The 144179-nt window shown below is 35.1% G+C and overlaps 4 protein-coding genes across 4 annotated transcripts in view; all 4 read right to left on the reverse strand.

Annotated features, from left to right (window-relative positions):
* Nucleotides 1–1042: 1042 nt before the first annotated feature.
* LOC121422301 (polymerase delta-interacting protein 3-like) lies at nucleotides 1043–14883 on the reverse strand. The gene is made up of 7 exons (XM_041617245.1): nucleotides 14713–14883; nucleotides 10794–11184; nucleotides 9956–10162; nucleotides 7811–7936; nucleotides 6725–6832; nucleotides 5294–5514; nucleotides 1043–4331 (listed from the first exon to the last, which is right to left on the reverse strand). The coding sequence occupies exons 1-7, from the start codon at nucleotides 14787–14789 to the stop codon at nucleotides 4172–4174; spliced, it is 1290 nt and encodes a 429-aa protein (XP_041473179.1). The 5' UTR covers nucleotides 14790–14883; the 3' UTR covers nucleotides 1043–4171.
* A 4231-nt stretch (nucleotides 14884–19114) lies between these two features.
* Nucleotides 19115–33303, reverse strand: LOC121422952. Its single transcript, XM_041618194.1, has 9 exons — nucleotides 32565–33303; nucleotides 25315–25461; nucleotides 24717–24905; nucleotides 23992–24025; nucleotides 23379–23523; nucleotides 22529–22702; nucleotides 21759–21902; nucleotides 20685–20795; nucleotides 19115–19619 (listed from the first exon to the last, which is right to left on the reverse strand). Exons 1-9 carry the CDS (start codon nucleotides 32767–32769, stop codon nucleotides 19443–19445), a joined length of 1326 nt encoding a protein of 441 aa, XP_041474128.1. The 5' UTR covers nucleotides 32770–33303; the 3' UTR covers nucleotides 19115–19442.
* Nucleotides 33304–40720: 7417 nt separating this feature from the next.
* LOC121423056 (neurogenic locus notch homolog protein 1-like) lies at nucleotides 40721–88544 on the reverse strand. Its single transcript, XM_041618330.1, has 49 exons — nucleotides 88075–88544; nucleotides 80454–80579; nucleotides 79451–79584; nucleotides 77985–78216; nucleotides 77101–77178; nucleotides 76450–76563; nucleotides 75854–75967; nucleotides 75064–75177; nucleotides 74413–74526; nucleotides 73826–73939; nucleotides 73262–73375; nucleotides 72343–72453; nucleotides 71637–71762; nucleotides 71095–71208; nucleotides 70432–70545; nucleotides 69009–69122; nucleotides 68114–68227; nucleotides 67363–67476; nucleotides 66474–66590; nucleotides 65794–65907; nucleotides 65166–65279; nucleotides 64532–64645; nucleotides 63936–64049; nucleotides 63308–63421; nucleotides 59534–59761; nucleotides 58973–59086; nucleotides 58547–58660; nucleotides 57726–57839; nucleotides 56794–56907; nucleotides 56178–56291; nucleotides 55660–55773; nucleotides 55179–55289; nucleotides 54444–54557; nucleotides 53231–53344; nucleotides 52704–52817; nucleotides 52043–52153; nucleotides 51458–51571; nucleotides 50513–50872; nucleotides 49954–50076; nucleotides 48937–49053; nucleotides 48325–48447; nucleotides 47564–47677; nucleotides 46423–46551; nucleotides 45785–45895; nucleotides 45337–45453; nucleotides 44406–44531; nucleotides 43746–43865; nucleotides 42575–42688; nucleotides 40721–41777 (listed from the first exon to the last, which is right to left on the reverse strand). The coding sequence occupies exons 1-49, from the start codon at nucleotides 88148–88150 to the stop codon at nucleotides 41623–41625; spliced, it is 6123 nt and encodes a 2040-aa protein (XP_041474264.1). The 5' UTR covers nucleotides 88151–88544; the 3' UTR covers nucleotides 40721–41622.
* A 4081-nt stretch (nucleotides 88545–92625) lies between these two features.
* LOC121422629 (neurogenic locus notch homolog protein 1-like) overlaps nucleotides 92626–144179 on the reverse strand; it is a 55461-nt gene continuing 3907 nt past the window's right edge. The window contains 49 exon segments of the mRNA XM_041617791.1: nucleotides 92626–94709; nucleotides 96551–96664; nucleotides 97037–97141; nucleotides 98795–98920; nucleotides 99687–99794; nucleotides 101372–101482; nucleotides 102083–102214; nucleotides 102868–102984; nucleotides 104045–104167; nucleotides 104692–104808; nucleotides 105199–105330; nucleotides 105514–105894; nucleotides 106462–106575; nucleotides 107169–107282; nucleotides 108932–109060; nucleotides 109873–109989; nucleotides 110658–110771; nucleotides 111266–111385; nucleotides 112391–112504; nucleotides 113140–113253; nucleotides 113644–113769; nucleotides 114586–114699; nucleotides 115962–116075; nucleotides 116426–116539; nucleotides 117401–117514; nucleotides 118241–118354; nucleotides 118955–119068; nucleotides 120154–120264; nucleotides 121081–121194; nucleotides 121890–122009; nucleotides 122705–122818; nucleotides 123424–123537; nucleotides 124231–124344; nucleotides 125083–125196; nucleotides 126159–126272; nucleotides 126820–126933; nucleotides 128306–128419; nucleotides 129174–129284; nucleotides 129728–129838; nucleotides 130449–130559; nucleotides 130905–131018; nucleotides 131571–131684; nucleotides 132081–132194; nucleotides 132446–132565; nucleotides 133824–133937; nucleotides 135360–135443; nucleotides 136747–136868; nucleotides 140285–140561; nucleotides 141227–141346. Of these exon segments, the coding sequence (XP_041473725.1) occupies nucleotides 94558–94709; nucleotides 96551–96664; nucleotides 97037–97141; nucleotides 98795–98920; nucleotides 99687–99794; nucleotides 101372–101482; nucleotides 102083–102214; nucleotides 102868–102984; nucleotides 104045–104167; nucleotides 104692–104808; nucleotides 105199–105330; nucleotides 105514–105894; nucleotides 106462–106575; nucleotides 107169–107282; nucleotides 108932–109060; nucleotides 109873–109989; nucleotides 110658–110771; nucleotides 111266–111385; nucleotides 112391–112504; nucleotides 113140–113253; nucleotides 113644–113769; nucleotides 114586–114699; nucleotides 115962–116075; nucleotides 116426–116539; nucleotides 117401–117514; nucleotides 118241–118354; nucleotides 118955–119068; nucleotides 120154–120264; nucleotides 121081–121194; nucleotides 121890–122009; nucleotides 122705–122818; nucleotides 123424–123537; nucleotides 124231–124344; nucleotides 125083–125196; nucleotides 126159–126272; nucleotides 126820–126933; nucleotides 128306–128419; nucleotides 129174–129284; nucleotides 129728–129838; nucleotides 130449–130559; nucleotides 130905–131018; nucleotides 131571–131684; nucleotides 132081–132194; nucleotides 132446–132565; nucleotides 133824–133937; nucleotides 135360–135443; nucleotides 136747–136868; nucleotides 140285–140561; nucleotides 141227–141346 (6119 nt within the window). The 3' untranslated portion in view covers nucleotides 92626–94557.

The raw sequence follows: 144179 nt of genomic DNA on the forward strand, positions 1-144179 counted from the left end.
TATGTCCCCCCCCCTGGATCCACCACTAAAATTCATCTACCTGACTCTTTCATTTAAATTAATGAAAATGCTTTATGACCAAGTATTTACTGTTATCATAAAATGTAGACAGCTGGCAGCCGTCTGTTTTGAGGATCGAGGTTTTTAACTTTTTTGTTCAATGAGTGGAGCCAACGGAGTTCAGCGGAACAACCAACATAAAGCTTTTGGTCTACATCAAAGGGTGCAATTTCTTGATGAAAATTCTATATTGCCAAACCACATTTGAAAAATAACTGGTGCACTCCTGGCCATTTTTTCTTTGATCACTCATTTTTTTTCCTTCTCTAACTCCCACCCCAACCCATCATGTTCTATAGTCGTTCGTTCCATTAAGGACATACAATATGGTAAGTTTGCCATTACAGCAACTCCCATGGTAGTAGGACTCGGCAGCCACTCAAGCAAAATCAAGTGTCCATGGTAGTTATCATCAATATTGTTAGTCTTTATGAAATAAACTCCAGAACAGGAAGGGGGTTTATTTCATGAAATGAAAACATTTGCATATTGAACATGCACTCTCATTAATACGCAGTAGCATAACTATTTGACCCATACCAGGATGCGACTTTATGAAATTTTTAGCATAGTAACCTTTCCTGTATTTGACGGAGTATGTTATTCTATCGGTTAAGAATAGATCTGATAAACAATGAAACTAAAAAGCTAAAATAAACCAGCCAACCGTCACAGAATTTTGCATAGAAATGTGCATATGCAAGATATACTTGGGTCAAATTACCATGTTCTTTGCTGCGAACCATTGGACAGAACCAAAAATCGTAAAAACCAACAAGATGGAGTGTGGTAACTTTCCATATGTGCGAGATTTGATGGTGTTGGCATTTTAATTGCTCTCAGGGAAGGTCCTATACTTTCACTTTCCACCCTTAGTGATGCAATAAGACACTCTGTCAAATACAGGAAGCATAATGTCGAAAACCCACAAAAGAGAGTTCAATGTAACAAATAAACAAAAAACAACTTAACAGCCTTATCATTTTGTTTCCAATTCACAAGGAGACATTCAATTTATTTTAATAAAAAAAGATCTGTACATACTTCCCATATTTGACCACCAACGGTAAATGCAAGCCTAAATATTTTCAGAGAAGCTACTATTAGTCATATTTGTGCCAGGAGATAACATTTTGCACAAAGTTCCACAAATTTGCTTCAGAATAACCATTCTTTGCTTTGAGATAAAAAAAATACCAACAAACTCTATTAAAGTATCATACAATAATTGGTGGATTTAAGATGGAGTGCCATATTATCTTCATTAAACTATTCAGAAACTCTCTTAACATAAAATGCATGTGTTGATTTAAAGTTTGGTGCTAGCATGGGTGTTAGTGTTGTGTTAGAACTTAGGACCATGTATCTGACTGCCTAACATATATCTCTCCAGAGTCAAAATTCATTATGTACACCAAAGAAGTAACAAGTTGTGTCTGTCCCAAGCACCTGCTTTACTTCAAGTTTGGTGCTTTGGCTAGTGTAAAATCATCCCAAAACCACCACCAGCTTTCAACACTGAAGTTGATATCAACCATTCCTATGGATGAAAAAAAGGTAAAATATGAAATTCAATTGAGATTGTGCTTTTTTTCTTCTTCTTTTCTTGACAAAGCTCAACTAAGTTTTTATTATGAAAAAGAACTTCAGCTGATATGGTTATTTTCAACATTCAATGTACACAGAAAAAACATACATAGATAAATATTTTCAACATATAACATCCTGAAGAAAAGCTCAAGAATACATGTACGTAAAAATAAACATCCAAGACGTTTAGACACATGTACTTCAATTTCTATTTGCTAGAGAATACCATGAATATGTCTCATTGTATATTACCTATGTACAATCACATAAACAGTAACAACTCTTCTACATACATTATTTGAAGCTTTCTTTCTTGCAGTATCCTACAACCCATGTCAATCTACAACATGTATACAGGAATATAGTATACATAATTATACAGTGTATGTGTTAGATGAGAACTCAAACATTCTGGCACAAATACCAAATACATGCAAATCGTTCTCAACACGTTTTTCTCACTGAATATGAAAAATATTGGGTATATTGTCTCAATGGTAATTATGGTTCCTAGAATATTACACAATTCATCATGGGTCTCTAGCCAGACATAAAAATTTCAATTGTTGGTCATATTCATGAAACTTAACACCTTCCAAACACACCCCACCCTCTGCCTAATCTACCTTTTAAACCGTCACTAACCCAATCAAATTTATTTCAAAAAATCATATACAGTATACATGTTAGTCGTACAAACATTTTAGAAAAATATCATTCATATCATGCAACTGATAAAAAAATGTACATACAAAAGGAACAGGGCATGGAGCTTCTTTGTAATCAATCACACCATTTATGATTGATTAAGGAACTTAATGTACGTCCGACCCCCTATATGTGAGACCTTCATGACGTTTTCTGTCCCTAATTTCCGGTTCTGTTGACAGTCTGTAATGCTCTCAAAGGACCAGAACTTGGTCAGTTTATGAAGTGAAGTAAAACTTGAGAAAAAAGGGGGTTTGGACATACAAAAAGGTTATTTTATGGAATTGATTGCAAGTTTCAGATGTAAAAATCAGCATAACTTTTGAAATAGAATCAATGCATCCAAAATAGAACAAAACCAATTCAATGATGGAAGAGAACTTTTTAAAAGTATGTTGATAGGTATATCCACTTGCTGTACAAGCAATTGTTTACTTCTGAGATTGTCTAAAAACCACAAATTTGGTCAATTTCAACTTGGTCTAACCATCAATTGGTCTAACACTAATTTTGGCTAACTTCAATTACTTACTCTAAAACTCAGATAGTCTAATTTCCACCTCATCTTACTTATTCAGACTTTGTAAAATGAAAGTTCTGTTCATGAACAGTTTATCTAATCACATAGACTAATGGTGTTCTACTTAGTGGTGTTAGACATAGTGGTGTCACACCAACTGATGTTAGACCATGTGAATTATAAACAAAATGGGTATAGCCTATATGGAAATAGGAATATGTGGCAATTGCTAGAAGACCAAACAGGTGGTAGACAAACTGGTTGCAGACAAAAATGGGGTGAGACCACCTGGGTTGAGACCACAGAGAGTAATCTACATGGGCATAGAAAAGTGACAATTTACCCTATGATCATGACTACGGTCTAGCCACACAATTCCCATACATCACTATCTATTGCAGCCATTCATTCATTATTCCAGTATTTTACACTTTTATCACAGTGACATGGTCCAGAGATTCGATTTGGCATAGATAACTTTATTTGCAAAACAATGATACAATATTTGATGTCTTTTACTCTTTCTAGTTTCCAACTCTTAATTGTTTATTGCATGAACTTGTAACACAGCATACTGATTTACAGTGCTAATGCTACATTCTCAAAGAAAACAAATCATAAAATTAGTCAGGTGGTTTCTAAAACACGTTTCTCTGAAAAAGGAAAACATCATAGATACACAATTATACTACATCAATTTTAAACGTTATTCTAGTGAAGGAAATGAACATTCAAAATCAGATATTTAACTAGATAGTTTGAGGCATTCCAAGTACACTGATCTCGTAGGATCTGACAACATCAATCCACTTTGAATCTGCATATATATTGCAATTATGCATACTATTTCGGAATGAGTTATATGTTTTTTTTGTATTTTGATTGATTTGTGGAAAATAAGATGAAATGAAATGAATGAACATACATCCAATTATTATCAATTAGGTTTCCTACATGGGAAATGGAAATCCAGACTATCATCCATCTAAAGGGAGAAAAATGGGGGGAATGTCACCTTTCCTATCTTTTCAAAACTTCACAAAATTGAAGATACAGCATTCTAATTACTGAGTCAGAGAAACATCAAACTCTGTATGTTTCTGATCAATAAACAGCAAAGCCATCATCAATCACATCTGTCCAGCGTTTGATCATAGAGTCCGAATATGCAATCTCCTTCTCATATCAATATTATTTTCATAAAATTAAACGTACAAAACAGGCATAAGAACAAGGGGGATAGAAACAACTGACTCAATGTTTGTGAAATAACCGAAATATGAGGGTTTGAAGTCATATTTTCACTGTGAAAACCACTGGTTTCTGAGCTGATGGAGCTGCTCCTTTCTTGAAGAGGGCTTTCTGGACAACTCCTGGATCTATGCCTGAAGGTACACCTCCTTTTAGCATGGTTTCAAAGGGTAGCTTTGGATTGTTCTCTGGTCTCATGGTCCTGAAAGAGAAGGGGAAAAGAAGTTGTAGATCAATCAATGATCAAAAACTTTCATATCAGTAAATGGTCTGAGGAAGCCAAATGTACATACATATCAAGTGACCCCTAGATAAATGTGCTAATCCTAGAGCCACGAATTTCATGTATGCAAACATTTTGCATATAAGAGATCTATCCTGTCAGATGACTCAGATGCCTGATAGGTCTCAGCGCTCTGTGAATGGTTTTAGACCTGACCCAGAAACTGATGGCAGGGTATGAAACAAATACAAAGATAACAACTACCTGACATCAACAGATTCTCTTTTTTCCATTCAAACAAGTATTGACAATGGGAAAAGTAGTATTGTCGATCAGTGGTACGGGGGAGTTATTTTCACATGATAATGATATACATATGTCATAGAGTAATATAAAGCTGACAATGTGGAGAGGGCCATGAAAAGGTTCTAGAGTGATTTGAATATCACAAATACTATTCAAAATTATGAAGAAACAAAACTAAAATTATTCAAATATTTTAGACGCTATTATTCATTTTTGTTGCTATTTTGCCAATGAACTCCTTCCAAATGTTGCAACTGAAAATATACCGGTAGCCAGAGGGTCTTGTCAAAAGAGCCTCATAGTGAAAGGCAAATATGATACTTCTGAATGGCACTTCCACTGAGTAGTCTACTGCTCAAACATGACATCCGACCTTCGAAGAATATAATAATAATATTCCGCTTTTATATAGCGCTTAATACATCAAAACAATGTGTCTAAGCGCTTTAGAGATATATTATTAACCCGGCCATTGGATTCAATCAGTCATTCCCTCACACAATGTTTGCACATCCTCCACTTCCTGGGAAGTATTCCAGTCAGTCGCAGGTGAGGCGACTATCATATCAAAAGACAAAGGTAGAATCATTACAAAGTGAAGAAATGGCCAGACAACTGATGATGAAACCACTCACTTGAATCTGTCACTGAGTGAATTCGGCATAGTCCTGTTCCCGGATGCCTCAGGAATGGTGCTTGTGTCCAGTTTACAGAGCATGGGCTTCCCGTCAAGCTCCCGGTTGTGATAAGTGCTTATTGCCTGAAGGGCATCAGTCCTGCTGACGTAGATTACCTCTGCCAAACCTGGTCTCACCATCCTAGTCTTGGTCAATTCGCCAATGGCTCCGAATAATTCCTTAAATTTAAGATAAAACAGGAAGACCATAATAAAGAGAAAAAAATGAGTAATGCATGATTCATTAATGAATGAGGTATCATTTGATCAACATTAACTCTCATTATAATTTTTATAAATCAGTAATATTGAGCTTTGTGAAACACTCTCATAATTTTTATAAATCAGTAATATCGAGTTTTGTGAAACACTCTCATTGTAATTTTTATAAAACAGTTATAATGAGATTTTGAAACACTTAAAGCTTGTACACAACCAAAGGCCATAAGGGAGACTGAAGTGCAACATCAATACCGGTACACACAAATTATCCAAAATGCACTGTTGCACAGTGTACGAGGTTAATCACATATCAGTGCTACCCATCTTAATCAAATACATAAACAAATAAATTCAACTTGAAACAATTTACAAATCAGCATTAGTATCACAGAATATTGCTCAATAATCATGCTACCGTCACCATACTTCATTGATATTCATGACATGGCAGAGCTGGCCATATTGAACAACCTTTGAATAGCATGCTCATCTGGCCCATTTCGATTGAATTCAATTCAAATTACCGGTATATAAAAATAGCTGTTGCACTAAGCGATAAAATTAATTCTGAATTACAGACCCAGTCAGCAATCTTTGACAACTACATGCAACTTTAAATTTGGAGCCATAATAAAAATGGTCCAGTGTATCCACTACTATGGCCTGGCTACTCTGCTGTTCTAGCTCTAAATGCAGAGTTGAGTTTAGTTACAATAAAATTTCGCTAATTGCCTCTGTATTCACTGTATTCAGAAGTTAAATGATATAGTGCTCTACGTGGCACTGGCACATTGTTTATCTACTATCTACCAAGTAATATTGATATTTTTACAAAGTGCTCGGAGCAAAAATATTGAAAATATTTTGACTTTGTTTGAAGGTGGTATATAACGAGAAAACCTGTTATGGAATATCACTTTGTTTATACTATCGCAGTACATCAAAATAATTTTGCAACATCGTGAAAATAAAGGTTTACTGCAGAGCAGCTCGTCAGGAGAGAAAGGCAATTTTCTAAATTGTCGCATTACAACCAGTGTCAATAATAGGGGTGTTCAGAGGGTAGCAAGGCAGTGTGCACCCACGGCAATTGCCATCACCACCTAAAATGCAAGCCTTACACCGTGCACTGACATCATCACATAGTTGTGCAGCCTTATCAAAGTACCTTGATATCGTCCACGGTAACACTGATCTGCAGGTTGGAGATAATGAGTCTTGTTCCTGGGGGCGGGGTATGAGTATGGGCATGCAGTCTGGCTGAGAGTCCTGAAGCCTGGAACACAAGAAATAATTGATAACATAGCATTCAGACTTAAAAATGCAGAGAAAATCATACAAGTTTGTATACATTTGTGTATATGTATACCAGTGACAGATCCAGCTGGGTCAGATGCATGGTCTATATCGTTTCTGCACAATGGTGGGCCCATCTAAAAAGCTGGCTTGATCACTCACTTGTGTATACCTTACATGTAGATAAATGTAAGGATAAATGTAAGGATAAATGTAATGCAATGGATCTGATTGCCATGATGGGTTTTGAAATCTCGACCATGCCATTAAAATGCAAGTGTAAAAAACCCTAAACCCTCATGATTTTCACATGCTCACAAAAAAGAAAATTTCAACCCAAATAGAACTTTTCGATATCGAAATCAGAGGGGCACTTTCAATTGAATAATCACCCCTTCCCTTTCATCTGAACCCCATTTTTCACCATTTTCACTTCCCTTCATAAAGTACTTGAGCCATGACAATCAGAGAAGATATTGTGCATATTTTACACTGGCCCAGTGGAGCGTTGTGGCCCAATGGATTAGTCTCCGGACTTTGAAAAAGAGGGTCGTGGGTTTGAATCCCAACCATGGCGTAATTCCCTTCAGCAAGAAATTAATCCATTATGTGCTGCACTCAACCCAGGTGAGGTAAATGGGTACCAGGCAGAAATTTATTCCTTGAAACACAGCGCGCGTCAAAGCTGCACTGCTAAAGCCAGAGTAATTATGCCGCATATACTCTAAAGCGCTTAGAGACTTCTGACAAATTAGCGCTATATAAGCAAGTATAATTATTTTCTTATGAATTACAAGGCAGAGTCAAATCACTATCAACCTTCCCTAGGGGAGGAGGGGGGGTAGTACCTACACATTTCTGGAATAGCCAAAAGATTGAACAACTGTTTATGTCATGCATGTGAGACTGGTAACATTGAAAGAACTTATAATACTTGCTAACTGATGATGAAACTTACCCAGGCTCTATTCTGTGCCATAACACTTTCTGGTGTGCGTCGCTGTACCTTAGGGGGATTTGGTTGCGGAGTACTTAATAAGTCATCATCAAAGTGTGGATAGTCAACTACTGGTGGTCTCTGCACCTATAATACACAAAAATAATGATTACAATACATAAATATATTCAGGGGGCATTTCAGTTTCACTTAATCTAACATGTTATCTTGCTAAACAAAATGCTACAAACTTGTTCCTTTAACCCTATCTAGGCCGGGGTATTTTGGGAGTTCATATGGCCGAGGGGGGCCTCCCAGGCCCCCCCCCCCCTAAGATCTCGGCCGTCGACCGCGCGATTGCGCCGAAAATTGGCACGCGGGTTGCCTGGGACATAATCTACAAGATTGTATAGTAATTTATTTCATGTGAATCACTTTAAAGTGATTATGCTAATTTATGCGTAATTAGTATGCGAAATCATACTTTTTCCTCTAACTCCCTAAATAAAGCTCCAAATGTACTAAATTTGGGTATAGAAATTTGTTGTGGTGTTCCTAACAATTGTACATGAAGAAAATTGCGATATCAAATTATTTTCTTATGTATTTTATTGTTTTTTGCAATCTCTTATGTATTTCTATGTTTTTTTACCTTTTGTTTTTCATTGTTTTTTTCAATGAAATTTGTTGGGGACTCTTCTGTGATCATAAAAAGCATAAAATAAATACATTTAGACCAGCAAAACTAAAAATAATCATACATTTATGAATTTTGGCTGAAAACACAATTTGCATTGACTTTGTATGCGAAATTACATTTTTGAGCAATTTTCGGTCTGACATGCACCTACATAATGTTGCGTAATTTCGGAACCACGTACCTGGGTGATGCAAAATTGGTCTCAAAAGTCGAGCAAGACTTGAAAGTAAAAAGTCAGCAAGCGGCGCGGTCAGAAAAATTTGCACGGCAAAAATATTGCGCAATTTGTTGAGGAGGGGCCTCCGAGGCCCCCCCCCCCGGCCTAGATAGGGTTAAAACATGAAATGAATTTCCTTTGAACTTACATTATGACTAATAAAAATTCTTTACATTCGAATGCGTATTTTAATCTCCAAAAATCTTATGTCAAGGTTTACTCCAGATAATGAGATTGATGGGATATCTGATTTGTCAACCCTAGAAGAATGCTCCTGTCATTTCTGAAGTTGTATGCAACTTAAGATTGTTCAGCTTTATCAAACATCCTACATAGGTGAGATAGCTCATTCTTTATAAAACCAGGGTAGAAATGCAAGAAACTGTTTTAACTCTGTCTAATCCTTGGTATTGCTTGCTTGAGAAGCAATTGTCTCTCACTGTAAAGAGAATGGCATTACACCAGTGCTGACAAGCTTCATTAAATGCTGTAATATTAAGATCAAGAATCTCTATATGAGGTTGTGCAAGAAACTTGCACTCAACTGCAAGTCAATTTGGGTTCAAAAAATTAATTATAACTCTGGCAATTAACTGAAAATTTACACTCGATTGCTGATGTGCTTCTTGTAACGAACAGGACAAATCAAATAGCTCTACTTACCCGTACCATTTATCTATCAATTTATAATTTGGAGCAGAATTTGAAACTGATTGCAAATGCTTTCCTGCAACAACCCCTTAAAGAGATCTCACTTGCCCACTTCTCCCCCCCCCCCCACTGACTAATGTCATGACTGTAGGACATCAAACAAAAGCTTATTAAGTGTTGCTTCTAATCATGGAAAAACCTGAGAGAGTGTTTACCGATCTATTTATTATCAAGAAGATGTGTTGATTACACATTTTTGCTTTGGGAATTTCATTTCTGAAAAACAATGATGAAGTGAATCAATTCGGCAAAACAATCCTTATCAAGAATGTCGCACTATGAGAGGTATGCCAAACTTTGCAAAGAATTCCTTGGTAGACTGTGCATGACCCATACAGAGATATCAACTTCTGGGGAGCGTTTCATGAAAGGACTTGTCAGACGTTTTATCTGACAAGTCCTGTTTTATCCGACAGTTACTACAGTAACAGTGCTTCTTAACCAATCAGAATCCAGGAAAGATCTCAGATCTGACAACTTGTCGGACGAAAATATTGATGAAACGCCCCCCAGAAGTCGACAGTGACCGGTGACTTACCTTTTGAGGTTGAGGGACAGCCTTGGTGACTCTGAGAGTACTGCTACCAGCCAGTAAGGGATTGCTGCTCTGACGAGTGGAGTTACCATGGTGAGAGGATGCCATGGAAATAGGCGATGGGGATTCCTTCTGAGGTGGGTTCCGGATGGTGATCTGCGTCTTGTTCTGCACTCTTGCAGGGTTACGCACAGTAAAGGTTGAACCCAACTGCCAATAGAAAAAAATAATAAATTCATGCCTGCGAGCAGTTCTAAATCTAACATACATGTATGATGTATATTGACCTCTGACCTTGCGGCCCGAAAAAACTCAGATCTTCTTTAATTCATTGTAAAAAAAAAGGCCATGCTAATGGCAAAACTGACAAATCAATTATTGTTGCATAAAGGGAAATATGAACCAGCTTATTACCTGACACACATGCACATTATCATCTGCACTACCTACATGTATAATAGACTTTACAAGTAGCTGATTTTCTACAAGACAAGCTTTCAACCAAGAAAATAATGTCAATCTTAATCTAATTTTGCTCTTAATAGTAGGATACTGTATTCAGGCTTATGGCAGAGTCCAAAGGGAGTGCATTATTCAGGTAATAATGTGACGTTTACTATAAAAAGAATATGTGACTGGACATCAAATAACTTCATACACGAAGGACAGTAATTCGATCATTGAATTATAAATCGAAAACAAATCATCAAAATGAATGTTCCTGCAATGAAAATGTGAAAGATTCTCTATCTAGCAATAACATTCATGAAAGCTGGTAAAATTGCCTTCAATGTGATCTGCATGAATAAAATGTTTTCCATTAATATTCTGTTTCTCTTACATTTGGCACTGTTCTGGCAAGGGGTCTGCTCTGAGAGGCACTAGGAGATGGTAGTTGCTCCCCACTAGCCCTCGGTTGGCCCCCACCACTCCCTAGTTGTCCTCCACTACTCCTTGGTTGCCCCACCACCTGTCCATCTGCATTCCTCTTCTTCGATGTCAGCTTCTCCCTTGCATCGGTCTGCCTTGCTTTCTTGGCAAGTCGGTCCCGGGCATCACCTTGGTGGGCTTTCTGGATCAGCTTCTGTCTTGCATCAACGATCACTGGCGGTTTTTCCTGGAATTGTTGTTTTTGCCAACTGCCTCTACCCCTCCCTCTGTTCTGGCCCCTGGGGTTCGCTTGAGGTGCTCTCCCACCCCTGCTTATACCTCCTCCCCCTCTACCTCTCCCCCTGCATGGTAAAAAAAAAGGACTTGCATTAATTTTGCAGCAATTTATACTATCAGACTTAGATCAAAGAATGTAAGCTACCCTCTACATATATGTTGAACGATCAATAATGGAGGCTTTTAGGGAGTATATGCAAGCTTACTGTCTATGAAAATATCCTAGCTTGCATGGTCAAGCAAGGAATCAAATATAACCAGATTTTCCTTTTGGTTTTTGGCTTGGTTTTGGTTCCTTTGTGAAAATTGAATTCATAATAATAACTTGCTTGGATTTACTTGGATGTAAAGGCATACAGGTAAATCTTGAAGCTTATCTGCTTCTCATATTTCAATGGATGGATTGTGTAGAATTGTGAAATTATATAATTTATGCCCTTTGGTAAGGCCTTTATCCTCATTACCAGGTCCCTCAGAGAGGACCTTAAGCCCTTGGTCCCCTGGTTGCTTGCTCACAGGCATTCATGCTTTCTTAGCAGTCAGGTAAAAAAAAAACCTTGGTATAATAAAACCTCGGTATAATTCCTGTATATTACGTCACAGGCACTTTGTTCTGTGTGTGATTTCTATTTAGGGGATACTACACCACAGCAATTGCAAAGTTCGTCCAATTTTAATTTCAGGGTGGAAAATGTAAAAAAATTATATTTTTTTATATGATTCTTGTGCCTTTTTATCTTTAATCTCCTAACATTAACAGTGTAACACCGTAACAGATGGTACCATACCATGCAAAAATGTTATTTGGCAGTAGGCCTATTGGAGCAATGCTTAATAAAAGTTTTGCTAATCATGCACACACAAGTGGATGAACATGATGGATATCGAAGGTTTTAAATGCTTTTCTCAAAACAGACCTAGGTCTACATGTACATGTATTCATTAGTAGATCTATGAATAGACTATATTAGCTCTATGGCTATGTCTACATGTAAGTCCAATGTAAAGATAATTCTAACTGGTAACTTGGTAGTATGCACTTGTATAAGCTGCATGGCGAAGTTAAGGCATGGTCACACCGCCCGAGCATTGTTGGAGCGGTAGGGAAAGAGGGCCGAATTTCGCTCACAAAATTGGGGAAAAACTTGAAAACAAAAATCTAAAACAAAAAAAACAATCGAAATCAAAAATGGTGAACAGTAGCGGGCGGTGATGATTTTTTCTCTCCGCTCCACGACCGGTCGCTCCAACAACGCTCGGGCGGTGTGACCAGGCCTTTACAAATTGATGAAGGTTCAAGCCCTGGTCACGTCTTTATGATGACGTTAAACTTTGGTCCCAGACATAAATAATCAAGATCTGATTGAAACAGGTCTGTAAAAACCAAAAAAACATAACACCCACATGACTTTGTCATTAGACTTCAAGTTCAAGATTAAAATATAACAGTCATTGGATTTAATATAAAAAATCTTTGTCATGAACTTGAATCTTGATTTAGTGTCAGATTTAACTTACAGTTAGTCTTACGTTAGAAAACGTCAACTCAACCGTGGTTAGATCTCGGCCTAACGTTAGTTAGTATTAGGCCTAGTACATCAGGATATAATTATGAAAGAATACAATAAGCTTAATAAGTAAAGCTGTAATTCCAATATCAGTCTTTTTAAGTAGCTAAATCCCAGGTATCACTAGCAAGGAGGATCCTAGAGAGTAAAAGTCATTCACTATGTGCTTAATACTCTCCACCGAGCCAGGGATTGCGTCCCATTCTTCTTCTTCTTAGTTGTTCTTCCCCCGGTATTCGAGGATCAGCAGCTATCCGCAGGTTTGTTGTTTAGTAGAAGTAATTTCTCTACGCGAATATGATGAATTTTAAGAATTCATGTGCGTGCACCGCAAAAAAAACTGAAATTTTTGCCCCCGAGATTTATACTTTCCTTCTATTAAGGTTTAGCCCTAAATCATGTAAATGGGATACAACTTCATTTTCGACATTTCCACAATATTGATTTCATTTTTAAACAAGAATTCATTAAAAAACAAGAAAAATATATGAAAAGACTGGGAAAAATTGCTGTGATGTTTACGTCGCCATCTTGTTTTCTGTTTTTCGCCAAGCTTTTTGTTCTTTTTTCCCATTTTTCATATTTTTCTTCTTTTTTATGAATCTTGTTTAAAAATGAAATCAATATTGTAGAAATGCCAGAAATGAAATTGTATCTCATTTACATGATTTAGGGCTAGATCTTTTAGGAGATTAGAAATCTCTGTGGCGAAAATTTCAGGGTTTTTTTTTGCAGTAGGATGGGGGGTCCGGTGTCCGGACACTTTAATTTTTGAAGCTTTCTTTTTTGTCTTTGGATTACACTAAAAATATGAATTCAATAGTTGTAATCGTCTTCTATTTTGTTCTCTATAATATTTCCTAACATTTTATAGTAAAAATTGATTAAACTTTGCTTGTAATTTTTTCCAAATGACTTTCTAAAATTGATTGTCCGGACACACAACAACTGGGTATACACACACATGAATGGGATGCAATCCCTGACTCAGCTCCGTGGAGAGTGAATTATTCTTACTGTGGGAGCCTCATGGCTAGGTATCGCACAATCTCCATGCTCTCACAAAAATATTTTTGCACATGAACATGACAAGTGCTAGACCAAAAGCTTCGGTCTCTGTTATGTTGGTGTTCAGCTGAACTCAGTTGGTTTCACTCACCAAAGACAGAGACCAAAGTTCTAGCGCGATCTGTACAGGGGACTCAATGACCATATGTTTATGTATTAAAGATCGCATGAAACGGGGAAGTGAAGTTACGTGACAGCCGAGGGCGAGGCAAGTCACTGTTTTTGTTTCTTTTAACTTGACTTTTCTGTTTTTTGGCAATTAATACCAAGAGGGAATATTAATTTGCATTTTAGTCGCTTTAATTTTCAAAATTTTTATTCATTAAAGACAAAAATTGAAGAGCCCCGACGGGGGGATTTTGACGGGGGGATTTTGCATTGCAAGTCGGAGCTGAGTGATGGCTGCACGATAGCCAGCCGTCCGTGTACGAGGAGAAATTAAAAAAAAAATAATGTTAGAAAACTCCTCGAAACAGAAGGCTACCAGCTGTCTAGACAAGTGCATTGCCAGTTGGGCACAAAAATTGCACTGTTTTTGCAGAGCCAGAGACAGAGTTGGAATTGGATTGACACCGCCACCGGCCTTGACTTGTCTAAAATAAAAAGCACACTAGGCCTACCAAAATTAACTGTTTAGTAGCGCTTGACCCCCTACTGCACTGCACTGCCTGAACCCAAATATACACAACAACCAGATGCTGGTGATTTGTACATCAACGGACGTGGACAGATACAGCTGAGCCTGAGTGCAGCCAGTGACCACTCAAACTAATGCGATATACTACGCACGACTAATGTGCGGTTCCAGGGATTTAGCTCCTGTGAAATTTGCGCATCTGTATCACAGAATTGTGAAAGACTAATTGGTCATGTGTGTATAAGAATTGCGTTAGTCAGTGAAGGACATGACATCCTATGTGAGCCGTGTACCTGGCGTCGCGAAGAACAATATCTTACCTCCCCAAACGGGTCTGAAAGGTAGAAGTTTTAGATGTTTTCCTTTCCCGGATTATGTCATCTAGGGACTTATCCATGACTCTTTCATCTAGACGAACAAATTAAAAAAGTATATTTTTTTTTATTCGGTGTAGGAAAATCTGCGTGTGTCGACGCGACGTACGTTACGAGCGTTTGCGCGTGCGTAAATTTTAGCGATCTTAGAATGGTCCTTTCAAAAGGGCAAAATACGAAGATAAATTATGTTGACGAAGTTCGATTGAGATATTTATTGAAATGGTTAATATTCCCCCCCCAAAAAAAATGCGAATAGCATTAACAAAAAAAGTCTTATTTGCATACAGCTCACATATAATTGATAAAATAGGCCTATACCTTATGCTTGCCCTCGATTGCAAAAAAATGTTGGTGACACAATATTATTATGATTCGAAGTCTAGATAGGATGAGTAGGCCCTCAAAACAGAAAACTTATCTCTTCAATTTAGAAATAGTTAAAATTTCAACTTCAGTAAAAAATTGACTAAAATAACTTTAGACTATTGCCTACATAAAAGATATATATTGAATAATATGTGCATAGAAAACAGACATTGTTAGGCCTATGCTCTATTTTTCCATTGCCATGTCGTATATTAAAAGATGCATACAGTTTATTTTACATAACAGAATTCGATAATTTAGTTTCAAATTTTCAACAAGATTTACCCTCAAAAGATAATCTATTTAAGTGGCATGTGTGAAATAACTTATGAAATATTTCTGAGGAAGTTTAAACAACTTTTCGTTCCTATACTGCATAAAATCAATACTTTGGGAAGAGTACAGAAAGATTAGTAATTTGTAGAGATTATTATTTCCATAGATGAAAAAGGTTAGGCCTAATTATTATCGTTAAGGAGGTACAGGGGGCGAGCGCCCCCCCCCCCCCGCACCTATAATTGGCAGAGCATTAAAAAAAGAAGAGGGGAAAGAAATATTCTTTAAAAAAAGAAAGAAAGAAAGAAAGGGGAAAGAGATGATTTTTTTATATAAGAGGGGGAAGACGAGTGAATAAGATAAGGTTTTAATCTATCATGTCACTATACAGTATAAAATTTTCACTGGCGCTTCGCGCTCGCATTGCCTCTCCGATCTTGCTCATAGGATGATAGAGCTTAAAATCAAGTTTTTGAAGTCAATCTACAAGATATATTTTAGCTCGGACTTCGAGCTTTAATTACTTTTTTTAATTTACAAATTGATTTTTTTTAATGTTCTGTAAAATGTCCGTTTTATGGTCTAAATATCAATTATGAAAAAAAAGTATTAAGATTTTTAGGTTGAAATCTAATTCACACGCACGCATGTTTAAAGAACAAGTCCACCCCAACAAAAACTTGATTTGAATAAAAAGAGAAAATTTCAACAAGCATAACACTGAAAATTTCATCAAAATCGGATGTAAAATAAGAAAGTTATGACATTTTAAAGTTTCGCTTTATTTCACAAAACAGTTATATGCACATCTCGGTCGGTATGCAAATGAGGGAACTAATGACATCACTCATTCACTATTTCTTTTGTATTTTGTTATATAAAATACGAAATATTTTTATTTTCTCGTCATTGTCATGTGAAATGAAGTTTCATTCCTCCCTGAACACGTGGAATTTCAGTATTTTAACACTTTGTGCTTCAGGCAAGGAGGTCCTAGTCGTCAAATTCGTAAAAATTGGAATATTGTATTATTCAAACAATAAAAAACAAAAGAAATAGTGAGTGAGTGACATCACCAACTCTCTCATTTGGATGTAACTGGCTCGTTCATATAACTATTTTGTTAAAAATAAGCAAAATTTTGAAATGTCATAACTTTCTTATTTTACATCCGATTTTGATGAAATTTTCAGCGTTGTGCTTGTCCGATTTTTCTCTATTCATTCAAATCGACATTTTTCTGAGGTGGACTTGACCTTTAATGAGATACGCCATGCACCTTGTTCTTCGTCAAAAACGTGCTTAAAATATCCAGATCAGATTATAATATACGCACTCGCATAATTAACGTAGGAAGAAGCCCACTAACCTATTCTTTTTATGATATACATGTACCAAACATGAAGAGTATCCAGTTTTTAGGTCTGCAATCCCCCCCCCCCCCCCCCCGCTCGCATGTTTAGTTATATCCCTTTCATAATTACAAAAAGTACTTAGAATGTCCATTTTGTAGGTCGGAATGTCAAAAATTTTCAACTTCGCGCTCGCTTTATTTTAATGGTTGAAATATGTATTTTCATGGCTACCTGCAAACAATCCTTAACATGTCCATTCAGGCCAGTGGCCTGTTGCAGAAAGAATCGCAACTCTAAAAGATCATGCGCAACTTGATTTTTAACCAGTCAACAGCGCGCATTTGGGACTTGCGATTACGGACCCCAGAATGTATATATTTTTGCTCGGCGCGCTTACAAAAGCATCTTGTTTAGGATCACACACATTGCCCAGGACAAAATACATGAAATTTCCAGAGATTTTAGCCCGCGCTTCGCTCTCGCACTATGTAAATGAGGTAAATTAAATCATCACATAATATTGTTTTATAAGAATAAAGCCAAGAAGTGACTTGGGTCTACCCTTTCAAAGAAACAACGAAAAATCAGCTTTTAGCGGCTGATCGCGGAAAATATGGGTGAACAAAACTTCGCCCCGCCCCCTTTTGGCGAAAGCTGGATCCGCCTCTGCCTTATGTATATTTCTTTGCTGTGTTGCTCATATATATATATATATATATATATATATATATATATATATATATATATATATATATATATATATATATATATATATATATAAATATATTGTTATTAACAGATGAGTGAAGTGAACGATTCCTGGATAAAATAAAATAGCAATGTCCACGTTTATGTTTTTTTTATAAATGACATTGTCTTGTTTAAAATTTACCCCTCTTCGCAACCAAGCGCATGGGGAGTGCCCCGTTCATTTTAACACCAGTTTTGTTTGATCCAGGTGTATGATGTGAAATAAGTAGAGAAAATTATAAAAGAAACAAGAATTTAACTAGCGTGTAAGAGGGAAATACAATAAAACCGGAAGAGTCCTAAAAGTAAAAGATTTTCAAGTCAATTGTTCAAAAGTTTCACTTCGCTCGCTCGCATTTTTCAAAAATAAATGTCTTTAAAGCCCTATCTGGCCTCTTTGAATTTCGGACTAGTTACTTCAATGCATCCCCCAAAAAAAAAAAAACTGAAGAAAGAAAATATCTCACGGAGTGTGTCAGTCATTCTCCCACCATGAACACCAATGGTTCTAAGCATTTTTTTTATCGTGAAGAAGATGCGTATTGACAAAGAAATAGGCTCGAGCTGCATTTTTAAACATGGCTTTCAAAAGGGTCCTGTTTTTAAAACGGTAAATATCTCAATAGCAGTAATGCTCGCTGAAAACTTTCGTAATAAATTACGAGAGCGCGAGTTCATTTTCTATTTCCTTTTTAGACCTATAGGAAAGGAGCATTCTAAACACATTTTGTCATCATATGAAAAGGATGACTATCTTCCTAAGTTCCTATTCTCCTTCCGAAGAGCGAACTGAAAAGTGTTGATATTCAGATCTAAACAAACTAGTGGATTTTCCCCTCACTTCTCGGTTCCTTTCCCTTTTCTATGCCCCCCCCCCTGTTGTCCCTTTTTTGCGATGCCAATGGGACAAGGGGGGGGGCGCAGTATCCTCTTATTGCCCCGTCCCGGGGATCCTCCTATGCATGCATTTCCCACGAAAGAAGTTTCACTGATATAAGCACGAAATTCTTATCAATGAAATAGTAATGAAATATCATACTGGTGTGTTGGCTCAGTTGATAGAGCGTCCACTTGAGTTCAAACCAATAAGATGGGAGTTGCTGCTACCCTGTTTGGCGCTCAACGATTGATTCAATGGATAAAAGCAACGTCGATCTGGCAGTGCACAGTGGTGGCCAGACCTACGATCAATTGGGCGAAACGAATTTTTGAAGTATTTCTGTTTCGGATTTTAATTCGTTTATTTCCAACAATAAAGAATGGATTTTTTTTAAATGTGGAAATAAACGAATGAATGACACAATGGTAAAATCAATGATAATTTTAATAACAATATTGATAATGATAACAACAAAAATTCAAGTTTTAAGTTTCAAACTACAAGTTTATTTCATTTACTGAACTAAATATGAAATCAAAGTAAAATATTTACAGCAAGATTACCACTATTTAAGGACTATTTATTAATTGCCAATATCACTCCTACCTCCGCATCGTGTATCTTGAAAATAAAAAAGTATAATAATTATGATACTAATAACAGTTTTAACATCACCAATGATGATGATAATTATTGTCATATTGGTAGCAATAACAACGATAATAATTACAGCGATAATGGTGGTGATGATGATTGCAATACTAATTAATAGAAAAAATAGTTAAAATGATGACGATAGCAAAATTAGGAATAGAGGATGGTAAATCTAGTTCACTTGTATGAAAATTCAAAACACATAGCACACGAAATAGTGATTATAGTAATGTATTTGAATAGCACTCCTATCAGAATGAAACATAAATGTTTTAGAGAATGGAACATTAATGAGTTAAAATGAAAGATTATAAAAAAATATAATGCAGCATTTTGATGCTTTGATTTTGGTAACGGCAACAAAAGTCTTGAAATTGTTGCATGATTTATCTTTAAAGTGTCTGGCTAGACTTAAAGCTGGGCGAGGAAGACGAGTCCCTCTTGATGGGCGTCGCGGTGGAGAGGGATCTGGAACGGAGTGTCTGAGCACAGTTCGAATCTTTACCCTGCTCTTCGCGGTAGAAATATTCGCTCTTACCAACAAGATGCAAGAGAGGACTTAAATTGATCTGTACAGGTGAGAGAGATGAGAAAAGAGAAAATGAAGTGGGATGGAGGACACAGGGAGAAAGATAGGGAGGGGACTATGGGAGAAATTTGGGCAACAACGAGTAAGATGCTATAGGGTGTCATTTTCTCAACCGCCTTTAAACCAACGCTGGGTCCATTAAACATTTTGGTCATCACTTGCCTTTTGGTTTATATTAAGCATTTTTGTTCTTGAGCGAATTGCGTTTACTTACAGTACTGGGTAATAGCTTTTTTTCATTATGAGGCTAATTCTGTTACCCTAATATCGAGATTAAGAAACATATCGATTATTATTCCATTATGTCTTTACAGGTATTCCAGTGTATTAAAGGGATGGTCCGGGCTGAAAATATTTATATCTAAAAAAATAGAGTAAAATTCACAAAGCAAAAAGCTTCTTTTTTTACAAAATCGGACAACAAATAACAAAGCTATTAAAATTTTAATTTTATCAATTATGTTGTGAGAACAGTTATATGCACATTGTCATGAATAGTCATTAGGTAGGCTGATGATGTAACATCACCACTACCCTTTTTCTTATGTTATTACATGAAATAATAAATGTTTCATTTTTTATGCATGTGTAAATGATGTGTCTCCATTATGATGAAATAAGTTGCAGCTATAAATTTTGTATAATAAAATAAAAAATAATAAGTGGGGATATGACATCATCAGCCCACTTAATGAATATTCATTAAGACATGCCTATAAATGTTTCACCGGAATAATGCCAATATTTAAAATTCAATAACGTCGTTCTTTGTTATCCGATTTTGATCAAATTTTCAGCATTTTACCTTGTGAATCTTACTCTATTTACTGATACGTAAATATCACCAGCGTGGACCACCCCTTTAATATAGTCTGGTATCGAGGATTGGTCATCGATTCCACATGAGAGCTCAAAATAATAGTGCAAACATATTTCTAAAATTACCACAAATGCTAATTGCGTTACTTTATTCAACATGAAAGGAAGGTATAGTAAGTATACAATATGTCTTTTCCTTCTTTTTTTCTCAGTGAGTAAAGCTTACCCTAAAAAAGCCACTAAAAGGATGATCGAGATCCCCGATGACGTAACAAAGTAGACTGATTGAGAATACTGTCATGTGACACATCGTGAGGTCCATCCGACTGGACTCGGACTAAGTTAAAGAGAAAATAAGGATTGGAAATAAGAATGGAAATAGAAGGTTATAATGCTTGTTTACATTGTTATTCCTTGTCTTTACTCTATTTACACCACTGGCGGAACCGGGGGGGGGGGGTGCATATCCGGCCCGTGCCCCCTCCCCCTTTGAGAAGCAGACTTAAAATTTGTAATTTGTAATGTAAAAATGCCGTTAAAACCGAAGTGCCCCCCTTCAAAGAGAAGACCCTTTTATTGCTTGTTAATTTTTTTGGAGGACGAAATATCATTAATATTTTTTTGCTTGTCAAATTTTCCTCGGAAAAATGTGCCACCCCCCTTTAGAAAATCCTGGATCCGCCACGCCACATTATCGTAATTCCAACATTTCATTTTTCTAAATATTTGTTTTTGTATATAATATATATATATATTATATTATATATTTCTTTTGTATCAATACCGATTATTGATAATTTATTATGCACAAACAACTGAAAATATAGTTCAACTCGCTAATTCTCCTTAGAAATGTATATAATCATTTCCATTTGCGACATACCAAAAATTAATTGTATAATTTTTTTTCATTGATAACAAAAACAAACAAAAGTAAAAAATACTTTTAGTTTCGTTTGTATCATGAATTTCTATACCATTGTCTCATGATAGAAGGACCCTATAATTGAAATTCGTTTCATGTTGCAAATGTTTAAGTATAGTTTGGGCAGCCAAACAGTGAAAGATCGTCCCCCTTATGACTTTTAGGTACAGTTATTGTATTAGTAGTTTTAAAAAGTATGTTATTGAGAGGAATAAAATGGAAGAGATAAAAAAGAAGATTATCCGCATAAAGAGAGATATGAGTCGTCATTAAATATCACCCTAGATATTCAACTGAGGAAAGAAAATGAGATCGCCTCAAGGTCACCTTGCCCCCCTATTTCAATAAACCCTGTCGCCTTCTTGATTGTCTTACCACAATAAGCATGACGCCGAAGTACGAGAAGAAGCCCAGAATTTCTAAGAACATCCACAGCAAAGGATGTACCTTATAATGTAAGGTCATGTATCGCTTTGTCGAACAGCTCGCTAACTCCTGCAAATTGCTTATAATTTTCTCCTGTGAAGGGACATAATAATATTTTTTTTTTTTAGATAATTTTTTGTTTTATAAAGCTATGGGGGGGGGTATAATTTCGGATTTATAGACCACGAATCCTCACTGATGTAATGTTGCAACATTTTGAGGGAGGCTATTTTCGGATACCATCCCTTTCTGCATTTGATTTTCTAAATAAGTAGAGAGAGCGAATTAGCAAATTGCTGGAAAGAAAATAATACACTTGTACTGTATCTTATACGTTTGTTGCATTAAATATCAGAAAAAAAATTGTTGAAGAAGTCTCCCATTTCAAAATTTTCAGGCAACAGAAAGTTTCACGTATTGGCTTCTGTAAGGTAACAGAATATGCTGAAGATAATGCTTTTATTGCCAATAAAGTTTTTATTGTTTACTCGAATTTTCGACGGTCCTCCTTCTTCTTCAGGAGTATATAAAATGTGTGGTATCAATCAGAGAGCGCATCCTCAGACAGATGTTGCTGTATGATGACTGGCTGAGGATATATGTATATATATATATTTTTATTTATTTATTTATTTTATTTATTATTATTAGTATTATTATTATTATTTTTTTTTTTTTTGGGGGGGGGGAATATTCAATAGTACGATCGCCACACTTACTACGATGATGACGTCACAATGTTCAGTATCCCGAGCATCCTTCTGCAAGATAGCAATGACATCCCAAATCCGACCAGCTGAGTATTCATGTAAGAAATCCTTCGAACTCGTCCCTCTTCGTCCAGTTATCTGTTGCATGATTGAAATGATCTCCGTCTTCACTAATTTATAAATCTGAAAAAAAACAATCGAATGGGGAAACTACACTGTAAGGCACATGTGAATGAAAGATTCAAGTAATTTTATGTTTAATGGCAGGAGGTCGTTTCGCAATTGGCCTAGAACAAGGAGGGGGGGGGGGGGTAGACAGCAGGACTATATTTCATTAAAATATATGTACAGTTTATAGTTACTGAATCCTCGTAAATGAAAATAATTTTTAGGGTATATTTTCAGCTTCTGTCTGGTCATAGGATAGGATATAAGGGTACCCCCCCCAAAAAAAAAGACTAAAAAGGTTATAAACACGATAACCCTGTCAACAAGAATTATAAAGTAGAGGAAGAGGAAGAAGAAGAAGAAGAAGAAGAAGAGGAAGAAGAAGAAGAGGAGGAAGAAGGAGAAGAAGAAGAGGAAGAAGAAGAAGAGGAAGAAGAAGAGGAAGAAGAAGAAGAAGAGGAAGAGGAAGAAGGGGAAGAAGGAGAAGAAGAAGAAGAGGAAGAAGAAGAAGAAGAGGAAGAAGAAGCAGAAAAAAAGAAGAGGGAAACAACATCAAACGGAATTAAATCCTGGAAGGAAGAAACCTCTCGTAAGGTATTTCCTGTTTCAAAATGCGGGAGCCTTACAGTTTTTTTCATCATTTCAGTGGAAATTAGAAAAAAAAACCGGAAAGACATAATAATATACTCACCTTCAGCCGGTCTTCTGTTGTCAGTGATGTCATCTTTGACGTCATTGCTAGAATCTGCTCAAGGAGTCCTACTTCGGTTGAAAGTGTTGCAGCAATACAACGTTGCTTGTCCAATACACATTGAAAGGTAAAGCCAAACGTGATTCTTCATTAATAAGACAGAAGAATAATTATTATTTGTAAACATAAACATATTGTTTTGTACTATCAGTCACTACCGGAATCTTATTCAGGTTGATTTTTTTTTATATGACAACTGAATAAAAGTCCTTCCATTCTGTATTTGGCAAGTTTTAATCATTCGCCAGTTATAATTATAGTCTTCAGAATGTAAGGGGGCTGTTACGGGGTAGTGCCAAAAAAAATCAAGCAAAAAAAAAAATTACTAAGGCAGCATATTACTCATATTCTTCTGTTATATGCTTTGAATACCTTTCTCTTGCTTCAGTCAGAAATATATATATATTAAAAAAAATCTGTGAGATAACTATTTATTTATATCACTGGCGTGATCATTTCCTTCAGAGAGACGGATACGTTTCTATTTATAAAATATATCTAAAATACTCATGACATGATAAAAGAAAAATAAAAAAAATATATCATAACTTACGCATATACAAGACCAGCCGGTGCCAGAAAAGAACCTGCAGAGAGAAGTATTATTAGTCATTTTCGTAAATTCAGCTACCATTTTCTGTAAATTATTTTACGTAAAATCATCTGAAGCGATCATTAAAAAAAAGTATAACAAGTAAGATGGGGTGATATTATCGCTTTTATAGCGCTTGTACATCATCAGGCAGCCATTTCACAACAACAAGCTGCGATAAAATAAAAATAACCCTCATTCAAACTAATATTGCTCTCACATTGTGTTATGAAAAGATGAGAATTTAGATGAATCTAAATGTGAGTTCATTTAACATCTATCGCAACTCTTTCTTTTAAATGACCGGCCCTGATTATGTGCATTATGAATAGCATTCTTAACTACTCGACTTAATGAATTTCAACAATGAATATTGCCTTGATTGTGCACCTGACGAATATATTTTCATCAATGTGATATACATTTTCCTCATTCTACATGTATCTTTGCGTTTTGCATCTAGTAACAACATCTTCGGTAGCACGCTGCTTCAGGTGAGGGGGAAATTAACGAACAGGCCAAAATTCGTGGTAAGAAGAGCCCCCACCCCTTCCTTAAATAAAAGTGTAGTCATGATATTCGAACAAAATTTTCAACAGACCATAACTAAGAATGAACTGCACGCAACTAAGTCTAACTTGAGTTAATATTTCTGAAATACCTCCATACCCCAATTTGTGACTTACCCAAGCCATCATTGATATTTGGTAGACCATTAGCCCAGAATGAATCTATTACTGGTGCTCTTAACAGTAATAAACAGGGACCAAGTGCTAGCGAGATGATTGCTGGCAGGCACATGAAAAACAAAGACACGGGTCCGTTGTGGTGTTGCCTCAGTGCCTCCATCGACTCGATTTCTTCTGATGTTAGAACTATAAATGAAAAAGCGAGAGAGGGAGAGAGAGAGAGAGAGAATGGGGCGTTAAGAGCTATTGAGATAAGGAATTACGTTTTGCGATTACCATACTCTACCAGCCATTAAAAATATAAAGATGATAAGAGGGGAGTAGAAAGGTGAAAAGAAAATAATAAATAAAAGAACTAGACAACCAAAAAAGAGATAAAATCGCGCTGTAGAGCGAGAACACGAGCAAGAACAAGAAATAATCAACAACAAAGAGAATAATCAGATTTGCGAGATTAACAAAATTTAATTTATTCCTGGTGTATTTTCTCCAAACCATCATCATTTTTATCAATGTTTTCCTTCTTTTTTAAAATTAAAACTCGAGCTGGGGGTGACTTCCACGCAATATCATTTGATGAATATATAATACTCACATTCTTCAGAGTAGTCTTCACGCTGCTGAACTGTCAGAGAACTAAGAAGAATCACATCACATTTGTCAGTGTCCGAGATTTTATTCCGATATCTGGCTCTTTTATGTTTCCTCCTCCAATTTCTTGAAATCGTAAGCATAAGCATTCCTTTGATCGAAATGAGAAACAAAATAACGGCTTATATAGCAGGCCCACTGGGAGAACAGTTTTCAGGACTGAAGTGGCTTCCCTGGGTAAATATTCTTAATATCTATTATTACATAGCCAGTTTGGATACAGGAAGGGGGAGGCTGACCATGCACAAAACCACAATCAGATGGTCACATTACATTTTTTGTATACGTTTAGTGGAAAAAAACGAGGAATAATTAAGGCTGAAGCTCAAGGCCCTGTAACGTATTGTTAGAGATTCATGATTCACGATCATGATAATAACAGAAAAAGCAAAACAACCAAACAACAATTTTCCATCAAAATATATTCTTTTACCGATAACTCGACGAATGATCGCTCCAGCCTGCATGTGGCCCCTGCTACAACCGATAATGTCGCACCAACGCATAATGTCGCAGCAACGCATAATGTCGCAATCTGCGACATTATGCCAAGAGCGTCCGACGCATAATGTCGCAGTCAACGCATAATGTCGTAGTTTTTCTAACGCATAATGTCACATGTCGCAACGCATAATGTCGCAGCAAATCGTCAACGCATAATGTCACATGTCGCAACGCATAATGTCACAGCGGTATTTTCTTCAGGACTCGAGCTACAGATAAGATATAAAACATGCTTTTACTTAGTATTTTGAGACACGAAAAAGAGAATGAAATTATTTTGAAATCAGGATTACTCTTTGTATGGATATTTGTCGCTTTATTGCCATTTCGTCTACTGCCTTTTCCCCACTATCGCATGGTCTGATATCATTTCGTCTACCATTAGTTAGTCAACTATCAACATAGTCCAATAACCATTTCGTCTAATTACCATCTCGTCTAATAGCCAGTTGGTCTAATAGCCGTTGTGTTTATTATCATTTAGTCTAATTGTATTTTTTTTCAGTTGGTCCAATATCATTACGTCTATTACCTTTTGGTCTAATAGCAAATTGGTCTAATAACCACTCGGTGTACTCTCCTTTTCGTCCATGTTCCATTTGGTCTAACTTCAGTTGGTTCGCTATCACTTTGTCTTTGTAGCAGATTAATGCGACCGGAACGGCGTAACGAAAAATATGACAAGCTTTGGAGAGGATTTCTTTTTTCTCGATAAGAAGAAAATGTTTTGCCTTGGAGCGGGTTTATTTGTTCTTTTTCTCAATAAGACAAAGATGCTATGCCTTGGAACGGAAATTTGAGTGTAAAAATGGGGGTCCCCTCCGCTGCACATTATTATATACTGAGTGCCCCCCCCCCCCGGGCGTGAACCATTATAATGGTCTGGGTCGGTGGCACAGGTTTTCAATATATTTTCTACTTTATCTTATGTTAATAACTTTCTCTCTTATATCGCTCTCTCTCCCTCTCTCTCATTTTCTTCTTTTTCATTTTTTCTTCCTTTTCCGCCTTTTTTCTTTTTTTTTGTTTAGCAATGCCTTCTGCATCATGAAAAATGGGGGTGGGGGCTTGCGCTATATAGCTACGCATATGTACATCAGAAAATGTGTAAACTGGCCCACATACTAAGTTTTCATAGAACAATTGAACATTCATGTAAAGACACGATTAGACATAATAATCACAAATGCCTAATTTCTCTGATTCCAACTGATCTGATTTTTTCTTGATTCATTTGGGGTTTAATTTCAGGAAAAAATCAGGAAAATAGATAAAACATTAAAAAGACACCTTCACAGGTAGAAATATTGAAAGTCGGTAACGCAAACCATCAACACTACTATTGACAAGAAGAACCTATAAACCTGTTATTTTAAAACAATTCATCTAACAAGAAGCTAAGAATTATGAAACAATTGGTACACATTCCAGATTAAGATGTGGCTTTAGTTTTAATACAGTAAGCAAAAAAAATATGCAAAGATAATATACACAAGAACGCCTTGTAATTTTACTATTTAGGCCCTAACTCTGTGCACTCCCTTTGTCTAGGGGGTTATTGTCCCCGGGGCAGGGTAATTGTTCCCGTTGGTAATTGTCCTCTGGGGTAATTATCCGGGGGTAATTGTCCTCGGGGGGGGGGGGGGTTAATTTTCCTCAGGGGTAATTGTCTGGGGGTAGTTGTCCGGGGGTAATTGTCATCGGGGGGTAGTTGTTCAGGGGGTAATTGTCAGGGGGGAAATTGCCCTAGGGGGTAGTTGTCCGGGGGGGTAATTGTCCTCAGGGGGTAATCGTCCTCGGGGGTAGTTTTACAGGGGGTAGTTGTCCGGGAGTAATTGTCTAGGGGGTAATTTTCCAGGGTGTAATTGTCCTCAGGGGGTAATTGTCCTCGGGGGTAATTGTCCTCAGGTGGTAATTGTCCAGGGGGTAATTGTCCTCGGGTGGGTAAACTTCTCAGGGATTAGTTGTCCGGAAGGGTGATTGTCCGTGGGGTAATTGTCCTAGAACCAATGATTGGACCTATTGGTGATTGGACCCGTGGCAACGATACCAAATGAGTATTAGCCGAAATGGATTTAGACAAAGTGATAGCGAACCAACTGAAGTTAGACCAAATGGAGCATGGACGAAAATGAGAGTACACCAAGTGGTTATTAGACCAATTGGCTATTAGATCAAAAGGTAATAGACGTAATGATATTGGACAAAATGGATATTGGACCAACTGAAAAAAATACAGTTAGACTAAATGATAATAAACACAACAGCTATTAGACCAACTGGCTATTAAACGAGATGGTAATTAGACGAAATGGTTATTGGACTATGTTGATAGTTGACTAATTAATGGTAGACGAAATGATATCAGACCATGCGATAGTGGGGAAAAGGCAGTAGACGAAATGGTAATAAAGCGACAAATATCCATACAAAGAGTAATCCTGATTTCAAAATAATTTCAATTTCTTTTTCTTGTCTCAAAATACTAAGTCAAAGCATGTTTTATATCTTATCTGTAGCTCGAGTCCTGAAGAAAATACCGCTGTGACATTATGCGTTGCGACATGTGACATTATGCGTTAGAAAAACTACGACATTATGCGTTGACTGCGACATTCCCGACCTTTCGTTTGAGGACGCGGACGCTTATTTACAACGGTCGTTGACTTTGGAAGGGACTTTTGGGCCCGTCATCATGGTTGTAAAACTCAGTCCTGCAATGCAAATTGTGTGACATGAGATTTTTTTTTCGTTTCGCATCTGCGACGGAAACATTCAATATGCGTTTCGTGTGCAAAATTCTGGTTGCTACTATGGTAACAGCGATTTATCCGATTGAGGACGACTTTCCAAAGCCACATTTGACTCCTCCTAGAGCTCGAGAGGCCGCCCGGGGGGTCCACTTCCATTGATTAGTGGATACCAGTAGCGACCACCCGTAAAAGGGGACAGAGTGGGCAGGTACGTTACGTATATAGGCCTATGTAACGTTATAAGGGTTTAAAATGCTGAAATAAGGGATATATATTCAATACTTGTAGGGTTTCACAAGCCAAATACTTGTTAAGAGATGCATTTTCATAATCTGGAAAAGAATTGCTTCCCTTGTTTAGCATGTTTAGGGTACTTTTCGAAACCCCATGGTCGTGCCTGGTATCCACTCATCAATGGAAGTGGTCCCCCCGGAATTTGAATCTAATCCCCATTTCTTGGGAATGTAAAGCATAATGCCCCTCACATCGTGTGCGAGAGGCATATCGTTTGTGTATAAGGAGTAAACAAAAGAAACAAAAGAAACAAAAGGAAACGAGTTCAAAGGTATCGCATATGATGTGTACATATCAACGCATGCGAAATGTTCGGCTGGAGAGGTTGATCTTATCCATGAAATCAATTGCCAGTGATCCACCAATAATCCACATTAAATGTAATATCGATTCGATGGACTGTAATGATCTATATTTAAGCCTTCATTCAGTAAGTTTTTCCTCACTCAATATGTTCTCGATTTGTTTGAAAAACCACTTTCTTCTCCATGTCATAAATCTATTTTAGGTCCTGCATTTTGAATATCTCCAGCCATCAGTCGTAATATACATGCATGTATGCGGTACGGGTGTCGCGGAAAGGGATTTTGCACACGAAAAGCAGATTTGTAGGGCCTGTAACCCCCCTGTTACACAAAGCTTAGCATTGATCGTAGAGCAGTTTTCTACGTTTGATTCTATTGACTGTAATGCACAATCAATCTTAAAAATCAAGTGTATGATTAAGCGTTAACTTTTGTGTTAGGGGACCCTAATACTAGCGTCCGTGATGATTGCGAAAGGTCCCAATTATGCGTCGGACGCTCTTGGCATAATCCCGACCTTTCGTTTGAGGACGCGGACGCTTATTTACAACGGTCGTTGACTTTGGAAGGGACTTTTGGGGCCCGTCATCATGGTCGTAAAACTCAGTCCTGCAATGCAAATTGTGTGACATGAGATTTTTTTTTCGTTTCGCATCTGCGACGGAAACATTCAATATGCGTTTCGTGTGCAAAATTCTGGTTGCTACTATGGTAACAGCGATTTATCCGATTGAGGACGACTTTCCAAAGCCACATTTGACTCCTCCTAGAGCTCGAGAGGCCGCCCGGGGGGCCCACTTCCATTGATTAGTGGATACCAGTAGCGACCACCCGTAAAAGGGGACAGAGTGGGCAGGTACGTTACGTATATAGGCCTATGTAACGTTATAAGGGTGTCAAAACGATGTTTAAAATGCTGAAATAAGGGATATAATAAGGGTTTCACAAGCCAAATACTTGTTAAGAGATGCATTTTCATAATCTGGAAAAGAATTGCTTCCTTGTTTAGCATGTTTAGGGTACTTTTCGAAACCCATGGTCGTGCCTGGTATCCACTCATCAATGGAAGTGGTCCCCCCGGAATTTGAATCTAATCCCCATTTCTGGGGAATGTAAAACACAATGCCCCTCACATCGTGTGCGAGAGGCATATCGTTTGTGTATAAGGAGTAAACAAGAGAAACAAAGAAACAAAAGAAACAAAAGGAAACGAGTTCAAAGGTATCGCATATGATGTGTACATATCAACGCATGCGAAATGTTCGGCTGGAGAGGTTGATCTTATCCATAGAATCAATTGCCAGTGATCCACCAATAATCCACATTAAATGTAATATCGATTCGATGGACTGTAATGATCTATATTTAAGCCTTCATTCAGTAAGTTTTTCCTCACTCAATATGTTCTCGATTTGTTTGAAAAACCACTTTCTTCTCCATGTCATAAATCTATTTTAGGTCCTGCATTTTGAATATCTCCAGCCATCAGTCGTAATATACATGCATGTATGCGGTACGGGTGTCGCGGAAAGGGATTTTGCACACGAAAAGCAGATTTGTAGGGCCTGTAACCCCCCTGTTACACAAAGCTTAGCATTGATCGTAGAGCAGTTTTCTACGTTTGATTCTATTGACTGTAATGCACAATCAATCTTAAAAATCAAGTGTATGATTAAGCGTTAACTTTTGTGTTAGGGGACCCTAATACTAGCGTCCGTGATGATTGCGAAAGGTCCCAAATGTCGCAGATTGCGACATTATGCGTTGGTGCGACAATCCCGACCTTTCGTTTGAGGACGCGGACGCTTATTTACAACGGTAGTTGACTTTGGAAGGGACTTTTTGGGCCCGTCATCATGGTCGTAAAACTCAGTCCTGCAATGCAAATTGTGTGACATGAGATTTTTTTTCGTTTCGCATCTGCGACGGAAACATTCAATATGCGTTTCGTGTGCAAAATTCTGGTTGCTACTATGGTAACAGCGATTTATCCGATTGAGGACGACTTTCCAAAGCCACATTTGACTCCTCCTAGAGCTCGAGAGGCCGCCCGGGGGGCCCACTTCCATTGATTAGTGGATACCAGTAGCGACCACCCGTAAAAGGGGACAGAGTGGGCAGGTACGTTACGTATATAGGGCTATGTAACGTTATAAGGGTGTCAAAACGATGTTTAAAATGCTGAAAAAGGGATATATATTCAATACTTGTAGGGTTTCACAAGCCAAATACTTGTTAAGAGATGCATTTTCATAATCTGGAAAAGAATTGCTTCCCTTGTTTAGCATGTTTAGGGTACTTTTCGAAACCCCATGGTCGTGCCTGGTATCCACTCATCAATGGAAGTGGTCCCCCCGGAATTTGAATCTAATCCACATTTCTGGGGAATGTAAAACATAATGCCCCTCACATCGTGTGCGAGAGGCATATCGTTTGTGTATAAGGAGTAAACAAAAGAAACAAAGAAACAAAAGAAACAAAAGGAAACGAGTTCAAAGGTATCGCATATGATGTGTACATATCAACGCATGCGAAATGTTCGGCTGGAGAGGTTGATCTTATCCATGAAATCAATTGCCAGTGATCCACTAATAATCCACATTAAATGTAATATCGATTCGATGGACTGTAATGATCTATATTTAAGCCTTCATTCAGTAAGTTTTTCCTCACTCAATATGTTCTCGATTTGTTTGAAAAATCACTTTCTTATCCATGTCATAAATCTATTTTAGGTCCTGCATTTTGAATATCTCCAGCCATCAGTCGTAATATACATGCATGTATGCGGTACGGGTGTCGCGGAAAGGGATTTTGCGCACGAAAAGCAGATTTGTAGGGCCTGTAACCCCCTGTTAACACAAAGCTTAGCATTGATCGTAGAGCAGTTTTCTACGTTTGATTCTATATTGACTGTAATGCACAATCAATCTTAAGAATCAAGTGAATGATTAAGCGTTAACTTTTGTGTCAGGGGACCCTAATACTAGCGTCCGTGATGATTGCGAAAGGTCCCAATTATCGGTTGTAACAGCCCCGTCCTGTGGCGCACCTAGAATTTTCCACAGGGGGCGCAAAAACGAACGCCAAAAAATTTGACAAGCAAAAAAGAAAAAATGTCTTCAAGCTCGCCAAGGGGAGGGGGGTGGATAAAGGTCTTCAAGCTCGTCGGGGGGGGGGGGGGCAGAAAAGGTCATTCAAGCTAGTCAGGGGGGGGGGGGCAGGGATACGTCCTTTGCATGGGTTGTGGCTCGTCAGGGGGGGGGGGCAGACTGCCCCCCCCCCGTTGGTACGCTAGTGGACCCGTCTCTGTTGAAAAATGATGAATGCATAATTACCAAAGATCAGCAAAGCCATCAATGCAAATGGAGGGACCAGCATTTCATTAAGAGTAACGGCATCTTGATATGAAGGTTCAGGTCCTGAGGCGGGTTCTGGTTCCGGCTCGGAAGTGATCTCAGGTTCTGGCTCTGGTTCCACCATTGTCGCCGGCTTGAAATCTGAAACTGCCGATGCGACCCTCGCGCCTGATTCTGGTCCCATGTTGGAGAGAAATGCCTTTCAATGTTGGAGGTGCCTAATGCCTCTTCAGCAGAAATCCAAAATTGGGACTACTTCGACTGTTGAACATGTGTTTTATATTCTGCTTAAATTGTTGTAGTATAGTTCTGCAAAGAAAATGAGGGATTTTTTTTGTTAACAACAATCGCATGAGTAGGCCTATAGACCAAATTCAGTGCAATTATTCTCCATTTAATCACCATCAAATAACCATTATAGAATTTTGATACAAGAATTATAATGGATAATTTCCGCAGCGGATACAGACTAATTTATGAGTCAATATTATATAGACGTGGTGAAGAATTACACCGATCATCATCATGTTTTATTTGTTTTAATACAAGTGCACTTGCCGATTAAATGCTTTGCTCACGGTCATAGGTGCCGTGGTCAGGGATCGAACCCCGGACTCTCCATGTATAATCAGGTGCCTTACCATCCGGCCATGCGGCACCTTCACGTTCATCTGAAAGCGATCTCAACATGTCCTTAAAAATACATACGACCAATGTTCACTGTTATGACTTGATTTACAAGCTATAAGTTAAACAGGGAACTTATAGGGTTTTTATTGAGGGAATGGGGTCCTAAAACGAACCCTTCTTTCATTTACAAGAAATAAAATCAAATAAAAACACCTTTCGATGAATTTCAGAATACATTTTTTGTTCGGCTTGAAGTCGAAATAATGCATTTTATTGATGCAATATTACACTATTCATTTTGGAAATATCAATTACTTGTCACTGCTAATACGGAAGTCCAACTAGGACAAAAAATATCCTGAGCCAAAATATGCCTGTCATGATTAAATTGAATCAATGATGACACGATGAACAATAAGGTATGATCCGCTGTCACCAGCGTCAAGCGAATATCGATATTGAAAAGTCAGTGGAAATCGCTAGGCAACGAATTAAACTCCAAATAACCATTAAAAAAACATGGATACACTGTCTCTTTCACAGATTTACCTAAACATAAACTTATTGTTTGTTTTTATTGCAATACAAACAAGTCAAATACATTACAAAACTGTGTTGGAAGCAATTAAGAAATTAAATCGAATAAATGATGAAGATTATTTTCAAAATAGTGTTCAATAGATAATTTCCTTTTTGGCAACTTGATTGGTGGGTGATGTTTAATCAACCTAATCAGTTGTTTTGCATAGTGTAAAATTGAGTATATCATTGATCTTGTAGAGTCCCTCTGATTTTGTAAAAAAAAAAATGGTCAATTTAAAAACTCCTGCACAGTCTCTATCTTTTTACTAACCAGAACTGTATGGTTTTTCTAAATGGTATATCCCATTCACAATGTTACATGTAAAGCAGCAAAATTATCAGGATAAAGCTAAAATTATCTAATTCATTTAAAAGTTATGCTTTAGATTTCAAACGAGAATTGCAGTTACCACGGTTGTAATTCTGTATTACTTTCATCTTGAAGCTTGTCTATCAGGTTCATCTCAAATGCCAACCTAGGCTCCTTTTCGCACATGATATTTATAAATATGTAAAGTCAGATACTGTTTTGTCGTTTTAAATGATTTTTTAAAGATGATTACAACTTCTCTTGAAACACAATCAATATGAACCCGATGAAGGATAATCAAAATACAACAACCCATGGCGATATGTACTAAATGAAAGGAGTAAGTCGTTACTATATATATATATATATATATATATTATATATATACATATAAGAAGAATTGTAAAAGCAGTTACATTCATTTATTTAGTTATTTCCTCTTTAAGGATACTCATAGCATAGAATGATTAAGAACATTCCAGAATGTCTCACTAAAGCTTTGTTAGGCATGTTCTTTAATAGGCTGAGGAATTTTGTTATTTCAGAATAGAGATTGCTACACAATAGGATTCCCAGTGGTAGTGGAAATGAACAATAGGATTAGCTATGATGTTAACAATTATTGTTAATTTCACCGAGGCCATTCAAGAGTCTTCTAGAATTTGATTGCTCCAGAAAAAAGGAGAATGTTCTTTTTGTAGACAATACAAGAAGCTTCCAGGATAGTGAATAATTTGTATATGAGCTGGCAGTTTCTTCAAGGAGATCATCATATCACATCATATCAGATCAGAACTCACACCAGACTTTATGTCAGAGCAGAAATTATTTCCACCTGGAATATCTATCTTCTGTGGAATTATTTGCACACCATCAATAACTGCTTGCAGTTACTTTGAGAGAGGAATTCTCAGTTCTCATCAAGATCATCAAGCTGTTTAAATGAAAGCTTTTCAACCCATGGATTGCTGAAATTGACTGTTAATCATCATCAACATCGTCTTCACAGACATTTCAACTCGTTAGAGTGACCCTTGTTATTCATCGTGCTTAAACATCAATTTCATCATCGCCATCATTGTGAACTTTAATTCAAGGAATTTTCGCCAGCCAACTTAGATATTATCTGGATCATAACTTTGGATTATAATCAGCACTTCAAGATATGTAAGAATAATATCTATTTATATTCTGTTTAGTGATCTTTATATTTCCTGTAATAAAAAAAAGGAAATCCAATTTAAAACTATTTTTTCATTGTTAATTGTTGCAGTATTGATATCGTAACATTACATAGGACATTACATAATTTCATTCAGTTTAATCAATGTTGAGCAATAAATTTTCTGCATAATTATTGTTTGATTTTGTGAATTTATATTGGTTATAAATGGCTATTTTTGTTACTGAATATGAATACGTTAAATATGACATTTTGTACGATTATTTGTATTATAAAAATTGATAATTATTTGACTTTTGTGAACAGTGTTTTGTTATTGAAGTGTTATATTTTACAATGTATCGTACACACTTTGATTTTGAACTGAATAATTATTATTACAAAACAAAAAAGGGGAAAAAACAGGTATGACCCCGATGAACGAGAATCGTGGCTCTATTCACTCTTTCTATTGCTATAAGGCATTGCATTTTCGTGAAATTCCCATCACATTTGTTTCGTTAGGATTTGAGGGGGGGGGGGTAAGAATGTAATGCTCGAGATTATCAGGATCACTAACTTATAAGTTCCTTGTATCTTTTCAGTGATCCTTCCACTATTCTTAAATATACTCACTTTTGTTATAATGTAATTTTATTGAAATATTTATATTTCTTGATTTGTATGTTTTTATGAAGATTGTGGTAAATAAAATTTCAATTTCAATCTAAATATCAGCGAACGAGAAAGAAGTAGAAATGCAATCCAAAACTACAATGAAAACTTAAATATAATAGATATAGAAGAAATGTTTTTAGCAATCCGATGTTGAATTGCTTCCCAAGCACAGTCTTACACATTGATTTCCAATTACAAAAATCAACATAATTATCGAAATTACTGAAATCTACAATAAAATCACATATAAAGTTCAAGTGGAAATATAACGTTAAGGTAAATCAATGCCAAGCAAAAAAATATAAATCAGGGAAATCACATATTTGATATTCAAATAAACAATCGAAAGCTTACCTTTGTATATCGATCTGCAACCATAACTAACTTAAGTCAAATTGAAGAAGTTTCAGCAAATCCGGCTGAATAAAATCAAAGCAAAGATTGGTATCGAGACACACTATCTGCACTGTCAACATGCAGGGCTATAAATAAGGTCACCAAAGTATAGGGGGAAGTCAATCGTCGGCTAATATAGTGCAATAAGCGTAGGGGCTTGGATGGGTCCTTAAAATAACATTAATTTTGGCCTATTATCGTGTTTACGCGTTTGCGTGCGATATTAATTTTCAATATACACTTGAACTGTGGGCTTTTGCAGTAGACATAAATGTGTATTGTTTTAAATGTAAACATTCATAAAAATATGTATATCAGATAGCAGTGAATCACGGGATGCTGCATGATTTCATGGTTATTCTCTAGTCTAATCACATCCTTTTTCGAGGAAATGGGATATAATTCATTGTAAACTGTTCTCATTTTGTGCAATATTTCTTATTCGTTTACTTGTTTTGTCTATGCACAGCAAAAACTGTGGTGTTAACCGGTGTACATAGAGGACCACACCAGTTATTTTACACCGGTGTTAAATTGGTGGTGTTAGTTTTACACCTATAGGTGTTATTACATCACCTACGGTTGTTACATTTACACTCTTTGGTGTTATGTTCAATCTCTAGGGTGTTATTTTAACACCTCAGGGTGTGGTCCTCTATTAACACCAATTGGTGTCAGTTTTAACACCACAGTTTTTACAGTGCGTGTTCTCATCCGATTGTGAGTGATAGTGAAGACCGGAAGCATGAAGGGAGTAGCACCTAATCATAAAATAATTAAATTTAGGTGTTTCTATGAGTTCGTAGTCTATCAAATTATCTTTTTCTCAGACGGGGAGATTTTTTTTCTTTTTTGTTTCATCTATTATACGGTCAATTATTTAATACTTATATTTATCAGGAGAAAGTTATTGACCGCAGTACGTTTTAAAAACCCAATTCGTAAATACAGTACATACTGTTAACTGATATTTACTGACGAGTACTAGAGCACTTTGGATTACAACCATGTCATGACACCCGACTATAATGCCAAGGACGACTCCCCGTGGTTAAAAACCACGTCAGCTTCACAGATAATCCCAAGTAAGGATATCGCTAATCACTGATTAAATTGAAACATCAGTGATATGAGGGAAAGTGCGCTGACAATGCAGGCAACTGCCATCTATTGTGGTAATTGAGGATATTGCTTTCCAAGGAAATCGATTTCAGCTTGAGCCAAGAAAAATTCAAAAAGGTATCTCTATAAAAAAAAATTAACCAAACGTAATAAAAGAAAAATAGTAAGGGTAAATTAATTATACTTGTAACAAAGTCAACCTGGACGGGATACTTAAAAAAATGTTAAATGTCGGTCAAGCTTTAAATAAGGCTATTATCTAAATTACAGTCACAAGGTTATGATTAACAAAAAAAAATTGTGTCATCATAGATAGAGCATCTCGTGAACGACTTTGGTGAAGCTTTGTGGAGCGTTGTGGCCCAGTGGATAAGTCTTCTGACTTTGAAACAGAGGGTCGTGGGTTCGAATCCCAGCCATGGCGTAATTTCTTTCAGCAAGAAATTTATCCACATCGTGCTGCACTCGACCCAGGTGAATGGGTACCCGGCAGGATTAATTCATAGAATGCATGAGCGCTGGAAGGCAGCTAAAGCCGGGGTAATAATAACAACGTCCCTCGGAATAGAATACTTCTAGATTGACGGCGCTATATAAATGCCTATTATTATTATATAAACGCTTCTTGCAATTTACCCCAGAGATGAAGTTGGCGTCTCCCTCGTTAACGTTTTTTCCTAATTTTTATTTCTTTTCACGGCGATCAGTTATTTAGTCACTTCATAATTTCTTCATTACCAGTACGTGGTTGCAATCATAGGTATTATAATTTTCCATCTAGTTACATGCAGTCGGAAAGATAATGAGCGTAAAAATTGCACTTACAAAAATCTCGTAAATTTCTTGAAAAGCAAAGTTTATTCATAACGTATTATAAACGGCACATGAATACGATCTTAATTATTAAGAAAAAAGTGAAAGACAATGGAATAACACTTCAGAAGGGAAAACCATTATTATAATCTGCCTATAACAGTTCTCAAAGCAAGGTATTGATTACTAATCATGAAATTAATGTGCATGAAAATTTCAGTCAATACATTAGAAATATAATTTGTAGCTTAATAATTCGTAAATAATATTTCGTGCAGGTATTGAAAAAGTCAAATTTGAATACATATAGCGGCATAAACATAACTAAAACTATTGTTAGGGTCAATTTTACGATTTCCATTTATAATAGCTATGTCTTTAACATTTCCATTTAGAATAGCTATGTCATTTACGATTTTAGAGTATTTTGATTAGATTCATTACCATTTCTAAACACGTTGACATGCATACGATTAAATAAATTCTAATATCTGTCACTTTTTGTTACAGTACTTTAAAAATTACCAGAACATTTATCATTATCTATCCGCTGTCATTCAAACTTCTGCCAATCTGTTTCTCTGTTTATCCATACCTTCCATGCAAGTTTGATCTTAAAGTATCTGATTCTCCTTGTAAAATATCAATCTCATCAAAATCTGGGCAGGTGGGATAAAGTAATAGCATGTAAAGAAACATAACAACGCAATAAACACCGAATCATGCCCTAATCATGCTTTCGTCATTAACAACAAGACATTCATACACTTCATTAAAAAATTGTATTTGTGTGTTGTGTGTGGGTGGGCGTAAATTTGCGTGTGTGTGTGTGTGTGTGTGTGTGTGAGGGTGAGTGTAGGTGAGTTGAACCTCCTATAGCACCGTGGTAACTGCATCTAATAACAAAGGTGATTGTGACAGAGGCCAAATGAATTAAACGTCAATATAATTACAGGCACGCGAATAAATCCATTTTGTCGACCATTAATCCGAATTCGAGTTTAGATTAACAGAAGAAACATCCATGATATAACAATAAATAAATATGTACAATATATAGTTCAAATCAGGGATATGTTTCAAACGATTCACATATTATCATCTTGATTTTTATTACTTTAGTGTCATTTCAAAGTCGATCAAATAACTTGTCTTTGATTACAAAATTAGATTCACGTTTCAATTTTCCAAAATAAGAGAAATTAAAGAGTTTAATATTCAACTGTCCATTTCATTTTAAGAGATGAATTGTATGTTCGGCACATCCGAATTAGATATATCTAGGCAATCTACACGTATACTGTATTGAACCTGAGCACAATTTTTAAAATCCCGAACGAAAACGGCCCTGCCTGACGTCATGATTTCTAATTCTTAGAAAGGGGAGATGCAACACAATATAAAACCAAACCATACTGGAAACACATGTAAAACTTAATAACATTATACATAATTTTGTTAAAGAAACGAAACATTTAAAAATGATTTAAAACCGAAAAAAGGTATGGTAAGGTATAAAAGCAACATTGAGAGCAAGCTCAGACTATTTTATGTTAAATATCACACACAATCCAAGGTACGATATTTGAAAAAAAGGTCATATAAGTAGTGTAACACTCTTAAGATGTAGCGTGGTAATATGGATGAGTGTTAGCTAATGAAGACTTCAATAAGGGAATCCAACTCAAAGTATATAGAGTTCAGATGATATTTATTCACACAGACATATATATATATATAAATGAACAGTCGCTTGTGGAGAACTCGGGCACTCCCCTATCAAGGCCTCAAAGGGCAGGAGCGCAAGCTGGTGGAGTGTAGTCCGAAGACTAAGGAAAGAACCCTGAGAATATCAAGCCCCCCTATTTTATACTCTGAGGGGATGTGTTTACCCCTTTGTACTTATCTATAGAAACTGCACATGTGTAGACTACTTAATGAAATATAACAAAGGACAGGTCTGGAAGATGCAGGTAACAAAGAGTAATAAATAAAGGATTGAGACGAACTAATGAAGGAAGGAAGATTAATCTAAGGGAATCTATTGTTTGTCACTGAAGATGGTGTTTACATTTGGGTAAGGTATTGTTAACAAAGGGTAATGTGATTGTATCACTGCCTGAATATATTGCATGGCCTTGTGATGTATACTGTGGTCAACTTCTACAAATTTGGGATGAATATTTTACTCTTACAGTAGTTTTCTCAACGTAATTTTATCTACAATATAGTTACATTTATCTCATGTACTGAGCTACTCCTTCAAATAAAAAAAATATTTCAACGAAACTTTGAATACGAAAAGGAAAGAACGCATGCAATTTATTCGGGTGCAAGAAAACTGTATAAATATAGAAGATCATAAATAAATGACACACATAACGTAAATTTTGATTGCTATACTTAGACAAAGGCATTGGTATTTATTAAAAAAATGTTAATAATAAAGATTACTCATACACTGTACTTACGTAAAGATTACGATACCAAAGTACTACATAAAGGTCAACACGATCAAAGAACATTCAATGGAAGCTCATTAAATTGAAATCATGTCATCAATATCATCATTATTGGTCGTTTTCAAAATGACTAATTGAAAACCGGAATACAGTAGTATTCGACATGTATAACAAAATTTAGACCTTTGATTAGAATTGATCGATAATTTTGAATTGATTATGTCGCTACACATAGTGACGGACTTGCCAATCTCCACCAAAGTGCTTTGGAACATTATGAGACAATGCACTTTACAATCCCTGACAAATGGGTACAATTTATATTTTGCATATACATATTTCAAAAGTACAAAGAAACCCATGAAGATGATCTAGGACAACAGAGTAATATTTCATCTTGAGAACTGGACTAGCTTATTTCCCCTCCAGCAACTGATAGAAGCTGAAGAAGCACCCTGGCGGCGTTTCATGAAAGGAACTGTCAGGTATCTTTTTCCTCGAAGCCTTCTTTATCCGACGGTTGCCCTAGTAGCAATCAGACACTTTCTATTCTCAGCCAATCAAAATCAAAGGAAGTTGCCAGATCAGACAACTTATATGGAACATTAAAACTCTCAGCAAGATCGGGTGTGAAACTGTTTTCCATGAAGTTGCAAAGATTTTATTTGTTTTTATATCAATGTATATGATGGTAGCTGGTCGGTTGTAAAGTCTGCTGTGGGCTAAATGTATTTATCAATTTTGTGTGTGATTTCATCACAGCATTTGCGTTCAGACGATCCAGTCCCTGTAAATCGAATATAAAGCCATAGGGATGACAATAATTTGTTCAATATAATGTTCGTTTAAAGCGAATATATCTAAGTATTCATATAAAAATGTCTATTCTACTTTCTTTTCTCGCCGGCCACAGAAATGACAGGCTGCTATTAACAATAAGATAATGAGAATAAATGCTAAAGAGGCTAGAATTGCGATGATGATAATCCAATTCTCTTCAAGGCTTGTCGAGGGGGACTGTGATGGGGCAACGAGTCCTGGAAATGAAATAAGAAAGATACAGTAGGTTTTAATTAAAAATTAAATCTGTGATTATTCCCAGTTTCCCGGTTGACATTTTAAAAAGTCATCATTACTTTGACTCAATGAAAAACTCTCTTCGGGTGACGTTGAATAACTTGAATTATCTGCAAATCTGTTTTTTTTTTCAAGCAGAAGTTGATTTCTACTCTACATAATTATACTCGGATTGCATCCTCTTCATTGTAAACCGTTATATCATGACATAAAGCAACAATGCTATACAACTGGACAGAAACAATCCTAACGATATCATAGAAATGAGTAAATCTCAATTTTTTGCACCAACGAAATATGTTAAGTATAACTACTGATGGGTAAACACCAGTTATTCGACCTCTGTTAATTTTTGCTTTTTATTGAAACCATTTCTCTAAGAGATAATGAATGATTTCCTATTACATTCACACACTTCATTCACCATCACTCTTATTAATTCATTTGAAAGTGAATCAATTCTTTTATGGGGGGGGGGTAGTTCCAATAAAAGTATGTGTTGATAGAGACTTGAAATTAATTGCGAGTCAATCTATTTGTTTGTTTTTTCTTCATTAACTGTAGATTTAACACTGCTTGCTGGTCTGATTCTTTCAACATAAATTTTCAATTCAATTCAGTTATTTCCATAATCTCAATAATCTACATGAAATCGACTCACAAGTCCTAAAATGCAAACATCGATAACAATTAACAATCATTTACAATTATGTGGAAATTCACTTATAGCGTAATACCCCTGGGAATGATAACTTACTTGTTTCGCAGTCTAAACCAATTGTATCTGACGGACAAGAACAGACATAGATTGATCGAAGATTCATACACCTTCCTCCGTTTTGACAAGGATTCGAACTACAGTGATCAATTTCTGTTGAATTGAGAGAAAAAATTATTCATGTAATGATAATTACAAACTGTGTGTCACTTACACATAACATGCATCTAACACTTCCTACAGATCGCTCTACAAGAATGCAACATTTTTAAAACTAGCTTTATAAGCATGCTAAGATAAGCGGTTCCACACTCTGCACTTCACATAATAACTTCCTGCCAGGTCACATTTACCACACTAGGATTAGGTTTAGTAAGATAGGAATGAACTCAATAACGGTAATTATCATTTGGGGTATGATTTTAACTTATGACAATTACATGCAAGCAAATATACATTATGGGATTGTAATATGGATTGGTACATTATAAACTGCTGATCAGATGCAAGATGACCTGTAGCTGTAAAGAAATACTTACACAATATCGATTTTTTTTTCTAGGGGACGGAATTCTTATTTTGTACCAGAGGTTAACATAATGTTTCATATGTGGTGAATCGGGTTTACTATTACGAGGATCCAGCAAGCTATGCAATATCTATACTAACTTTGATATTCAATTGTAATTGAAACGGTTTATTAAACAAAAAAAATGAAAATACAATATATTGCGAAGTGATATTAGGTCAAGAATATTGTGAATAATAACCCCATTGATATATTGATATTGAAAATAATTTCTACACTACACATGGTATCATATGATTTCTTGTAAGTGATATTGAAATGTTTTTTCACAAACGATATTTATCCTATTGATTGAAAATAACTGATAAATTATAATGAGATGAAATTTGCTATTGAGTCAATCGAGTTCGCATTATAGTTCCTCATGGTATTTTTGGTAACACTACATTTGCTCCAGTCTTAATATCTCAGAGGGCATAGGGATAGAGTATGCAATATAATTTTTGGTTCAGAATAAAGTAAAGTTAACGATCAGGGATTACTCAGTTTTAGAGGTTAGATTTTATGTTTGACTTCATGTGCAGATCTAAATTTTTTGCTGTGCTTTTGGGGTAATGAATGATTTACTGACATTAATCTGTTATCGTTTGAGAGCGAAACTTGTCATCAATGTATTCTCACCCTTTTCGCAGAACAATCCTTCGTATGAAGCCGGGTCACATCGACATTCATATGCTTCGTTTGAGATCGGAACGCAGGTTCCATTGTTCAGGCACCTATGATTTCGGCATACGTCATCAGCTTTATCAGACAAGGTTTCGTGTAAACAAAAAAAAGTAAGTTGAAAAATTAGTACATTTATGTGCCCGCCCATTAACGTGGTATTACTTCAAATTAATAATCCCGATGGTAATGAAATAACCTTTGATATAAATCAATCTAGAAGTTAATCAAGTATTTGTTTATTTTGTGTCTGCGTTCATCGATCATCAATTGTCTTCAAACACCCAAATGAACTTGGTGATATCCTTTTCACTGCATTAGAAACTGAACATGTTCATTTGCCTGAAAAGACATGTTTAGTCTAGATGGTCTACATACATTTATATTTCATCTTGCAGTCATCTTATGACCAATCATCATTATTGCTACAATGCGAAACCGTGATCATCAAAAGTATTGTGATTTTGTTCGCTATCCATGTGTCCAGGTTTTAATTATGATTATGATAATGATAATAAAACACTAAAACAAAACTGTTTGTATGATTAAGTATTTGAGGCTGCAGCGATCGCTTTTTTATTTTCTACAGGAAATGTGAAATTAATGTAAAGCACTTACATATTGAACACACGGAGCCAGAAAATCCCTTTGGACAGACACACTGTGCAACACCGTTCTGTTTGATACATGTACCATCATTCTGGCATACCGTGCTATCAGAACAGATCTTTCCCAATGGGTCAGCTGTATTGGAAAAGATACAAAGCTTTTGTTGGGGCAAATGAGCATAAAGACATTATTGTATAGGAATATATGAACATAACCAGCCTAAAGATTTAAGGCTTGGATCTGCCCCATATGATTTATTTTAAGAAGTTGAATGAAATATTTAAAGATGGGAACATGAAAAAGAAAATGAGACAGAAATATGAAGAAAAAAGGAACAGCATACGAAGTAGGTACACGTTTTCGAACCGTATATTTTTCCCTAATTCAACTGAGAAAAATATTAATCGCCGTGCACCTTTTTTTTTCTTTTTCAAAGAAAGTCTTTATTCAATATTTCTCCACAACGCATATAAACAAATGCAAAATGTATGTGATACATCAAATTCAATATCATACATATACACAATACATAATTTAAATACGCTCGATGTGCCTCGATTCATCAAGATATACAATAAACTTATTTTGTTGCATGTGCATAGTTCGTTCTATCTCATGCTGATACTTTAATTTCTTTTGAAATGATGAGAATGACGTGCACCTTATTATCCCGCCAACCTTGTCAGGGGCCATTGAACGACTCTGGAAGTTGGGGGCGACTTACATGTAGCTGAATGGAGGGGGGGGGCGCTGAAATGCAACCCCCCCCAAAAAAAAAAATCAGATAGTAATTTTTACGGTTTTGTAAATTTTTTTAGTGCGGGTTGGTCTGTGTGAAGGGGGGGGGGGTCTTCAGCCCTCCCCTAATCCAGCCCTCGATTCCGTGTCTCCTGCCTGTTCACGATGATGAACAATTTCACTATGATCAGGAGCACCTTACCTGTTCTGCAGTCATCACCAATCCATCCATCAGGGCAGTTGCAGAAGAATTCTCCTGATACAGGTTCCACACAAGTGCCTCCATTTTGGCAGGGTAAGCTACGACAGCCTCCGCGAGCTGCACGAAAGGAGATTAAGATACAATAACGAGTATTTAAACTTTACACAAAGGCATTTCATTCGAATACGAACGTCCGAACCCTTAATTGTAACCCTTCCTGAAATGTATTCTGTTGGTGGTCTAGCTCATATCGAAAGTTAAAATGTAAGTAAATCTTCTTCAATTCAATTTTAATAAAAATGTAGTCATTGGCTCGTAGCCTGAATAGACATAGGGAGAAATATTTTATAAAATGTTCAAATTAAAAATAGGCGCCATCATTATTTTTAGGTAAATATGTTTGATTTCTTTTTTATGAACAATAATGTAATCATGTCAGTATACTTACATCCCCGGCAATCAGGTCCCAAGTTTGCATCGCAGTTACATCTAAATCCATTGACCTCGTCTGTGCAATCGTATCCATTCAGACAAGGGCTACTTGCACATTCATCGATTTCTGAGAACATTTATGCACACATAAATACGATTGGTTAGCAAATTAAGGGGAAACCATAAAAGGCTTACATCTGCCATTTCTAAAATGATTTGTCTCTTTTGAAAGACGTGTACTGTATTTGTCTTGTTTGGAAAGTATATATCAAAATACTCATGGCTCTCTAATTACTGCTACAATGACATATAACATGTCAACATAAATACCACCTGATGCAAAATCAAATGGATGCTTGAGATAAAATAATTTCATGTTGTCTATATTAGTCGGTCTTTAGCACCCCCGGTTATTTCTTATGATCGGTGAAGGGGACTTAGGTCATCTCTATTCCAAGGTGTTTCCTCTACTGCACTGCAAACAGTGCAATGGCTTCTCATTGAAAAGTTTCCATCTATCATTTCACAACCGAAAGCTGAACGGGACAAGACATTGATGTTCACTCCTAAATGATGAATGAAACAGCTCACAGTATATTGCTGTGGTATAAGGCATTGCTTTGGGCATTGACATCCAATCTGGCATCTACTCACCTAATTCACAGTTTGCTCCAATATAGCCATCTGAACACACGCAGGTGTACTGTATATCATTACCCTGTGGTGGGACGCAGAGGGCACCATTCTGGCATGGGTTTGTATTGCAGATGGTGAATCCCGCACCTGATAATGATAGAAATCATCAAATCTTTATGATTCTTAAGGTAATTAGGATAAATAGGATATAAATAGGATATAAACAATTGTAAACAACCCTAAATATAAAAAAGGTTCGATTTTTTCAGTACTTTTTGAAAAGGAATTTAGTAATAATATACATTGATAAATGTGATGTGATATCAAATTCTTTTGTGTACTTTTCTTTGAAAAACACCTCATTAGTAAACAAACATGTAACAATTTAGTCACTTAGTTTAAATACACATACGTTTACTGTGAAATTCATATTTGTTTTCAGAATCTGTACCTGTCTGAGTTAAAAAAAGTAAAGTTAACATAAACGTTATTTCTTCTGTCGACGAAGCCTTTCAATATCATGAAAAAATTGTTCATATGTTAAAAGAATGTAAAGATAGGTGATTATAAAATCAATTTTACAATATTCTAACGAGCCCACTTTGCACGTATAAAGAACGAAACGTTTTTCTATTGAAACACACCCCATCTTTTCAGGACTTTACTTCCTGGAACCTCATTTACAATAAGCCAGTTCATAGTTAGCTCATGATTACCTCTTGTCAAATGACCTTTCCCATTTTTTTTTACAAATATGAACACTTTCAAAAGAAGATGTTTAATAAGCTTGAACAGTATGTCAGTGATCAAGTTTTGTAATTGTTCGTGGTATTGTCCACTTTTAGTAATTACTTGGGCTACTTTCAATTACCAACGATTGTGAACACTCACTGTAGTTACTCTTCGGAGAATGTGATGAAAGAATGTTTTAAAAGAAATATATGAATAATCAGTAAATCACAAATTCTTATGTCAGTGAACATTAAAAGCACCTTGATGGTTTATCTCAAATGACCATTTACTGCTCATGCGCAGTTACAACTGTGGAAAGGCTCACTGAACTGTCAGTATAACATTCGATCACAAGGCACCATAATGAAATAATTACAGTTCAATATAAGACATCATGTTCTCAAATCGGTACATATAAATAACTTACTTATCTCGCATCGGTCACCACTGAATGTATCACAGCACTGGCAGGTAAACATATCTAGACCGTTGATACACGTTCCATCGTTAAGACAGGGGTCACTGCTACATTCATCGATATCTGGAGGTAATAAACACAACACCAAAAGGCAAAGATAAGAGGTTGAAACATGGTTGATATTTTAGGAAGAAGGACATTCCTTTGTATTTCAGTCGGGAAGGAAGCGAAGAGAGAAATTAGAGTGGCAAACTACTGTGAACGGAGTATAAAAAAATGAATTGCGAGAAGATGTGAGGATAATGAGAAGGGTTGAATGATAAATGAAACTAGAGTGGAGAGAGAGTGAGACAAAGAGAAGGGGAGGGAGTGGAGGGAGGACGAAAATAGGGGAGGGGAGGGAAGGGGGTTGATGTATAGGAATTTTATTGCTCTCTTGAAGTGTGCTTAACTTGGGAGGTCTTGCGATATTCAGTATCTACATACATCCAAACAATTTTGGGTCGCTTTAAAGGCTAAAACAAATTTACAACTAAATAAAATTATTCATTCTAGAAACAGCTTGGGGTATGATTCACATACGATATGGGAGTTAAGTGGAATGGAGTCTAATAATAATTTCCCAAACTGTATATCAACAACAACACAAGTATGACTTTTTTTCACAGGGCCTTTCATACTTTTCCATTGCAAAATGTATAATGGACAGAAGGATATTCTTCATTGATCAGTTGAGTGCTATTCTAAGAGCCACAGGTTAAATGACATACCAATGTTACAGCGTTCTCCAGTCCACCCATCACTGCATATACATTCAAACTGGTCACCATTCTCCATACAGGTTGCACCGTTAGCACACGGATCCTCATCACACGGTCTCTCTTCAGTGATAGCTGCACAAGAGAATATATTTATAAGTTACTGATATCAAAATAAAAGGCAAAGACATTGGATTAAAAATTCGTTAATTTGGTTAATTATCATGTGGAAATAGTATTTAGCAATTAAATCTTTTATCTTTAAAAAATATTACTACCCTCGTGATTTTTAGCTGAGGCTAAAAAGTAACCAATTGATAACTAATTCAATAACTAGCGAGCCTATTACTTCATGCACTTCATATCTAATTTCTACAGAGTGAATGACAGAATTCAAGAAATTTCAAACAAAGTAACAGAAAAATACTATATTACAATTTCGAAATAAAATTAAAAACACATAATGGAATTCAAAAGGGGGATACCTTGATGCAAATGGTTCATCATTACTGGCATTTTGATTCTATGGTAACAATTTACCAACAAAGTAATGTGTTTTTCTTATCATGTGATGCTTTTGGCGATTGTAATGAAAGTTTGTAGCTTTCTGGTATAAGTACTCACGGGAAATGAGGCAAGCATCATCTACAAACCCGCGAGGACAGAGACAGGAGTAGCCATCAATCTCACTGTAACATTGGGTTCCTTCTGGGCAGGGATCACTGGCGCATGCATTCATTTCTAGATGAAAAATAGATATTTATTAGGTATTTCTTTTGAGCAATGATAGACAATGGATGTAACCCTTTAAAAAAATAAACATATGGCAGCAGGTATACTGAGGGCATATATTCACCTGCTCGTATCTCTAAAAGTCATTGTATATACGTTTTGAGCAACGCATTAATGCAGTTGACACTTTGATGAATATGCATTTTTGATTCCCTGTAGGTTGTGTATTTCTCACCACGCTTTAATAATAATAATAATTATAGATATTTATATAGCGCCATCTATCTAGAAATATACTATTCCGAGGCGTGTTGTTATTATTATTACCCCGGCTTTAGCTTGAGCTTTGTATTTTCATAAGGAACAAGCCCTTGCATTGATGACTTTGTTCCTTCTTGATATTTCTCAATGGGTATTTCTTCATACCTGAGTACCGTTAGTTTAATAGCCAGGATTGATGAAAGAGACCGCTGTTTATCTAAAAAGGGCCTCCTTTTTTGCATTACAAATTTCCTTGTATAAGGTGATGCATGAAAATAAATCTGGTGGCCGAATGAACCCGATATTCTCAGGAGGCTTGCTTTTTTTGTTGTTGAAAAAGTGCAATGCAAGTGAAGCGTGCAAAAAGATATTGTGAAAGATTTGATAGTTGACAAGAACAAATTAGATAGTTATTAAAGAAAATTCAATGCGTTGCCACCAAATTTTACACATCGATGAATATTATCATGCTGAAAGATACAACACAGTGAGAAACTACATAAATAAGATTCTCTTGAAAATTTCGAGAGAAGCCTCCAACCCCGTGCCTTCAGTACGCCAGTAAAATCAATACGCTATTTGACTCATTAGAGGGATCTGTTATCTAAAGATCACATGGAAAGGAAATGCATTGAGACAAAGACATACCGATGTAGGTTTCACATAGTGTTCCAGTGTAGTAACGATCACACAGACAATCGAATTTATTTTGACCGTTAACGCAAGAACCACCGTTTAGACATGGACTAGACGTACATTCATCAATCAGATCTACAGAAAAAATACAATAAGCATATCATTACTGATTTAAAAATAATATTATTACTTCAAGAATAATATGACTAAATAATAAACAAGTTATTATCATATTAACAACCAACTCATCTCCATGTTCACGTCATTGCATTATCCACAATCTAAGCTTCTCGAAATCACAATTAGAAGATGTCATTTAATTATACATTAGATATGGAGCTAAAAGCCCCGATGTTGGTAACATATATACAGCGTTATTAGAATATCTTGATGTAAAGTAAGCAAATAAGAAAATGTGTATTTTTTAAAGGCATTGTCTTTTAAATAGCCATCATCTTTCCAAGGAGACAAATGACTTTATATGAATCTCTGTAATACCATACATGTTATGTATGTTATGACTATTGTGTCGTATTTCATTTGTTAATTCATATGATACTTCAGTCATCACCTGCATTGTCAACAGTGACGTATTTCACCCTAAAGCCATTCTCTGTCTTGCTCCCATCCGATGTGAACAAGGTCCATACGAGGTTATCCGTCGTCAAGAAAGATGGTGGAACGTCTAACCCAGACGCGTAGATGACGCGGGAACCGAGGTCATTGATGTCCCTGCCGTTGCCTACCGATACGAAGTCGTAGTTGAGTTCGGTCGCCATGGCAGGGAAGGACACCCGGATATGGCTTCCTGGAGGTGTCTGTATCAGCCACAGACAGTACTGGTTGTTCTCGTAGTTGGCGGGGTAGTTGGGTGAGCTTAACGTCAGTTCCCCATTGGCAGGAATAGTGTAATTGCGGTTGCAATCTCCCTCTAATTAAAAAAACGTTAAATGAGTGCTATCCTTTAATCTTAATCATGAAGTGGAAGTAAGGCGGAAATACACATTAGCGTATTTACTATTTATTAGGGACATTTACTTCTGTAACCTTTGTTTATATATCTCTCTAGGCTACATATTCAATTACCGAATTATTGTAACAATAGGATTATTCATTTTTTGAGATACGATGCAAGATGTCCATCTTCCAAGTGAAACATCCATTAATTTTTAACATTTCAATCAATTGCACCATTATCAATTTGAAGTTACTGTTCAGTGACATAATGATGCAAAAATATCGAGTTGGTTGATTTATTCAAAATGGTGCACAATTCGCCAATGTATGATAAAGAGCAAAGCGAGCATTCAAACTGTCTTTCAATTAGTTATTCATATTTCTCCAAGCTTGGTTTGATCCAAAACATTACCCTAATCAGGACTTTCAATTTGACTGTTTCGCCTCGAGATATAAAGCGATGGAATGTTTATTTTCATGATAAATTTGCCCTTTTCACATCCTAGATGGTGACCATTTTATCAACCTGTGTGTCATTGTTTGAACATTGAATACTTACGCAATTCACATCTGTCGCCTCCCCATTCAATGGGGCACTGGCATATGAAACCATTGACTTCATCAATACAGGATCCTCCATTGAGGCAAGGTCCACTCGCACAGTCGTCAACATCTGTAAATTAAAAGTATCAATATGTTTGGTCATTTATGTATGATATTATTGGTACATTCAATACAACAGTTTTACAACAAGGTAGAGGGCAGGGGTTGAGAGAGGTTTTGGGGATTAAGAATCTGAAGCTATCACAAGTCACAACCTTTTCCCTCTCCATGTTTTCCTAAGTATGACCTACGGAGCTATTATTTTGTGTACCTGAATTCCATTAAATTTTATTAAATAGCTCAGTATTGACCACCCACCCTAAAAGAGGAAAAACCATAGCTTTCATTCCATGAATACCAAAGACTTTTTCAAATGGACTTTTACCTCCTTGATAGATAATAGGTTTACTATAATGTAAGAGAGTAAAATAAAATTATGTAGGAGAGATCGAAAGATCAGCTAGAAGTTTAAGTAGTACCTCAATAGATAAATTCATCATCATCATCATAATATGAATAATAAATAATTTCAATGACTTACTCTCATCACAGGTGACACCACGGAAGCCTGGGAAGCAATCACATGTATACCCGTTGACCATGTCAATACAATCGCCATTTATACACGGGCTACTGACACATTCATCAATATCTGAAATGAATAAATATAAAATCATAAAATCGCCGTTGATATTTAGGATACTACATTATAGCCTTACCCTGGTATACACACTTGGGTTACTCTTATAGTAACTTTGCCATCCAATGGCAACTGCCAGAATAAAGGGTTCTATGTAAGTTACCATTACATGGCAAAGTCACCACTTTAATAGTAACTTTTATGCAACGGGGCCCGGAACTTTTTGTACTTCTAGCCTTTTTGTAAAGTAATCTCTTGAAACAAATATGACATTGCCACTTTGGATAACGTCAACACCAGTGGTGCAATAAGCCAAGATTTTGAGGTATGGGGGTTAAGCAAAAGTGTTATATATATTATAAGGATGAGAGCAAACGAGTAATTTTTTACTCTTTTGATATACAAATCTAATTTTTATAATGCGCCTTTCAAACGCGTACTTTATTGCATGATGGCATAATACCACCTGCTATGCCAAAAAACAACAATCATTAAATTCTAAGAAACAACGATTTTTAGAATAACTGTCGCGGGGTGCTTATGAAGTCGTCTATACACTTACTGTCATCACAGAGAGTTCCTGTCCATCCTGATAAACATATACATGTGAATGAATTAACACCATCCACGCATATTCCACCGTTCTGGCAATTGTTTGGGTCACAGTCATTGATGTCTAAAAGTAAGATTGATAACATTCAGAGAATGAATTCAATATAACGAAAAGGTTAATACAGCGCATTTCTAAACAATATCATGTATAATATATCTTATTTCAGTCTTAATTTGAAACTGCCTTAACAATTTAAACACAAAATAAATCAATACATGAAGTATTTTGTAATAGGGGCATCTGGCTACTATGCTGATTATTTGAATAAAAATACATAGTTAATATCTAACAATCACACCTCGATAATAGCTATTTCAGATTCCAATAATTTTTCATTCAAGGTTTCTTCTAAAACGCGAAAGCAGTTCCTTATCAGTTTCTCTCTTGACAAGAAATCCTTCATTTTAATAACAGGAATATTCGTTATATATTTGCATTTACAAGCTGTCATTGCACATTAAAAGTGCTATACTTACTTGTTTCACATCGGGTACCAGTAAATCCCAACACACACTGGCAAGTAAATGAGTTATCACCATCAAAACAGACGCCTCCATTTAGACAAGGATCACCAGAACAATCGTCACCCTCTGGAAAAAAAATGAATAGAAATTTTGATTGCATGAATGTTAAACCATTATGTATATTGAAATTATTGGTATTATTATTGTTGGATATCCAGTCAATATGGACCGTAGCAATAATCAATTTACCGCAATGTGACAAGGAAGATGAAATCAAGAATGAGTACGATCCCTTATAATTTTTTACATCTACTTAGTCACGACCTCGGACTATTGGGTAAAAATCATACCGCCTTTACTACTGCGAGGTTGCTGAAAGCATATTGGTGTACCTTGTAGCCTCTCTTAATGATTACATTAAATTCAAAAGATAATATTTCATCATGTTTACATTCTTTTGATTAAGTTAAGGTTTATATATTTTATTCCACATGCATAGTGTAGGTGTAGGAAAGACTAATATAAGTGCGAGCACTTATTCTTTCTCAGTTAGATTACTGCAATAGTTAATATAATGTTTTGTCAGCTAGGGATAGAAGAAAACTTGAGGTTATTCAGAATCGTGCCGCTCGATTAATTTTTGGCTTTGGGTCCCGAACTCATACTACACCCCTACTTAAGGAACTCCACTGGCTACCTCTATTCCAACGTATTCAGTTTAAAGTCTGTTAACATGGAAACAAAACTCTAAATCAATTGGCACCTGAATATCTTAATAATACCATCAAATTGTACACATCCTCTCGTAATTCTCGTTCAATTACTGACACATGCAGACTTTGCATTCCCTTGTCAAAACTCTCCTCTGCCGAACAACGTTTTGGTGTAGCAGCTGCCAAGACTTGGAATGCTATCCCTCTTTCAATAAGAAATGCTTCCAGTGTTCTTGGCTTCAAATCTTCCCTTAAGACATACCCTTTTCCTCAATAATTAATTTCCGTTTTTATTTGGAATATTGTGTTAATTATTGTAAATGTTAAATTATTATTCATGCATTGTACGCGCTGTGGTACTTTTTGTTTTAGCGCCTCTAAATATCCATTATTATTATTATCATTATTACTGCTATCATTTCTGTTGCCATACAAAACAAGAATCCTATATACAAGGGGATATTTACCAGCTGCTCAGATAGCCATCTCTTCTTATAATCTTGGATACTTACCAATTTGGCAGTTTTGACCAGAGAAACCAGGAAGGCATCTGCATTGGTATCTATTCTCGAGATTGTCACAAGACCCTCCGTTCTCACAAGGCTGGCTGAAGCATTCATCAATATCTGATAAGTAATGGAATATCGTTTCAAGGCAGGTTGCAAGGAGTACAAGGTGTAATTCAAACCAATTTAAGTTGGTGGTGATTCTGCAACATTTTGACCAACGCAAATATATGCAGCTCTGATAAATGATTGAAATAATCTGAATTAAAAACTATTTTACCCACATTTACTTTCTTTAATATCATGGACTGATTTATCAGATTTTGAATATGAATGACAAAAATTCAAAAGCACCAGGCTCCTAAAAAGTTCTAAAATATCGTATTACGATTTCGAAAGTTGAGACGTCATACTTAAAAAGAAAATGCCCTTGTAACTCCTGCGTTTGCGAATCTCTTGGATTACGAAACTAACATTACTATATGTTGCTAATTATTATTGAAAATATTGTCTTGCGATTTCCTTAGAAATTTACGATCCCATATACGTGGCATAATTCTGGCATGACTTGTTTTTTTAATTATTGCTTATATGAGGAGTGTTAAAGTGAAGTAAGAATGGAAAAGAATATGGTTCGGAGATACAAGAAAGTTTACGACTTTAAAGAATCGTCTTATATTGATCAAAATCATTTCGAAAAAAATATAGGTAGGAATATAGATTTATTGTAGATAAACGTACCTTCATCGCAAAGAACACCAGTCCACCCAGGTCTACAAGAGCACGTGTATCCATCAATACCATCTACGCATTCTCCATTCACACATGGACTGCTAGCACATTCATCAATGTCTAAAGGATGTAAAAAAAAATTGTGACTCGTTAAACACCAATAGATCAACGATGGTGTAGAAATAATCTAATGATATTTTGCTTCTATATAGCACTTAATGAATCGGAACCTCGTCCCTAAGCGCTTTGCAGATATATCATTACCCCGTCCCAGTCATCGGAACATGACATGCACGCACACGAGAATAGAATGATACACATGTTTTTATTTCTTTTTAATTTGAGTGACTCTAAATAGCAAACGGGGTTTCTCGTTATTTCATCGAATTAAACGGACAGAGTAATAGGCGTGTTAGCAGGCTATATATATATATATCAGGGAGAGAAAATACAAAAGAGAGAAAACTGAAAACAGTGTATTTCTACTTACTAATTTGACAACGAGTGCCGATAAACCCTGCTGCGCAGATGCACAGATACATGTTAATTCTATCATCACAAGTAGCTCCATTCAGACAAGGATTGCTGGAGCATTCATCGACATCTGGATGAGAACAAGAACATTAATGACATGTATAGAAATTAACATTTTATAATCACCACCTACACCACCGCAATCATCATAATTATCGTCACCATCATCATCATCGTCATATTTTTTTCTTCTTTTTTCTCCTTCATCTTGAAAGAAGACTGTCAACTTGATAACAGGAACGACCCGAAGATTTTTTCAAAAGAGGAAGCAGGCTGCCTGTAGTTGACTTATTGTTTCTTCCAAATTCGAGAAAAGTTGCAACAACTTTGCATGTGTGAAAACCAAGCACCCTCCCACCAATACCCCTCTTGCTCCTTTTCCCACTTGATTGTTCCCTTTCTGACCTGAAAATTTTGATAGGTACTCTCCATCCTATGGTCTCACTCCTGAATCTAACAACATGGGAATCTTACCTATTTGACATTGAGATCCAGTCCAACCTGAAGCACAGAAGCAGGTATATCCTCCAATTACATCCTGACAAGTTCCTCCGTTTTGACAAGGGTCACTCTCACATTCATTAACCGCTGTACATGTGTTTTAAACAAAACATTTTATTTTACTTTGTGCTAAGGTGGCAGGATCATTACAATTTACTCTTAGAGAAATCATTTAAATGATGATATAAAACAAGAACCTCAGAATTCACTTAACTTAAAACAAAACTTCCAAATTACATGTATGTGTCATCAAAAAGGAAACTTTATCCAGACAAAGATAAATAGGCACACATAACATATGGAATAAACGACAACAAATGTATAACACTCAACGTGCTCTGTAATGACATTTTTTCTGCTACATTTATCATGACTTTTTATACCAAAGATTATTCAAAATAATTTTAAACAATGATATTGAGAAATTATGAAAGAGATGATTGATAACAAGAAAAAAAACCCTGATATTTGAAAACATAATACATATCAATCTTTGCAATGAATGATAATTTTCTGCATTTCTATCCTGATGCTATTTGCTAATGATTTACCTAACTAGACATGCAAGACATGTATGATTAGGACTTACATAATTCGCATCTTTGACCAGTCCAGATTGCAGTACAATCACACGTGTATTCATTTTGCCCGTTGATACAGGTTCCACCGTTCTGACACGGTAGGCTGTGACATTCGTTGAAATCTGTATTTAAAAGAATAAACGTCACTCGTCTCATAACTTGGGCAGAAATATAAAGGAACAATGGTGAGAAGAGCATGCACCAATAAAAGTAAAAAATTACAGCGTGTCATTTATAGGGTACAGTTGTTCTCTTTCTCTTTTCAACCAGATCAATAATACTTTCGAGTATAATCGATAATTGAGCTCATTTTTCAACAAATGCCTAGCCTAGTGAATCGATCAAGATTTCTTATTTTGGTGTGGAGTATTTGATGAAAATTATTCAATGTATAAAAAAGAAGGATAGCTGATAAAGGATCAACTCTTAATATTCTTCTTCCATATGAAATGTACTTTTACGATATATTAAACTATTAAAACTGTGGATCTATCCACAAGCCCTCAACACAACTTATCCCGTCCGGTTTACCGTGTTTTAAATCATTTCACTCGCAGGACATAATTGTTTTGGTAAATCGTTTTTAGTTATCAGAGGTAGGGAATTATTGGTGTAAGAAGTATATTTGGAAATGTATACAAGCAAATCTACTCCCATTTGGGCTATTTCATAAACTGTATTAAAAATTTGGTCCCGAACGTATCCACCAGGCAAGTGCCTCGAAAGTATATCCCTCAGTATTCTATTTTGTTATTATAGTGTACTGAGATCCCAACTTTTACTCTACCAAGGCCCCGGAACACAAATATTTGTGCTTGATCTTAGGACTGACTGCACTGATCGTCGTGTGCAATCAGGCGTTTAGCGATCAATCACTAGGGTTTGTGTTACAAGCCCCCAGTAGGCATCCGAGCACCACAAAACTTGTTTATGCTGTTACCCATTTCACATGTTGTTCCTTCCCATCCTGGTGCACACTGGCATGAGAAGGCGTTGTCTCCTTCAATACACGTCCCACCGTTTGCACAAGGGTCACTTGCACATTCACTCAAACCTTGGATGAACAAAAAGTAGAGAAAGCACAATGATCTCACAATAATAAAGAAATATTAATGGCATGACATTTCAAGTATTAATCGACGAAACGACTGTCAAATCAGCCTTTTTTTATTCACATGGATGCTAACAGATGGTAGGCCCTTTTGGAATTGTGACATGAATTCTCTTGTTTTTTCCGCGCATCATTATTGTGCTTTGTGTTGGATTTTTATTTTAGTTCTACCAATCAATCAATATTATTATTATTTGGTTGAGGGATGTGGGTCGGGGCATTTTTGTCATTTTCGTATAATTACTTCATCCCCTGCTCTTAATATGTATCTTAAATTATAGTATTCTGCAGTTGTGATATATGAATATAATTTGTTTGTGGGGGCAGGGTACATTATTTCTAATACTCCGAAATGTTGCACTCGATACGAAATCAAGTGAGGTATTCGAAAAATTATTCACCTAAAGAGAGAATTTTTAAAAAATCAGAAGATGGCAAAAACAAAGATAATAGTGGAATCAATTTTCTGTATGCCATAAAAAATAGGCACAAAATATGGAATAATAGTATATGTAACAAAGGCAGTCACGTCTCTGAGGGCTTATAGAGGGAACAAGTATTGTGTATTCTTTGTTTCTTTATTTGCATTTGTTTTAATTCCCGATGAAACTTTGCAACAATAGGATGATAAAATTCTTAAGGAAACTTACTTGTTTCACATCGTGATCCAGTCCAATCTACAGTACATGTGCAGGTAAACGCGTTAACTTGATCCTTACAAGTTCCGCCATTTAGACAAGGATTGCTAGCACACTCATCGATTTCTGAAAGTGATATCAATCGAAATATGAGAATCTACACGAACAAAGGTTCTGTCTAAAAAGGTACTCTTGGAATGAGGGAGGTCCAAAAGTATTTGCTTTTCACAATAATTGGTCGAAACTTTAGAATGTAGCTGAGAGTTGTTTAACACGCCACTGTTTTTAGGAGGATGTAGGGCGCAAAATCCAAAAGTAATTCACGATAGTTTGTAGACCTATGTCTAAATCATTTTGTCGATCAGATTTTAAAAATTTACCCTTTTTGGTGTAAGCTTTTAAGGTGAATTATTTTTTTCAAAATATTCCTTGACTCACCAGTCTGGCAGTGGTCCCCGATGAAACCCGGGAGACATTGGCATTGGTAGCCATTGACCTGGTCGAAACATCGAGCATTGTTCTGGCATGGGTTACTGAGACATTCATTGATATCTGAAAAATAGAATCAAGAAACATTGGGAGAAAATGTGTTATTCTGCAAGGAGAATATGTGTAGCGAAAAAAGAGAAATATTTCAACACTTTTGTATTTTCTTTTATTATTGAATACTCGAGAAACAAAGAAAGGAGAGTATAATTATGGTGGCCATAATTGTAATATAATTTTCATACCTACATCGACTTTAACATAACATGAAATGATGTGAAATGATGAATACGACGATTATTATCAGGGTGTTGATAAAGATAATATAGGAGATAGTGACGATGATGGCAATGCTTATGACATTAAATGTGCTCATGATGGCATTGGTGATGACGAAGATAATGATAATGATGATGGTGGTGGTGGTGATAGTGGTGGTGATAATGATAATGATGATGATGATATTGACGACGATGGAGATGATGATGTCCCCATTTTCTTTCTATATCTCACCTCCACTACAGGTCTTTCCTGTGTAGCCTGGTGCACAGTTACAACTGAAGTTTGCCACAAGATCGATGCAGTTAGCACCATTGCGACAAGGGTTATTCTTGCATTCATCGATCTCCACACTGCAATCAAACTCAGTATAACCCGGTGCGCAATCACAGTTGAAGTATGTCGCTCTGTTGATACAGTTTCCGTTGTTAACACACGGCTGAGGTGAGCATTGGTCGATTGCTGTAGAAAATTGAAGATATGAATGTGATAATTATGATCACTGAATCATCGCTTACAAAAGAAATCCGGTTTTGGTTCTAGATAGTGAACGCAATGTAGGTTTTTATCATAATTAAAAGCATATGTTTGTACAGAACATCTGAAAATAGGCATTAAAATGGTTATGCATGTGAAGTGAATAAGTACAGATTAAAGGCAAACACGTAAATAAGAGAGGAAATATCTGGTAAGGGCTAACAACTCCATTTGATTTCTAACTCGTTGTTCCGACTTCGCTATTATTCATATAATACAATTGTATACATTTCATATAAATATTCAATCTTATATATTCAGACTCGTATTCATGCTTCTCTACCTATTGCATAAACGGTTTGGTTATGATTTAGATACTACTCAAGAACATAGTCGGGAAAATTTAGCTTCTTTAGCCTCGAATGTAGATTTAGGTAAACTGTCAAAGTATAAACACGATAAGAGATATGTTGAGATATTGATATTTAACATAACAAAATTTCATTGATCAGGAGGCAGTGTTGTAGTGCCTTGATGCTCGGCCTTGGCCTTAAGGCGCCTTAAGGCCTATTTTTTCAAAGCCTTGGCCTTGAACATTCAAGCCTTGGCCTTGAGAGGGCCTTGGCCTTGGCCTTGAGGATTTTGAGCCTTGAAATTTCAAGGCATTTTCAAGGCATTTTCAAGGCTTTTTCAAGGCATTTTGTATTTTGTACTTTCATTTGTTTTATAAAAGTAATTATAAATGTTTCAATTGTTCTGTATATCTAATGACACTAAATACTACCAGTCAGCAGCAGCAGAAGCAGTAAGTGTACTTAGCAGTGCCATCAATTGCAATTATCATCACATAATTATGTAACAAAGAGAAGTGATGAAAATTAATATTTTTATTGGTAATATGATGTAATCATGACTAATAAGGATAATGACAATATCAACAATAATGATAACAATTATGATTAGGATTATAGTCAGTGGCGTAACTACAGGGGGGCACGTCCCCCCCCCCCCCATCAGCTGACTAAAAAAGGAGGAAAAGAGGGAGAAATGAAGAGAAACATAGTGGGAAAGAAGACATTATAATGTTATAATTATGTTATGTTACATTACATAAGAAACATTTTTTTCATATAAATGAAACATAATTGGCTCAGGACATATATGTCTTCATTGTTCCTGGTTCTCCCATTGTCTTTTTACCGAGATATATAATCCTGTTATACTAAAACCTCCCGTTTTCAAGTCAATATACACCAAACTACCAAATATATTTCCTCGCACTTCAAGTTATTCTTTTACATGTACAATAGTATGCTTCTTTTTCATGAATACTTTAAGTGATTGTCCCATTTTAAGGTCTTAATATAAAACATTTCCTGTCCGTGCTTACATTCGCAGTAGTGGATTGGTGAAAGATGTCTGCTCTCCATCAATTCCTAGAATGAGTCCTTAAAATGTCCCTTTTTCTGTTTTCTGATCTAAATATCAAAAATTTTCAGCTCGCGCTTCGCGCTCGCATCATTTGGTTAGTGAACTACGTAAGGTCTTCTTGAATTCCTACAAACAAGCCTTAAAATGCCCCTCTTCAGGTCCGAATTTCCTAAATTTTCAGCTTGCGCTTCGCGCTCGCAAGATTTGATTAGTGAGATGGGTATGTTAATCATGATTACAAGTGCTTTATGTGCATGTAATTCTAACAAAATCAGCAAGCGTTTATTGGCACTCCCATTAAATGACTATGGTGAGATGTGTATAATCTTAATAGATAAAAGATTCCTAAAATATAATCCTTAAAATCTTCCTGTTTGGGGTCAATATTTACAAAAATTTCAGTTCGCGCTTCGCGCTCGCATTATTTAGCGAGACAGGTACGTATCATGATTACAAAAGATTGATTGTAATGTCCCTTTTTAGGTTTGAATATCAAAACTTTTAAGCTCGCACTTCGCGCTCGCAATAATTGACTAGTGAGATACATGTCCGTTTATTGGCACTGTCCTTATAAAAATATCTCTATTAGGTCAGTATACCTGGCAACTGGACGCGCTTCGCGAGCTCACCAGGCAGTTCCAAGTTTTTGCTGGTGTCCCCCAATGCCGTGACCCACGGTACGCCACTGATTATAGTGATTTTATGACAGGAATAATTCTGACAGATCTGACTGCAATTTTGAGAACAATTTTCATACTTTAAAAATAGCTTACTGTAAAGAATGATAACAAGGTTGATTTCTATTCCATTAGGTTTTCCTTGTATTATTTTCTTTGACCAACAAACTTCAATTTCGTCATTTCCAAATGGGCTATGGCATCAATGGCATGATGAGCCAAAAAGTTTTTGAGGGACCAAGCATGGCATACAGAGCAAAATTTTAGGTTTCAAAATCAACAATTTTTGGATTGTGCTTGCATAAATTATTGTTAAGTAAGGTTCGCATTCAATTTACACAAAAAAAAATGCCTAGAATGTCTAGTTTTTAGGTCGGAATATTACAAATTTTTGAGCTCGCGCTTTGCGCTCGCATTATTTGATTAGTGAGTTATGTATCCTATTTATGAGTCACCAAATGCAGTCCAGAACAGCTTCCTTTTGTGGTCAGTAAAAATTTCAGCTCGTGTTTAGTGCTCGCGTTAATTTGTTTAGTAAGATGCACACCTTTTTCATGATTACAAAAACAGCTCGAAATATTTAAATTTCATTTCTTATTACATCTTATTACAACATCTCGCAAGGATGCCCTTTTATCAGTGATTAGCACCATAATTGACCCAAAATCGAGTTTTACAACTTCAAAATTGATTTTTTTTTCAAAACCACTTGCTCGCTATGCTTTCTATAGCGGGAAATTAAAGCCTAAATCAAAATATCTGTCTTATCAATTAGAAATCACTTAAAAAAGCTTTGCTGAACTGCACCAAAATTCTCATTTTGACTTTGTAAGTGCATTTTTTGCTTTGACCTCCCCCCCTAAAAAAAAAACACATTCTGCCTCCCCTGTACCAGGTAGAGGAGAAAGACATATGTTGAGAATGGGCATGCGAGGATCAGATCACCTTGGTAACAATAATTATTGCAATGTGAATCGCCTAGAACAATAATTAAATGTTTTTATGTCTAAATCTACATCATGAAATTATTTTCGTTTTAAATGTACAAGGGTCAAAAATTTTGCTCGCTCACACCTTTCATACATTTGGTCCTGTGTGTCATGTATGCCGCCTAAGCATTGTTGTCTAATTTTTTCCATATATTGTACAATTGAAATGCCTTGGCCTTGGCCTTGAGGTTTTCAGGCCTTGGCCTTGGCCTTGAGTTTCCATGCCTTGGCCTCAGCCTTGGTTATTGAAGCCTTGGCCTTGGGTATTAAAGCCTTGGCCTTGGCCTTGGAGGTTTGAGCCTTGACTACAACACTGTCAGGAGGAAGGTTTTTTTCTGGACATTAGCCTCCAAACAACTACCATAAATAATTACAAAATGGCAATATGATCTCCAATCTGCTGATTTCCCCCTTTTTACAAAGATAATACTTACGACTCTCGCAGTTGACACCAGTGAAACCGGAAGCACAAATACATTCATATCTATTCACTCCATCTACACAGAATCCATTGTTCTGACAGGGGAACGATGCACATTCGTTGATACCTAGAAAGTAAAATGTAACAAATACAAGGTTTTCTATAATCAAGAAAAAACCAGTAAATGATAACTAACAGACCAACCAATACTTCTTGGCGACCCAGATATATGGCGCTATGCAAATGCTGTGCATCATCATCATCATCAATACTTTGATTTAGGACATGAAAGTTTTCATAAATAAACTGGATTTTAAATTCATAAGAATTTGTTTTTCCAGATATGAATAAAATTTTCCCTATTACAGTCCACTAAAACACCTTGTTAAAACAATACCTCTTTATTTATAACGCACTGTGTAATCATTAATTTATAATGCGATTAATAGTGCACATTGACATGCTTGACATTCATCTGAAATGATGAATAGTCCTCATGAAAAGCGGTCCTTGGGTCATAACTTCTTTATTTATGGATCGCGGTCGGTATGTCTCCGTGAATAGTAAACTAGTTCTAATAAATGACTATCGGCCCTGAAGGTGTGGGGAATTACATAGAAGAAGGGAGAGCTAATACTTACTGACATCACATCGTTGACCTGTCCACCCGTCTGTGCACGTACACGTGAACCCGTTCACTTCATCGAAACAAGTTCCTCCATTGTTACACGGGCTTCCCAAACAGTCATTTGTATCTGGGAATGAAAACAAGAAAAGGTACATGTATAAGAGAACGTCCGAATAGCTAAAATTGTATTTTATGCTTCAAAGAATTCTCTGTTAGCGAACATATATCTTTATAGGTAGGATCTTAAAAAAATCATGGAGACCTGCAATTCAGCTTCAACGTCAAAGTATATACGTTGTACAGTTCTTAAATTATGTGCCAATCGGATCTAACTTTGATAAGGAAAATATTACAAATGATCAGAGCAGGTACGTCCTTATGATTTTTTTTCTTTTTCAAAGAAAGTCTTTATTCAATATTTCTCCACAACGCATATAAACAAATGCAAAATGTATGTGATATATCAAATTCAATATCATACATATACACAATACATAATTTAAATAAGCTCGATGTACGTCCTTATGATCATGATGATGATCGAAATGAAGATCTATAACTACTACACGAAAAGTATCTTGGGTTTTTTCCATGTAGGTATATACTTACTAATATCACAGTTTTCTCCTTCCCATCCTAACACACAAGCACAAGTGTAATATGTAAGGAAATTGGTACATGTTCCAGAGTTCTGGCAAGGGTTGGTTGCGCACTTGTCCATTTCTGCCCATATGAATAAAATTCAGAGATATCTAGTTAGAAATGTAGTAAGAGTTCCTGAAAATAAGAAATCATAATCAAAACACAGTTTGATACAAATATTTGAAGAAATAAACATTTATCAGTAAACGATTACATCAATGTCAATATATCTTAATATATCTGTGCACTGCAAATGCAAATTGATTCATTTATATTTGCATGTGGATCAATTGGTTTCGTTATATATAAAATATAGTGTTCTTTTATAACACATGGCGACTTGCATGTGACCCTCTGCAAAAAATTGTACGAAGTTGTAATTGGAGATTTGTACGAAGTTGTAAATGAAATTGTACACCTATGGTTTATTACTTCTTTTGTCTTCGTTTTGATTGATAAATTGATTTCATTTGCACAAATATCATTAAATGAGTAACACAAATTAAAGATAAAATGTGTGTGAAAATATTTCCTTTTTAAATCTGGCTTCATAGATTCAAACAGATATCACATGATCATAATGGACCAATGATTTTCTTACCATTCTCACAGACTCGACCTTCATAGCCTGGTTCACATGTGCATGAGAAGTCATCAACCAAATTATTACAACGACCACGTCCACTGCACAACTGACCTTCACACTCATTGATATCTGTAAAAGAGGAAAAAGATCATGATTATGAATGGTCTTTCCTCATTTGCCATAACATCTTGCTCATGGAATGGACAGCACATTCAGAAAGAGCCCAAGGACAGTCAAAACTTGTCAAAAAAAGTTTTTAAAAACTAACCAGAATATACAAGTAACCGATTTCATCGATTTAGATAATCAAACAGATCAAATCAAATCAATTATTCACTGCGCAAATTATAATAGACTTGTTGGCATTGTAACATTCAATATCTTATTTTCCTCTCCACGTAAACTGTATGATACTATAATAATATAGTACGGAAAACCTTTTTTCAACAATGATAATGCATTTTTCTGTACACGTCAACAATATATACTAAAGTGGCTTGCAGATACAGACATTCATGATGGTTTATATAAATACTAGTATCTAAGTCTTCTGAAATCAAAGATATAGAAATAACAAAAGACAGAGTGTACCAGAACATAAGTGGTAAGTAAACATTTTAAAGAGGGAAAATATCGAACTTACCCTCGGCACAATTAGTTCCGGTATAACCAGGGGCACATATGCATGTGTACATATTACCCCCACTGACGCAGGTCGCGTTATTCAAACATGGTTTCGATAGGCACTCGTTGATATCTGTTGAGAATGGAACATAAATCAACACAAGATAAAACAAATCATCGCATATACATTAAGATAGGCCTACAGAAATAAAAACAAGAGTTTTCTTAGAATTAACACTTGCAAGTTTGCTATTCTTAAATCGGCATGTTCTGGAAAACTAATTTTATAATTGCACGTGTTTATTATATTATTCTTGCTGTTTAGAACTGTTATAAGATCATGATCTTATTCGCTATCGATTGTGTTTGAAAGATCATTTTAGGAGGTGTAACACGAATGAATTTGTTTTTCCAATACACAAATATCTATTCCAAAGCCTCATATATAAGAAGGGGCGGTGGAGAAATTTTACGACGTATTTCAAATCAATTAAATTACCCCTACCTATATCGGTAAAAGATAAAGGATATTACCAACGCAATGTCGAGAACATTTACGTTTCATTTTTACCTCTGTGATGACCCACCCGAAATAATCTAGCTCATAACAAGTTTTAAGTGACCTTTGGAGGAAAAGGGTTTAAAAATTCATTCAAAAACATATTTGAAAGCACCAATAAGTAAAGTAACGATTCTTACCAATCTGGCAGAATGTACCGGACCATCCGGGTTGGCAGAAACATTCGAAGGCAAAGTTTGGTTGGTCTATACATATTCCTGCATTCTGGCATGGTGAACTTGCACATTCATCAAGATCTAGAAGAAAAAAAAAAGAAATAAGTTTTCCACCTAATCTTAAGACGTAGAGTGGCAATGATATATAAATAGGAGCATTTTTAACGCAAAAATGAGGAATCGTCAGACGCAATAACCTTAAGGGTGATGAACTTATTGGTATATAACAATCAACTAAATACAGGGAGACTAAAATATTTCGATCTCGCATATGGCTAGTCGACGATTCCTCTATGCTGCTTTCACATTTAGTCACAACTGCATTGAAAAACAATATTTGATTTTTTTTTAATACAATTTAGGTACAATCTGTGATTATGGTCAACAAGTCCATTGGAAATAAAATGCAAGGAAAATGATTCCAGTTTATGTGGCGCCTGTCATTGTTGCAATTGTAAAATAGAACAATTTAATCATCTTGGTATCTGATTATTCCTCCAGTCTCAAATCAACGTTATAGTGTAAACGTAAACTCTATATTAAAGTTGTGTTATGCCTATTCTGATGTCATTTTTTACATTCTTATCTTTTTATTCCTTGTTTATCAAAATGTAAAATATCGACGTTTGATATATAGCTTTTCTTTTACTGAGTGAAGCAATAGCATTAACTTAGATCCGTATCAATATTTGTCGCTTAAGTGAGGGTTTGTTTTAAGTGTGCAAAATTTATTACAAATAAGATCGAAATGGATAAGATGGATAAGACATATATAGTTGAATCCACTCGAGATTCTTCCTTTTCCTTTTGAAGTACACACTAGAATATGTAATTATCGTGACAATAGCCTTACCAGTTTCACAGATATTTCCTGCCCATCCTGGCATGCAGTTGCATGTGAACATGTTGATGCCATTAATGCATGAGCCACCATTTAAGCAAGGATCGCTTAGACATTCGTTGATTTCTGAAATTCAAGGGTAAATATGTATGCAAAATATAGGTTAGATTTGCTTAAGAGATATAGACACTGTATATCGTGGATTAAAGAATGAGAGACAGAGAGATGATACAGAAAAAAGAAAGCTGATGAAAAAGATATTAAGGCCAAAATGGTGTAAGGAAAAGAAGTAAACCTATGTGCGGAAATTATATGGAGAAATAAAAGGAAAATTACTTGTTTGTATTATTTTAATCCATGACAAATTTTCCAATCGATCAAACAGAATACTTCTCCAGTTACATAATTTTTATTCATTTGTATTCTTTTGATGCAGCTTTTTTAACAGCATTATACTTTAATATTCAATAAAGTTTCAAATGTCTGGAACCGCTTTATAAAGGAGTTGGAAGGTAATCAGACTAAGCACGTCTTTACAACAACTTGAACTTGTTCTCAGGTAATATATCCGATTCTAAACCATCCAAAATAATATCAGCTAAAGTTAATGTAGGCCACCATAATGGTATTAGATTGAAATCGTTATTTGAAAGTAGCATTTGAAATAGAATGTAATATTTCTCAAAATATGATGAGGTCTTTAGAAAATTTTATTCCTAATCTCAAAACATTACAAACACCAGACAGCCTTGGTCCAACATACCCTGTTCGCAGTTAGTACCCGTATATCCTGCTCTGCACGCACATAAATAGCCGAGATGCTGGTCGAGGCAAGAAGCACCGTTTTGACACGGATTTGATGCACACTCATTAATTGCTGCAAGAGGGTGAAATATCAGAATCAGTATTTTTATGACCATCTGAAATACATTTGCCTATTCTTTCTGTCTGCATAATGTTATTCTTGTGTTAATGCAATGAGTTAGTAATTGATTTTGCCATCTTCCGGCGTTATTTGTTTTGACATTCACCTTCTTCTCCAAACAATTCTTATCAGTACCATTGATTAATAGTTCGTTTTTTACCTTTTGATCGAGCTTCATATAAGTAGAAAAAAGTCGTGTTTCGAATGGTAATACAAAGTGTTTAGAGATGGAGGTCATTGAATATCGAAGTACTTAGACGAACAGGACATACAGTGGATCACGACAAAAACGGTCATGAATAGGTTTATGGAACGAGATACACGTATCATGTAAATGCGTATGTCATATTGAACTGAAATATGCTTAGATAAAGGAGCAAGGATTTAGAAAATCGACAACACGTCAAACCTAATCTCTTTGCTAGCCATTGGAGCGTTGTGGCCCAGTGAATTAGTCTCCGGACTCTGAAACAGAGGGTCGTGAGTTCGAATCCCAGCCATGGCGTAATATCCTTCAGCAAGAAACTTATCCACAATGTGCTGCACTCAACCCCGGTGAGGTAAATGGGTACCGGTATATAGGAAGTAATTCCTCAAGAAGCTGTGTACGCTGTGAACGCCTAGCTTAGCCGGGTAATATAGCAGCGCCTTGAGCACCTAACAAGGTGGAGATGTGCGCAATATAAATACCCTATATTATTGTTATTGCACATATAAGATATAATTGGCTTACATGTTTCGCATCTTGTTCCGGTCCAGCCAGGCAGACAGATACACTCAAACGCATTGGTGAGATCCTGACAAACACCATTGTTCAGGCATGTATTAGGCTGACAGTCAGGTGTATCTAAAATGAAGGAAAACAAACTCATGATATTGACATTAGAGAGTTGTCGTTCGAGATCGTTTGAAAGACGTTTGTCCCGTGATGTTTTTACTAAAGAGTTTGGTCCTGGATTAACTGTCGAGGGGTAATTTTTTTACAAGTGGTTGTCTAAGAAGTATCTTCTAAAGGACAATTTTTTGTATTAAGAAGTTTTTATTTGTCATCAACTTCAATTCATACATGTCATATATAAAATAGAATACATACATCAAATGCAATATATCTTTACAAATTAATATATGAATACATAGTAAACTCATTTAGTTTTACACTTTACATTTTCTCTTTTTTCCTTCAGTGTTACAATAAAACGTAATAAACTCAACGTATTCATTTTTTTTTCTAGTGTCAAAATAAACACAGCCTGACAGAGTTTCCAAATTCACAAAACCAATCATTAATACAACCTAGTCGAATTGAAGCCATTAACAAGGATTTTAATATAATTTTAATTCTGTTATGGATCTGTTAGCTAGATCATCATCGATGGTAGAAAGACCAGATGGTAGTTGTTCTAATGGATGGTTGTCATAGGGTATATGCGTATTTTATTATAATACTGAAGATAATCATAAATAATAATAACAATAATAATAATGGGCATTTATACAAACCGATCTATCTAGAAATTTTCTATTCCGAGGCCCACAAAAAAGAAAGAATTAGAAAGTTTGGACGAGTGTCAAAGTGCCAATAACTAATACTGTTAAAACAGACAAGACTTCAGTCGAGATTTGAAGGTCTCCAGTGATGGTATAATTCTTATATTCAACGTCAGATTATTCCAGAGAGAAGATGCTGAGGCAGAGAAAGCTCGCACACCATATGCTACACGTGTCTTGGGAGTCTTAAGAAGTTGTTGGTGTGATGATTTTAGGCGGGCTACGAGCTGGTGTATCCCAGGGGTGGCAAATGGTAAGGGGGATAGCAATCTGGCTACTGGAACATGCATTTTACAAGACCAGCCGAATTTTGAAAGTGAAAGCGAACTGATTTTTACGCGATGGGAACTGTATTTGGTTAAACCAAGAACATCATTAAATCTATCACTGTAAATTCAGGAGAGCAATGTGCGTATAATATTGTTATTTGGATTGAAAAGAAATTAATTACTTCGCTAGGCTACCTTGGTGGAGGTGGATTCTCTAGCCAACTCAGACGTAGCGTTCAAGCCCAGGAGAAAAACTGTCTACTTAAGGTTTGAAACAGAGTTCGTATTCAGATTTTTTTTTAAATTATCTTGGGGGAAAGAAAACGAGTGACCGCTTACCACTTTCACATCGTTCTCCTTGATACCCGACAGGGCATGTGCATCTGAAACTATTCACTTCGTCAGTACACGTTCCTCCATTAAAGCAGGGATTGGAGGCGCACTCATTGATGTCTTCAAAGGAAAGGAATTCACATGATGATACCAGTTAAATGGATTACAGTTTACATTATACGGATCCCGCAACGTCACTCAAGATACATGTAGAGCTACCACATGAGGGGGGGGGGGGCAAGAGGCCTCCCTATCACCTCATTTACATACGACATTAAAATGGTAAAAATGAGAACTGAGAATTTAGTAGTAAAAAAGAACCCATCTGAAGAAATGAATATTATGTTTTTCTTTTTCATTGAGAAAAAGCGCAAATAGATATTTATCAATCCTCCCCCCCCCCCTCTATTAGACACTGGCATTTTAAAGGCCAATTCAAGTTCTAAAGAAACAAACCCACCAAAATTAATGACATGAATTATTAGAATGAACGGGTTAGAAAACGTTTAACAGAGTAATGAGCTCCTAGGAGCAATAATAATATTTATGATCTACTACTTAAAAATGGCATGCGACTACAAATCTAACAAAGACTAAGTCATTTGGCAACACTTTAATGTAAAAAAAAACACACAAACAAACAGAGACATAATATGTATGCATATTCACCTATTCCACAGTTTGTTCCTTCAAATCCTTCCTGGCAATTACAGGTATAGAAGTTAACACCATCGACACAGGTTCCGAGATTCAAACACGGGTTTGAAGAGCACTCATCAATATCTGTTGAGTTAGATATGCATTATGTAGACAAAAAATAGCTCACTTTGACGTAATAGTAAAATCCTTCATAAAATCATAAAAATACCATGTAATGTTCTTTTAATGCGTTGGGGTCACAGGTCTAAGCGTATTTTGTTTTCAGTCCGTTATCATCTAGGGTTTTAGATGAACAGATTTTAGAATCGATCACAAAGCGATTATTGCATATTATCTAACTTTATTTTTTTCCGAAGTCTATTTGCGACTACAAATCTAACAAACACTGAGTCATTTGGCAACACTTTCATGTAAAAAAAACACACACAAACAAACAGAGACATAATATGTATGCATATTCACCTATTCCACAGACAACTAATCTTAAGTATACCGAATAATAGACATATGACTTCCAACTGAATTTTAAACAACAATAATATGGCACTTACCGACTTCGCAGTTAACCCCTGTATATCCTGGTCGGCACATACACGTGTACATGTTTAGACCATTTACACAGGTTCCACCATTCTGACATGGATTGAACCCACCACTTGATAGACATTCGTTGATATCTGCAAAGGAGATGTTGGATCAAAAGTAGACACAGGCAAATTAATAACAAGAACATAGAAGGTAGGATGGCGTTTTATCTAATAAGACTTCTCTGAGATTGGGGAAAGCAACATTATATTTATTTAAATCAGCAATGATAATTAACCTAGGACAGGGTTGGGGCGTATGGTCTCTCCCCTACCCCCTTCCTCTAAATAAACGTCTATTTAAACATGATCTGTAAGCATACGAGGCAATTTCTTTTTCGTCAGATTTTCCCATAGGATCGCCACCGATCGAAGAATTGAAGTTATGATCACGCAGTCTTGGTGTAGGCAAGAGACGTCCAGAAGGTAAGGGAAATGATTTAAACTAATCCTTGAAATATAACGACCCACCGCAGGCATAGCTTTGGACCTTTTTTTAACCGAATCTTATAGGTGTGTATGATGATTGTAACTGTAAGGGCTAGAATGATCTTTTAGAATAATATATCATTGTTTCATCCCGTGAATAACGGTTCAGTCAAAAGTCCACGATCCGATTTCTGAACTAGGTATACGGACCTTATCAATTAATTCAGATTCTCTGACAACTTACCAATGTCACAGTTGACACCAGTCCACCCTGGGTTGCACACACAGGAGTAGCTATTGACATCATCCAAGCAGCGACCATTGACACAAGGATCAGATGCACACTCGCTGATTTCTGAGATAAATAGAGATCAATGAATGCAATTAGGCTTCAAGTTCAAGTTTATTTCAGCCAATCAAAACAAGAGACATATTACACAGTTAAAAAGTGAGAATACATGATAGGTTTGGGACGCCATAGAAACAGAGCTTGTGAGAGGGGCCCCTTACATAGAGCATTACAGCAAGAATGAGATGAAAAATATATACAAGGATAATCTAGGGAGTAAATAAGAAAAATACATACATCTTGGTCATTTTTTAAAGGTGAATAGGTTACAAATGCTCTTTATTTTTTTAATTATTTTGAAGAAAATAGCATGTGAAAGCTACGATGAACATAAGAATTCATTTTTAATCACCCGAGATAATCCACTGATTCTTCAATCATGCTTATTGCCAAAAATTATTTTACAAAAATATCTTGCCAAAAGTCTAGCATTATACACAGATGATATAATTATACCACGTTGCCATATCGCACAGAGGTAAATTTACCCCGTACAGAAGCGGATGTAGGACTTGATATCATGACAAGCAAGGAGAGTAAATTGTGGATGAATTTCGCTGGCAATTTATTTGAATAACCAAGAAAACAAAAACAGAGTTTCCTCTCCCCTTACTACAAACACGATTCCACACACAAAAAAAAATCTGAAAAGCAGAAAATGTGTAGGAAATTAGTAATTTATTAAAATGAGGGAGACATTTCATCATATTAAAAAAACATAATTAATGCAAACTTTGGTGAGTGGACATGTCGTTTTCCCTGGATCTGCGCTTTTCCATGAGTAACCCAACATGGCAGTTACACTGATACTTACCAGTACTGCAGATAGAGTCTGTGTAACCGGGCGGACAGGAGCAAACAAAGTTATTGATTCGATCGGTACATGTACCACCATTAAGGCAAGGATTGCTCGCGCACTCGTCAATATCTGGAATAATAATGAAATAAAAATAACACTTTTTAGATTATTTCATATAGAAAGATAAGCAGTAGTAGATAAAAAGGAAAACTGTCATCAAACTGAATGAAAATGATATATTATCCGACTTTCATTAAATGAATAATGCGAATGAACGCCAAATATTTCACTATCTTCCCGGTGGCTTATTATTGTTAATGACCACACATTAGTATTTGTGATGAGTATGCCACACGTACGTAGTGTTATCTGATACATCTGTGATTAAAATGAACAGATGGACATGAATGCGAGGAATTCAGTTGTTTTTTTAGAGGTACTCGATGTAATGATGTGACGTCATAATCATGATTGACCAACAAATCTTAATCGCGGCATACGCTGGTGTGACTGTGATTTCGAATGATGCAGTTTCTTTCAAGACAAAACGAAAAAAATGAAACAGGATCCTTTTCTTACCACTCTCGCAGTGAACGCCCTGGTAACCAGGCAGACAGGAACATATATAACGATTGACACCATCAATACAACCACCATTATTTAAGCATGGGGTGCTGGCACATTCATCAATATCTGGGATGGGGAGAAATCAAAATTACAATTCACATTGTCCTGTGAAATATACTTGAAAAGTAGCTTTGCACTATATTAATCTTGCTTAAAAGGTATACACATATACTACAATTAAATGAGTCTGTCTGAAGGTGCCCTGTTTCATGAAATCAATAGTAATTATGAAATCATTCCTCACTGTAAGTACAAGTCAAAGCATGTTCCCAGAGGTAACAATTTAAATATAGATAAAATATGTATCTCAGGGTGGTGGGATAAACCCATTGAAGAGTCTCGAGAATGGAAGAAGGTACTTTACAGAGATAGGCACAGTTGAAAATACAGATGAACAAGTATATCGACACCTCATTGGCATAATGTCCAGCATAGATATGGAAATGCTCTTGATACCACCATCTAACAATGAGTAGCATACTTCCAGCTTTTAGTCCCAGCGAAGCAAACATAAATGGCATGGCGATAAGCAAACTTACTGGTCTGACAGTTGTCGCCTGTGAACCCTGGAACACAAACGCAGGTATAGGCATTGATGCCCTCGAAACACTGAGCCCCATTCAGACACGGACCAGAAGCACATTCCAATATCTCTGTAAAATGGAAGGAAAAGATAAACTCATTTGATATTTTATGTCGAATTTCCAATATCCATATTGTTAAACATACTGCCATTTGACTAAAATTAAACTCTAATCGGTTTTAAGAAAATATTAATCAAGGGTACGGTCGAATTTCCCTATCTTTCATAGATTGGGTAAACAGTTCGGTTTGTCAACTATTAGCCAATCGTTTATCAATATTTTTGAAATTTTAACTAAAATTTGATCATGTATCCTTCTTATCTTTCTGAAATGTTCATGTCTATCCATATTTTTTTCTCTTACTCTCTGTCTCTTTGTGTCGGTATCTGTCCCTTTTTCTTCAATTAACTGATTCTTTCCCTTTTGTGTCTTAATAAAAAAATTAAAGAGCACTGTTAGTTTTCTGGGTTCTTTAATGTTTCCGCATATCCCCGGCTTTTATTTAATCTGTAATATTTCGTCTTTCTCTACCCTGCTTGTTACCGCTGTGGAACATCCGATATATTCTAATAAAACAACTATCTTTGACATGTATATAGGTCTTACCAGTTTCGCAGTCAGTTCCCGTCCATCCAGGTGCGCACGTACACGTGTACATATTACGGCCATTGTTACAAGTGCCTCCGTTTTCACACGGGTCACTCAAGCATTCATCCAAGTCTGAAACATAATGCAAATTTCATGAGAAAGAATTGATTAATCGATTGATATCATTACTTACCCAAACACATATATTGATACCTAAGTGGTGTGAAATCAATCTACACGAATTGCCAGAAATGATCTTTGACAATCCAGCCATCGTCTGTGTCCACTCGGGACGGTACCAAAATGAGTATTTTTTCTTTTTGGTCCGCTTCAATGTAGACTTATTAGTATACATGTAGTACTCAACATTAAAAATGAGGGGGCATATTAATGATTGTTTTTATTTCTTGATCAAATCAGACAAATAATGACTAGCTACCCCGAATTTTTATCAGTATCCTGCGTTACGAAATTACGAAAAACTAACAATACGTGTACGTTCTTTTTTATTGCTGCAAAAATGCTTGAAACGAATGTAAATATGTTGTTCGGTAATTTTCTGACATTTTCAAATAAGATCTTTCATTTTGGGCTACACACGAAGGCAGGAAAGTTTCAGGTAGCACGCAAACGCATGATAATTCCCCGAGGAAAAAAATACTCGAGAGTAAGCGAGGAGCAGAAACTCGCCAGATGGCCTTAAAGATGGCGATACCCCTGAGGACGACCTCCCAATCCCCTTGAGAGACGTCATATCAGAATTAGGGTAGTTGTGATAAAACTATATGAAAACAAACAAAAAATTTACCGTCTTGACAAGTAGGGCCAGTCCATCCATTGACGCATGTACATGTGAAGTCCAGACGGTTTGACTGACAGATCCCGCCATTGAAACAAGGCATGGCAAGGCAAGGGTCAATAACTGGATAAAAGGAAACAACAAACAATATCATGTTATTAAGTAAATTTTATTCGTAACTGTAAGAAGAAGCTTCGTGCACATATCTCTGAGCACGTTTTGCTAAGTCCACGATTAATGATACTCACATTTAACTTCAGTTTGACGTTCTAGTAAGCATCTATTCACCATCCCTATGTCTAATATATTTTGTATGGCGACCATATTATGTCAAGTGATCATGACGCAATTTAGTTATCTGAACACCAATACCACCGTCTTTTTTTCTGTCGTAGCAATTGATGCTTGATAAAAAGTTTTCATGTCTTTATTTTTTTCAGAAGAACTAATTGAGTAGTTTTTGGAGATTTTTGGAGTTCATTGCGCGGGCATGACCTTGCAAATAAAGAGAAGACAAGAAGGGATTTTGATACTTCTCAATTGAAATGAAAGAATCTAGTTAGAACTGATAATAATAACGATAATAAAATAGATAAATAACTTACTCTCTTCGCATCTGACACCCCTAAATCCGGTGGGACAGGCACAAGTGAATGTGTTATCGCCGTTCAAACACGTGCCCCCATTTAGACAAGGGTCGCTTGCACATTCGTCAATATCTGGTGGATGAAACCAAAAGAGAGAGAAAAAAAGTTTGTTAGGGATGAAACTGAATCGATGACAAAGGTTTTAAACTTTCAATTAACAGAGATTTTTTTTTTTCTATCAATAACTTTCTATGAGCAATGAATCGTCGTAGTCCAGTATGTTTTAAATCTGGAGACAACGACTAATTTCAAGGCGAAACCGTTGTCATGGTAGTAGTCTGAAATGAGGGATGTCCTGACTCAATCAAGAATAACACAGATGAAAAAATAACAATACTTTGAGAAAAAAATCTATACATGAAGGTAAAGTAACAAAAAAACGAGAAAGATTTTATCTCAGACATGATTTGCCGACTGATGCTATTGCCTTCCGAAAAAGGCCATTGATACAAATCTTTCGTTACTACTTTCTTTACAATCTAACTCATTTAATTCTCCTATGGGGTATTAGAATAACCACATATTTCAATAGATGAGTAGTTTAAAAGGGATTGAGTATAAAAGCTTTTAAAGTTACAATGAAGAGGAATTAGTAAACGTATTACTCACCAACGCATGTGAAGCTGAATTCTAAATCAATGCAAGCCTGTCCTGGGTCACATGGGTCACCAACACACTCATCGGCATCTGACCAAAAGAAAATGTGAACAAAATCATTGAATAGATATTCAAAATTTATACAATATTCATGACGTAAGAGCATGATAATAATGATCAAATCAGGAATAATCTCCACAGCTTTCTCTTGAAAGGTGACGTTAGTTCGAATGCTAATTTGTGTATTGTTTCAGACTATTGTAATGCAATAGAAAATTCAGCGTCTGAAACAAATTGTAAATATTCATATTCACCACTCTAAATATTGAGAAGTCTCGAATATAAGGAGAAAACTTGAAAAAATGGGATTATAAATGATAATTAATCACAATGTAGCCTCTATCTCGAAATATGCATACATATTTCCAGATGTAACTAAGGTTGCCGATTGTGAACCATAATTGTACACTGACTGGCCACGGTTTAATTGGTTCAATATCTTCTGCGCATACAGTTTGCAACTCTGCACATGATCATGAATTGATTCTTTTACTTATGCTCTAATTGATGGACCACCATTTAATTAAAGTAGACAAATGTGGAGAAAATATTATTCTGAAGCCAATGGCAGTCATATGTGTAGTGAATCAATTGACTAGGCGATGAATGTCCATCTTTTTGGGGTCCAAGTGAATTGTTTTATTTTCTATCAAGCATAAAGCAATTATAAAAAAAATACCCCCCCCCCGAGTAACAGTTGTTGATCGTTGCTCTCAGAATATCAGCAGGTGTTCTTCATTTCACTACAGTCATGATAATTTATACGCAGCCAGAATAATTGCGCCTATTTTGAGATGGAAATATGTAAGATAGCAGGAGAGAAATAGACGACTTACCAAATAGCCAAGAAAAACTAAAGCCCATCTTTTGTACGTTTCTATCTGTAAAGAAGTTCACCCAAATAACGTCAGACGAGAACTCGAAATCAGATGGTGATTCGACACGGCCAGCGCTGAAGAGAACGCGCAGGGATGGGTCGACTCCAATGTTGATCAAAGGCCCTGCTGATAATACGAGTTCGTCTTTAAATTCTTCGATGTCAATTGGCCCGTTGAAAAATATTCGAATCTGAAGACGTAATAAGATTAGGTATTCAAGAAAAACATGTTTCCGAAAGTCTGACTCTGAGTCAAGATGAGATATTTATATATACCGCAACATATTTTTACAAAATCCATTAACAGGAACGAGCTAGAAAGATTTTTTGTTGTGAATACTTCTTCATCAGAATAGGACCTTAAAATTCAAAGTAATCAATCATTTGATATTTTTTCCAACGTTTGCTTACATTCCAGTAACTAAAAATAATTCCAATGGACAGATTTTGAAAATTTAAGACCATAAGTATTTTCTTTTCAAACTATAAGTGATATTGCATTTTCATCATTTTAAAAATTATATCTTTCAAATTAATGGAAATTTTTAAAAGTCTGCTGGAACAAAAACGGAGATGATATAAAACTTTTCTTTTCAAAATATTAGTTTTTGAAATACCTAACTAATAAGATGATTTCATTTTAGAAGTATTTCAGTGGTAGTGTTGTTCTCGACAGGCAGATTATACATGTATTACATCCATTGGATGTCTGCCGGCGGCCATCCTCTCCCAAAGAAACCCGTAAGGGAATATCTCTAATTTATTTATTTTATTCATTCACATATATTTTATCTACTTATTTATCAATCTATTCATTCTTCTGTTTATTTGCTTGAATGTTTCCTTTTAAGATACAGTGCAGTCCCATTAAAGGAATTAATTGACCCCTTTTTTCAATGGAACCCTGTCGAATGTACACACATAAAAGCTGACATCCAGAAATACAACAACAATCAATGATATATGATATCATCGAATAGGCATGAGACAAGGAAAGGAACAAAACATTAATATTGTGTCGAAAAGGATAGAAAAAAAGACCTTAGACATGTTACAAGTAAAGCGAAATATAAAAACTTATAAAAATTGAAATATTGTGATGGTTTAAAGCTGTCTGGTATTTTCTTAGATATTCTTTTAATGAATATTTGAAGAAAAGGGGACGACAGAATATAAAGTAGTAGGGGGATATTTCAATTCTTTGGGGTATGAATAACCCATATTTTGTGGTTGAAAACCTTTTTTTACTTGTCAATTGTTTCTGGATACAAAATATCCTTCATTTGTGGTTGAAGACCTTTTTTTATTTTTTTTTCTTGTCAATTTTTTTTTCGGGTACGAAATATCCTTTAATTCCTCCGAACCCCCCCCCCTTTTGAAAATTCTGGATCCGCCCCTGATGAAAAAGCAAGTAGGCCTACTTACCTTCTTTCCGCCCGGATAACCAATGATATGGTAACAGTCTAATGCAGGGAAGTACAATGCTGGATGATTTGGTGATGTTAATGTTCCGGACTTTGTATAAAAGTGCTCTGAGCATTCCTCACTACTTCTCGAAACTGTGAGACATTAAAAAAACCAAGGTCTTAAAGATGTGAAAATTTAACTTTAGAATCATATTTGTTTGGTCTACCCTCATAAATATATTTAAAACTTTTATATTGTATCATCAACTTCTTGCCGCACCCCTGCATCTGATCTACCTCAACAACCTGTTTTATTTCCCCCTTTTTTTTCTTTCTTTCTCTTTTTCCTTTTTTCTTTCTATCCTTCTTTCTGTCTTTCTTCTTTCTTTTCTTTCTTTCTTTCTTTCTTTCTTTCTTTTCCTTTTTTCTTTCTATCCTTCTTTCTTTCTTTCTGTCTGTATTTCTTCTTTCTTTCTTTTTTTCTTTCTTTCTTAGTCTTTCTTTCTTTATTTATTTCTTTCTTTATTTCTTTCTCAGTCTTTCTCTTCTCAACCATTAGGCCTAAGTAATGGATATGTACATTCCCTCTTTGCGTCATATGATTATACATTCATTTTTCTCAATTTTCGTATTGGGATGTTTGCGGAATTCAGCAGGCGATGTGCAATATGTCATTAAAAATTACTGCATTTTGCTAGATTATTTTGTACTCCTAGATCTTTACAGTGAGTTTTTCGTATCCAACGCAATATCACAAGACAGATACCCTTCCCCTGAATTCGAACACAATATTGCTCTAAAAATAAAAATCTACCCCTAGCAGACGTCATCCGAGAATCAAATAGTGAAATAGTCAATTAGTCCTACTGTATCATCCCACAGTATTACCTTCTGTAGTCTCCTCCTTATGAAAGGATTGCCAAAACTATGCAAAGTACTCATGTCAGGTAGAAAGATTTCATCCCCTTCCCGTTTGTAACAAGAATAAACATCCAATGATGCATTTTATAAGTATATCTTACCTAACAATTCCTGGCAGAATTCTCCGTGGTAAACCTGGTTGGGGCCATAAGCACACTGGCAGAACACTGTCCCATCCTCATTGTCAATACATGTGGCTCCATTTAAACACGGACTGGAGTTACATCCTGCAAGTCAAACCAAAATAAAAGAGAGGAAATGGACATGATTGAATTTTCGAAACGGATGTATCCGGTTCGTTGTAATTCAGAACAAACATAACTGTACTCAAGACAATATGAAAATCTCATGGCAAGTTTGGAGAGATGTGCTTCCGTTGAATATGGTATGTGGATAAGAAATCTCTTTAATGAGGTTACACACAGAACTTTTTTATCAACATCAATTTAAAAAGTTGTCAAATCGGATCCTTTTGCTGAGAAGCAGATTTGTCTTCTGACTGCTTCTATGGCAACTGTCAGATAAAACAGATAATTTCGAATAAAACATCCGTACCGACTCGACGACACGTTTTCACTTAACATAACTATATATCGAAGGTTAATAACACTGGCGTACAAAAAGGATAGAAAGGGAAAAAGATGAGTATAAAGTAATATTTTCTAAATATCATGTCAATATTTGTGTAATTAGCATGTCGAAATTTGGGCTCTCCCATTTCGCTCGCTCGCAACTTTTTTACATAATTATTTAGACCCCTCAATTTTTCTTCGCTAATTCGCCCACTGGTTTATTTAGAGTGAAAACAATGATATCAATATCGATGTAGTTGGGATTTTTCTTAAATTGTTATTTTTATAGGATTAAAGGACTATAGCTTCTTCTTTTTAGTTTTGCCAGCACATGTCAATAAGTAAGAGATTGGTTTAATTACAAAGAGGCCTGTAGCCATTCACATCAATCGGTTTGAGAGTCCAAAGTCACAAAATGGCAAAGAAAGAACAGTGAAAATGAGATGGGGTTTAAGTGATTGACTCAATCCCAAAGAAGCTACAGGAAGTTAACCTCAAAGTTTTAAGTGACTGGAACAATCACACAGCCAACACAGAGATCCCCTATAGTGTCCTGGTAAGCGGGGCATAGTCTGAGCATGTTCTGCATAAAAGTATTTCTCAAGCAGCCACACGTAGATACACGTACACTGTGTTCATATATATATATATATATATATATAAATATATATATATATCAGTCATTTTCGGAATATTTGAAATTGAATTCACAGGTGTCTGACAGTGGCAGTTGATATCATCAGACAACAGTTTGTGTCATAGCTTTGAGATCAGTCGACGGAGAATAAAACTAGGAGTAGTCCTGAGCACCACGGCGCTAATCCATGGTGCTAATATTTGCATATTTACTTTCCTTGGGCAAAGCTTGATGATGAGATTTTAGTTTGTAGTCTGCAGTAATCTGATCCGAGGTGAAAAGGAGTAGTTCTATGGATTCAAGATACAAATCTGTATACGAAGATGTAACGAGAAAAGTGATATCTGATCATGTGCATTCTGCTAAGGTCATCGCGCATCTTCTGGACTCTGAAAAATAAAGAGCTAAATTCAGCACTTATAGAATGTTATTTGGTAACTAGACTTCAAGTGCTTATTTTCAGCACATTTCCGCAATATCTTACTAACCAATGTTCTGAATCACCATAATAATACTGAAATTCAAATTCAAGACTATACAGTCGTCCTTTTATGGGTATAAAGCTATATCTATAATGTCCATTGCGAAATCACAATAACGTCATACATATGTATATATATATATATATATTTTTTTTTTAAAACAATTTCACACCTTGTTACCAGTAATGCATATAGCATTTCCATTTATTTGGAAGCAGGATAAAAGAGCATTGTAGATTAAATGCCTTGCTCACGGGCATAGGTGCCGCGGCCGGGGATCGAACCCCGGACTCTTTCATGTATAGCCAGGCGCCTTAGACCACTCGGCCACGGAACCTCCAAGGTCACGTACGATTTCAATACTACTGTGGTATACTTCGAACTAGATGCTTTGAAATGCATCACATTTCGATATCTGTATTCTCTCAATTACTTGCAAACTTAAACACTAAGATTACATTCGTTGACACTTTCATTAACTATGCAATATGCATATCGTTCCAAACTTGGGTCGGGGACCAGTCGAAAGGGTTGCAATGGCATTTACATGTAGATTAGATATATATGCAGAAGGTTCAATTGCATGTACGTACATGTACATGCATGTGTTCCACCCATGAACAAGATTCAATCAAGGAAATTTCCTCTGGTGAAAACTGCCTGAATGAAACATTTATGACCAAAACTTGAAACCTTACATCAAATCTAGCACTAACGCTAATCCGATTCTCATTTTTTTATTCACTGCTTATATGCACTGCGCTGACTCAAAGTGAAAGAGTATATCTAAGAGATTCGCTCACAATGAATCGAGTATAGATTGTTTCAATATCATTTACATGTACAGACAAGTGAATATAGTAGATATGTCAAAAATAACACAGATGATAAAAATATTCAAGACAAAATCTTTCGTTCGTTCGTTTTTATAATTTCCATTCCCGATTACTTAAGCAATGTGTAAGAGTGATATAACTTGGGGATCGACACTATCTCATGAATATGCATGAAGCAAATGTATAACAAAGGAACTGTGGCTACTCTGTAGCACACGGATCCATAAATCAATAAATCAGCCATTTGCAACAGAGCATGGATTTATTCGCCCAAATGGGTGAACTTTGGTGATATGTAACAAATGTGACGTAAAATCATTAATGCTTTCGTTCTGTGTTGCGAAATGGGATCATGACAATGTTTAATCTACAGCATCGCGATTGCTCTGTTTCATTGCCGTATATTATATCATAACTTGTGCATAACTGGGTAATGTGGCATTACACTGTAAAAACTGTGGTGTTAAAACTGGCACCAATTGGTGTTAATAGAAGAGGTGTTGAAGTAACACCCTAGAGATTGAACATAACACCAAAGAGTGTAAATGTAACAACCATAGACGTTGTAATAACACCTATGGGTGATGAACTAACACCACCAATTTAACACCGGTGTAAAATAACTGTTGCGGTCCTCTATATACACCGGTTAACACCACAGTTTCTGCTGTGCACTATTTGTATGTTTTGTTTTGAAGTTCAATAAGATCTGAGGAGGCGGTGAATGCTATTATACAGAATGTTTGCAAAGGTTATTTATTACAATAACAAAGAAATATGAATTAAAATTTAAAATAAAATGAAAAACAAAAATAGCCCCATAGTTATATAAGGAAATCAGATGCTAGATCCAAATGCTGCTTCCCGAAATGGGATAGATACATGTATTTTGAGGAGCATCTTTTTTTTCCACCTCTCAATATTCCTACTAAATTTAGAAAGTTCAGTGTTCCCAAAGCACATTCCAAAAGCTGTCATCATTGAATGGTTGTTGTTTAATATCCTGTCACTTTGCTTCTGTAGAACTGTAGAAGACGTGTAACTTTCCTTGGAAGCGATAGACGCGGGCAGTATGAGATAATCAATAAAAATTGACGAGTCAGAGTGGATAAAAAAAGAAACCGATAACAAGGCAAGATGTTTCCCTATTTTCCAATGATGCTTGGATATATGTAATCAGGGGTAGTTTGTTTTTAATTAAGCTTTGATATAAGCAAGTGCAATTATTCTGATCTTTTATATTTGTTCAGAACAAGACATACATCTACAATATTGCACTATAATGTACTGTACATATATACATGCATATTTTCCACAACAGGCATGATCCGACAAGTGGATGTCAGTGTATTATTTATACAACCCCGTTCTCCCAATGTACAGAGCTCCATAACTATCATGACTTTGTCACGAATCAATGCTGTTGCATTGAAGTAGTACATTCTTCCAAGGAAATAAATACATTATCAGTAGATTTTATTGCAGTAAAACTACATTTGAACCCGGTATGATATAGTTAGCCATTTGTTACCATGGTAATAACCGATTCCACACAACTATTAATTGGCATCAAAACAAACAAAAAAATGTCGACATTGACCACTGGAAGACGTATTCCCATTTGTATAAAATAAAAACAACAACAAATGAATACAAAAGATAATGAAAGTAAATAAAGTGAGGTAAGAAAAAAAACGTTAATTATCGTCAATGACGTGCAACGTGTCACCTCTTCATTGAATTTATCTGCATTTTAAAATTCATGTTTTTACTTTATAATGATTGGATTTCATTCACAGTATGTTGCATATTACTGCAGAACCCGGACCCGAGTATACTTTTAATATATACTGTACCCCAGTTATTATCAATATCCTAAAAACTAGTGTATCATTCCTTTTTTTGTGGGGGGGTGGGCTCCTTTAAGATTTCAACATCCATCTCTCATTATCCTCCATGGAATTACTTAATAGCGTACAATAAGCGCCAATCGCACAACGCGATACACCGACAAACCCAATACCTTAATGAACTTCGTTACATCTATCCCACGTACTGGAATCATAGAACATCGCTTACCCCGTTTCTATGGCAACGGGATGCTCTGAACGTATCATGCCTCACTGCATCCTTTCGAAATCGGTATTGCCAGAGTAATTTGTGTATTGTTACATCATGCAATATTCATGGAGTAGACTTGCGGAATAGCAGTCCTGTCTTTTGAGATGATTGATTGTTATTGATATTGGAAGGTAAAATGATGAAATGATAAATGACCACAGGCCTACTTTCATTTCATTTTTTGAAACTCTTTTAACAAAATAGATACAAACACAGGTGTCACATTTGAGTAGCTATATCATTACTGACAATCTCCTTTCAAATCACATTGCAACTTTCCCGCTATGAAGTGAATTCAGTAAATTGAAATGAGAAAAAATATTCGAACAATACACTACAATGTATTCATTACAATATATTTATTTTATTATTCATTACATGATTTATTCAAAATACGAACATATTGTTTATATCATGATAAAAAAATGCAAATCTCTCTTTTTCTTGAGGCCTTTTGTTAATCCCACCACTTTCTGTTATTTGCTCTATTTATAATGTACCCTTTTGTATTCATGTTTGAATGCATTTTTGAATGTTATTTTTTATGCTATTGTACCAGCATTTTTATCAGATTGTGGAAAATAAATCTAAAAATCTAAATCTATACCAATATTTTAATCACCTTGGAATAAAACAACTCCCGAGGAGCAAATAGTTGACATAAATGGTATATATATATAATGGGCATATTAAAAAACAAAGATTCAACCTTTTTCATATCAAACTCCCGCCAAATTACATTCTGTACAATGTCGATTGTTCAACCACTGGATGGCAGAACGGTCGCAGGAAGACAACTAATTTAGTAATTAAAATGGCTACTTGATTGAGGTGTATCCATGACAATTATGACAATCTGCCAGTCATAATTTTTGTGTTTGCCACAATTTCTTTTTGTGATATTTTTGCTCGAGGCCATTTTGTTTGCCGACATTGCCCATTATTCCCAATCTATATAGGCCTACTCGTCACTCATCGATCATGCAATGTAATGAATTGTGATCATGGCAACGCAATTTCGATACTTTCGATGAGAGTATATTGGATGTTAAACGAAGTATTCAATAGCGATATTACATTTGTGGTTGAAATCCCATTGTTAAATGCCTAATAAAATATTCTAATAATAATATTCTAACACCTAACATAATAGGCTATTTGGAAGAGAGTTTTCTAGTATTTTTTTTTTCAAACCCCAATTTTGTCTAAATGTAAATGTACAAAAATTATTTTAGCATGACAACTATCATAAACGGTATATAAACATACATATTAATGAACGTCTGACCCCTTCATAGATCAACAAAAAAATGCTGTGCCCCATCCCATAATACTATACCCAAACATTATCGACAGCCATTTAAACGATGCAGGTACATAGAAATGACATTCGATTGTTTCAGAATAAAACTTGAGAATCAATACTAATTTTGCCTTGAGGTATTCATATTTGACCCCAATATTGGTCTTGGTTCGGCAGGTAATTAAACCGCAATACAGCATCTTTTTTTCCTCCGTATTTGCATATTGATTAAATGCCGGGGCAGGGCATTGTGAGGCCTTTTTAAGGAGCTGGTGGTGGAACCCTACGTCACCAATACTTTCGCTCTTTTAATTTATGACTAATACGACACTCCTTATCAACGAGATAGGAGTTCCCACCCTCTTTCCATCAATATTCTGTGACAATATGATGATTTTGAATTGATGAAAAGAGGGAAAAGGAGTACCTTTGATATCACATCACCATTGTACATGTATACACTTTAAATGGATAATCAGTCTTAAGTCTGGCTTCTATGTGGAATTCATAAATTGTGGTAGCATTTTATCAATAGAAATATACTTATATCGTCGCAATGAACAAATTATATCAATAGAGGTGGTATTTTTAAATGACCCTTGTGTTTTCAAAAAAAAATATGTAGAAATTTGGTGAATAAAATTTAATATTTCATTCACCAAGGTGGAGGTGAGTTCCCTCACCTCCCCTCTGAGAGTTCATGATAAGGTTGGCCTATCAGTAGATAATTTGAAGGGGTGGTAAAACATGGACGGTGTCCTGGAAGAAAATTCTGAATAATTGCGAGAGAGTTTAAAGCAAATAAGAAAGAAAAAAATCCCTATGAAACTCTCATTTTGAGGCAGAATATATAATCCAGAAATTTATTTCATATTCTTACTTTTTTTCTCCCTCTCACTTTTTTTCTCGGTCGGGGGGGGGGGTTCAGCTCTCCCCAAGGTACCAATTTTATCCAATGGATTTACTAATGGTGACCATGACCAAATCCAATTGCAGAAATAGATGGCATTATTTGTAAAACTATTCATACACCAACAATAAATACACCCTATTGCCAACATCAATAATTATAGTCAGTAGAATAAAACAAAGACATACATATTCACGCTACATGTACATTTTCAAATTTGATACATGCATCTCCAGTAAGATTTTGTTTTTGCAGTCATACTACGGATAGGAAATTCAATATAATTTAACCAAACAGTTTTACTTATAGGTTGAATTAATCAAGAATATATCAATCTAAAGTTCAAGTAGAGTGGTGCTAGAGTCATGTTGTTGGTTTTCTTTCAATTTTTCGACCTCTAATTCAGATCATCCTCAGGAATACTATTCAGGAACCTATTTGTACAAGAAAACAGATTTGTTCATACCTATTTGTTATGATTAATTATAATCATAATCTGTAATCATAATCTGTATTCTTGTATAAGCTAGATTCCAGAAAATGGTTTGAGTTAAAGATCGAAACTTTGATGAACTCAAATAACATGACTCGACTCGAAGATTTCTTTTTTACACTTTGTAAGTTAACATATTTAACACTGATCTTTACTACTAATTGTTCCGTGTATGGACTGAAAACTTATTTTCAAAATACTTTTCACGTATTCAAAAACTAAATTACCAAGATCATGAACGATAAATAAACATGAATAATGCATAAGTGTATGGGATAAAAAAGGAATGCTATGAAAATCGGACTAAATGAACATTTAAGGTTTGAATAAATTTAAGAAACATCATGTACAGCATATACTAAACTTACCTTGTCCGAATACTATTCCACATGATATCATCCAAACAAATAATTGCAAATATAACATTTTACAAGTTCTCTCCATTTCAATTATTCTGCGTTTGTTTATGTGTTTTAAATATAGGAATGATCCAACTCCAAGACTATTACGAAAAATTGTAATCCGGCGCCACAGCAAATGCAAGTTGCTTTAGAAAATCCGCTACTGGGTTATGCTCCCAATCCGCCGCTTGATAAGAAGACCTTTTCCCTCTTCGAACCTCTGACTGTAGACGTATAGCTGTTAAGTCCTCATCATTTATGACATTTATGACATTTTCTTTCCTGGCTGAACTTTAGGCAAATTCAAATTTCAAACAAGCGGTATACAGCTAAGTGCGAATAGCCAGTAATCATTGTTATGTAAGACGTTATTTAAAAAGTGAGAGTGCAGCGGCTGGCTATTCACGCCACTGTGTACGGGTTTACTGTGTGTTACATGTACGGAGCGATATAGGGACAGCACGCGTACAGCGTGAAAATAACAACGTCGACCAGCTATTGTCATTTCGAGTAATTCATGATTGCTGAAGCATTACAAGCTCAACAAACCACGCCACCGGTTGCATCACAAGTGCAATTGAAAGTGAAAAGGTCCCTGTCTCCTTTGAAAATATTCATGTGTATTCATTATTACTGAATTCAAGTTTGATAGATATCTCGTACCCTCTTTCAGAATTGGTTACGAGACCATTTTTTTTTAATTTAGGGAAAGTATATTTCTTGTCTGTGAAATATTGGCTGTCCAACAAATAGGTTTATTCGTTAAGTACTAGTAGGCCTAGGCTGCAACTTGGCCAAAGGGTATAGGCATAAACATACAACAATTAATTGTACCGGGGAAAAATGTAAAGGAAAACGTGCCCAACCCGGTTGAATATAGAATTGATGTGTGTGAGTTTAATTTACTTTTTTTACAGGCGTGTTGGCCTATCTATCAGATATGATTATTTACGTCTGGGAGAGTAACCATCCGTTACCATACGAAATACACGAGTCCAGGGCTCGATCCTCGAACTGCTGAATCAATTATACCTCGGCAGTGGCGTAACTAGGATTTTCCAAAGTGGGGGCGAATCCGTCCGCCCAAAAATTTGACAAGCCCAAAAAAAGGTCTTCAACCAAAAATAAAGGATTTCGTACCACAAAAAAATTGACAGGCAAAAAAATGGTCTTCAAGTTCAAAGTTTAAAGGAGCGGGCCACTTGTGGCTCGTCAGGTGGGGCAGGGTTACGTCCCTTGCATGGGTCGTCAGGGGGGGCAGTCTGCCCCCTCTGCCCACCCCCCCCCCGTAGGCAGTAGCGTACGTAGGATTTTCCACGGGGGGGGCAAAATCCTCCGCAAAAAAAATGACAAGCAAAAAAATAGGTCCTCAACACGATATAAAGGACATTTCACAGCAGAAAATAAAATTGACAAGCAAAAAAGGTCTTCAACTTCTCGTCAGGGGGGGGATAGGTCCCTTGCATGGGCTGTGACTCGTCAGGGGGGCCCCTCTGCTCCCCCCCCCCCCGTAGGTACGCTAATATACCTCGGTCACATTTGCTCTACGGCGGCCGTACGGCGAGTCGAACACAGTCGTTTCATTCATTTTAATTGCCTATATGTATATATTTCATTAATTTATTTCTCTTTTACTTTTTAGTCATCTAGATCATGTTCTTATAGCCTAATCTTATTTGAAATGATTTTATGCCTATCTACTTGTTCATGTTTCTTTCTATTTATCATTCAACATTCTCATAAATAGTAGTTATTTATATGTTTGCAATTGTCTTCGATTATTTTTATTCTTTCCGACTTATTTGACTACCAATGCAGTCATCCAATCATCTATCTATCTATCTATCTATCAATCAATCAATCAATCAATCAATCAATCAGTCAATCAATTAATCTATCTATCTTTCTTTCTATCAATCTATCTATTTATCTATCTATCTATCTGTCTACCAATCTATCACTCTATCTATCTGTCAATCAATCAATCAGTCTATCTATCTTTCTTTCTATCAATCTATCTATCTGTCTACCAATCTATCAATCTATCTATCTGTCAATCAATCAATCAATCTATCTATCTATCTTTCTATCAGTCTATCTATCTGTCAATCAATCAATCAATCAATCAATCTATCTGTCTTCCAATCTATCAATCTATCTGTCAATCAATCAATCTATCTATCAATCAATCAATCAATCTATCTATCTATCAATCAATCTATCTATCTATCTACCAATCTATCTATCTGTCAATCAATCAATCATTCAATCAATCAATCAGTCAATCAATTAATCTATCTATCTTTCTTTATATCAATCTATCTATTTATCTATCTATCTGTCTACCAATCTATCACTCTATCTATCTGTCAATCAGTCAATCAATCAGTCTATCTATCTTTCTTTCTATCAATCTATCTATCTGTCTACCAATCTATCAATCTATCTATCTGTCAATCAATCAATCAATCTATCTACCAATCTATCTATCTGTCAATCAATCAATCATTCAATCAATTAATCTATCTATCTTTCTTTCTATCAATCTATCTATTTATCTATCTATCTGTCTACCAATCTATCACTCTATCTATCTATCTGTCAATCAATCAATCAGTCTATCTATCTTTCTTTCTATCAATCTATCTGTCTGTCTACCAATCTATCAATCTATCTATCTGTCAATCAATCAATCAATCTATCTATCTATCTTTCTATCAATCTATCTATCTGTCAATCAATCAATCTATCTGTCTTCCAATCTATCAATCTATCTGTCAATCAATCAATCAATCAATCTATCTATCTATCTATATATCTATCAATCTATCTATCTATCTATTATCTACTCTGTATCTATAATTCGTTTCAAACTGAAAAAAAAACCCACATTAACCATTACTAATTGATTTATGTATTCAATTAGCCCCCCCCCAAAAAAAAAAAAAAAGTCACAAGACAGTGCCGATTATCGTTTGGGAAAGCTAAAGATTTATTGAATATTGCTTGCCCATTTTTACGCTAGCAGGTCAAATGAAATGGGGCTATTCCCTGTTGCTGGTTATCGCCCAAAGCTTCGGCGATAGCGGTTCGGTCTCAGTCGAGCGCACAATAGACTTTTCATTGTGTTTTTTTTTCATCATTTCCTATTGTAATGAGCTCAGCGAATTGAATTGAAGAATACACAAGAATTGAGGGTGTGTTAAGTTGATAACAAAATGGAGGAGAAGGGTATTTTGTGGAATTAGCAAGTGGCATCGTCATATAGCAGCAAACACAGGAGAGTTATTTTCAAACGAAGTACACCCGAACATTGCCGAATTGATGCGAACATGACGATCGATGGAAGCCCTGTCCCGTTTGATCTTTCAGAGTCTATCTTGCGGCAAGCTAGTTGATAAATTCAGAAAATGAGAGAAATCAATGAAGGTTCGGTGATTATCTATCACAGGAACCCCCCCCCCTTTATGAGTTTGTAGGTGTGGTATCATGATTATTGTGTGTAACATAACTCAGACGTTCTCACCAGATAGTTTGATTTCATATTTAGATTTTGCTTCAATTTCACATAGGACCTTAATAAAAAAAAACACGTCACTGATTTTTAATTCTAAATATTGTGTACATATTAAAGTTGATTTTACCTGAACTTCCATAACATATAGCTATTTTAAAATATGGTTTCCCTTTTCACGATTAAAATCCAGATAATCAGATCTAATTAATTCTAAATATTGTGTACATATTAAAGTTGATTTTACCTTAACTTCCATAACATATAGCTATTTTAGAATGTGGTTTCCCTTTTCATGATTAAAATCCAGATAATCAGATCTAATTAATTCTAAATATTGTGTACATATTAAAGTTGATGTTACCTTAACTTCCATAACATATAGCTATTTTAAAATGTGGTTTCCCTTTTCACGATTAAAATCCAGATAATCAGATCTAAGACCCTAATCGTTATTCTGTCGCCATGCCTTGCCTGATATCAAGTAGTTATTTTAGTTGGAAAATACTTCAGAGAAGTTTCTTAATGTCAAATTATCCATGCAATAATGTTGTTTTCTCCATCAGATCGCTTCTTTCCATTCCTACTCCCTCCCCCTCTCGAAATTCAACTTGTTTGGGTGGGGGGTCTAATTTCCTATTGTCTTTACCGGTAACATACGCAGGTGAGGGGGGGGGGTTACAGGGGTACCACCCCCTCAATTTTTTTTTGCTTGTCAACTTTTCATTCAGCACCCCCCCCCCAAAAAAAAATAATAATAATAATAATAACTATCCTGCTTACGCTACTGATCTTCACATTTCTTTTTGATTCCTTATTTCCATTGACACCTCTATCTATCTTCCCCTGATAACATTTGGCTCCTTTTTTCCATCTAGCCCACCTGTTTGGCCGTTCCAGCATGTTTTCCCCGAGGATATTAATTCTCGCAGACGAGATAATTTTGAATTGATGAAATCATTACAAACCTTCCCGAACTGAAATCAAAACATATTAGAATGATGTATTGGTAGAATCGGTAGAATTTTAATTAAATCAAAATTAGATCGCTTTATACCAAAAACACTGTCCTGGAAAAAAAAATATATAAGTGTATATGGAGATAAGGATGATAAAATCATTCTGAAAAATGAAAGAACGGCACAATTTATTACAAACTCTATATAGAATGCACATGTCTCGGACATTATGATTTAGATATACAAATTATTAAAAAACAGTTGACAAGATACTTTAATTCAATTTCAAAGCGCAATCATACATTCAAGGTTAAAAAACATGAATACGAATTGAAAGACAGGTATTCCATAACATAACTATTTCATTTTCAATTAAAGCAATATTAATTATTGCTCAGAACCAAGAGAAACGTCTATAATTAATGTTTCAGTCTATGTTTGAATTTAATCTGTAATATGATCTTAATGCATAGTAAAATAATCTTAACATTTTGATTTAGTACTTCTATTTCAGTTTATCGTTAAAAAATAATGAAAAAAAAAAAAAATAATTTTGGCACCATCAGTGTTTGAACTTTTCATTTGTTGCGTTCTGCATATCAAACTGAATGTAGATCTAGGCTAAGTACAATAAATATAAAAAGCTGTAGCATTGCTATCTTTGAAAAACTATAGAAAATTAAGTTTTGAAATAGGATTTTCTTTTTGTTGTAAAAATAGATATCGTTTTTTATGATAAAATACTTTTTCTTGCTTGATTGATTTGTGGTTAAAAGTTTTTCCAATATTCCTATTATATTTTAGTTACTTCCATCGATTTTTAAATTCGACTGAGAAAAGGATAAATGAAATCCAGTTTGAAAATAGAGGGGCACATATGAATATATTTACATAATGCATAAAATATAATTTTAATGGGTTTTTTTTCGACATCATCATTCGTTGCTATACTAGACATAGAGAAACATCCCGATACAATTAAACAATTCCACCGGCAGCTTTCACAGGAAGTTGATATTATTTAGGTGCTTGCTATCCAAAACGCACAATCAATATGAAATGTACTTTATTTCCCATACTAATACATTGCCTCATAATTCTTTCAATATTCATTACCAAGAATGCAAAAAGAACAAAAAAAACTTTCACAAAAGGTAAGCAAATTTGAAATCAATTCCCTATGGAAGCTGGTGATAGTGTATTTTAAGCTTTATTCATCGTATAATATTTTGTACATAAAGGAACTGTACATGAATTAAAATGCTGTTTACTGATCTGCCATACATTATCTTTAAACGGTGTCTTACATTAAAAGACTCATTACAAAAATTATAGGTGGACTTGATCCTTATCTGAGATTAATAGCATCACTCTAAGTTAGATTTATACATCATAAGGTTAGCATGGCACATCCATGTGTAGTGCTAGCTATAATGAATTCAAATATTATCACATAAACACTATTTTTACAACTGCAGTAAGACTTCAAAGTTGTATAAAGCTTTAATATAGAGGCTTGTAGATACAATATTTTAAATATTTCTCAAGAAGCCTTTTTAATACTTTATATTGACTAAATACAATGATCATACTGTACTTTGAATATTTTTATGACGATGTCATTATTTTAGATGTCTTCCGTTTACGTCCCTTTATTTCAATCAGGCAAATCATGCTTAATACGCATCGTGATAGATGGAATACCATCCATTACTAGTACTGCTACTGCAAGAATGCCTGAAGTGCATTTGCTTACTGATAAATATTTATAATTGTTTGAAAGTATATATGCTAGCAGTCATTCTATCCAAATTATTCAATTTTTTAAAGATTCCTTTTGATAGCTTTAGTTAAAATGTTCTTTAAAACGAGCAGCGATGGTGAATGTTACTCTTAGAGAGTCACCCCGAATGTGTGACGACCACTGCAGTACAAGCAACGTGTACTTATGGGAGGGATATGATCATGAAGGCTTTCTTAAGATCGGTCCTCCTTCCCAGAGAAGTAGACACATCCGATAAGGAGAAGGACTAGGAGAATGAAAGCTAAAGTCCCCAATACAGCAAAAACAACGACCCATTCTTGCTCGAGCGAAGCGTCAGTAGGGTCGGTTGGGGCCGTTAAAAACTCTGCACCAAAGAGAGAATAAAAGAAAGCGAATCAATTAAAAATTGATTATAATTTGAGAATGATATATATATTTTCAGGTTTGACGAAAATGCAACTAAAACAGAAAGGAGATTAACAACAATATAGAATACTAAAAATGATGGTGTGGATTTACAGAGCACCCACATCATCCAAAGATGATCAAAGTGTTAGCCCAATAACTATTCTTTTGTAAACAATAAAATACTAAAAAACAAAACTCATTAATGGTAACTGAGGAGGGTGGAGGTGCAAGAAGATGAAAATTATGTATATACGATATTAAAAAAAAATATATGTAAAATTATGTTAATTCTAGTCCCTATTATAGGAATTCTAATTCTAAAAAAGAACTAGAACTGCCATCTCAGGCAATAGCAACTTTTAAACCATAAAACTGATATGAAATTGATATATCATTTATCTATTTGTACATTTGTATCATTTCCTGTTTAAGAGAACACAGGGTCCCAAAATTTGTTCATAGTAAGGAAAACAATGTGAGTTCATCTTCTTACTGTTGAATTTGAGTACCTTTAAAGAGTGCTCCAGGCGGAAAATAATTATATATCTAAATAAATAGTGTAAAATTCACCGAGCACAATGCTGAAAATCTCATCAAATTTGGATAACAAATAAGAGTTATTGAATATCAAAATTTAGCAATATCTTGTGGAAACAGTTATAACTACATTGTCACGAATATTTATCAGGTGTGCTTATGATATCACATCCCCACTGTGAATTCTACATCTCCACTTTCCTTTTTATGATGTTATTACATGAAATCACAATTATTTTATTTTTTATCCATGTGCAAATGATACGTCTCCCTAATGTGAATAACATAAAGTGCAGCAATGAATATCTAACATGCATTAGATTAGTTAGTGCCAATCCTGTTCTTTTAGTTCATTGAGAAAAAGATGAATAATATTTTTTTCATTTAATATAATACAAAAGAACAAGAAGGGATATGACATCATTTTTTCATTGAATATTCATGAAGACATGCCCAGAACTGTTTCACCAAGACAATGCAAATGTTTAAATGTCATGACTTTGTCATTCCTTGGCCGATTTTGATCACATTTTCATGGTTTTCTTTGTCTGAATTTCTTTTATCTGTTCAAATCATATTATTTCCAGCTTAATGTACCCTTTAACAGTGTGGATCACATTTTAACACGGTCTACCATGCAAACACAAATGACCCGTATTCTGAACTTTGGTTTAAATCAAAACCTGGTTTAAAGTTGTGGTTTAATTATGGAAAGCCAATTGAGGCACGAATCCCTAACAGTACACATTCAATTTATTAACTCATATGACACTCGTATTGTTAATAATTATCTGGGAAAGATAATTGAAGTATTTTTGCTTTGTTCTGAAAGCAAATGAAACAAAAGAGTGAAAATATAAAAAATATAAACATAATGTTTGGCTTCCTATAATATCGGCACAAAGTTAGACTGTGGTCTAAGTTACACCTGACTTCAGAATACAGGCCACAGTGGACACTCACACTGTCAAGGTGTCCAACAGTAAGATATAATCCTCATTCTTTTAAATTTGAGCCTTTTAACAATGTGAGTCACATCTTTACAGAGTCAAGTATGGAAACAAACTGTGAACACATTGTGCGAAAATCTGATCCTAAATACTAGCTTCTTTATTATAAACATTCTATTTTACAAAAATAAAAGAAGACTTAATACTAGGATTTTTCAGAGAATATCAGCAAATGTGCAATTTTGCACTCTTAACAACACAGATATGATATGTGAAATAAATTGTATATCAGGATCTGGGTTTGACTTACGTTGTCGGCATAGTTCACCAGAAAACCCGGCTTCACAAGCACACGTGACACCGTTCACTCCATCAAAACATGATCCTCCATTTTCACAAGGGTTGCTGAGACATTCGTCAATATCTGTGAAAAAAAGATCAATAAAAGAAAAACAGAATGCTGAAAGTTCAAGAAATTGGACAAGAAATAGGAGAGTTACATGTTTTGAAATGCAAAGTGACTAATACTGTGTAAATCTCAACAATTTGCAACTTCATGAACAGATCCACACCTATCTGCTTCTCAGATGTTTTTTTATATTGCAACAATCTAAAAAAATGAAAATGTCTTCACCTTTTCTTTGCTTTTATGTACAGCTTTCTCACTTTTTCATTTGCCTATAACTAACCTGTTAGTTCATCTTTTAAAGTACAACTATTGACAATATTTATTAGACAAGTGGATATCGGCAGTCAATGTAATATTCTGAATAGATTGGAAAGAATGAGTTTATACCCTTTTCACAGTAGTCTCCCTCAAATCCAGGGTCACAAATACATTCTTCGTTGTTACATGTTCCATTTAGACATGTTCTTCTGTCACATCTGTTGATTACAATAACTGAAACAAAGAAAAGAATATTGTGATGACATATTAATCATAATAATCCACTTGTATACAGCACTTAATGCATCGGAACGACAGATATATTATTACCCCGGTCATGGGATCCTGGCATGCCCGCATACAATGTATGCACCTTTTCCACTCCCTGGGGAGCATTCCAACAAGAGTTCCAAGACTCAACTACTAGGCATACTACATAGGCTTTCGCATCCTTACCGGGTACCCATTTAACACCTGGGTTGAGAGTGGCAAATTGTGGATTGATGCCTTGCCAAAGGACGCTAGGCCATGGTGCATTCACACCAATTGTACGATTATTGTTTTTAATTTTCACCATTTTGAAGTATTAATGAATGCTATAATCTCAAAATGGTGCAGAGCAAAAGGAATCTAGTTACATCCCCTGAATAGGCATACATGAATATAATTACTCAAATCTAAATACTCTGTTTGATATGAAGCTACTTAAGGAAAATTGATTTAGGAAGTGGAGGGTCAAGTGCATGACATTAAACATGTGAATTTCAACACAGTGAATAACTCGCCCTTGTTTATTAAGTCATTTTGTGGCCAGTGTTTCTCTCTTTTCAAACTGTTTGTCGTAGTCTGTAGCAGTTTTAAACTGGTTAGAAACTGGCAAACTTTGTTCATTAGATTACTTTGTAGCTAGGAAAGATTACAAAACAGCGAATTATTTCCATGCTGCACAACTGGGTTCCCTTTGAAGTTGAACAATAGATGGCAAAATGCAAGACTATTTTGAGAAGAAAACAACTGTTGCCTGATGGAATTTCAAACTGCAATGGCTTCATACGAGCACATGTCACTATAGAGCCGGGGTAATAGTATGGAGCGCTTAGAATCATTTATATTAGGCGCGATATGAATGCTGCATATTATAATGCAAGTTCCCCGCTGTGATTAATTCACATGATATGCAACTAGTGATTGGATGCACGTTCTAACTCAATTTAAACTATTTACATAGTTAAAGCTTGTGTATAGTTTTGGTAAATCCACCAAAATGCACCTATCACTATTCCAATTCATTGCTAGCTAATATGAATGGATATGCCCTATAACAGTTATGATGTGGAGGATATGAAATGAAAATGTGTTTTACAGGATAAATTTGGCGATTTTACATGGAAATTTAACTTGATCGGGTCACCCGATCAAATTAAAATATCTGTGTGTTTTTGTCTTTCAATTAAATCCTATTCCAAATCATGGAATGGGCTGAAACTTTCAAGATATGTTCTTTGTCTGTAACTTTTGGATATCTAATCACTAAATTTATAAGATAAGTGCTTGAATGCCCATTTTTTTAATTTAAAACAAGCATCGCCGAGAGAGGGCGCTATATATCCAAGATTTGAATATTTGAAATTTTCTCAGAGAAGTGCAGTTGGAAAAATATCTAACGGTCTCTACGCTTCAGTAAGACTGTCATCTTAGATGATATTCGATTATCAATCACATTATTGACCCTTTACCAAAGCTATTCACAGCTTTAAGCACCTGACTTACTCTTCAATAAAGCTAACACTTGTCTCTCTCAAAATTTTACTAATCACTAACAATGATCATTTCCTTGTACAATAAAAAAACACAACCAACTGTATATTTAACTTGTTGGACTCTTACCATCGCTACAATCAGTTCCGCTATATCCTGGCGCGCACACACATCTTGTCCTTCCATTCTGCTGGATGCATGTGGCACCATTTAGACAACTGTCGATCTCATTGCTGTTACAGACAGTGCCTTCAACTGCAGAAAAATATAAAGAAGAAATAAGAACATGTCATACAGCCAGAATACCATTGAGTCAAATTTCAATGAACAACCAACCCTTAGCATTTAAAAATAATCAAATGAAATATGCAAACATTGGGACTTTCGTTATTTGACCTGAATTTTACTGAAATCTTAGTATTTCCTAGCCAGAAATATCAAGCGGTAAGCAAATACATTTAATATGATTTGTTTGATCTTAAATTGAAATGAATGGATTTTTTTTTTGGGGGGGGACTTCACTTGTGCAACTGATTTGTTTGCATCACCTTGTTTAATCATTAAGCATGCCATGAAACATCATATTAAAGAAAAATTATCACAAAGGCTGACTACATGTAACTGTTATCCACAATGCTGGTAAAATATCCGCTCTTACATGATTAGTTTGAAATTCCAATTACATTTACTTCCCTCTTAGTTTTTCATTTTAATACAAATATGTACATTGCTGAAATACCCATGACAGCATAAGGAAAATTATCTTTTAAATTAGGAAAGTTGAATAAATTGCACTACAATATCATTTTCAAATTCTGGTTCAAATGAATTATGAAGTAATGATGGAACATATATATCCACTCATCCTAAATATTGATGGGTGCATGGAGCGTCTTGTGCGATAATATAAACTACAAAAATGATCCTAGCCAATTAGATGCAAGGATTTATTGGCTTATAACAAGTCAGTGAAGAATCAGTACATGACGGCTCATAATGTGGATGATTAGTTCATACTTACCGAGGGTACACGTTTCCCCTGTCCATCCATCTGCGCATGTGCACAAGAAATCCCCCACGAGTTCACGGCAAGTACCTCCATTTCGGCATGGTAGAGGGAGGCAGTTACCTGTTACAAAAGAAGTAAAAAAAGTAAACAATATTTATTATCTAATTCTTCAAATTGTATTGTAATTTCCTTTCAAAGTCAAATGAAATACAATATATATCAGATATTGAAAGGCAATGAAAAATGTGAAAATAACTGCAGTAAAAGAAATAATATGATAGAAACACTCTAAATGATTTCTGTTTTATTAATTTATTTACCACTCGTAGGATGGAACACCCTATCAACTGCTGTATTTCGTAGGAGTCCATGATATCAAATAGTAATTTATTGACTCCAAGGAAAGAAATACATCCTCTTTTAATGAAAGTGTTCTGCCATGTACATGTACTATCATTCCCAGCTTTGAAGATTTGTTGAGAAGAGTGTTAGGGGCTAAGTTCCTAACTTTTCGAGGTGTCACCGGTCATCTAGACTTCTTACATGTAGGTTTGTGCAAGACTACAATACTAAAAATGGTAAATTGCCAATTCGTCTACTGCCAACTCGTCTACTCACCAAATAGTCTACTTTCATTTAGTCTAATGCCATTCCATCCATCAACATTTCGTCTAACAACCATTTGGTCCAATCATCACTTCGTCTAATCATAATTTCGTCTCATAACCAGTTTGTCTAATATCCATTTCATTTTTATTCATTTGCACAATTAATACTCCAATTGGGCAAAATGGTATATGGACTAAATGGCTATTGAACTAACTGGTTATTAGACAAAATGGTGATTGGACGAAATGCCAGTTAGACCATGTGGATAGTGGACAGTTGATGGTAGGCCAAATGATAGTAGACGCGTTGAAAATTGGACGAATTGGCATTAGACGAATTGGAAATAAACCACTAAAAATTGGCATGAGTTCATATATGAAAGACAACTGTTAATTTGGTATGCAATAACACAACAGCCTGTTTTAGACTGCATTATTGGCTCATCCTCAACCCTCATTCCTCAACTATAATCTTCAAACCTCTTCTGTCCATTCTGATTCTCATCCGATTCTCATTATCTGCCCCCTCTTCCACTGTTAACCCCAATTGCTCCTCTATAATTTGGCCTACACTCCCCAAAGTCCCTACCAACTTCCTTCCCTCTTCTACCTTTATATACCTTTGAAACTCCTATATCCACCCCTTCCCAACTTCACAAGTCTAACCCTCCACCGGCAACCTCCAATCTACCCCTAGTCCCTCCCTTCTCCTCCTGCCTATGTGCCCCCTAATCTTAGTATAAGGGCAGATATGAGCCATGAGAGGCTATTCTGATAGGGGTCATAGGAACCTAAGGATGACCTCATATTATCCAATTGAATAACAAGGGCATAGTTTCTTTTACGACCAAGACCTTCCTTTGTTTTTTTCCCCTATTTTACCCCTTTTCATTTCATTTATATCCACAAAATTGAAATATATACAAAGCAACAATAAAAAAAACTTTAAAAATAGTGATGGACCAAATGAAAGCTCATCGGGCATTTTTCCTCTTATTGTTTTCACTTCTTGTAAAATCATGGCGGGGGAAGTGCTCGCCATTATTTCGCTGTATTGCCGCCCTTGTGGTAGACTATTAAAATACTTACTTCCACGGCATGTTCTTCCCATGTTCTCAGGGCAGTTACATTCAAAGCCATCAACCAGATCAGTGCATTCATATCCGTTGAGACATGGGTTACTGGCACACTCGTCAATCTCTGCAGACCACAATTTAAAACATTATACTGATGATGAAAGATGCATATACTCTACAAAAAAGATACCTATATTATTGGAGAAGAATACAAACTTATGAACAAGACAATAAAGAAATGTAGAAAATTATTTCTATATTATTTAATTTTTCCACTTACTCTAAGTCTCAAACTTTAATTTTGCTACTGGAATCTTAATACACTGTATAATGAATGATTTTTTTAATCAGAATTTGCAAACCCTACACAAAAGGTCCAAGATCTATCTCTGTTACCTCATGGTTAAAACTCACTTTATTGACTTTCATTGGACAATTTTCCATTCACAATTTATGTTAGATATCATTTTTCTCACATTTCCATCCAACAATATTTTGGACCCAAGCCCTTAAAATCGAGATATAACATGAATGTGAAGCAGTTCTTTCATCGAAGTGACAGGGCTTTTGTTGAAAACTGGTTACAGGTGCATGAGAATGACTATTGATTGAATATGGAATTTAATTACAACGACAGTGTAGGGGAAAACATGATAAATATTGTGGCATATGTATCACAATATCTATCATAATAAACAGGATCTTCAAGATAATAGTGACCTACCATCTTCACAGTTAGCCCCGATGTAGCCCGACCTACACTGGCAGATGTATTGACCCGTTGTATCCCCCTCAGGGCGTATGCACACTCCATCATTCATGCATGGATTGGAATCACAGACAGTGTCAGCAATAACTGAAGAAAACATATCATGATGCGTTATTTCAGGTATATTGAGACAGACAAATTTCTTTCTATAATCTCATTCTTACTACAGTAATCTGGAAGTGGTTCCTCTTTCATTGTTTTGTGTAACCACCTTGTCGTCTTTTTATATCATTAATATCATTGTTTTAATCACTTCCACAATAAAAAAAAAATGTTTTATTATCAATTACCACCTTCTTTGTTTTGTATGCATTCTTATCCATAAGCTATCAATATCTTGTATGTATTGTGATTATATATGATTAGACCCTCAATAAAATATATGATTAATAGAAAATACTTCATCAGAGTACAGATTTGTTGGGGCACATATAGATTACTGACATCAAATGAAGATAACTTCACCCCTATTCAACATCCAATCCGGTAAGTCCTCTATTAAACTGACATTACAATCAAATCGGAATTCTTGTCACTTTGAATCAAGCACAATAACCAAACTTTTCAAATCAGAGGAAGGATTCACAATACCTCCTGTTGTGCAAGCTGACCGACAAGCCAGTGCAACAGGTGCATACATAAATATTATGAAGTTTTGTGAAAAACTACCAAGATGTATCCATAAAGAGCAATTGGCAGTGCCACTATTTCTACACTTTTTTCTTAATGCCATGACTTACCGATTTCACAAAGAACCCCAGAGAAGAGCGAATCACAGCACCTACACTCAAAAGCACCGCTCAGGTTTATACAAGTGCCTCCATTTACACAAGGAGAACTGTTACACTCATCAATATCTGTAATAGAATAGTAAATTTGAGAGCGAGGATATTACAAGTTTGATAAAAGAATTGTATGACCAGGAAAATGTTGGAGATACTAACAAACATATATTCAAAGAAATGGTTAACGGTGTTTAATCCATTACTTTGTTCTGCTAGACTATTACTCTGTGATACAAATAACAAAGTCTAATTTTCTCTTCTGTGCTAGCTTTGGGAGCCATATTGATGACATCATTTGAGAATGTTCCTGATATTTTCTGGGTGAATTTCATATGGAATATTGTCAGGACACATACGATAGTTGCCAGTTGAGCAATTTTATGCCACTTTTTAGCTATCTCCTGCTGGCTAGATCGGATGGCCTAAACATTCTTGTTTCTTTAATTAAAATATTTTCAAATTGAAACTATGAACTAATATCTATCAATAAAACAGACAGGGATGTCATTTAGGCAGGGAGGTTCAAGTCAAAAGATGAAAATTTTCTCTTGTAAATGTGACTTGGGTCAAGAAAGCGAAGGCTGGCCTCAACTTAATCCCTAAAAAACAAAATAGATATAAGTTACAAACTTTTTCATAAATCGATTACAAATTAAGAGTCACACAGCATTGCAATTTTAAGCCTAGGATGGTACTGCATGGAGTCACGCCAACTGGTGTCATGTTCTTGTGCTGATATAGACAGAGATTTTGGTGAGTGAATTTCCTATTACTCTTCAAATTTTGAAAGAAAAAAATAAATTTATGCAGTCGGGTGCTAAATATTGCAAATATATCAATTAATGCAACATGGAGTTGCCACAATGTACATGCAGGCTTAAAATTCTACTTATAATCTTAACTAATTTTTCAAGTTAACGTATTTGTAATAATTCATTTAAAATAGTTGTAAATGTTGTACTTTCTGAAAAAGTGTAAAATGCCAAAAGCAAGAATTTTTACACAAATTACTTCATCTTTTATAGCTGATAATGATTGAGTCACTTTAGCTTGCCATTATCTACTTGTTCTTCAAGTCATGTCATTTACTTTATGATGAGCTTCATGATATCACATCCCCATCTTCACTTACCAGTGTTGCAGGATACGCCTGTCCATTCAGGTGTGCATTCACAGGTATAGCCCGAACCGGATTCCATGCATGTACCTCCGTTTGCACAAGGTGATGAATCACAAGGAGCTCTCTCATCAATAGCTACAGAAAATTAAAAAAAAAGATGAAATATGAACTTGAAATACAAATGCCATGAAAAGCCTGCACAATAATTTTAGGCTTTACAAGAATTTAAACTCAATTGCAATAATTGGCCTTCTTCTGCCAGTAAAAATGTTACACATATTCGTAATTATAAGATGAAGTAGCTAAATACCAATATATTACATTTTGAGAAAGATTGATAAGTAGGAAACATGGTAGAGATTAGAGATTTACTGGACATGACTGAAAATTGATAAAAATGGCAAATCAACTGTTAGTCGTGGCACGTTAAAGCGATTACGTGTGCAGAGGAATTCATTTAGATATTCAAGTGGGACGGCTATTTCTTTGTTGATGCATTCAAATTAGATTTCTTTCCAAACTATGGACATATGACTTTTGTTTTTATTTCCCCTTGAGAGTAATAGTAATGCAATATAATACAAGTATAATAATCCTAATACTCATATATGGTTACATTGTTTAGTGTTTATGTGAATAATCAAATAATTTAATTTTACCAATAATTTCACATTGATCATCTTCGATGTCTGATGGACAGAGACAGACAAAAGAACCATCTCCACTTTCACAGTGGGTACCAGCTGGGCATGGGTCACTTGCACAAAAGTTTATTTCTGAAATATTAAGAACAATCATAATTAGAGCAATCTGGAAGTCTCAAACCTCAGTGAAGATTGTCAGCATAAACTTTGAAAATAACTTCTAGTCGATAGGACTTCCTTGTCTGAAAGGAAAACTTTATATGAAAAAGGGACATAGAACACTTTATAAGTGTGAAAGAGGTAAAAACCCAATCAATATGGAGTATGACTCTTATATGAAGTTCTGTATAAGCTGTTTGAAGAATAATTGCTGACTTGATTTGAACTAAGTCACAGTGTAGCAATCAAGTACACTGATGAGAAAAATTGATTCATCTTTACAAGTTGTTTCACAACTACCAATCAAAATAGCATACACATTGCACTGGAACATATTCTACCATAATCAAATCGATATCTCACCTATTTCGATTTCACAGTTGGGGCCAGTAAAGTAGCGGTCACACTGACAAGTGTAATTATTTATAGAATTGATACAAGTACCCCCATTCATGCAGGGTCCTGTACTGCTGGCCTGGCACTCATCCATCAAATCTGCAATGCAAACAGTCATAAAACTTCATGAATATTAGAAATGTAGAGTGTGTGTGAGAAGAGCTGCATACATACTTTTATTTTTCATTTCAACTTGTCCCATTTATTTCTTTTTACATATTTTCTTCTTATTTTATGGGGGAGGCAGTTATGGGGTTGGGAGCAATTTTGAAAAAAAAGTACCTGCTTCGTCTCTCAGAGAAAAGCGGATAGTGAAGCCATCCTCGGTCTTTGTGCCATCAGAGACAAACCTGGCCCAGACAACCTCTCCTGTAGAAAGGAAAGGAGGTGGCCTCTCAGTCCCAGTCTGCTCCATGTTCCCTGATGTATCGATTATGGCTGACCCCAGGTCATTGATATTCAACAGGTTCCCGATAGTGACAACATCGTACAGGCGCTCGGTGTTGAAATTGATCACCTCAACATAGATATGCTTGCCGTTGGGAGCGGAGATGAACCAGAGACACTCCTCATTGTTGGGGTAGTTGGCGGGATAATTGGGCGAGACAATATCGACGGCCATGGTAAGATCGGTCAGAGAATAGTTTGCGCTACATGGGCCTTCTGCAGAGTTCAAAGAGATCCAAAAAGCAGATACAAAGATCAGTGGATCATGCAAGGCAAGTCAACAAGGAACATGGATATGTGTAATATTTGAATTGACTGACTTTACCGTGTTCATGTAAGACAGCACTTATGATTCGATGAAGGATAAAACCTTGTAAATATAGTGTTTCTTGTCCCAAAAGTACCTTTTTTACATATATCTTCTCAAGTTTGCTTCATCCCTTCTCTTCATCCCCTTACCTATTTTCTTAAAAATATTCTTACTACATATGCTAATTTAAATAGCTTATTTAAAAAGTATGACACAGAAAATCTGACAATAGCATCTGGGAAACTTTTGAACATGCTCTTTGGGTTTTTAGACGTACATGTACATCATTATCCAGACGTTGCCAGATGGTGCGTTCCTTTAGACTCTTAATCACAAGGGAAAATTGAATTTGTGCCCGTCTAATGCAGGCTAAAAATACATGCCTGTGGCAGTCTCATAAGGCTTCAAGTCCTCAAGTCCTTCAAGACTTACAGTCATTTAAACAGAAAGACAATACCTATTCAAATAATTACCAATTTCACATCTTGGACCAGTCCATCCAGAAGGACAGGAGCAGAGGAACATGTTAACGCCGTCAGTACATTGTCCTCCATTTAAACAAGGGTTGCTTGAGCATTCATCAATATCTATGTAATAAAAAGCAAAGTGATCATATAAACATCATCACATATATAATTATAAATTGTTATTATGATAACATCGTTATATATATTTCCGCAAAGAAAGAGATTTTAAAATCTACCTTAGTAGGCAACTCTGTAAATAAGTTCTTTCAATTTTAATTGTTTCTACACAAATTCCTGAGCTATTACTTTTACAAAGAAAATGGACTGATTATCAGGGTCTTAGAAAACTCTGAAATTCAGAATATCTTTAGTTTTATGCAGAGCAGGGGTTTAGAAAACTTTGAAAATTCTAAATATCTATAGTTTTATGCAGATTTGTACAAAATTTAAATTGAGAAAAAGTAATTTGAGCATCACTACCCTTGGATGCCTTTCTAACCGCAATAACTTCATTATGTGTAGTAAAATTCAAAGAAAATTATGAGTTTAATGCAACAATTCAAGATGAACAAGGAGGTTGCATAAAACAAAGAGGGAAAAAGAAGGAGGGGAATGATAAACAGAGGAAGTATCAACGTTGATGAATAAGAAAATAATAATGAAAGAAGAAATAACAAAAGGAATGAAAAAAATAAAAAGAAAATGAAACATACCTATCTCGCATAACGTTCCTCTGTATCCAGGCATGCACGTACAGGTGAAAGTATTAATATCAGGAGTGCAAGCAGCACCATTCATGCACGGGTTCGGATTGCATGTATCAATTACTGCAAGATAAAACATAAAGAAATTTCATCAAGTATAAGTATTGGTACTAGATAGCTCTCGCAGAAGAAACATCAAAATACCCATATTACACATTGGCATATACCAAATAAATGAGCTTATGCCATTTAAAGAATCATTATATTGTGGAGTATTTAGAGACTTGTAATCATGCAAGTTATATTTTACACAGCAAGCTTAAGTGTAATATTTATTACAGCTGTAATATGTACACCTTTTTTTAATTTTTTTATATTCTACTATGAACAATATACACTATTAATAGTCGACATATGCAAAATCATATTTCTTCAACATTGCCAACTGATTAAACCAGCCTATTGTTAATCATATTTTGCTCAACATTTGGGGAAGTCTTTGTTTCATTCTTTGTTAGACAAAAGGTTTGATAACAGATGACAAGATTGACCTCAACTGTTGGCAAAAACCCCCACAGTTGTACAGCGATTATATGATTCTTATTAACCCTATCTAGGCCGGGGTATTTTGGGAGTTCATATGGCCGGGGGGGGGCCTCCCAGGCCCCCCCCTTAAGATCTCGGCCGTCGACCGCGTGATCGTGCCGAAAATTGGCACGCGGGTTGCCTGGGACATAATCTACAAGATCGTATAGTAATTTATTTCATGCGAATTGCTATTACGTGATTATGCTAATTTATGCGTAATTAGTATGTGAAATCATACTTTTTCCTCTAACTCCCTAAATAAACCTCCAAATTTACTAATTTTTGGTATAGAAACTCGTTGTGCTGTTCTTAGCAAGTGTAAATGAAAAAACTTGCAATATCAAATCATTTTCTTATGTATTATATTGTTTTTTGCAATTTCTTATGTATTTCTCTGTTTTTTGACCTTTTGTTTTTCATTGTTTTTTCAATGAAATTTGTTGGGGACTCTTCTGTGATCATAAAAAGCATAAAATAATTACATTTAGACCAGCAAAACTAAAAATAATCATGCATTTATGAATTTTGGTTGAAAACACAATTAGCATTGACTTTGTACACGAAATCACGTTTTTTGAGCAATTTTTGGTCTGACATGCACTTACATAATGTTGCGTAATTTCGAAACCACATACCCGGATGACGCAAAATTGGTCTCAAAAGTTGCGCAAGACTTGAAAGTAAAAAGTTAGCGAGCGGCACGGTCAAAAAATTTCGTGCGGCGAAAATATCACACAATTTGTTGAGGGGGGGCCTCCGAGGCCCCCCCCCGGCCTAGATAGGGTTAAGGAAGGTGTACTCGACTTGGAACGTTCAGGAGCTTACATGGTTGTATTTCTTAACTATTCAAGTACTTCATAAAGTCAAGTGTAATTTTACACACAGCTTTATAATACCTGTGAACAATACATATATAAACATAAGACAGTGATTTAGACGGTGTGAATATATAGAGCATATAAAAATAAATAACATGCTGGAGCGAGTATGTGCTTTTTCAGCTTTGAAAAATTGACTAAAGGACTGGCATTGAAATTGTACCATAATATATTACAGCCACTAAGTATATTTCAGATTTATATAATTTATCTATTCAATCCAGGTTAATATTATATTGCATCTTGACTCTCGACATATTAATAAACAAATGGATTGTGAATGAAGACATAAAAGATGGAACTTACCGATGTCACAGAGAGTACCGGTATAGCCACTAAGGCAGAGGCAAGTGAATACATTAATGCCATCAATGCACACTCCGCCATTCAGACATGGATTGGATGTTCCACTGTTCAACAAACAGTCATCAATGTCTAAAGAAAAAACAACAGGAAAGAGAGAGGGGGTGGGAAGTAGGACAGTCGTGACGGGAGATAGGAGGATGAAAAAGAACAATGATGGTGTGTGTGTGTGTATTGGAGAGAGAAAGACAGAGAGAAGGGGGATAGGAAACAATAGTGAGAAAGAGAAATAAGAGAGAATAAAAAGATGAAGACAGGGAAGGAGAGAGATGAGATAGGGAAGAGGTACAAAACATTAGCAAATCATATGCAAAATATAATAATAATAATGATAATATAGGATATTTATATTGCGCAGATATCCACCTTGTTAGGTGCTTAAGGCGCTCCTATATTACCCGGGTAAGGTAGGCGTTCATAGCACACACAGCTTCTTAAAGAATTACTTCCTACCAGTACCCATTTACCTCACCTGGGTTGAGTGCAGCACATTGTGGATCAGTTTCTTGCCGAAGGAAATTACGCCATGGCTGGGATTCGAACCCACGACCCTCTGTTTTAAACTCCGAAGACTAATCCACTGGGCCACAACACTCCATAAAGTTGTACCGTATAATGAACTATAACTATCTTTCTTTTATACTCTACATATTCTCAATGCAAATAAAATCAAAGTGTAGACAAGAGAAAAGGGCTTTTTTAGTCTATCAAAAATGGCCAATGTCCCCATTAAAATACAAATTTCACTCTCAGTTATTTCATAGCATAATGGCAATGAAAACTGTTCATTCTGTAATTATAATGCAGGTTTGGATAGTACATCCTTGCTAGGAAGAAAGATGTGATACACATGAGAATGATAGTATCATAATCTAAATTCTCACTTGTTGCACATGTAGTGCCTGTGAATCCAGTAGCACATTGGCAGGTAAATCCGTTGACTTCATCCGTACAAATCCCACCATTCTGACAAGGATTGACTGGATTGCAGTTGTCATCGTCTACAATAGTAATGATAATAATGATAATAATAGGAACACATCAGTAATAGTAATAATAAAAGTACCAATAAAAGTATTAACACACTTATGATAAAAATTACAATTTTATTTATTCTATAAGGATAATAAATATCATTTAAAAACACAACATGTATGAGCATGGTGAAATCATGCACATACTAGAGTGTATGCATTTCTAATCAGTCTTAATAAAACTATGTCAAAAAGCTGTCCAAGCAATATGCTTTATTCACTGCACTTTCCTTAATAAAATTTGAATCATTGTCAAATGAATGACATCCACTTAGTGAGATCTATGCTTGGTATATTAGAATGTAGAAAGATAATGATAATATATCATGTTACAAATGCCGAAGTTTGCTTGAAGACCGGCTCATAAAACTAAATTGGCTAGACTAGGAAACATGAGAAATTAGTATTATTGGCTCTTCAAACAATATTTTGTGGATAAACTGTTGGTAATAAATGACACATGTTTATTTTACATATTTCCTGCATAGATTGAAGATTTTCATATGATATTTTAATTGATTGTCAGCAGGCTTATATGCTGCAATTATTCTCATTTAAAGATATACCTACGTTTCAAAATATGTTACAAAATTGATTTCTTTGGTAAATACTTCGATAAGAAAAAATCATCTTACTGATTTCACATAAGACACCACTATAACCGGTAGGACAAACACATTCAAAGAAGTTCTCCCTATCCTGGCACTGTCCACCATTCTGGCAAGGTAAACTTTCACACTCATCGATATCTAGAAAAACAAACAAAGCAGATGAAACAAATAAGCACATGCTCTCACATTTCAGCATATTCTACTAATATTCACTGAAATTCGTATAAACATAGAATAGGAGATTCATGAATATACAATATGAAGAAAGTGAGAGAGGAAGAAAAAGATAATATCAGGAGAAGAATAACAAGATGGAGAAAAAGAAAATAAAGGAGGAGGAGGAGGATAAGAATAAGCTTCACAAAGAAAACAATCAGTGATGGTCATAGGCAGCAATCAGTGGCGTACCGTAACCCAGAGAAAACAATGATCAGATCATTGTCTCCTCTGGTTCACAATCCGCCACTGGCAGCAATCCATGGGCTGCAATCCCTGATCAACAAAAAACAAATATGGCAGGTTTCACCCAAATTTCAAATTGTCTATTGCAACCTATGGGAGAGAGTTATCTCACTGCCAACTAGAGGGATCAAAATCTAACAAAAACAATGATAATGATGATGGTAACATACCGATTTGGCAGCGATCGCCTGTCCATCCACTGAAACAAGTGCAGGAGAAGCCGTTCACCAGATCATTGCAGATACCATTGGAGCTACATGGTTGCACAGTGGTTAAGCACTCATCAATCTCTGCATGATAAAACATGAGAAATGAACCATTGGATGTAAAATTTTCTAAAAGCATTCATAGGTCCGTATTTTGAACTCGGGTTAAATTTAAACTCTGGACTAAAGCCGTGGTTTAACAATGGATAGCAAACGGCAACACAGAAATCTCAAACAATACAGGTTCGATTTTTCAGCTCATGTTACTCAGATCTTTCACAAATATCTGTGAATACTAGTTGATATCAGTTTTATTTACCCTTACAGCAAAAAGAGCACAGTGGACATTAAAAAACATATAATGTTAACACGTGGTTGACTTTTTCGGCTTCCCTAATTTTAGCACATATTTAGACGCCTATAGACTGTACTTTAGAAACCAGACCTTCATGTCATTTCATACATATTAAAATAACACAATATTTTAGAATATCATAATAGAAATAATGTCCTTGGTTAGAAAAAGGAAGTATAAAAGCAAAAGTAGAAAAATGCCTCTCTATATTGCATTAAAATTATCTCGGTGTATCAAAAAACATTCATGGAAAATCTTTTAAGGGTTTAATGAGTCTTTATATAATATCTTACGTGGTGAATGCTACATGTAAATTGCAGATTGAGTCATTTTCATCATTTGGATTCTCAAATTAATTTTATCAATATCTATCTTGTATTCTCTTTCTTAGACTTTGTCTGGCGAAAACTATATTTTCCTTAAAGCGGTAGCGATTCTTTATTTTATTATATTGATGTGTACTGGTATTTTGAGGTGTCGCTGGAATAATAAGAGAATTGTGACTAATAATTTGATGATTCATTTCGATTGTATGTCAGCTAGTACAAGGTAAATCAACCGAACAAGAAAAAGAAATAATATACTGCATGGTAAAATACATCAAAAACAAATAATTTACTTGAAAATCAAAGACTATGCTTACATGTTGTAAACACTATTAAATTAAAATGTATCAACGTTTGTAAGTACACTGTTACATTGAATTGAGATATGGTTATCAAAGAATGGCTTACCAACTCCACAACGAATCCCTTGGTATCCAGCAGCACAGGTGCACCTATAGCCATTGTTCTCATCCGTACAGGTCCCACCATTTTCACAAGGGTTGCTGATACAAAACTGCACCTCTGCAATGTGTCAGTGTAAATGAATATAGCTATTATTATCATTGTTATTCATCATTACATTGCTATTATTGTAATTGTATAATTACTTTAAGTATTGCTATTGTCATCATAATTATGAGTCTCATCATCATCATTAATCTTATTATTAAATCATTGTTAATATTATTACCAATATTATTATTTTTAGTGTCATTATTATCAATAAAATTATAATCATTTTCAGTATTATTAGTATTATTAGTATCATCATATGAGAAACAGTAACCCTTCATAAGAAGGAAAGTGTTGCCTGAAATAAATGATGATAATGATGAGAAGTGTAAAACTACCTTTCAATTACTGCCAAGTTCACGAACTTAAATTCTTAATTTTTGTCTTAAATCAAACCTCTCCTAAGATTTTAAAGCAAAGTAAAACAGTGATCGTCAAAGTGCCATCATAACAACCGGAAGATGAACAACAATTAATTCCTGTTTTGACTTTTGCTCCTAGCTGCTACGTGCAACTAACACTTGTGTATATTCCTGATAATTATTTTGGTTATCATGTTACAAATAAGAAAAATGGCAGTTTTTGATGAACAGAGTTGGGGACCGATCAGATATTTTTGGTTGGCTTAGTGAATTTTCACTTACCTATCAGGCAGCGTGGTCCAGTCCATGCCGGTGGGCAGGCACATGTATAGCCACCAACCTGGTCCGTACAAGATCCACCATTCATACAAGGGCTACTCAGACATTCGTCGACGTCTAGAATGTAAAAAAAAAATGGAAGGTGAGGAAATTTGTCATTTGTCTAAAGGCCTCTAATTATTAAGGTCAATATATGTATTTTCTTTTAATAGTTATGCCATGTTTTTGTCAGAATCCAAGTCTACTAATTTTATCAAGAACTCTTGTTAACAAGAGTTAAAAAGAATCATGGGGACGCCATCATGATCATAGAGTCCTGGACTCCTGGTAGCTATGGAGGTATTCTTAATGAAGAATAGGTCAAGAACATTATTTACCCGAGTCGGTTCCATAACATTTCCACAGTTCACCCAATTACCATTAATAATAATTCCTCTGTTCTGGCAGTTCAATAAATGTTGAAGGATTGAATGAATATAATTGTTGTATGGGAACCTAAATACATACTGATTTCACATCTGTCGCCTGTCCAAGCCGAGGTACAAAAACAAGTGAACTCATTCACATTGGGTCCATTGATACACGTCCCTCCATTAAAGCATGGTGAATCCAAAATTAGACATTCGTCAATATCTGATAATGATAAAAAGAAATATGAATACTAATTTTTATTTCTGAAAATTTTTTGATTTTCATGTATTGATGCATATAACCAATCATTTTCTGATTCATTTTATATACATGTATGCTTCAACACTTTATGAAGACAAATTTGCTGCTTTTGTTAAGCACTGTCATCCTGGGTTAAAGGAAGAAATATGAAATTTGTTTTTTAATACATAGAAAGCTGAAGAAGCAACCAGCATTGGCATTGGAACCACTCTTCGAATTTTGTTTATTGTTGGTCTAGCTGACAAGATTCAATATTTTTTATTCAGAGATTTGTAGTCTACTTGAATTGCTCCTTAAGTCATGGTGATGCTGATGCTTAAGAATAAAAACAATATTAGGAATCATGATAATAATTCAATGAGCAATCAATGTATGATAATTTTCATCATACTGATCACAATGATAGTGATAATTACTTTGGAAACAAAACTAAATGAAACAGTAATGGTAACTGTAATAGTACAATAGAAAACAAATATTCTTAAAACATTATCCCTTCATGAATAATGATAACCATTCAGTAATAATCTGAGTATTGATCTTTTATTACAATACTAATGAAAAAAGGATTCGGATCTCAGTTATTTTGATAAATTATTAGATGCTTAACGCTTTTTTTAAGAATTACATAATATTTTCAAGTTTCTTTATGATCTCCAAGAACATACTTCACTCCTTTGTGATTAGTTACTAGTAGAAAGAAGGGATCAGCCAAAAATAAAAATAAGAAATTCAGTACTGATTTGCATTCTGCATTTTATCACAACGAAAGCCTACCTTCAGTACAAATATCGCCAGTCCAGCCCTGTGCACAAATGCAACTGAAGTCATCCTCGCCCTCCTTACACGTTCCCCCATTTTGGCAGGGTGCACTGAAACAAAATCGGGCACCTGTTACAGAAAGCAAATAGTAAATACACACATTAGCAGTCACAATCTATCCTTCATGGGGTGGTAGGGGTGGGGGCTAAACATCCCACTTCTACTAATTATCATGAAATGATTGTGTGGTGAGGGGACTAATTCTAAGAAAGCGAAATAATAATGTAAGAAATAACTAGTCTAGGGCGAATATATGTGTATACATGTATTATGCACATCGGTACTAAGATGCAAATATATTTGACAGGATCATTGAAACTGAAGACTCTCCTTTAATTGTTTACATGTACTTCAGAGAATAGATTAAATGTACAAGAATCCACAACAAGCATACATTTATTGGCAATCTCAGATATCTAATTTTAATGAATTACCAAAATGTCTCACTCTTTCTTTCATGTAACAATTTTATTTAAATTTGTGTAATTACTTTGACCTACAGCAGGGTTACTGTCCAACTTGTACCTTACAATTCAAACAAACAACAGTGTATTTCAAATTAGTGAAAGAGACGAGAGTGACTTGAAGATGTTGACTATCACTAGTGTTCATCCCCTGGAAAATTTGGTCAGGCATGCCTACCATACGGTTTTCAACTTGGAAATTCAGTAGGATTTTTAGCTGCATTCAACTCTTTGTGACACACCCATGTCATAATTATTATACCTGTCAGTGAGCTATTCAAACTTGGCAATAAATGTTCACCAGCTGACATATCAAAGTTGCAAAATATATATCATGAATGCAAGATTAATGATAAAATCCTTGCAAACAAAATCAGTGCTTGAGTAAGCTTTCATTTGGCGTAAAAGCCATATTGATTTTACAGGTACATAGTTACACCCTAAGATGCAAAACAAATGTCAGTAATACAAACAACAATTATTTTTTTCTGAAACAAAATCTTTACATCAATTTCTCTTTTACTATAACTCTTTGAGTATTCACCTCAAGATGATGATGATAATAATAATAATAATTGGCATTTATATAGCACTTTATCAATCTACAACTGTTCAAAGCGCTTCACAATCATTATTACCCGGTCACTGGATTCATAGCATTCCAAGCAGCCTGTTAGGTGCAAACTTGCTAAACCAACCACAATGACTGGTATATATGATATATTGCATGTGTGTTCATTTTGTGCAACGTTATGTCTATCACATTTCATTTTCAATATTACATCACAGTGATTCTCACAGGATGAGAAGGCTGACTAACTGCTCACACAAATCACCGGGAGAGTTAACAAAATGTGTCATTCTTACTTGTCTCACAACGGTCTCCAGTCCATTCCACTGGGCAGTCACATACATACTTGTTGATCTGATCACGGCAGGTACCACCATTCAGACACGGGCTACTGGCACATTCATTAATATCTGGGATCAATGACAGAAGAGATTGTCAGTAACTAATTAAAGTACAGAAACAAAATTGTAGTTGACAGGAGGTGACAATGTTAACAAAGAGTGTTAAGAATGGTATCAGTTGGTGTTGTAAGAAGAGAACACCCTCGTGTATTAAATTACACTTTAAAGTTTGAACACCAAAAACGCATTCAGCATAATGTATAGTCCAACACTAACAGTGAAACGTTTGGCGTGGTTCTCTGTGAACATAACGCCATGGCATTTGCAGTGAATAATATCAGAGATTCGGTCATGTGAAAAAAAGAAGACCTGTCAATTGGATAAGAATGAGAAGAAGAGCAGGAGGAATAAACACTTACTTGTTTGGCACAAATTATCCGTATAGCCTGGTCGACAGCGGCAAACAAAAGAATTGACTTGATCCACACATTCCCCACCATTCTGACAAGGCCGAGACAAACATTCATTGATATCTATACAAAACAAAATTGAGAGGGAGAATACACAAACATATTAAAGACACATTAAGAAGCTCTTGATTATTCCCTTAGTTTCTGATTCTGAATGAAATGAAATATGATAATATCTATACAAATTATACTTAATTTGATATGTATTCTTCAAAATCTCAAATACATACATTCAATGTACTCTTCAATGCACTCTTTTAATCTGTTTTACATTCTTTCCAACAAATCAACAAAAACTCCCCTTCACTTGATGCATAAAAAAACAAGCCTCCACCTTTAATATATTGAGAAATTCCCTCTTTTAGTGCTACACAACACACTCCTTCATATGTAGTACTACCCCCCCCCCCCCTCCTCCAACATGCTTATGGGGCGTTGCAAGAAACTTGCGATCAATTGCAAGTCTATTTTCATTCCCGAAATCAAGCATATGCAAATTATTACAAATTTGGGATTGATTGCTAATCTGCCCCATGAAAAAAGGAGTGTAATCTGATTTGCTATAGTTAAAACTGATCAATCAATTGTAAATCGTAACAGAATATTTGCGATTGATTGCAAATATTTTCTTGCAACACCCCCTTAGTCTTCAGTTTCAGATGATATAGGCCATATCAAATTTGACTATAATTTTATAAATTGAATGGATTAATAAACTTGAACGAATATCACTTATAAGATTATTTAAAAGCGCATGAGGCACACTCTCTTTGGACTTGTATTTAAGAGATCTCTAAAATACTAATCATTGATTTCTAAAAGAGTTTTAATTTTATATGATGGGCCAATATACTTGGACTTCTTAACACAGCTAGAAATCACAAGCATTTACATAACACAGAGAGAGAGAAAATGTTCACTCACCCTCTCCACACTGTTTTCCAGAGTATCCTGGGAGGCAGGCGCACCTGTAGTCAGCAACAAGATCAGTACATTGAGCTCCATTCCGGCAAGGACCACTTGAACATTCGTTTATGTCTACAGACACAATAATAAAAGTCATAAACATTGAGAGAAGACGATATTCAGGTGAATGTTTAAACGTGATAAAGTGTTCAATAGCTGTTTTTCATTAATAGAACTTATGGTATGTCATTTTATTATTGGACCTCTCAGGGAATGAAATGCAACAACATCATTTATCATCATCATAACCATCATCATCTTCATCGTCATCATCATACATTATCATCATCATCATTTTCATCATCATCATCATCATCATTTTCATTTTCATTTTCATCATCATCAGCAGCAGCAGCAGCAGCATCATATATCATTATCACCATCACCATTAACTATCACCACTCCCACCACCATCATTATCATCCTCCTCCTAATCATCTTCATCATTATCATCATCTATCATCCCACCATCATCATCATCATCATCACATATTATCAGCGTCATCATCATCATCATTACATATTATCAGCATCATCTTCATCATTACTCTCATCATTAGATTAAGATTTGGTGTTTTCGGTTTGCTACTCTGTGTATCATAACAATGAAGATTCTGATTAAAACATATTTATAATCACATTTCATTTACTTCATTTCTTTTTTTTTGGGGGGGTGGGGTTCAATGTATATAAAAGGGTATTAACATCTTTCTTGGTATTAACAAGATGAGAATGCCATTTCAAGTTGGTGTTCCAAATTGATGGCACAATTTTATCATGCGACTAGGCCTAACTTACCCACTGAGCAGTCATATGCACTATAGCCCGCAACACAATCACATGTAAAGTAAGTGTCCAGATCGTTGCAGGCTCCTCCATTTAAGCAAGGATTAGATAGACACGGGTTGACCTCTGATTAGAGTGAAAACAAAGTTAATTTCAATTATTCATTAATCAGTCTTAAACATCTATGCTCTTATATTCTCAACTAAAAAAGGAATTGTGTCATTTTTGTAGCTTCTATTGACAGGAGGTAATTTGTCTTTGGAAGCTTTTACATTTAAATTAAAAACATTGTCGTGCATCATTCATGGCGTTTAAAAAAAATAACAAATAAGATCATTTAAAAACACAATTTTTATATAAAGAATAACAGCTATGTGTATAAAAATTCTTTTGAATAGCCAGTCTTCTACTCTTTACAAATCCATATCACAATATGTCACAAAATAATCACTTATGCTTTTAAGCATACAAGCCTTACAATAAATATCATTCACCATCATTATCAATGCAAACCAGCATTCGTAATACATTTAGAATTGTTGTATGAAGAGGTTTATGACATTGGGATAAGGCAGGAGAATCCATGAACGATTGAGCTCCGTGCCCGATTTCTTATTTGAGAACAGGGATCAGCGATATTTCACATTGCTCTCAGCCAATTATAGACCTTGATTAGCAGTGACTCATATCATGTAATGCTCCTTTGCTCCCTACAAAAAAACATACCGTCTGCGCAGATCACGCCTTCGTATGCAGTGGTGCAGATGCATTCAAACCCATTAACTCTATCTCTGCATATTCCTCCATTTAAGCATGGATTACTTGCACATTCGTCGATATCTGCAAAATAAAAAAAATTATGATCATTAGTACCCATTGATATGAGATTAATTTTTGAACAAAAATTCCTCAACCTAAGTAGAGAATGTTGAATATAATTTTAAGCATGTTGTGAAACACTTGTTGTACACCATTATATTTTCATAAGTTATACCTCATCTAAAAAGATTGCCTCTTGCCCCTTGAAACCTGTTGTCCTTTGCATCTTGCAAAACATGTGTGAAACTTCAAGTAATGTTCAAGTTAAACTTTAATTGATTGTTGTATTATTTTGTTCTCTTTGTATTATCATTCTTTTAGGATTGGAAAGTAAAAAAGACAACAATAATGACAACTATAATTGCTTACATAACACATACATGTAACACTTCTCTTATCCATACTACATTAAGTGCTTTGGAATAAAGCTGTATATCACAGATATTGAAAAAATTGTTGAAAACTAATCCATAGCCATTTTTACTGCCATATGTATTGAAGTAAAAGACCATAAGCACACCTTAACAGCATTACATGCCTTTAAATTACAGAATAAGCCACATGTTTTATTCATTATTGAAAGGATTTCATGGAATCATTAAAATGGTCAGTTTTCAAAATGTTCATAGTGTTAAGTCACAATGATGTATTTCTCCTGGGCCTTTCTTTTCCGTTGTCCCTTACACATAGCTCGCCCCTCCTCACCTGTGTCTGATCGCAATGTTCTGACAACATTGGTAAAAACAATCATGCTGGTGTCCTAAATTCCCAAATTTTTGGGTTTCAAGAGGTTTATACAACGAGGTATCAATCCACAACTGGTATCAGCGTGATATATGATTGAATTTACAAGATATCTTTATGTGAAAACAGTTTTCGTTGATGGCATTACCAATTGCATACTTAAAGTAGTTAATTTTTGGCATGAAATACCTCAATTGATAATACAAATGTAATGTACTTTCTAATAAGTAGATGGTACAAAGAAAAGCAAAAAACAATGCAGGTACAGAAACGCACAAACATATTGGGAACAAGATTACATATCCCTTGAATTGCCTGTATACATTAAATATATTACATGATTGATAGGATGTGGTACTTACTTATTTCACAGTTTCTGCCTGTCCACCCAGCATCACAAATACAGTTGTAATCATTAATCAGATCCTGACATACACCAAAATTACAAGGTTCTCCAATACAGTCATTGATATCTATTCAGGGAAGTTAAGAGAAAGCAAAATGATAAAACAGGGGAGAGAAAATTAAAGAGGGAGAGATAAAGAAGGATGGGTAGAGAGGTGAGGGATACATACAGGGAGAAAAAAGAGGGGAGACATAAAAAAAGAAGATTTCAAATTCAAATTCAATTCGGTTTTATCAAACAACACTCATCAAAAAGTTAGAAGACTAACAATGTGAGTTTACACCAAAAAATATGTAATATGAAGTGACCATTAAAGAAGAAAAATATATGTTATGTTTAAAAAGCAAAGATGGGAGGGTGGGGGAGGGTAAAGTGCGGAATCTCGTTGTTGTTCATTTGAAAGAAGGATATTATTTTCTGTTTACTGTTGATGGATATGATCATCTATCATTTGAGGTACATGTAGCAGTTATATTAATTGAATTCCCATGATGTAATCTATAATCTGTATGCAACTTTTCATTTTTCGATTTGTGTACTTTATCAATAGCAGGTTATTAATCTCAAAACTGATATTTAACAATTTACTTTTCATCATAATTGTGTATTTTATCATGAACATATATATTTTAGAGTGGGATTGTTGTTTTCAAATATATATTTTACTTTATTAAAGGGAACTCTGTCGGTCAAAATGTTTGTACTTGAATCCATAACAAATTATGATAAAGCGATGGGAAAAAGTGGAAAATTCATAAATCGGTCAGATTTTTCTTCACCAGTTCATTAAATAAAATACATACACAGAGCCAATAATCTTACTTGAAATTTTCAGTGAATAAAAAAAGATTTAGCTCTAAATGAGAAAAAATAATTCACTAACTTATATCGCAGTTGGCACCCTCGTAGCCTGGAGCACATTGGCATTCGTAGTAAGTCCTGAAGTTAACACATGTTGAGCTACTAGAACATGGGTCGTTTATACACAGGTCGATTTCTACATACAAAAGAGACATTACAGCATCAAGACAAAATATATCACATTACATAAACTTTCCCAAATTAATTTATGGGCTTGATTTTATATACCTAATGACTTACAGTGACAACATAATTTCATGCATACATTCAAGAACTTACACTATATCTTCCATCTCTTATTTTGAGAGAATAGTATGTTTTTGCATGCAATGAATAATATTTAACTAAATATTTCTGCAATTTCTGCAATTATATGACACTGCCACATCACGACGCCTTCAAAAATTATTTTTTGGCAAATCTCTCCATCTAAGGACTGATAAATTCTTCGTTTAAGACAAGTAAAACCATGTATGGTAATAAATATGCTAGGTGTGTATGTTTATTCTTCATTTGCATTACAACCTAATCAAGGTCTACAGGCGAAGGATGTTTTGTAACAAAAAGCCATAAGGTATATTGTGAATAATTGAGTATGACCATTCCATTATTGCACAGGTATCCCTCTCTATTCATCCTAGCTTTGGGAAAAGGGGACGGAATATAAACATTGAAAAGCGACACTCGCATATGCATGTTTAAATGTCAGTTGATTTTCCAACTCAACCTACATGCATGTCCAAGCGATAGTAATAAGAATATTGCCCATAATACGGATTGTCAAAGATTCAATTCAAAATATTGAAAAAGCAAGATGAAGAGGAATGTTACCAGTGTCGCAATTGACTCCAGTGTATCCGGGAATGCAGGTGCAGGTGTAGATATTTCTGCCGTCGTTACAAAACCCAAATGAGCCACATGGATTGTTATTTACTACGCACTCATTGATATCTGAAAAAAAATGAATTTGGCCGTTTTAGTTGGGGCATACTACTTTCATTAAGTTCATAGGTTACCCTTTTTTCACATTATATATTGTTAAAATGTTTCTTCAGGTAGCAACTGAATGTTGTCTAGGCTGGCAAATTGTAAAATTGAAACTTTTTTATAAGACATTCTAGAATATTGGATGGTAAAGTCAAACATTGAATGTTTTATGTGAAAGAAATCTTGCCTCACACCACGATACAATCAGCTGCAATATCAGTTGGGCAATCATTTGCGATTTGAAAATGATTAGACTTAAATGAATTTTTAAAAAAGTTTACATTATTACAATTTGCCAGCCTAGACAACATACAGTGTATTCATCTCATCGATTAGATCCTCAATTAGTTGGATATGATTTGTCAACAAGGTAAAAATAATTTAATGTAAAGATATCTATTACCAACATATGGTCATGCAGTATAAGGTGGAAAGAATTGAAAACTCTACCCCTAGGCTAAAACAAATATATCCATTGGAAGCTGGTGGTCGCTCTTGGACAAAGTATCATGTCCAATTACATAATTCATTCAACAAGTTTTCTTCCAAGTGCCCTCTTCCTTTAAAAAAATATAACATGTATAAAGATCATCATATAGACGCATTTGTCAAACATTGGGAAAAGGAAATTTATGGAAAACATGCATATGTATACTTACCTTGCGAACATATAGTTCCTGTGTACCCAGGGGCGCAAATACAGGTGAACATATTCTGTCCATTCTGACAAGTAGCTCCATTCACGCATGGCCCGGACGCACATTCGTCGATATCTAACAATGCAAAAATAATGGCAATCTTTTATGAATTAGTTCATTTCAAATTCATCAGACTAAAAGAAATGCAAGATTACAGAGAACACTTGGATAGTTGGTGCAAAAAACTTTGGTTTGTATCTAAGAAATTAGTGTTGATTTGATGTACATTATTTTCACACCGTCTCATACAACGTAATATGAATATGTTATCAGATGCTAGTTCGGTTTTAAATGATGTGATCTTATTAAACACAGAACTGATGAAATAAATCTGGCGAATTATCGCATAAGATTCCCTTTTCTAACACTTGGGGATCGCATTATTCCATTCGAGTAGAGGTTTTAAGTTAACCATTTCCTGACAAGCAAAATTAAAATCTCTACATTTTCAGGGGGGGGGCCTTTGTGTACTGTGCACAACTGTCCCCCCCTCCCCCAATTCTAGTAGTGATTTCGCTCTCATTTTGTTCAAAAACGATAAAGACAGACCTCCCCTCATGTAGTTCTAAAAAAAACATATCTTGGCAAAAGCATGAAACGGAAGAAGAAATAGTGCGGGATTGAGGAAAGAGAACAAAGTTTCCGAAGGAAATTTGATGTAAAGAAGACAAGTTTCTTACCTTGATTACATACCACCCCTGTCCATCCAGCTGTGCAAGAACATCTAAAGCCATTGACTTCATCAATGCAATTTCCTCCATTGAGGCAGGGATTTGGTTGGCACTCATCGATGTCTGCAGGCAAATAGAATGAAATTTTAAAACTATCACCTACTCCATTCTGACTATGCCAAATAAATCATCATAATTATAATTTCATGATAATAATACCACTTAGAGAAATCAATGTCAACATATTCTGTTTTTTAAACAGCTTTGGAATAGTTCCACTGTACTTTTGTCATTATGTTTTATACTAGCGCCATGAGCCTTCCAGGACAGAGTGGACACGTCCATCTTATTCTTAATGATACTTTTAAATTATTGTTGCTGTTCCTTTAATGCATGCTTGAAATAATGCACTCGTTGATATATAGAACTTATTGGAAATTTATTTTCAACTCTGTGAAAAAATGACATTTTGAAGATTTTATTTCAAATTACCAGACATAAAGATAAAAATAGCATTGAACATGATCAAGCTGCAGTCATCAGAGTAAATTTGCATAAATGAACAGAATTCTAGAACGCTAGAATTTCAGAAAGATCATATATAAGAAACAAAAATTGCTAATTCTCTAAAGAATTTTAATATCATGTTATTGGTGATATTCTTCTCCCATTTTATTGTTTCTGAACACTACCTTGATTTCTAGAGATAATAATCCACCTCATTAATAATTCAAAATAAAATTTCACTGACATTTGCAACTTTTCAACACCTAAACGGTAGGTGGATATTAGCATGCGACTTTGGTATATACTTACTGGTTTGACAATTAACACCGGTATATCCAGGGAGACAGGAACACGTGTATGAATTGATGCCGTCTGTACAGGCTCCGTTATTTCGGCATGGATTACTAGCACACTCGTTGTCATCTAGTATAAAGATAAATAGATATATCATGCCATTTTCATGCGGGTATGAACAATTTCCAAAGTGAAATGTCACCTGCAGTAGTGTAACAACACTTTGTTTACATACTAAACTATTCTAGTGAACCTGAAGAAAACATTATAAGGGAATTCTACTAGTCGTTCAGTAGCTATTTAATTTCATAATTATACAGTGATATCCATAATAGGTAATGCACTGTTTTCATAAATGTATAGACCTTGTTATGCTATGATGTATGATCAGGATTGAATTGCACTTTATTTGCTTGATACTTAACAGTAGTATAAGGAGAACAATAAAGTATCAAAATCAATTGAAAATATATTTATGTCGGTGGAATGCTATAAAGGGTCCAAGAGAATTTGTTACAAACAAAAAGAAACTATCACATTTTTTCCGCATAAAATGACCTCAACGACTTTTGGCCATTGAGTATCTATAGTTATACCCCTTTTCGATGCTGATGAATTTGACTGTTTCTACCGCAAATACCCAGCATGTAAGCTGTGAAAAGGCACAAAACTGGCATAGTTGTATTTGCAGCAAAACAAATTTCTACCATTTTTTCTCTCTTCCAATAAGTCATTAAAACTGAAAATGTAATCTGCAATCACTTAGTTTTGAGTATTAAAAAGCATAATCAACTTTGAAAAAAAACAGTCAGTGTTAGTTGATTTAATTGAAGGATATCAAGTGACACCCTCCTACAGTAGACTTACTTATTTCACAAGTAGTTCCAGAGTAGCCAGGCAAACAGTTGCATGTAAATGATACATGACCATCTACACATGAGCCACCATTTAGACAGGGTTGGGGGACGCAGTCATCCACGGCTGATTCAGGGGGAAAAAGAAAATGATTTGATAATTAAACATATTTTCATGACTAATGATAAATATATAAATGCAGGCTTATGAAAAATATTTGATAGCTGAATTGAAACTAAACTAAAAACTAGGACCATTACAATCTTGGTTCGTTTATAGTCTTTACTGTATGAAAAACGAAATGAAAATCTTATATTCAACGTAAAAAAAATTCCACAACATGAAAAATAATCAGGGCTTTAGCGATTCTTATATTTTCACAAGAATTTTGTAATGAACGTTCTTTTTCTACTAAGATTTTTTTTCATTTCATAGCTCATGCATATTATAATTTTTCAAACTAATGATTTGGGGATAGAAAAATCAATGAAACCTAAAAGAATTTTCCAAAGGGGTAAAAATATATATTTTCTAGACTTTCAGTGGTGGCTATCTGACAATATTGACATATATTTATAGAACAGCCTCCCTGTGAAGATGAAAAGTGTTTTGTAATTATAAGAGATTCTGATCTGCGTTAAATATCTATTTAAATAGAAATTTATAAATCTCAAAAAAGATTTGTCTCTCCACAAGGCATGGCATATCATCATTTTCAAAGAAATGTGATGATGTGTCACTATTTTTACATGTACCTCCTGATTGAAGGGGAACCTATTCCGACTTCCAAAGCTTTTCACATTTGGCGGCCAAATGTACCACAAAATATATATTTAAAAACTGATTTGTTTTTCACTATTATTCTGAGAAATTTCATTTGAAACAGGTATGTCAAAATTTGACTACACTTGATTGCAACGACAGCTCGAGTAACCTTTTCGCAGACGGACAATGTGGAACCATGGACCTACCACAACACGGTGTGACCTACATATTTATGTGTCATAATCACTTTTTTCCAGTGGCATCCCATTCATTCTCATATCTTACAGTAACAAATTTCACAGTATCAAAATAAAAGTACTTACATATCAGGCAAAAGGTTCCAGTCCAACCAGCGAAACAGGTGCATGTAAATCCGTTGACATTGTCATTGCAGATTCCTTGATTGTTGCAACTATTAGGCAGACAGTCATCAATATCTGAAAGCAATGCCACAACAAGAGAAAGAAAATTAACAAACTCATTAAGAAGTATGGGAAGGGGAAAAAAGAAGGAGAAGAAGGAGGAAAAGAAGAAGAACAAGAAGAAGAAGAAGAAGGAAAAGAAGAAGAAGAAGGAGAAGAAGAAGAAGAACAAGAAGAAGAAGTAAAAGAAGAAGAAAAAGAAGAAGAAGAATTTGATTAATTTAAAAGGCTACAGCCTCTTTGCGATTAAACCAATCTCTTAATTATTGACATGTGCTTTAATAGTAAAGGTTAATGAAACTAGCCTGTATCAAAAGCTTGGTCATTTTCTCTGAGTGGAATTTGTGTAGTGCGCTTTTGAAGTTTGGTAAGGTCCTTTTGGAGCCTAGTTTATATCATTGCCTAGATTACAGGTAACCTTTTATTCCTGTTGCTTCATTTTATATGGATGAACTTAGGTATCAGCATTTTTACAATCACTATATCCAACAAATTAATTACAGGGAGTTCCTCAAAATCAATCATAAAATGTGGTGAAAAAACCATTATTTTGACCACTTACTAATTTCACAACGAAGTCCTTGAAATCCTTGAGGACAGTTGCAGATGAACCCATTTATTTGATCTACACAAGTTCCTCCATTACTGCAAGTGTTGGGAGTACAGTCATCAATATCTGCAAAGAAATGACACATAAAATTTTTTATTTTAACACTTATAAGCCTTGGATTTTTTTGTTATTCTTGTCACGCCCCACCCCTAAGAATTTAGCCTCGAATTGAGCGATTGCCACACAAATTTGAATGGCCATGGTAGACAATGTTGTAACCTACATGATTGCATATCAAAATTTCAATAAATGTATATATTTGATTCTATATGAATCACTTAAATAACATGCAAGGAAACAATATTTTACAATGATTCAATGAATAAAGGCATTTGAACAGCTATCTGTATAGAAGCCTTGTGGGATTCTGATCCAATGCACATAAAAATGAACATAAACGATTTTCTAATTATTATTTTATGATTTTAAATTTATTTGTTATGTGTATCTTTCTGTATTTAAATACTTTCCGGAGCATAATTCACCTTAATTAAGTAAAAATAATGATACAGTAATTGATATGGGCTAGAAACAGAAGTTGCATTGGATTGTGCACAGAATACTTAAAAATGATATGGGTCTGATACACACTTACATGTACACAATATTAGATACTTTCATAATCACGTACCCAGGTGTCCCAAACTAGATCTCAAAGTTTTGCAAGACTTGAAAAAAATGGTAGTTAAAAATGGCAAAAAATATGCTACTGCTCTGACTGTTAAACAAGGTGAGAATCATGGCCAGGGAAAGTGCTGGGGGACGGGCACTCTTGTCCCAAGCAAACAATCAAAACCTTATTTTTGTGCATCGATTATTTCATTCCAATCACAATAATTTAATACTTTCACAGGTTCTCGGAATTAGTCTGAATGCGTTTCCCCCTAACTTATTGCCACCTCATTTTTTTCATATTGCCCCAATTCCCCCGGGTTAAACTGTGATCATCTTCAAGATTCAATAATACTTTTGATAACCAACATGATTTATTTTTATTAAACCAATCAACCATTATGCCAATCATTAGTATTTGCGCATTTTGGGCAATTATAGGTATATGATATAAATTTATAATGTTGTGGAGATGCCGTATCTAATCTTCGAAAAATTAAAAAGGGAAATACTGTTGTTACCAATAGATAAATAATCCTTTGATGTTCTTATATTTTGCTTGACAGTTATTTTTGATAAAGAAGTCCATCAAACTTAGGAATTTACACTACGCATGCCATGGCATGAAAATGACATGAGTTTAAATGTTACAGATTGTTCAGCTGCAGGTGAGAAAATACTAATTAATTTCATTATGTATCCATGATATATCTTCCTGGTGCATATTCCTAGAGAGCGGGAGGAAAAGTATGGGATAAACAAAGATTACGGAATGAATTCAAACTGCCAACGTTAACTTGGAGTAGAACTGGCTACATGAACTTACTTGTGCCACAGTGAACTCCTGTAAATCCAGCCAGACAGTCACACCTATACATGCTTACCAGGTCTACACACATACCGCCATTCAAACATGGAGCAGACTGACACTCATTAATGTCTGTAATAAAAGAGAAGAACGATAAAATTAATAATAATAATAATGATGATGATGATGACAATAATAATAATAGTAACAGTAATAATAGTAATAATAATAACGTTCTATTCACCTAGGCTAGCAACTTCAGTTAGGAAACTGCTCTACCAGTGGACCCTGCATGACATAACATTATTATTACCCTTCTCCAATCTAAATGCTGAGCGCCTAGAAAGACGACAGAATGTCTCATTTTTCGAAGTCTTTGGTATGACTCGGCCAAGGATCGAACCCAAGACCTCCCATTCACGACCGGTAACCATGACGATGGCATCCATGATATATTAATATTACAAATTTATTGTGGAAAGTTTGTAAATTCTCACCAATATGCCACATACAATGACAATAGCAGTAGTAATCATATCATTAAAGTTTAAGGCTCATTGGGTTTTACTGAAACTTTTCTTATTGCTGAGCTGCTACCACTGCAATCTCACTCTTCGAAGCGGTCCAGGGGTGTCAAAGAATCTCTTGTATCTCGTATTTTACTTAGCTCCACGGATTCAAACGTTGACAGTACGAAGAGGAATTATTTTAATAGGTTTGTTTTATTGTTTTCATTTTTTGAAGTCCGAATTAGTAACTGGACATTCTAGAGTGGGTAAAACGATAAAATATTTACCATTATCACAGTATAATCAACAATATTTACAATTATTACTGTAATCAAAAGTTAATAATAATATTTCTTATAACAAAGACTATCCCTTACTGATGTCACAATCCTCTCCAGTATAACCAGAAATACATGTGCATCTGTATCCGTTGACCAAGTCTGTACAAGCACCGTTAACGCATGGATCAGGCAAACAGTCGTTGATATCTTACGTGGAAAAAAAAGAAATCAGTATAAAAGTAAGACTTATGATTTCAATAAATATTCTTATAACTCAAGTTCAATTTGCCTTAGAAAGGAATCTATCTGCCCTGATTTGATGACCTAGATGACCCTATTCAAAGATATTTAATTGGATGTACACAGCAAAACTGTACCAGGCCTATTCACATTATGAGGTACATGAAATAGAGGGGTGGTTTCTACCCTAGGCTTTATGGAAACTATAATTTATTAATCATAATTGAAAATAAGCTATAAAAAGGACGCATTTCTCCCTCTTCTCTTTATCTCTCTTTATATATATATTTATGTATGTATGTATATAAAAATTAATAGAGTCAGTGATCATTGGCCAATCTTGCTTTTGTGTTTATCGCGATATATCTATAATATCTACCGATTGCTTTCCGGAAAAAAAAAATACTTACTTATGACGCAATCCACACCAGTATATCCTGGGTCACATGTGCACTGGTAACCATTGATAAAATCTGTACATTGTCCGTTAACACAAGGATCTGGGGAGCACTCGTTGATATCTTTAAAGATATACATATATGTTATAAGATTCAGAATAATGATGATGATAATGATCATTATCATTATTCTAAAATATTCTATAATAAAGCTGACTCGTCATTGTCATCATTCTTAAGAAAGATTCAGATCCCATAAGCACTCCAGCAAACCGACACATTGGAGGTAACCAAATTGACTTCAAATTTGAACGTTTACCATCATCAAATCGTGGTTTTCGCCAACTGTAGCTCAAGTGCAGAACCAATATCTACATTTAAAGGCTTTTTGTGAACTCTCATCCATTTTTATTGGAATTAATATATTTAGAAATCTGAGGTATTCAGTTTATTTTCATAAAATTATCATTTCATAAAAAATGGAATATAACTATAATGCCAAAAGAGGCTCTTATCAATTACTCGAAATAAACAATCAATATGATTATTTTTTTTATTTCAAAACTGACAACTATTCCATTTTCAGATTATTTAAAAGAGAATATATACATATAGGTAAATACTGATATAGTAATAAACATATATTTGTATACGTAAATAAGATTTTCTGAAAATAATTATTCACATTTTTATCAGTAAATCCACCTATTCCTCGCAGATAATGTGTACTTACTTTGGTCGCAATTCGCACCAGTATATCCTGCGTCGCATGTACACCGGTAACCGTTAATCAAGTCTGTACATTGTCCGTTAACACAAGGATCTGGCGAGCAGTCGTTGATATCTTTAAAGACATACATATACGTTATAAGATTCAGAATAATGATGATGATACATCTCTTCATTGGTTTCTTAGTTCTTCCTCTTCCAGGACCAGTGAGATTCTGATTTCAACATGCCATCATATTACGTCGTTCTTCATGTAATTTGGAATTAGGCACAAGCATTTTAGAAATGTTGGTATGTATGACTAGCCAGAGGCTGTGAAAATACTGATTAGCAAATATTGAGCACAATTATAGTATGATAATATATAAATTATTATTGCAATCATATTGAGTATTTTAGTAGTTATAATGATAATAATAACAACAATAATAATAATAATAATAGCTTTAGATCTACTCACTTATATCACAGGTATTTCCAGTGTATCCAAGAACACAGATACAGAAAAACCCATTAACAAGATCCGAACACGCTGCTCCATTCTGACATGGGTTCGGCACACAGTCGTTGATATCTACAGAATTATTTCCAAAGCAAAATTATCATGATGAATCACTGTGCACATTCTACAGTGTGGTTACATGTATGGGTATATTTTCACTTGTTTTTATTCTGGTTCATTATGGTCATTTGAAAGTACAGTATGAAAATGGTACATAATATGGCCTGATATTATTTGATACTACTAATCCTATCACTGTTATTATTACTACTACTTCTTCTACTATTTATACTCTACTACTACTACTACTACTACTACTACTACTACTACTACTACTACTACTACTACTACTACTACTATTACTACTACTGTAATACGATCACCACTACCACTACCACTGCTTCGATAAATATTATTACTAATACCATGGCTGATTCCACTATTACCATCACTACCATTACCACAACTACATGTATGAGCTATAAATGCAAGCAAAGTCAATACATCTGAAACAGAATTTAGTTTTTCATAAATATAAATTTTTGTAAATCTGTAATTATGATAGTATCACTACGTTGTATGCATATTCATGTTACATTTTATAAATAATGATCTGCAACCTACTTGTTTCACAGTTTGTTCCCGTAAATCCGACAGCACATTGGCAAGAGTAACCATTGACTAAGTCCGTACATGAGCCTCCATTTAGGCAAGGATTTGGGTTGCAGTCATTAATATCTTTAGATAAAAGCGTCAATTGAAAAGAAAAAAATCATGGATGATGTTGGCTATCAGTTCAATAACAGTTGAAACCAGAGGCCTACAGCAACTGCAAGAATGTTCATTTATTTGGGTTTAATTACTTTTTATTGCCACATAGGTGTGAGACAGATTCAATAACATTATAACTGTCATTTCAACATTTAAATGATTAAATTTTTAACGTCCATATTTGCTTCCATTAAAACGTTCTCGGTGACAACTCAATCAAATAAAATAGATAATCAAATCACATGAGCCTAAATTGATCTCACTAAAATAAGCAAGTTGAAAAGCTCTTTTCAGGGTTATACAGTGAGTCTGAAAAAAATATCAACCTAAAAAACTCGTAACAATTTTGAAAAAGATGCATACTTTGATCGCAGGTGGGCCCGGTGTACCCAGCGGCGCACCGACATTCATAGGAATTGATAAGGTCTGTGCAAATGGCGCCGTTTTGGCATGGACTAGAACCGCACTCGTCGATTTCTGCAAAATCAATGTAAAAGAACTAGATTAAACACAATACATACAAAGACAAATCTAATCAACTTTGAAAAAAAATGTCTAACAGTACGGTTTAATAACAATCATTAATTCAATAGACACTGATTTTGAATAAACTTTTTAAAGATCGCTTTTCTTTTCCTTTCTTTTCTTGAAAGCGGTTTTGGCCCACATTTAATCAACCATGAAGTCCAGTATGATTAGTGTAATGTTTGAAGAGACGATTAACTTACCAGTCTGGCAATTTACACCCGTGTAACCAGGAACACATACGCATTCATAGCGTGTAACCTGGTTGAGACAAGTAGCTGTTTGGCTGGCCACACAAGGATTGCTAAGACACGGATCAATAACTGGGGTAAAAAGTAGTGAAAAGAATAAACACAAAACAACATTAATAACAAAGCTAGTTATACAAAAGTAGCCACTTACATGTATAACTAAAAAGTCACTGATTCTACAATGTTAGAAAATTTCTACTCTAAAAAAACCCCAAAATCCTGCAGCAGATTCTAGAGAACACCTGCATTCTTACTGAACATTTGTGTAAAATTACAGAAAATTGGTATTTGGTATACTATTGCTATACTACTACTACTTCTACTATACTACTTCTACTACTACTACTACTACTACTTCTACTACTACACGTACAAATACTACTACTACTACAACTACTACAACTACTATTACTACGACTACAACTACTACTACTACTACTACCACTACTACTACTACCACTCATGGGCGGAAATTCTAAGGGGGGACAGGGGGGACGTGTCCCCCTACTCAAAATAGTAGGGGGGACACAATATCAAATGACCCCCCTACTATTTTGGGTCTTTGGTGATGCTAAGAAATATATAACTCAAAATGGGAATAAAACATGCGTTTTGGGACGAGATGATCCTTTTTTTGGCTTGTCAAATATATTTTCGTCGAAATGACCTTAAATTGTAGGTAATAGCCTTTTTTTTTTGCTTGTCAAATTTTCCAGACCCTTGTCCCCCTACCATTTGGGGGAGATTTCCGCCCCTGCTACCACTACTACAACTACTGTACTACTACTACTTCTACTACTATAGGGTTGAAATTTTTGATATACTGAGCCCAAAGGAACCATTTTAAGTACCATTTAACATCTTGGAGACTCAAGAAGAGGATACAATAAGATGAGCTCATAGGGCGTGCTTAACATTTTTTTTATTTAGCACTTTACTGTAAACGTGAACAGGATGTGAATTTCGCCAAAAAAGGAAAATGATAGATAAAATAATGTGAGAAAGTGAGGAAAATAATGTTGTGCATGTTGACTTGAAACGACAGATTTAAGACCCATTTTATCTTCTTGAGTAGATTATTATCTCGCTGAACAGACAATGCGAGCGTGAATCGTGATTTCACTAAAGTGAACGGAAAGTTTTACTATTTTCAAATAATTCACCTCTTATTCATTCATTTTTTTCTTCCTCCCCTTTATTCATTCTGGGTTTTTTTTCGTATCCTTCCTTCTGTTTTTTTTTCTTTCCCGAGGACTGCTACTGCCGCCAGATCCGCTTTGGTAACTACTTTACCAGTGTACTGTAATTACTTGAGAATCCATATACTTACCTATGTCACATCGTTCACCGGAATAGCCGGACGGGCAATCACATCTGAATGCATTTTCTAAATTATTGCAAGTACCGCCGTTTATACAGGGATTGGATTGACACTCGTCGATATCTGGTATAAAGGAAGAAAATCTGATCTGTAAATGCTTTGAGATAACGATACATTACACATGTACATGTGTACATAACTCGAGGAACTGAATTTTATTTATATTTTTATCCTATCAATGCCTCAATCTTCCATTGGGAGTGACAATACACTTTTTGCATTTATTAATGAACAACAATTAAACACTCCCAGTAATGATAAGTAACATAATTCAACGTTATTGATCAAATCGCAAATGCAACATTCACATAATACATCAAACGAATCAAAATCAAACAACGATAATTCATACAAATAAGTAAACATAATTTGAATGCAGAAGCCTGCAATCTTAAGCAAAAAGCGTATGGCAATAGCAGTTAGTATCGTCTTGGCGAGATTCACGATTACGTAGCTCCCTAACTCCCTATGGCGATACATAACTTATTACAGGCCGATTTTTGGCAAGAAAATTGTCACAGGCCTTACATATATACTGTATCTTGTCTTGCTAACATAAAAAGGATGATAGGTCGAAATAGGAAGAAAATATAGGCCCATGACATTATTAGGCCTATTTTTTTTCATAAGTCGACGACAATGGCTAAATTATATCTCATCATGTCAACATAAAAAGGGAAATTAAATCGACATGGTAAGATAAAACTTCTCATCAGTCTCGTTAAATAGATGGCAATTTAATGCGCCCGTAGGTTTGGGACAAATCGATACTTCTTTAATTGTTAATAATGTACATCACCATTTTTTGCGGTCTTGAATGTGGACTTGTACCAAACCTTCAAGCCCCGTATTGATGAATCACAGACACGGCTAAAAGAAATGGGTGTTGACCAAGGTTGTTCTTTCCAAAAATCATTTCAAAAGTCCATGGTGCCGAATAATTGTAAATTTGGTCCCATAACATGCTTCAGAAAATTTCGAGTGTAACCAACTTAGGTGGTGTGGCACCCATATGGTATCGACTTTTCCATGAAAGCTAATAATAACATTGTTCTTAAACCTCTCCACCCATGTTTGGAAAAAAAAAATCTCAAACTGATCAATATTTCACGCTGTTGCTTTCTTTTAGTAAATCAAGGGTGTTTTCGGTGGATTTAAAAAAAAATGACCAGCTTCATTGTTTTTGGCCAGGCCATCGTCTATGACTGATGGACGTAATATTGGGGTAATTCAATATTAGGGCTATCCCTTAAGCGTCGTACGGAAAATCTCTAGTCTCTTAACTGAATGCTTGAGCAATACAATTTTATTTTTTATGACAGTCATGTAAAAAACTGATAATGAACAAAAACTATTTGATTATGGGTGAATTAAAGCCAGGTGAAAATATAGTATGAGACTCAGAATGTCCAGTATATGACATGCAGCATTTTCACCTATTTTCATCATGTATATATATATATCACATTCTCTGAGTTTACTTACCATTACATCGATAAGAAAATTCCAAATCCTCACAGGTAGATCCAGGTGCGCAGATATCAGGGTTGAATTGACATTCGTCAAGATCTACGGATTGAAAATAAAATATGTATATTGACAAATTACATAAAAGTGGGTAAGAAGGGGGGTATGTTACAACCAAATTTTCATTAAAAAGTGTCCTTGTCTTTTCGTGATTGTCCTTGGAAATATTTCCTGCAAATGTTCCAGTACTTTATTTTGAAGTTACAAGTATTTTATTCTCCTGAATATGAAACATAATGTAATGTTACACTAAACAAACTGACAGCTGTGTTTATGATGATTTTAAATGAAATAGATTTGTCTGCAAAATGCATGGAAAATAGATATTTCACAATCAGGTAACCTTCCGATAAACAAACAAAACTTGAAATAGACAAAATGTTGGCACAGCGAAGGAGCCATTGGGGCAATAGCCCCCCTAAATTTTCCAAATAATTAAAACTCAAATGGGGAGGCGTTGAAAAGTTTGCAGGGCTGTGAAAATCCATGAATACAATATACATGTATATATGCATGTTTGGTACCGTTTAATATTTCCTTGGTATATTGGTATTTTAGCAATAATTTAGGAACAAAGGACTATTTAATTATGCTTATGTTGCACGGTTGAATTTATTTTAATGCTTCATGGTTGAAAGGATTTTTTTAGATTGTTCATGTTATTGAAGCTACAGAACCATATCCCTACAAATAATAATCATAACAGCAATAATGGTGATGATAATGATATAAAATAATCTCTATTAGTGATAGAGATTACAATAATAATAATGATAATAATATTAATAATAATGATTATCATAATTCATATCAATAATGATAATAACAACAACAATTATAATAATAATAAGTTGAGGGATATATCAATCTACTTTCAGCATTCTTTTCAATGAAATTCAAGTTAAATATAATGACCTCATTGGAACAAGGTTACATCTTTTACTGTTGAAATGACCATATGCTAAAAACTTGCGTTTGGTTGTGATGTTGTAAGTTAGGTCATTCGAACTGGAACGTTTGCTTGATCACGGGGGGGGGGGGCGTTACATTGGAAAAGGGAAGGACAAAAAACGTGGTTGTGTTTATATAAATGTGAGAATAATACATGTACAACAGCTTATGCACAACGGTCACATCACTAGTAGTGTCATTAAACAGGCAAGGCACAAAGAAAAAAAATGGAAAGATAAGTTTTAAACAGCAAACAAGGCTCTGTCAGTCTGCGATACCGAATCACAAAAACAAAATCACTGTTCACGTAAATCTGATTTTATCTATTGGAAATGACACGTCCTCTCAAATACAAAATAGTCCATCTGCAAAGTCAAAAATTGTTCAAACTTACCAACCAAGAACGAAATATTAAATCCTTTATATGGCGCTCCAGGGTCTGTTTTGTCGGTGATTAACCACACCCATACAACATCAGAAGGAATCGTCTCATCAGGTTCATCAAACAATTCGTCGCTAAATATTCTCAAGTAATCTTGTGGCTTTCCAATAGATGAAAGTATCAAAAGGTAAAAATGAGAAAGTTTTCAATCGGCAGTAAAATCCCAGAGGGGGAAGTCACTCTACCATTTAAGAGTGGACAGCATCCGCCAGAATTGTCCTGAAAAAGCGCCCCTAACAAGGAATCACGGTCGGGAAACGTGGATTTTTGTGGAGTTGATATCCCAGATTTTCAAGCTCTTAACAGAGAGTCTTATGGAGATGTCCAATATTTTCAAATTAATAAAACTATATATTTGAGTTACATAATTTAGGGGTCTTTGACTCCTCATAATTGGCGTTTTTTTACACTCTATTCGCATCCCGTCTACCCACGAAGAAACAGGTTACACTTCGAAATTCCCAAGGTTCATAATTTCGAAGGTTCGTAATTCCGAAACACGTAAATTGCTGGTATACGTACCCCAATGTTCGTTAATGCGAAAACTGAAAAGGATTAGTTAATCCATGGACCTACAGTGGTAGGTCCATGGTTAATCCAAAAATTTGTGGCGTTATTCTGAAGGTTTGTTGATTGGAAACCAAAATAGGATTCGGTACTGTTGAAAAAAAGGCATCCTTTTTGTTGCGAGCGCTAATCGCAAGCTCAAACTTTTGGACATTTCAATAAGAAATGAAACTTTCACATTCCGACCAGTTCTCGTAATTATGTAAAAAATAAGTATTTAACTAAAGAATTAACACTAGCACGAAACGCTAGCTGATTTTTTTTGTTTTTACCTTATTACATAATAACCGAGGCGAGCGCGAAGCGCGAGCAAAACAAATGTGATATTCTAACCTGAAATGTTTTATGTTGTACTTCAAAAAGAAAATATCATTTCCAAGGGCATATTTCATCATGAAAAGTGGGAATTTTTTTCTGACGGGGAATTTTTCATCATAACCAGCAGAAGTTTTTAACTAGCACATCAATGATGTGGAGCTCATCCGGCATCTTGCAACACAATTTAACACAATTTTAATTTCAGCCCAGTTGTCACTGTAGTGAATTATATTGGTGACATAAAATGAGGATATAGAATTGAAATTAATGAAGAAATGACATAGAAGCATTTTTTGTGATCTATGAATAAATTTCATATGAATTAAGTATTAATTATTATCTAGTCAAAGTTTCTTAACTCTGTGTAGAACCTTGGTGAACGTAATGTAGCTCTCAGATGGAACAAAAATAACCAAACTCGATCAACAAATAAATAAGCAATTTTTTGTGAGTTTTGAAATTATATGAATAAATAGCAGATTCAATGAGTTTCAAAATTCTATGTTTAAATCTTGTATCACCACCTCGAGCTATTATATAAAGCAAACAAAACTGAAATTGATCAACAAATGAAGAAGAAAAAACATTCTTTGTGATTTATGAATAAATTTTACATAAATTAGAATAAATACTTTTTCAGACAAAATTTCAAAATTTTGTGTACAAGTTTGGTGAACCTCATGCAGCTCTACCAGATGGAAGAAAAAAAAATCAAAATCTGTCAACAAATAAAGAAAAAGAGGATTTTTTTTTGTGATTTATGAATACATTTTGCATGAAATTAGCACTAATTAATTTTCTACTGAAAATTTCAAAAATCTGTGTCGAAGTTTGGTGAACCTCATAAAGTTCTACAAGATGGAAGAAGAAAAAAAGTAAAAATCGGTCAACAATTAAAGAAGAAAAAGCATTTTATGTGAAATTTTGAAAATATAAATAAATTAATTTCGAATAAATTAGCATAAAAATTGTTCTAGTCAAAATTTCGAGATTCTGCGTACAAGATTGGTGAAACTCATAAAGCTCTACCAGATGGAAGAAAAAAAGTCAAAATCGGTCAACAAATAAAGAAGAAGAAGAAGCATTTTATGTGAATTTTTAAAAATATGCATAAATTAATTTCGCATAAATTAGCTTAAAAATTGTTCTGGTCAAAATTTCAAAATTTTGTGTACAAGTTTGGTGAACCTCATGAAGTTCTACCAGATGGAAGCAAAAAAATCAAAATCGGTCAACAAATAAAGAAGAAGTAGCATTTTTTGTGAATTTTGAAAAATGTGCATAAATTAGCATATTTAATAAATTTCAATATTCTGTGTAGAAATTTTGAATGCCCAACCTAGTGCTATCATATAAAGCAAACAGAATTGAAATCGGACTTGAAATGGCGAAGCAGTAGCATTTTGAAATTGTGGACGGACGACAGACGACGGACGCCACGGCATAAGCTCATCTTGCCCTTCGGGCCGGATGAGCTAAAAATGACACCCTGCATAACAAAAACCCTTATGTAGAAGTTATTCACATGCGACAAACACACAGTCCCCAACATCCTTAATCCATTCGCGCGATCAGCCAGCTACTGCTCAGAAAAAAATTGAAACAAAGATGTTTGATCCAAGCGCCAATTCTTGATGCAATACATGCTTTGACCACAACATACACATGTATTATCCTCTGTTAAACCTAATATTGCATAATATTCTGTTATTTTTTCATTACAACACCGGATTTGTTACTAAAATAAATTATTTTCATTTTCGGAAATACGGACCTTATTTCATTTTCGGACCAACGAACCTTCGGATTGACGAACCTTATTTCGTTTTCGGACTAACGAACCTTCGGATTAATGAACCTTATTTCGTCTTCGGACTAACGAACCTCCGGTTTTACGAATCTTATTGCGTTTTCGGACTAACGAACCTTCGGAATTACGAATGTAACCCGAAAACATTGCCTTTTCCCCGTTTTTTTTTCTCGCGGATGCTTTCCACTGTCCAAGGACAGTGACGGGGGGAGGGGGTGAAATTAAGATTTATCCATCCAATAATTTCAATACAACAAAGAGTGAACACAGATCACAGAGTACGTGGTTTCATACACAAAAGCATCGACATTACAATAAATTTATACCAGCGCGGGGGGGGGGGGCTCGCGACGGGAACAAATGCACAACAGGGCAAGCCCCATGTATTACAATAATCATAACATTGAAAATGTATGAAAATTTTAGATATATAAAAATGTTTTAAAAAAATTATACATGTATTAATCATACAAACAAATGCTACAGCATACTCCATCCATAATATTTTTTTCTCTTCACATTCAAATCATAAATGTAACATTCATCTATATGTTTTAGTTGGCTTTTGAATCTTTTTTTAAAATCGGGCAGTCTTGTTCAGCCTCGAAAAAAATAATTGTTGTTTTATTTTTTTCTCTCATTTGGAAAATGATTTCTTTTTCACACTTAAATTTAGTCTTTTATCCATTTCCCTCTCTGTTTCCTCTTCTTCCGCATCATTTTTTTTTGCAAGAGGTCAGTCACCCCTTCCACAATGAGGCGCCCGCCGCTCGATAGCGCTTTCTTAGCAATGACTTAGCAAACAGTATCTACATCCTTCCACCAAACCCGTCAAGGCTAAAATTACTTACATCAAAAGAAAGCGTTTGACCAGCACCTATGATGACGTCATCTTTAATTTCTTCGACGTCGATGACGTTGAAACTCAATCGGATTTGTTGAGCTCCAGGGAAGACGATAAAGTATGAACAGTAAGAACTATCTGGATACTGGTTCGGATAGTTCGGTGATAGCAGCGTTCCACTTGTCTGGTTAATGGTATATTCCCCAGGGGTTTGACCATCACATGTCCCTATTGACAAAAAACATAAAAGACATCGAAGATTGATACAGTTATGTGTCAGAATTTTTTTTTGTGCGTGTGGCATGTACGATGATCGAATTTACACAAAAAGATATATTCTAGGAGAATAAGATTTGCGCGTAAACTGTAAATATGTACATTAAATTTTATGGGATTTATGTACCTGTAATATTCATAAGAAGGCCTAGCTTTAATTTAAATACAGCAAATTAATTGCAGCTATTATTTTCAAAAACGAAGTCAATAAAAAGGGTGAAAATAAGTATTTTTATCGATAGGCCTATACAGCAACATCTAAATTCGATTCAATTAAGTTCAACTCATGTTATGCATGGCCCTCTGGGAGAAGAATTTTACTACGGGGGTGAATTAAAAATCAATCCAATGTTTACGATGAAACACATTTTCTACGGCATGATTTAAACACTAATCAGTCTCTTTTGAATAGTCTTCTTCCCTCTTCGTCTTTCCTTCTCTTATCTGAGATATTCGTCTTTGTTTTAACAATTTTAACAATCAGTAATTTAATTTATCCCTTGCCTCCCCTGCCTGTGGCAACACCTCTGCATGTGTTCACATTATTCGCAGTACTTTGAAACTTCCAATCAATCAATCCGTTTTGTTTCTTTTCACAAGTTTATTGTTCGAGTTACCTAGTTGGAATTCAGAACAAGTTGGTCCATGTGTCCCTGGTGGGCATATGCACAGCGGGTTTTCCTCAAAAGGTCTCTCCAGACATGTTCCACCAAAAGAACAAAAGTTAGTCGTACAACCTAGTCAAAGAGATTGTAAAAAGAATAATTAATAATGATGATAATGATATTAATAATAATAATAATCAGGATAATAATAACAATATTTTTTTCATTTACTTATTCATTCATTCATTATTTACTTGTTAAAAAGTCAGGTACAAAAGATCAACATTTAACTGTTTTTCATCAATGACCTGATGAAAACATAGAAACAACAAAACCATCATATCATACCTGAAACTAAATTAAAAACCTGAGTCAAAGAAAACAACGCTTGGTAGCTGATAAACAAACAAATATTTTTACTTATTTGTAATGATCTTAACCCTTTGACAATTTATAGTTCTAAACATACATTAATATATTATTGTTAATGCTTCATCCGATGTTCTGTATATTAACCATAATTAATTCATTTCCATCATTTCAGACCTTTTTATCAGCCATGAGTATACAATTAGTATTTTTATAAAGAGTAATTTCAGTTTGATTCATTTTATCATTTAATAGCAAAGAAACATCAATGTTAAAGAGGAATAAGGGAATGTATATTACAATAAAGAAAATGTTACTGTTATTATAGCCAAAAGCATTAGATTGTAAATACTATCCGGAAAGAACTGACTGGTATAGGAATATCGGTAATAACATGAGAAGTAAGGAAAGATGAAAATAGAAATGCATTTGTTTATACTCGTAATAATTATCATAAAAATCATTATCGTTCACTTCCGTTCACCATTTTCGATTTCGATTTTTGATATAGATTTTCCCCCCCAATTTTGAGAGTGAAATTCGACCCTCTTTCCCTAAAGCTCCACGACCGCTCCAACAATGCTCGGGCGATGTGACCAGGCCTTTAAGGACTGGTAACAAACTTTGGTGCAGCGGTTGTAAGCGTTTTCCGAGCGGACACGGGATTGCTGGAACGGTGCATTCATCCATTCATTGTAATAATAGCAATGAAGGGATGTACTTTTGTCTACCAAAGTAATTGTGGCAATTACAATGAGTAGCTGCATAAATAGTACACTCTCTTTGTCATCATGATCATAGTGTTAAACCCCGTCGAGTCGACGCCCGCATGCGCGGGACTCCGCTCTATCAACGCTCGAGTCACCGCTAAACCAACGCTCACAACCGCTCGCCACCGTTAAACCAACGCTAAAGCTAAATTTATTACCATCCCCCCATCAGAAGTTTCTTTCAAATAAAGGGAATCTATCGATATCAAATATAAAGCAACTTATTCCAAAAAATCACATAACATAAGCACTGACATAAGCACTGAAAAGCTAGGTAAATTGATAAGCAACGATACTCTGAATTAAAAAAAAAAGCTAAAGTTACTGCTCCATAAAACCAGGAGTTATTTACCTTGTTAAGACGTACAGTAATGAGAATAATGTTATTGAGCATCAATAGTACCACACAATAGATGTGATTTATTAATGTAAGAACCTACTTTATAATTAATGTCATTGATTTCTAAACTGTCATGATGATTATAATCACTGACCACAAATAAATGACAAAATCTGGCCCAACTTTATCCAAATCAGATTTCAAGAAAATATGTTCTGATCTATTGTTCATTATATTGATTGAAGACGAATGTGGATATTTTACGGTATTGTGTCACATTTGCATATTTTTACGATGTTATTTTATTTTTTTCAAACACCTTTGGTATTATTACGGAGATCTTACGAGATCAATGGGGGACTATAACCACACGATTTTCTCGTGTGGAATATTGCAATTAACGACCGCAAGCATCAAACCGGGGTTGAATAAAAAAAAAATACTTCGTACTGTAAAGGCCCGTCTGTATTTCAAGAAATTAAAATTCGTTTTAGCGGATGTATTAAAAGATTTGGAACTTTTGTTTCAAACGGATCAAAATAAAATCATCTGCGTTAAATAAGTTACTAAAATAATGAAAGAGAACTCAAATTAGTACCATGAGAGGGCGCTAGACATATCAACAATTCGAAATGTGATGTCTGATTTTATCGGCTTCGACACTTTTATAATATTGAAATGATAGGTGACATCCGAGTTATTTTATATTATTATCCCCGCAAAAATTAATATTTTAATATGCTCGTTTGATTTAAAAGTAATCAAGCAGAATTTATATCTTGGAGCACATGGCCTCTTGTCATCATCATCATGGCAAATATCGACTGGGTAGTTAATACTTAACGATATAAAGCCTATAAAAGTTTACCGATATTAGAAACCGAAATTTGAAAGAGAGAGAGAGAGAGAGAGAAACAGGCAGATGTACAGTGTGTACCATCGAATAATGTTGAATTCAATTCCGATATCGCTCCTTTAGTTGACTTCATATATATACCGTGACTGATTTCTCAAACTGAATCTGAACTCAACAGAAAACGACGACATTTACCAAGATACCATTCAACCCTCTTATGCTGCTCCGAAACTAAGATTGGTGCCCCCACCCTACCCCCATCAATGCCAAACAGGTAAATACTTCTGAGACCTCTCAGTTCACAAGGAAAGAAACTGATTTAATATTTTCTTTACGAGTCTGAATTCCATTACTGAGGTCTCTGTGCATTGTTCGCAGCGCTTCTCACGTATGTCACCTATCTGTTCAAGTCATGCACAGTCTATAAAAGCAAATATTGAATATTTGCTAAGATGACAAGGAGTGACTGCATAATATTGATATGATGCACCACTCAAAAGAGAGCTTGTACTGATATAATCCTCTTACTCAATTTCAGCAGTGAGAAATATCGAAACAAACGTTTGTTATAAGATTTTAAATTGCACTGGTGTTGGTCACCAAGGAACGCTCCCCAAAGGAATCAACATA

The sequence above is a fragment of the Lytechinus variegatus genome, chromosome 10, assembly GCF_018143015.1.
Source record: "Lytechinus variegatus isolate NC3 chromosome 10, Lvar_3.0, whole genome shotgun sequence".
In the NCBI taxonomy this organism is placed as follows: domain Eukaryota; kingdom Metazoa; phylum Echinodermata; class Echinoidea; order Temnopleuroida; family Toxopneustidae; genus Lytechinus; species Lytechinus variegatus.

Excerpts from the sequence above, each read along its gene's own strand:
- LOC121422952 (XM_041618194.1), bottom strand. The coding sequence starts at position 32,769 with ATGGGACCAGAATCAGGCGCGAGGGTCGCATCGGCAGTTTCAGATTTC. Across the intron at positions 23,524-23,991 it reads CCGGCTGGTCTTGTATATGC|AATCACGTTTGGCTTTACCT; the intron begins GTAAGTTATGAT and ends TTATTAATGAAG. Across the intron at positions 20,796-21,758 it reads TCGGCGTCATGCTTATTGTG|TCCGAGTCCAGTCGGATGGA; the intron begins GTAAGACAATCA and ends TCTTTAACTTAG.
- LOC121422301 (XM_041617245.1), bottom strand. The coding sequence starts at position 14,789 with ATGGATAAGTCCCTAGATGACATAATCCGGGAAAGGAAAACATCTAAA. Across the intron at positions 7,937-9,955 it reads CTGTCCCTCAACCTCAAAAG|GTGCAGAGACCACCAGTAGT; the intron begins GTAAGTCACCGG and ends TGTGTATTATAG. Across the intron at positions 4,332-5,293 it reads TCACTCAGTGACAGATTCAA|GACCATGAGACCAGAGAACA; the intron begins GTGAGTGGTTTC and ends CTTCTCTTTCAG.
- LOC121423056 (XM_041618330.1), bottom strand. The coding sequence starts at position 88,150 with ATGGAGAGAACTTGTAAAATGTTATATTTGCAATTATTTGTTTGGATG. Across the intron at positions 72,454-73,261 it reads AGACTCTATCTGCAGTACTG|AAATCAGCGAGTGTGCATCT; the intron begins GTAAGTATCAGT and ends TATTTATCTCAG. Across the intron at positions 59,762-63,307 it reads TGGTGTCAACTGCGAGAGTC|CAATCGACCAATGCTCACCT; the intron begins GTAAGTATTATC and ends AATTTTCTACAG.